The following is a 144,179-nucleotide window of genomic DNA, read 5'->3' as shown; positions in this document are numbered from 1 at the left end:
ATTGGGACTATAGGGAGGGTTAATATTGGGGTTACAGGGAGAGTTACTCTTGGGGATATAGGGAGGAATAGTATTGGGGTTACATGGGGGGTTATTCTTGGGGATATAGGGAGGGATAGTATTGGGATTACAGGAAGGGTTATTCCTGGGACGATAGGGAGGGTTAGTATTGGGGTTACAGGGAGAGTTACTCTTGGGGATATAGGGAGGGATAGTATTGGGGTTACAGGGGGGGTTATTCTTGGGGATATAGGGAGGGTTAGTATTGGGGTTACAGGGAGAGTTACTCTTGGGGATATAGGGAGGAATAGTATTGGTGTTACAGGGAGGTTATTCTTGGGACTATAGGGAGGGTTAGTATTGGGGTAACAGGGAGAGTTACTCTTGGGGATATAGGGAGGGATAGTATTGGGGTTACATGAAGGGTTAGTATTGGGGATATAGGGAGGGTTAGTATTGGGGTTACAGGGAGAGTTACTCTTGGGGATATAGGGAGGAATAGTATTGGGGTTACAGGGAGAGTTACTCTTGGGGATATAGGGAGGGTTAGTATTGGGGTTACAGGGGGGTTAGTGTTAGGAATACATGAATGACTAGTGAGCAATACCCACTCTGGCTAGAGTGGCGACAAGAACTGTTTGCTGGAAGCAGGAGTGTTTCCTATCTGTGATCAGGGCCGTCTTTAATATGGTTTGGGCCCAGGGCAAACATTTTTTTTGGGCCCCCCTCCAGCTTATTTTGGGCCTGGCTGGTTCACATGTATGTTTTGGGCGGTCCTCATTTGTGCAGGTACAGCAGCCCATTGATTTGAATGGGCTGCCATGCCTTTGTTTCCTGCAGAAAAAGGTGCATTCAGCATTTTAAAAATACAGTTGCCTTGAAATCCATTCTGCTTTTGCACCATGCTACTTACCTGCAGTTCTTGCACACACAAACGCACTGTGTTTTTAAAAGCGTGACCTAAACGTCTAAAAATGCAGCAAGTTTGACAGTGCGGGAACTGCAGATAAGTCACAGCAGACAGCAGAATGGACAGACAGTGCTGTATTTCAGTGCTTGATGGGCATAGGCGTGCCGTGTGCGCAGCCTATTACATGAGGCATGCGCTTTTCTTTGCAGGAAACGCAGGCATGGCGGCCCATTCAAATGAATGGGCTGCTGTGCCTGCGCAAATGTGGGCCGCCAAAACACATACATGTGAACCAGCCAGGCCCAAAATAAGCCCATCAAGCAGTTAAATACAGACAGTAATGTCATCTGCTCTGAGGCTTTACTCAGCCTGGACTGCAGGTCTGGTCTGTTATTTAAAGAGTTCCTCTATTTTACACATGGCATGGCATGGGGTCCCATGGTGCTAAAGCAGAATGGACAGACGGTGCTGTGACCCCCATGCCATGCCATGTGTAAAATAGAGGAACTTTTTAAAACACTGACCAGACCTGCAGTGAATCATCAAATATTATAAAGACTTTGGGGACACTCTACAGAAAACTTCAATTTACAATATAGATTAGCAAACAGTGACATACCTTGAGGAGCAGGACATGAAGAAGTCAGCCTCGGGAAGAGCAAACTGGGGATGTTATAAAATCACATTCTAATTCACTTTTATATGCAAGCAGCACCCAGTGGCAGGAAGGGAGAAGTGCACGTCTAAAGGGAAGCCAGGGGTGCTGTACATTTTAAAACACTGGGAAGGGAAGCAGTACTGTCACTGGCTGCGTGCCGCTGATGATTTTCAGTCTGATTTGTGGGCAGCACAGGGGCTTAACGGGAGGCGGGGCCGCCATCAGGAATTATGAGGCCACTTACACAGCTTCAGGCATGGGCCCCCTGGAGCAGAGAACCGGGATGGGGGGTGCTGCCGCCTGAAATGAATAAAGCAGGGGGGGGGGCTGCCGCAAATTTAGAAGCGGGGGGCCATTTACAAAAAAAGAAATAAAGAAAGAAATAAAGAAAAATATATATAAAAAAGGGGTGTAGCCATCCGGGGCCCTGGGGACCTCTGGGCCCTTTAATAAAAAGAAAAAAAGAAATAAAAAATATATATAAAATATATATTTTAAAAAGGGGGTTGCCATCTGGGGCCCTGGGGACCTCTGGGCCCTTTAATATTTTTTTTTTAATAAAAATAAATTACAAAAAAAAGGGGGTTGCCATCCGGGACCTCTGGGTCCTTTAATAAAAAATATATATAAAGAAACATTTATAAAAAAAAAGGGGGGGTTGCCATCCAGGGCCCTGGGGACCTCTGGGCCCTTAAATAAAAAAAAAATATATATATATAAACAAAAATAAACATTTATAAAAAAGATAAAGGGTGTTTGCCACATGGGGCCCTGGGGAACTCTGAGCCCTTTAATAAAAAAAAAAAATATATATATCTATATATATATATATATATATATATATATATATATATATATATATATATATATATATATACATATATATATATAAAGAAATAAAATATATAAAAAAAATTTTTTTTATAAAAAATAAGGGGGGTTGCCATCCGGGGCCCTGGGGACCTCTGGGTCCTATAATAATAATAATAATAATAAACATTTATATATATATATATATATATATATATATATAAATAAAAAGATTTTTTTTTTATAAAAAAAGGGGGGTTGTCATCCGGGGCCCTGGGGAACTATGGGCCCCTGGGGACCCCCAGACCTCTAAAAAAAAAATTGGCCCTTTAATAAAAAATAAAATAAAAATATATTAAAAAATTGTCCGTTTAATAAAAATATATAATTTTTTTTTTTTTAATTTAAAAATAAATAAAAAAAAGGGGGGGTTGCCATCTGGGGCCCTGGGGTCCTCCGGGCCCCTGGGGGTTGCTTTGGGCCCCCAACAGTGACAGGGCCCAGGGCACCTGAACCTACCTACTTGTTTACCCTTCCACCCCTCCAACAATTTCTTCTTTTCTAACCAAGTTCTGCAAATAAATCTTAGAAAAAGAAGTGTAAAGTGTGGACATTGAACTTTTTCAACTCTCTTCTACTACTCTGGACGGCGAGAAGATAGAGGTAACATGCCGCCCAAAATATTCAGCAGCTCCGGCGGGGTAGTGCTACACTTGTAAACACCAAATCTCAGAAAGAGGCTCGGTCCTTAAGTGGTTAAAATCAGCAGTGTTCTGTCAGATTAGCAAACCTCTGAGATCATGATACGTGCCGATGCTTTTAAATTTCATCATAAAAACAATGTCAGAGATTTCCAAATCCTGCATTTCACTATATAAACTCAGTTTCCAGTCCCAGAAGTGCACATCCGGCGCGGTGAGAAGGAAGGGTGGAGAGGAGAAGGTGGCGGCGGCTTACAGAAGCGCGGGCGGGACTCCTCCGGGAGCAGCCTTCGCGCATGCGCCGCCCACGTTCAGTGACTGGCCAGCCCCGTCGCAGCGTCAGCACATGACCACATTCGCCCAATCACAGCGCGCCAGCTGACGCAAAATGGCGGCCGGGCTTGTGACACATTATATAGAATTTTACAGATTTAAAAAAAAGTGACACGCTGGTGCGGGATTTCGTGCCCCCCAAATATTGCGCCCCCCCTGCCCCCCCACGCTACGCCACTGACTCTAAGTAAACATGTACACAATGCCCTCATTAAAATAGTAAGTTACTAGTAGATATGGATGCTGACGTCAAGTACGTTCAGCTTGCACAAGAATGTTTATTTGGAAGGAGATTTATATTTTGAATTTCCACAAAGCCTCTTTTGTCTTCATTCTGCTCTGTTAGATAACAGCACACCTGTTTCAGTCCTTCTAAAACACATTTTTACTAAATACAAAAGAATAGCAGAATCCTGCAGAGAAAGCCGAGACATCTAGGGAAATGATCTATGGCTTATAAGTGCCTGCACAACAACAACATTGTTCTGCTGCCCAGTATCTATAACTAGCAATGTTAAAAGAGGAGAAAATAACTCTTTGACTTGACCAAGTTTGGCAAGGCATTAAAGTCAGAATCTTACTCAGTGAGAAGTACTGTATTTTCATAACATCATTTTCTCAAGAACAAGCAATAAGGTTTAAAAGTGTATCTAAATCCAGGAACAAAAATGTAATATATTGCAGCTTAAATGCTTGCCGTCCTCCCATGGCAGTTTTACTGCTACAGGGCAGCAACTGTGCGCCACATCACGTATATATACCTTATTTATTTGGGTATTGCGCACTCCGGCGTATAGCGCGCACCCCTAAAGTGGACCTGCATTCCTGTGAAAAAAGATTTTAGTACTTACAGTTTTGGTGTCTTGCGCGGCGTCCATCGGCGGCCTCCTCGGGTCCGGCGTCCGTCTGCGGCTTCCGTGGTGTCCTCGTCGGGTCCGGCGTCCTTCTGCGGTGTCCTCCCCGCTCGATCTCCGCTTCCCGCGCTGAGTTTGAACTACTGCTCCGGCATATACCGAGTGCAGTACACTCGTGTATAGTTGGGCAGGCTCGTCTCCTCTCACGTCCTGTACATCCAGGACGTGACTGCGAGAAGAGCCAAGCCTGCCCGACTATACACGAGTGTACTGCGCTCGGTATATGCCGGCGCAGTACACTCGTGTTTAGTCGGGCAGGCTCGTCTCCTCTCACGTCCTGTGCGTCCTGTACGTCCAGGACGTGACTGCGAGAAGAGCCGAGCCTGCCCGACTATACACGAGTGTACTGCACTCAGTATATGCCGGCGCAGTAGTTCAAACTCGGCGCGGGAAGCGGGTATCGGCGTATATCGCGCACCCACGATTTTGCCCTGAATTTCAGGGCAAAAAAGTGCGCGGTATACGCCCATAAATACGGTACTTAATTCTGGACTTCCGCCTGCAAGGGGATGCGCGTGCTGCCGGGGGGTGCTTCTGCTGTGATAATTTACCGCAGAAGCCGATCTGCGGGTGCCAGGTGCTCAATGTCCTCCGACACCCACCAATCGTCGAAAATACACAGAGAACTGAGATATGCCTATCTCAGTTCTGACACAGGGAAGGAATGGATTCTGTGTTCCTGCAGAGCAGGGACTAGAATCCATTGCTTCTCCTAGTAAAAGCAGCACACAGTTTAACACACAAACACTGGCTAGGTACACAGTTAACCCCTTGATCGCTACTAGATATTAAACTTTCCAACAAGTGTCATTACTACCGTGACAGTACATATTTTCAGCACTGGTCACTGTATTAGTATCACTGGTTCTTGCAAAGTGTCAGTTCGTGTCAGAATGTCCACCGCAAAATCGCAGTCCCACTATAAGTCACTGATTGCCACCATTACTAGTATAACAAAAAAAATCCATAAATATACTGTAGTTTGTAGGCGCTATAACATTCATGCAAACCAATCAATATACGCTTGTTGGGATTTTTATTTACCAAAAACGTAGCAGAATACATTCTGGGCTAAAAAATTGGAAGAAATTCGATTTGAACATTTTTTTTATTGGATGTGTTTATAGCAGAATATAATAAAAAAAAAAATTCACAATTGACGTTTTTTTTTCTTTAGTTGATAGCGCAAAAAAAATCAAATGCAGTGGTGATCAAATACCACCAAAATAAAGCTCTATTTGTGGGGGAAAATGACATAACTTTTATTTGGGTACAGTGTTGCATGACTATGCAATTTTCAGTTAAAGTAATGCAGTGCTGTATCGCAAAAAAACATCCTGGTCAGGAAGGGGGATAAATCTTCCAGAGGTCAAGTGGTTAATAGACCATGGATGTGGTAACTATGTTAGTTTTCTTCTTTTTTTTCACCTGCTGATTCTGCCAGTAATGCACCTCCTGTCTTAGGCCCCTTTCACATGGGGCGGATCAGTAATGATGCGCCCCGTGAACCTCCGCTTGCTCAGCGGGGATCGCTCCGTTGATCACCCCCCTGAGCCGGCAGATGACAGGGCGGTCCCCGCACACTCCGCTCTGTCCGTGTTCATCCGATCCGATCCGCCAGACAGATGGAAAAGTAGTAAAGGGGAAACAATACCAGGTACAGGTAGACATTGATGGTCAGACTTTCAGGCCAAGGAAGTATAATAAAAAATAGTTTAATAGCATATTAAATTACAAACAATAATAGAACAATATAATTTACAACAAATGATCACTATATGTACAATCCTCAGAAGTCGCCAACGCACGTTTCGCCGTGGGGCTTCTTCAGGACGAAGACGAGGAATACATGTGTGACAGAAAACAGGAAATTATCTGCAATGATATAGTGTAATAGATTAGTAACATAAAATTTGTGTAAATCAAATTAAAATAAATTAATATTTTGGTGTATATTTACATGACAAAACATGGACCATATGTCATGTAAATATACACCAAAATATTCATTTATTTTAATGTGAGTGCTATCCTTGTGTATCCAAAACCCCTTTTTTTTCTCTTTTTTTCTTTCCTTTTTGCCATTTCCTTTCTTTCTTTCCCTTCCTTTTTCTTTCTCTCCCTTCCTTCCTCTGTCTCTTCTTCTTTCTCTTCCCCCTTCTCTGTGCTCTTAGTTTCCTGCCCCCCCTCCCTCTCCCTCTTCCCTCCCCCCTTCTTTTTGAATCAGGATGGAAAAGTAGGTTTTTTCATCCGTCACACCTTGGCGGATCGGAGCGGATCGGAGCGGGTCGGATGTCAGCGAGCATGTCAATAAAGGAGCACGGAGCGCCCGTTCAGGTCCGCAAAAAAAACTGACAGGCGGACCTGAACGGGCGCTCCGTGTGAAAGAGCCCTTAGGGTTCAAATATGTGCACACATTTTAAACACATAACTTCACCTCTTTATTGCCATAACTCAAGGCATTCAAATTAAATACCACCGTGGTTTAAAGGGGAAAAATCTAAAAAGGGATAAAGGTATACATGACATTATTTAATTTATAAATGAAGGTGTAAATACCGCCTATAACTCAGTCCATAGCAGTGGCGGCTGGTGCTTAAAATTTTTGAGGGTGCGCAAACAACCTGAAAATATTTAGAAAAAAAAAAACATCAATTGCAGCCACTGTGCCCATCAAATGCAGCCACTGCGCACATAAAATTCTGCCACTGTGCCATTAAAAGCTGCCACTGTGCCAATCAAATGCTGCCACTGTGCCCATCAAACGCCACTGTGCCCATCAAACGCAGTCACTGTGCCATCAAATGCTGCCACTGTGCCCATCAAACGCTGCCACTGTGCCATCAAATGCTGTCACTGTGCCCATCAAATGCTGCCATTGTGCCATCAAACTCTGTCACTGTGCCCATCAAACTCTGCCAGTGTGCCCATCATATGCTGCCACTGTGCAATCAAATGCTGCCAGTGTGTCCATCATATGCTGCTAATGTGCCATTAAATGCTGCCAGTGTTCCCATTAAATGCTGCCAGTGTGCTCATCAAATGCTGCCAGTGTGCCCATCAAATGCTGCCAGTGTGCCCATCATATGCTGCCACTGTTCCCATTAAATGCTGCCAGTGCGCCCTTTAATGCCACCAGTGTGACCCCCACCCACTCGCTGTCTGCCCGGCACTTACCCTGTCTTGGTGGGGCAGCGGGTGACAGTGACGAGCGGGGTGGTTCATGTGTCTCCTGCTGTTGTTCTGTCACTGTCCTCATCTCCCATCCTCTCCTCTCGTCAGGCATCCAATAGCGGCACCTGTAGTTTCAGCCAATCAGGTGACAGGTAACAGACCCGAGCACCTGATTGGCAGAGAGACGGTTCAGTGTTAGAAAAGTGAATGTTCATTCGCTTTTTTTTAACACAATTGAATAAAGACTGGATTTTGGACCACAAACCAGACACCAAACAAAAAAGGGGGTTAGGGCAATTGGACTATTGCATTACGGTCAGCAATTATAAAATGTTGTTTCCTGTATCGCTAAAGTATTTAGAAATACTAGATAGATGTTTTGCATCTTTTTGTAGCACCCTTTTAGATAGGTGCTAGGATTAGGTACATTTTGTTCTGTCTCACTGTGTACAGTGGTGCTGCATTTTGTTGTTAGGCAGATTTAGATTAGCTCACTTTAACCAGTGTGGCTACGTTTGATTGTTCTGGCCTGTTCTGTGTTTTAGTGGCTTTAGGAGGGCAGGAAGAGTCTAAACAGCAGCTGAATATTTATACAGCCCTGACCAATCCCTGTGGAGAGGGGCCCAGATGGTGATTGGGAGTCTGTATGAATGCTCTGAGACTAAGAGCCCTTTCACACTGGAAATGCCTATAGCGGAGCGTTAAAATAGCGGTAAAACACTGCGTTTTTAATTAATTTAAATGGAGAGGGGCATTTTTGGAGCGTTTTTTTCAGCGCTCAAAAGCTGCTCCAAAGATGCTGCTTGCAGGACTTTTCTCAACGCTCCTCCAGCGCAACGCCTCAGTGTGAAAGGGTCAATTGAGATGCATGGGGAGCGTTTTATGAGCGTTTTAATAGCGATATTTTTACCGCAAAAACGCACCAGTGTTAAAGGGCTCTAAGAGCAGCCTGGTCTTTTCCCCCCAAGGAGGAGATCACAGCCTAGGGTGGCTGCTAGCCCTCTGGGCCATTCTGCCATGTGCCAAAGGGGTGTTGAGGTCTCAGTGTGGCTACCTGGAGGCCTGTGCTACTGAGAGTTGCTGAAGCTGACTGAGGGACTGTCAATCTAGTCTGGTATCACAGTGTGATATTGTTTTGATGATATTGGCAGGAGGCAATTTTTCCTAGGACATTTGTGGGTACAAAATGGTGAGAGAGATCCTAGAGATTGTGTGCAGCTGCCATCCCTTCTGTGCTAGAGTCAGCAGGATTAAAGGGGACACTGTGTCCTGTGTCTTGAAGAGCTCAGTCTAACTACTACTACAAAGCTCAGTCCATCAGTTTCTTATGCAAGGCTCACAATTCTACAAGAGAAAGTTCAGTGTCCTCAAATTGTTTTTAAAGCGGTTGTATACACTTTTGTTTCACTTTTACCTACAGGTAGGCCTATAATAACGCTTACCTGTAGGTAAAAAGAATATCTCATAAACTGTACAGTTTAGGAGATAATCCCTTTGCATGCAGCCGCTGACTTCAGTGGCGCATGCGCTCTGAGTGCCAGGCTGAAGGTCCGGCAGCATTTTTCTTGTCAGGAAAGAAGTCTCCCGCGCGCATGACCGGGAGTGATGACATTGCGGCTCCGGGCCACTCAAAGCGCCGGAACAGCTATACCCGGAAGTCACGCCGAGGAAAAATGTCAGCTCCCTTGGCGTGAACCGAGATCACCTGCCGACGCCTCGTTCTAAGCAGGGCCGGATTTGCTCTCCCTGACGCCCCAAGGCCAGGTTCCGCAATGCACCCCCTCCCCGCCAACCGGACTACCCCCCCCCAAATCAACAGAGAATGGCAACCGGATGGCAGGGGCGGCACGGTTAGTTCAAATATTTTTTTTCTACTTTTTTATCACTTTTTTTATTTTTATTAATTTGTAGCTTGTCGCTTACTTTTTTTTATTTTTGTATAATTTTCTTATTATTTTTCTTATTCTTTACTTTTGAATTACTTTTTTATTTTATTAATTTAATTATTATTTCCTATTTTTTTTCACTTAACTTTTTTGCTATCATACAGGAGAAAACATTTCCCTGTGTGATAGCAATTGGAGGTGATGGGTTCTCTTCATTGACCCTGTCACCTCCAAAACAGGAGTCCTAGCACTGAGAGCACAGCTCTCCCCTCTCACTGTGTGGCCGGGGGGAGGACGGAGTCGCGAAGATAGAGCCAGCAGAGATAGGTATGTGGGGTGGGGGGGGAGGGGAGGACGGAAGGGAGCACACATTTTACAAGAGATTTTGGCGCAATCACTTGTTAACGAGGGAGCAGATTCCCCCATAACTCACCGTCCTTAACTGTATGTTACGGGCGTCAGGGGAATCCATGCCCTGCCACCCCAAGGCCTGGCCTCAGTGGCCTTGTGGGAAATCCGGGCCTGGTTCTAAGGTAAGTATTTCATAATGAGCTAGTATGTGCATACTAGCTTATTATGCCTTTTGCCTTACAGGTTTAACCACTTCCATACCAGGTACTTACGCAGCTTCCCGCCCAAGCCAATTTTCAGCTTTCAGCACTGTCACACTTTGAATGGCAATTGCGCGATCATGCTACACTGTACCCAAACAAAATTGGCGTCCTTTTTTCCCCACAAATAGAGCTTTCTTTTGGTGGTATTCGATCACCTCTGCGATTTTTTTTTTTGCGCAACAACTAAAAAAAGGCTGAAAATTTGGAAAAAAAATTACGTTTTTATTTTTTTCTGTTAATTTTTTTGTAAATAAGTTTTCTCTTTCAATTACGGGCACTGATATGGCGGCACTAATGGGCACGATGAGATGGCACTGATGGACATCGATGAGGTAGTACTGACGGGCACAGATGAGGTGGCACTGATTGGCGGCGCTGGTATGTGACACTGATGGGCACACATAGGCGGCACTGATGGGCACACATAGGCGGCACTGATGGGCACACATAGGCGGCACTGATGGGCACACATAGGCGGCACTGATGGGCACACATAGGCGGCACTGATGGGCACTCATGGGCGGCACTGGGCACTCATAGGCGGCACAGATGGGCACTCATGGGCGGCACTGATGGATACTTATGGGTGGCACAGATGGGCACTGATAGGTGGGCACTGGGCATGGATGGGCACTGTGGGGTGGCACTGATGGACACTGGGGTGGCACTGATGGACACTGGGGTGGCGCTGATGGACACTGGGGTGGCGCTGATGGACACTGGGGTGGCAGCACTGATTTTTGCCAGGTTGCCAGTCAGTGCCCATGTGTGGGCACTGACTGGCATCTTTTTTCTTTATGCTTTTTTTTTTATTTATTTATTTATTTATTTATTTATTTTTTTTTCTGGCATTTTTTTTTTTTTTGCCCACCCTGGTGCTCCAGGGTGGGCATCCCTGGTGGTCCAGTGTGGCGATCCGAGGGGGGGCTGCGCTGATAAACAATCAGCGCTAACCCCCCCTGTCAGGAGAGCCGCCGATCGGCTATCCTCTACTCGCGTCTGTCAGACGCGAGTGAGGAAGAGCCATCGACGGCTCTTCCTGTTTACATCGTGATCAGCCGTGGTTGGACACGGCTGATCACGTGGTAAAGAGTCTCCGCCGGAGGCTCTTTACCGAGATCGGAGATGCAGGGTGTCAGACTGACACCCCGCATCACCGATCGCCGCGATGCGCGCCCCCACGGGCGCGCGCGGCATGAAATCCTGCAGGACGTTCTAGAACGTCCTGTCAGGATTTCATAACCACTTCCCGGACGTAAATCGGCCATAGGCCGGGCGGGAAGTGGTTAAAGAAAAAAAAATCTGCAGGTTTACAACCGCTTTAAGGGTTACTGGAGTATCCTACCATTACCCACTACCTATCCAAGTTATTAATAAAACAAAAACATAAAAAAATCATAGCCCTGTTTAATGAACCTGAAAAGTGATTGAAACAGGTTTTTTTTGCTGTGTGGAAACTACAGGGAAAAGGACAAACTACTTAGCAGCTCCTATGGGGGTAGCACTACATTTATTTGAAGCATCAAAAAAGTATTTACCTATTTGGACTGTAAAGGGACAGACAGTACAGACAATATATTGAAGTGCACAGGCTACACATTAGATCATGTAAGGAACGTTTTTGGTACAGTTTCTGTATTGATGTATAGGGAATGTTTTACCTGAAAATAGAAACTTCACTTATTTGGTATTGCTGTGCATTCAACAATGTCTACAGGTATTTATTCCACATTTGTAGGACCCTACAGTAGACAGCCAAGTCCTTTTCTTGGTAGAGGCTTCATGCACACTGGACGTTAAAATAATATTATAAAAACGCCAGTAGCTTTGCAGAGAATCTTTCAAAGTGTTTTAACGTTTTTGCAATAGCGTTTATTAGTGTTTTTCAGCGTTAACGTTTTTTTTTTTTTAATGGATCAAAAACGCAAAAAAAAAAACACTGGCGAGCCACGTTTTTGAGCATTTATCGGCGTTTGACGTTTTTTAGGTTTAAAAAAAATGCCCAAACTCCAATAAACTGCAGTTTATCAGCTCCAGTGTGCATGGAGCCTAAGATTCAAAAAGATTTGAAGACGGAAACTACTTCAGAGTAGGAGTGCCTCCTGAACAAGTGTTGCGCAATGGGCACTTGTAGTAGTAGGAAACTGCTTAAAATGACCATGAATACCAACAACAGTCACTTCAGGTAAGTTAGCTCAAGTGATCAAAGAATGCATGTCAATGTATGGTCTGACTATCAGGAAACTATCTTTTGTGGCCAACTTCCTGTATATACATCTGATTTTATCTGAAGTCTATGCCCATCATTAATAGTTTGACCTTGTGTATATACAGGTTATTTAGAATGAAGGTCTTCTCTGCAAATTTCTGCATTTTAAATAGCGTATATGTTATACCTGAAGGGTTCCACATGTACTGGCACTTTAAGGCTGGCTCCACCCAGCAGTGATGACAAGGGTCAAGGGGCAAAGTAGCCATCTTAGAGAGAGCACATGTAGGAAGCAGATAACCTGTCCTGTCCTGAGATGCATGTTGCACTGTACAGCCTGAAATAAACATCCATTGTTCCAGACCAGAGTCTTTTGTCCCTCACAACACAGAGGATATAACAGTATATATACTAGAGTTTGACTCAAGTGTTAATGGCAACAGGACAGCATAACATTCAGTCAGCTACCATTTATGTGAAGCACCCTCCTAGGTAGGTGCTAGGATAGTTAGATAAGTGTTAAGCCCTGTACACACGGCCCGCATTCTCATCAGGAAAAAAACGTAGTTTTTCCTGACGAGATTCCTGGCAACATTCTCTTGCCCGCTGAGTGTACACACACACCATTCAAAAGAACCACTGTTCTTTTGAATGGCACGAACGCGGTGACGTCATCGACTACGACGAGCATGCGCTCGTCATATTCCATGCCATCGCCGCCATCTTGCTTCACACTAACTATTCCTTGGAAGCTACCGCGCATGCGTCAAAGTCATTTCGAGCATGCGCCTGGTTTCCATGGAGAGGTAAGTATACACACGCTCGGGTTTCTCGGCAGGAATACACTGCCGAGAATCTCACGACAAGAAAATAGAGAGCAGGTTCTCTATTTTTCTCATCTAGATTCTGGTCAGTTTCTTGCAGAGAAACCTGAAAGCCTCGTACACACGCACGGTTTACTCGGCAAGAAAGCTCTGCCAGCAGTTTTTTTGCTGAGAAAACCGTGCGTGTGTACGAGGCTTCAGAGTGTGTTCTTGGTAGGTAAATTTAGTTACCACACTGTAGACAGTGTGGTTTTAAATATTGGTTACGGTAAAAGCATAGTTTGGTTCAATGAGAAGTGATTGTTTAGTTAGGCCTGATCTGTGTGTTCTGCCGCTGACAGTCTGCTGGATAGCTCCCCATTTATCCAGACAACTTGAGAAGTTTCTGGATGATACGTGTGGAGCTATGCAGGTGGCAGTATGAATATTGATACAGTCCCAGCCTATCCCAGAGAGGCAGGCTCTGAAGGCATGCTGGGGGACTGTATTTATTCTGGGAGCACACAGAGCTCTGGGTCTTGTCCCAGAGTGGAGGAGTCCAGCCTAAAGGGGAACATGCTTTCCACTCAGGCACAAGCTGCCATGAAGAGGCCTCAGGTGGGTGACCTGAGAGACGAATGCTGAGACCCAGGTGCTTGTAAGAAGCTGACAGAGGGGGGGCCGTCAGCTATAATTCGATCTGGTATCACTGGAGGGCATCATTTGGAAGATTGGAAAGAGGCCTGATCTGTCCTTGGGCCGTGTGAATACAGACATTGCAAAGCTCTTGGGGACCTTGTGCTTTAGCTACCCCACTGGTGTTATAGTCAGCTGTGGGTCCATTGGAGAGGACACCGGGAGTCCTGAATAGTCCTGAAGAGCTCTTCCACCATGGGTGGACAGAAAGTAAATTACTTGGTTCCTTCATCAACACAGTCCGTGTTGATGGGTGAGTTCTGTCGGGGAGCCTTACCTGTTGGCAGAACACAATGATTAGTGTTGCCAGCTAAAGCCAGTAGCACTAATCATTCAGGGAAAATCCGACAGGCTGGTTTTACATAACCAAAATCCAGGCACAGGTAGCAGGCTGCATGAGAGGCATTTTCCAGATGTCCTCCCTGGCACCCGAACTAAAAAGACACCCCAAAAAAAGATGTTGAGATGAAAGTTGTCACGGAAGCATGAATCAGACGTACAACAAGAGATAAATGAAATAGGAAGGCTTTATTGAAAACCAAACAGCAAGGTAAAAGTCCAAACGGATGATCAAACAGTGCAGAGTCTTCCACCGGAGCCGGGGATCAGGAGCCAGAAGGATAGTCCGAACGAAGTCAGGGATCAGGAGCCAGAAGGGTAGTCCGAACGAAGCCAGGAATCAGGAGCCAGAAGGGTAGTCCGTGGAAGCCGGGTCGGTAACCAAAAGCAGCAGCACAATCTCAGGAGCATGTGAATACAAGAGGACCAAGCAAGGAACTGAAGCAACAGACCTCCTATATATATGCAAGGCATCCAGCTCCTCCCAGTGGGAAGGAGGAGCCGCAGGGTGTGGTAAGTTATAAGAAGCCCAGAAACCAACATGGCCGCCAGCACATGTCAGATGAAAGAAGCCAGCAAGAGGTAAGACCATGACAGTACCTCCCCCTCAAGGGCCCCTCCTCCGCGGCGCAAAAAACGGTTTCTGGGGGAAGCGCGCGTGGAAGTCTCGGAGCAAGGCAGGAGCATGGACATCTGCGGAGGGAACCCAGGAACGCTCCTCTGGACCATAACCACGCCAGTGGACCAAAAACTGCACCCGACCACGGACCAAGCGTGAGTCCAGGATATCGCTCACCTCATACTCCTCATGATCGCCCACCTGGACCGGACGAGGCCGAGGAACCGAGGGGGTGAAGCGATTGCACACCAGTGGTTTCAACAGGGAGACGTGAAACACGTTGGAGATCCGCATGCCAGGTGGGAGCGCAAGGGCATAGGCAACCGGGTTTACCCTGCGAAGCACTCGGAAGGGACCAACAAAGCGAGGAGCCAGCTTGGGAGTGGGCACTCGAAGGTTGAGGTTGCGAGTGGACAACCATACACGGTCTCCGACCTGGTAGGAAGGAGCAGGCGCCCGTCTGCGATCAGCCTGGAGTTTCTGGCGCTGCGCAGAGACCTCAAGGGACCTCTGGATCTGTATCCAAGAAGCACGTAGAGCGGAAAGGTGATCCTCCACAGCCGGAATATCTTGGGGAGAGAATGACTCCGGTAACACGGCAGGTTGGAACCCATAATTGGCCATGAAGGGAGACGTCCCAGAGGAAGAGTTCACCGCCGTGTTCCTGGCAAACTCAGCCAAAGGCAGAAGGTCAACCCAATTGTCTTGATGATCGGAGACATAGCAACGAAGGAATTGCTCCAGGGCCTGATTGGATCGTTCTGCGGCCCCATTGGACTGATGGTGGTAGGCCCGAGGAGAAGGAGAGATGAATCCCCAACTGGGAGCAAAAGGCGCGCCAGAACCTGGACACAAACTGACTCCCCCGATCCAACACTATCTCCTTGGGCAAACCGTGCAACCGGAAAACTTCCCGGCCAAAAACAGTGGCCAACTCTTGTGCAGAGGGTAATTTCTTGAGAGGAACACAGTGGCACATTTTGGAAAACCGATCCACAATCATGAGAATGACCGTATGGCCTTGGGATGCAGGAAGGTCCACAATGAAGTCCATCCCAAGGTGTGACCATGGGCGCTCCCCGGTAGCGATGGGTTGCAGAAGGCCCAACGGAAGGTGCCGAGGGGATTTACTCTGGGCACAAACAGAGCATGCCGGCACAAACAGAGCATGCCGCTACATATGCGGCGATGTCAGAACGTAGAGAAGGCCACCAGAACAAACGTGAAACAGCCCAGGACAGCTGATTCTTTCCAGGATGCCCCGCGGTCTTGGAGTTATGGTAGGTTCGCAACAACCGAGTGCGCAACTCCTCAGGCACAAAACATCTGCCGTTGGGTCTCCCAGAGGGAGCTCCAGATTGGGCCGCCAAAATCTGCTCACCAAGGGGAGAGGTCAGGCTGGTGCGAATGGCGGCCAGGATCTGATTAGGAGGTATGACCGAAGTCGGTATCGATTCCTCCCTGGACAGCTCGGAGTATTGACGTGATAAGGCATTCGCCCTGACGTTCTTGGAACCGGGTAGGTAAGAGACCACGTAATTAAAACGTGACAGGAACAGAGCCCATCTGGCCTGATGTGGTGTCAATCTCTTGGCCTCAGAAAGGTAAGTCAGATTCTTGTGGTCCGTCAGGATGAGAACCGGAACCACCGAACCCTCGAGCAAATGCCTCCACTCCTTGAGAGCCTGCACGATGGCCAACAACTCTCTGTCACCAATCTGGTAGTTGCACTCCGCGGGAGACAGTTTCCGGGAGTAAAACCCACAGGGCAGGGGACCCTCTGGTGTTCGACGCTGAGACAGAAGGGCGCCTACTCCCGTCTCAGACGCGTCCACCTCGAGAACAAAGGGCAACCCAGGGTTGGGATGAGACAGTATTGGAGCCGACACAAAGGCAGATTTTAGAGCCTCAAAAGCCCGGATGGCCTCGGGCGGCCAGACCTGGGAATTACTGCCCTTCCTGGTCAGATCCGTGAGAGGCTTGGCCAGCGTGGAGAAGTCCCTGATGAACTTCCGATAATAATTGGCGAAGCCCAAAAAGCGCTGCAGGGAACGAAGGCCACTGGGCTGGGGCCACTGTAAGACAGCTGAAACCTTCTCAGGGTCCATGGAGAACCCCTCAGCGGAAATGATGTAACCTAAGAAGGTTACCTGGGACCGGTGAAATTTGCATTTCTCAAGCTTACCGAACAGCTTGTTCTCTCGTAACCGTTGCAACACTCGCTTGACATCCAGAATGTGGGCCTCCATGGATTCAGAATATACCAAGATGTCATCCAAATAGACCACCACACACTGCTGCAACAGGTCACGGAAAACATCGTTGATGAATTCCTGAAAGACTGCGGGCGCATTGCACAGCTCAAAGGGCATAACCAAGGATTCATAATGACCGGTCCTGGTGTTGAACGCGGTCTTCCACTCGTCACCAGCCTTGATCCTTACCAGGTTATATGCCGCCCTCAGGTCGAGTTTAGTAAAGACCGTGGCCCCTTTCAGGCGATCAAACAATTCGGAAATCAAGGGTATCGGGTATGCATTCTTGATCGTGATGCGATTAAGGCCTCTATAGTCGATGCAAGGCCTCAACTCTCCGCCCTTCTTTTTCACAAAGAAAAATCCAGCCCCTGCCGGGGACGAGGATTTGCGAATGTGACCACGGGAAAGCGCCTCCTTCACGTACTCCTCCATGGCCTCATTCTCCGCAACTGACAGTGGATAGACCCTGCCACGAGGAGGAACGGCACCAGGTTGTAACTCTATGGCACAATCGTATGGGCGGTGCGGAGGCAGGGCAACAGCGCGCACCTTATCGAATACATCCTGGTACCCCTCGTATTCAGGAGGCAACACAGAGTCCGAGGAAGTACACAACAACTTGACAGGCCCATGGATGCAACTAGCCCCACACTGTGGTGACCACGAGAGGATCTCGGCCGATCTCCAATCGAAAGTCGGATTATGCTTCTGGAGCCAGGGGTACCCCAAGACCACCGAGTAGTGTGGAGACGAAATGACCTGAAGGCAGGCCGACTCCCTGTGAACGGCCCCAATGGCTATCCCCACTGGAAGGGTCTCATGAGTCACGTGTGACGGCTGGAGGGGTCTGCCGTCTATCGCCTCGAGAACCAGCGGGGAAACTCGAGCCTGCAGAGGAATGGAGTTGGCGGCAGCGAACTTACTATCAATGAAAAATCCACCAGCACCAGAGTCCACCAACGCCTGGGTCGTCACCGAGCCCCCGACCCAGGAGAGAACAACGGTGATCAGTGGTTTATCAGCACGGGAAACCGGGGACGAAGAGACTCCACCCAAGATCTGCCCCCGACAGGATCTCAGGTGCGAGCGTTTTCCTGGACGGTTCGGACATGCCAACCGAAAATGCCCACCGAGACCACAGTACATGCATCAGCCCTCGCGTCTCCGGAGTGCCCTCTCCCCCTCGGACAGGCGAGCAAACCCCAGCTGCATGGGTTCACCCCCAGACATGTCAACTCCAGGAGGCGTGGGAGGAGAGGGAGGCACGGGTGGGACAGCAAACGTAGACGCCAATCTGTTAGGAGACCTCCGCAGGCTCTCCTTAAAGGAAGGTCTCTCCCTGAGTCTGGTGTCAATCAATATCAGGAAAGAAATAAGAGCCTCGAGCTCCATTGGTAGGTCCTTAGCTGCAACCTCATCCTTCAAGGCATCCGAGAGACCATGGGAGAAAGCAGCGACCAGAGCCTCATTATTCCAGCCCACCTCTGCTGCCAGGGTACGAAACTCAATGGCGTATTCGGCTACCAATCGTGAACCCTGTCTGACGGACATAAGGAGCTTTGCAGCAGAGGCAGAGCGAGCCGGTACATCGAATACCTTTCCGAAGAGAAGCAACAAAACCGGAAAACTCGGCAACCAAGGCCTTGTCCGAGAGCAGCGAGATCAAGAAGCCCACCTTAGATCTCTCAGTAGGAAAGGCATGTGGCAGCAACTCGAAATAAATGCCCACTTGGTTAAGGAAACCTCGGCACTGAGTTGGCTCTCCCCCAAAGCGCTGCGGAAGGGGGGCAGAACCGGTCATACCCGAGACACCGCAGGCGCAACAGGTGTCGGGGTAGACTCTGGTGCAACAACCGGAGCGGCAGTAGGAGCGGACCCAGGAGCGACAACCGGCCTATCGGCAATGGGAGCGAGATGAGCCGTGCGTGCAAGCAGGGTTTGCAACGCCTGAGCGAACTGACCCAGCAGGTGATCCTGCTGATCAAGTCTGGCAACCAGCATGGGTAGCGAAGGTGGCCCTGTACCGTCAGAATTCATGGCTTGGTCCTAATGTCACAAAAGCATGAATCAGACGTACAACAAGAGATAAATGAAATAGGAAGGCTTTATTGAAAACCAAACAGCAAGGTAAAAGTCCAAACGGATGATCAAACAGTGCAGAGCCTTCCACTGGAGCCGGGGATCAGGAGCCAGAAGGATAGTCCTAACGAAGCCAGGGATCAGGAGCCAGAAGGGTAGTCCGAACGAAGCCAGGAATCAGGAGCCAGAAGGGTTGTCCGTGGAAGCCGGGTCGGTAACCAAAAGCAGCAGCACAATCTCAGGAGCATGTGAATACAAGAGGACCAAGCAAGGAACTGAAGCAACAGACCTCCTATATATATGCAAGGCATCCAGCTCCTCCCAGTGGGAAGGAGGAGCCGCAGGGTGTGGTAAGTTATAAGAAGCCCAGAAACCAACATGGCCGCCAGCACATGTCAGATGAAAGAAGCCAGCAAGAGGTAAGACCATGACAAAAGTAAACACGGAATGAGACGTGATACATTGTATTTTTGTCCCTCTTGTCCAACCTGGTCTCTGCCTCAAAGACTGCTTCCGTCGCTGCCACACACTAGTGGAGTATTAGTCTAGGGTACATCACGGCAAAGTCTAGGGCACATAATTCTGTGCGAAAAGGGTCAGGAAATATGTTAGATAGTTATAAAACTGTTTATCACATTTTGAGAGACCCTAAAATCGATATTTTTTTTACTTTTTTGTAACACATTTTTAGAACTATAATATTATGGTTCTAAAAATTTGTTACAATAAAGAAAAAAAAAAAACGTAAAAAAAAAGTTGCTTTATTGAGTTTATGTTATTTCGTTACTGTGTGTTATGTGCTCGGCAGAAACACGTATCTGTTTATTCTGACAGCAGCAGGGTGCTGCTCTCAGAGTAAATAAGTCAGTGCCCATAGCGCTGCAGGAGGATATTTTTCATCCGCAGTTAAAAAAAAAACATGTATGCACAAGCATTAGGGGCCTGGGGGGATCAGTGGGCAGATCGCTCCTATGCTTGGGCATATCATTTTTTTACTTTTTTTCTGGCAGAGATTTTTTCATCCACATTGATCAATGCAAATGTTAGGTTCTCTTTTTTTGTGCAGTCCATAGGGAGAGTGGGTGGATGTGTGGCTGAAGCTCCTAATGTTGGGCATAAAATGTCAGGACAGTTCAAATTACCCCTTTTTGGAAAGTAGACACCCCAAGGTATTTGAAAAAAAAAAAAAGTTGCACCAAAGATAAACAGTGAACTAACAAAAACTCTATGCAGCAGCTGTTTCAATCTAGTGATAAAGATGAAAACGGTGTCTTAGGCCTCGTATACACGACCGAACATGTCTGCTGAAACTGGTCCGCCGGATCAAATAGAATTCAAATAGAAGTGATGGGGGTATCCCAGTGCGCATTCTCGAAATTAAACCGGAACCCGCCAATGCTTACGACGGTGACGTCATTCTACGCAAATTCCTATTCGCGAACGACTTAGGCCGGGTACACACGGACAAACATGTATGGTGAAAGCGGTCCGTCGGACCGTTTTCACCATACATGTCTGCCAGAGGGCTTCTGTACGATGGTTGTACACACCATCGTACAGAAGTCCGCGCGTAAACAATACGCGGGGCGTGTCCGCGGTGTCGCCGCGTCGATGACGCGGTGTCGCCGCGACAATGACGCGGCGACGTGGGCGGCCCGCCTTTAAAATGCTTCCACGCATGCGTCGAAGTCATTCGACGCATGCGAGGGACGGCGGGCGCCTGGACATGTACGGTAGGTCTGTACTGACGACCGTACATGTCCGAGCGGGCTGAATTCCAGCGGGCTGTTTTAAAACAAGTCCAGGAATATTTGTCTGCTGGGAAAAGGCCCGGCGGGCAAATGTTTGCTGGAATTCGGCCCGCTCGCGCCCACACACGACCAAACATGTCTGCTGAAACTGGCCTGCGGGCCAGTTTCAGCAGACATGTTTGGTCGTGAGTATGGGGCCTTACGCAAACGACGTAAAAAAAAATCTAAATTGTACGCGGGAAGGACGACCATACTTAACATTGAGTACGCCTCAGTATAGCAGCTTTAACTATATGCTGGAAAAGCCAAACGCAAACGATGGAAAAAAAAGCGACGGGCCGACGTACGTTCGTGGATCGCCGTAAATAGCTCATTTGCATACTCTACGCAGATTTCGACGGGAACGCCACCTAGCGGCCGCAGAAAAATTGCATCTTAGATCCGACGGTGTACGAAGACGTACGCCTGTCGGATCGATCCCAGATTTTTTTTTTAAATTGTTGTACCATCGCTACAGTGAAGCATGGTGGTGGCAGCATCAAGCTGTGGGATGTTATTCAGTGGCAGGAACTGGGAGACTAGTCAGGATCGAGGGAAAGATGAATGCAGCAATGTACAGAGACATCCTTGATGAGAACCTGCTCCAAAGTTTTTCTTTAAACAGGACAATGACCCTAAGCACACAGCGAAGAGTGGCTATAGAATAACTCTGTGAATGTCCTTGAGTGGCTCAGCCAGAGCCAAGACTTGAACCCAATTGGACATCTCTGGAGAGATCTGAAAATAGCCGTGCCCCGACGTTCCCCATCCAACCTGATGGAACTGGAGAGGTCCTGCAAAGAAGAATGGGAGAAACTTCCCAAAAATAGGTGTGCCAAGGTTGTAGCATCATACTCAAAAAGACTTGCGGCTGTCATTGGTGCCAAAGGTGCTTCTACAAAGTATTGAGCAAAGACTGTGAATGTTTTATTTTTAATAAATTTGCAAAGATTTCAAACTAACGTCTTTCACTTTGGAATAAGGCTGTAACATAACAAAATGTGGAAAAAGTTAAACGCTGTGAATACTTTCCCGATGCACTGTATATCGCAAAAAAAAAAAAACAGGGGTGATAAATTACCACCACAAAAAGCTCTATTTGTGTGAACAAAACGATAGAAATTTTGTTTGTGTACAGAGCTGCATGGCCGTGCAATCGCCAGTTAAAGTAGCGCAGTGCCGAATAGCAAAAAATTGCCTGTGATGACTCATGAAGGGGGTAAAATCTTCCAGAGCTGAAGTGGTTAAACACTCCTACTTGCAGTGTGTGTTCTCTGTTGCAAATATTTTGTCCTATGAGGCCGGATTCAGAAAAGAGATACAACGGCGTATCTCCTGATACGCTGTCGTATCTCTGAGTGCGGTCGGTCGTATCTATGCGCCTGATTCAGAGAATCAGTTACGCATAGATATCCCTAAGATCCGACAGGTGTAAGTGTCTTAGGCTGCATTTTCTGGCTGGCCGCTAGGTGGCGCTTCTGTTTGTTTACGCAAGGAATATGCAAATTACTATTTACGCCGATTCAGAAACGAACGACCGCCTGGTGCTTTTATTTTACGTCGCTTGCGTTCGGCTTTTTCTGGCATGAAGTTACCCCTGCTATATGAGGGGTATGTGCGGCGTATCCTATGTTAAGTATGGCCGTCAGTCCCGCGTCGAATGTTGAAAATTTTACGTCGTTTGCGTAAGTCGTTCGCGAATACGGCTGTACGTCATTTACGTTCACGTCGATTCCAATACGTCCTTGCGACGTAATTTGGAGCAATGCACACTGTGATATTTTACGGACGGCGCATGCGCCGTTCAAAAAAAAACATAAAAAACGCTGGGTCAAGTAAAATTTAAATAAAACACGCCCCCAGCATCCCCATTTGAATTACGCGGCCTCACGCCGCAACACATACGTTACGTCGCTGTAAATAAGGGTGCAAGTTATTTCTGAATACAGAACTTGCGCCGCGCATAAAGATAGGCGTTCGTATCTGAATCAGGCCCATTGAGTGTCATCAGCAAGGATCGGAGCTTAAAGGGTCATTAAAGGAATTTTTTTTTTTAGCTAAATAGCTTCCTTTACCTTACTGCAGTCCTGGTTTCATGTCCTCATTGTTCGTTTTTGCTTTGAAGTTGCTGTAATTCTGCTGTGATCTCCACACTTCCTGGTTGCCTGTTTCCTTATAACCACAGTACTGGGAGATTTTCACGATGGTCTAAGCTGTCATTACTGTGTGTCTAAAACTCCTCAGAACCAATCAGATTCATTTTAAAAACAAAACACTGCCCTGGATTTGTTTGTTTTTGTTCTGTGAGTCTTCCCGACTCACCTCTCACCCGGAACTTCATGTATGTACCTTAAAAACAAAAGTGAAACTAGAGGCACATTTTATGATAGATTAAATTAAATTTTTATTCATTTTTAAAAGGAATCAGTTAACTTTTATGTCTCTATACCCAATAAACAGTCATTTCAGCAAAAAAAATGTTTTCCTTTAGTGACCCTTTAAGCCTCGTACACACGATCATATTATCCGATGGGAATTGTGTGATGACAGGCTGTTGTCGGAAAATCCGACCAATTGTATGCTTGCTCCATTGGACAATTGTTGTCAGATTTTCAACAGACAAATGTTGGATAGTATGCTTTAAAATTGTCCACCAACTTGTCATGCAACTTTGACAACATAGGGGTTTATTTGCTAAGATTGAAGAGTGCGGAATCTGGTGCAGCTGTGCATGGGAACCAATCGGCTTCCAGGTTTTATTGCCAAAGCTTAATTGAACAAGCAGAAGTTGGAGGCTGGTTGGCTGCAGTGCACAGCTGGACTAGATTCTGAGTGCTCCAGTGTTGGTAAATCTCCCCCAATGTCTAATACCTACAGTAATCAGTACAAGCATTGAAAAATTTCCACACATGTAGAACCCCCATACATGGGAGGAGTAGCAGAATGTGTTTTGGGGTGTAATCCTAAGTATGCCCATGCTGTATGTGAAAAATATATTTTTAAATTAATATCTTTGTGTAAAAACAAAAAACAAAAAAAAAAAAAAAACACTTTAATTTTTGAAGAATGTGTGCCAATAAATGAAATCTACAAAAGAAAAGAAAAAAAAAATTGTCCACCAACAATTGTGTCGGATTTTCGGATCGTGTGTACACAAGTTTGTCGAACAAAACTCCAAAGTACAAACACGCATGCTCAGAAACAATGCTCACCATAACACAACATTAGCAGAGATTGCCCAAAGGGTGGCTCTAAAGAGCTGAAAAACCACGTAGCTTCGTGTTTGTTGGCTGACAATTCTTTGCCGTTTGTAGGCAAGACAAGTTCCGGGCTAACGTCCTTCGGACAAAAGTCCTACGCTTTGTCCGCAGAAAATCCACTTGTGTGTACGAGGCTTTACTTTTTAAAATTCTTTCTCCTACTTGTCCTCCCAACATGCTTCCTTCCTGTAACGTATGGCAAATGTGATTATACCGGGATCACTATTTCCCAAGTTGTCCTTAATTTGCACATCTGTAATAAGCTCCATGTTAATTGAAATGAATAGATCCAACAGAGCATTTTTTCTGCTTGAAAAGAGAATGTGCTTGTTCTCTACCAGCTGGTAAATACCGTTTTCTTTTTTTCTTTCTGCATACCTTGGCAATATCACCCGTATCCGGCGAGGAAGCAGTGGATTTTCAACTATTTTTCATACTCATTGCCTATGATATCCGCTTGACGACTGCATCACTTATGCCGATGGACTTTTTTCATCGGAAATTCCGATCGTGTGTGGGCCCCATCGGACTTTTTCACATCGTTGTTTAGAAATAGAACATTTTTTTCCGATGGAAAAAAAAAATTCCTATCGTCTGTTTGCAACTCCAACTGAGAAAAAACCCACGCATGCTCAGAATCAAGTCGACGCATGCTCGGCAGCATTGAACTTCATTTTTCTCGGCTCGTCGTAGTGTTTTGAACAGTCGGACAGCTTGAACGGAATTCCGACGAAAAATTCCATCGGATTTCAGGCCATCGGAAAATCCGATCGTGTGTACGGGGCATTAGATGTACAGGGCAAGGCGGCTCTCCTGAACTGGATCAGGTAGCTAGTACATGGCCCGACGCTTCCAGGATGGGGGTGCGCGTGGCCGGCACTGCAACTGTGCTGTGATTAGACACAGCACGAGCCGATCAGCGGGTGCAGGCCAATAGATGTCTGTTGGCACCTGCTGATGGGCGGGACACAGAACAGAGTTTTGTAAACAAGGCAGAGCTCTGTTCTATCAGTAGGAAAGTGATGACTTTTCTTTCCTTGCAATCATGCAAAATGCAGAGAATAAGATCCATCAGATCCCTTAGTAAAAAACAGCACAAATAGTACACAAAAACACTGGCTAGGCACACATTTAACCCTTTGATTGTCTAGATGTTTAACCCCTTTCCTAGCCAGTGTCATTAGAACAGTGACACAGCTAAAAAAATGCACTGGTCAATGAATTAGTAATACTGGTTCCCACAAACTGTGAAAAGTGTCAGTTAGTGTCAGACTGTCCACCGCAATAAGTCTTTAATCAAATTACAATATATATCCCATAGTTTGTAGACACTATGGCCCGGATTCAGAAAGCCCGGCGTAACTTTGTGCGGGCGTAGCGTATCTCAGATACGCTATGCCGCCGTACCTTAGTGAGACAGGTTCTGTATTCAGAAAGAACCTGCGCCCTAAGTTACGGCGGCGTAGCGTATGTGGTCCGGCGTAAGCCCGCGTAATACAAATTATCCAGGCAGTGGGCGTGTTGTATGTCAATGAATGGTGACCCCACGTAAATGACATGTTTTGCTAATAGCGCATGCGCCGTCCGTGGACGTATCCCAGTGCGCATACTCCAAATTACGCCGCAAAGCCTCATTGGTTTAGACGTGAACGTAACTTACGCAAAGCCCTATTCGCGAACGACTTGCGCAAATGACGTAAACGACACAAAATTCAACGCTGGCACGACGTCCATACTTAACATTGGCTACGCCTCATATAGCAGGGGTAACTTTACGCCAGAAAAAGCCTTACGTAAACGACGTAAAAAAATGCGCCGGGTGGACGTATGTTTCTGAATCGGTGTATCTACCTAATTTACATATTCTACGCGTAAATCTCCGGAAGCGCCACCTAGCGTAAATATGCAACTTACGTCAGTCGTATCTTAGCCAAATTTCGGCGTATCTTGCTTTCTGAATACAGAAAGAAGATACGCCGGCGCATCCTAGAATTTACGCGGCGTATCAATAGATAGGCCAACGTAAATTCTTTCTGAATCTGGGCCTATACCTTTTGTGCAAACCAATCAATATACACTTATGCTGCGCACACACGACCGTTTTTCATGACGGGAAAAATGCAATTTTTTTAATTGGTCATTAAAAACGGTCGTGTGTAGGCCCCAGAGCATTTTTCGCGACATGAAAAATGGCCATTACAAATTTTGAACGTGCTCTATTTGTTCTCTATGTTTTTCACGTCGTGAAAAATGGTCATGTGTAGCCTTTAACGACGGGGAAAAAAAAGCGCATGCTCAGAAGCAAGTTATGAGAAGGGGAATTTGCATTATCAAGCCCAAAGGGTGACGCCATTGGAATGGAACTTCCCCTTTATAGTGCCGTCGTACTTGTTGTACGACACACGCTTTGCTCCAGCATTTTTTTTTCACGATCGTGTGTAGGCAAGGCACGCTTGACAAGAATCACGTAGAGAAAAACGTTGTTTTTTCCATGACATTAAAAACGGTCGTGTGTACGCGGCATTATTATTATTATTTTTTTTTTACCAAAAACATGTAGCAGAATACATATTGGCCTAAATTAATGAAGAAATTCGATTTTTTTCACATTTTATTATTGGATATGTTTAATAGCAGAAAGTAAATAATATATTTTTTTTAAATTGTCCTTGTTTTTTGGATATACATAGTTGTGGACATTAAAAATGATCTAACATGGGTTATGAACTTATAGATAGATAGATATGATGGAGAAAATAATTATTTGATCCCCTGCAGATTTTGTAGGTTTGCCCACATACAAAGAAATGAGGGGTCTATAATTTTTATCATAGGTGTATTTTAATTGATAGAGACAGAATATCAACCTAAAATATAATTCACTCCCTGGTCATCTCTCGCCTTGATTACTGCAACTCCCTCCTCATTGGCTTACCCCTACATATTCTATCCCCCCTTCAATCCTTTATGAATGCTGCTGCCAGACTCATCCACCTTACTAATCGCTCTGTGTCTGCTACTCCTCTCTGTCAATCCCTCCACTGGCTTCCGCTTACCCAACAAATTAAATTCAAAATACTAACTACAAAGCCATCCACAACTCTGCCCCCAGCTACATCACTGACCTAGTCTCTAAATACCAACCTAATCGTTCTCTTTTTCCTTCGCAAGACCTCCTGCTCTCTAGCTCGTCACCTCCTCGCATGCTCATCTCCAGGACTTTTCCAGAGCCTCTCCAAGCCTATGGAACTCCTTACCCCAATCTGTCCGCTTATCTCCTACTCTATTAGCTTTTAGACAATCCCTGAAAACCCTTCTCTTCAGAGAAGCCTATCCTACCCACACCTAACAACTGTATTTTCATTTTGTCCATCTGATCATCCCCCACAGCTAACTACCCTTTGTTCCACTTGACCCTCCCTTCTAGACTGTAAGCTCTAACGAGCAGGGCCCTTTGATTCGTCCTGTATTGTGACTGTACTGTCTTCCCTGAAGTTGTAAAGCGCTGCGCAAACTGTTGGCGCTATATAAATCCTGTATAATAATAATAATAATACATTTCCCACGATGCTCATGCACTCTGCAGTGTAGTGGAGCATCATGGGAAATGTAGTTCCAAAACATCTGGGGTGCCAAGTTTCGCCATCACTGCACTAGACGATCAGTAGAAGATCTTTTAAGTCCTGTAAGTTGCAAGGCAGATGCTCGATTGGATTGAAATCTGGAGAATTTGAAGGCCAAGTCAACACCTTAGGCCCCATACACACAAGAGAATTTATCCGCGAATACGGTCCAGCGGACCGTTTCCGCGGATAAATCCTCTCGAGGATTTCAGCGGATTTTCATGCGATGGAGTGTACACACCATCGCATTGAAATCCGTGCCGAAATCCTCTGGCGATGACGTGTCGCGCCGTCGCAGCGATTATGACGCGGCGACGTGCGCGACGCTGTCATATAAGGAATTCCACGCATGCGTCTAATCATTACGACGCATGCGGGGGATCCCTTCGGACGGATGGATCCGGTGAGTCTATACAGACCAGCGGATCCATCCGTTGGGATGGATTCCAGCAGATGGATTTGTTTGGCATGTCAGCAAATATTCGATCTGCTGGAATCCATCCCAGGGGAGATTTATCCGCGGAAAAAGATCCGCTGGCGTGTACACACCATAGGATCTATCCGCTGAAACCCATTTGCTGGGATTTTTCAGCGGATGGATTCTATTGTGTGTACGGGGCCTTAAACTCGTTGGGGCAGATCCACAAAAGAATTACGCCGGCGTATCTCTTGATACGCCGCGCAATTTCTAATTTTCCGCGTCGTATCTTTGTTTTGTATCTACAAAAGAAGATACGACTGCATCTCGGATCGATCCGACAGGCGTACGTCTTAGTACGCCGTCGGATCTTAGGTGCATTTTTTTGGCGGCCGCTAGGTGGCGTTTCCGTCGAATTCCACGTCGAGTATGCAAATTAGCTTATTACGGCGATCCACGAACGTACGTCCGGCGCATTTCTTTACGTCGTTTGCGTTCGGCTTTTTCCGGCTTATAGTTACCCCTGCTATTATGAGGCGTACTCAATGTTAAGTATGGCCGTCGTTCCCGCGTCGCCTTTTGAATTTTTTACGTTGTTTGCGTAAGTCGTTTGCGAATAGGGATTTGCGTAAAATGATGTCACCGTCTTAAGCATTGGCTTGTTCCGGTTTAATTTCGAGCATGCACACTGGGATACCCCCACGGACGACGCATGCGCCGTTCAAAAAAAACATCGTTTACGTTGGGTCACGACGTATTTACATAAAACACGCCCCCATCACATCCATTTGAATTCCGCGCCCTTACGCCGCCAAAGATACACTACGCCACCGTAACTTACGGTGCGAATTCTTTGAGGATTAAAAAAAAAAAAAAAAAAGTTACGGCGGCGTAGTGTATCTTAGATACGCTGCGCCCGGCGGAAATATGCACCGAGGTACGTGAATCTACCCCATTGTGTCCCTCAAACCATTGTTGAACCATTGTAGCAAAGTGGCTGGGCTCCATATCCAGCTGTAAGAGGCCACTGCCATCAGTGAATACTGTTTCCATGAAGGAATGTACAGCTTAGGTAGGTTGTACATGAATGGCAGGTCCAAGGTTTCAAAGCAGAACATTACCCAAAGCACCATACCACCTCCGCTGACCATACTGCATCCAGGTGCATCTCTTCCCCAGGTAAGTGACGCACACTCTCCCGGCTGTCCACAATGATGTAAAACATGATTCAACAGACCAAACCGCCTTCTTCCATTACTCCATGGTCCAGTTCTGAGGCTCACATGCCCATTGTAGGCTGTCCATACGGGTCACCATGGGCACCCTGACGACCGTATGAAGACATGTGCGAGTGTCATTCATTCTTAATGGCACCCCATGCATCTGGTGTGTTTACAGGCCAGCACAGTGCATGGTATTGCAGGATCATGTGATCTGATGTGGTAGGATTTAGGCTCGGTTCACATGTATGTGAATTAAATGCAATTTTATCCGCGTCCAATTTGCATAACGTGAACCGGACCGGCTTTCAATGAAGCCAGTTCACACATGTGCAGGGCGGCTACAGTCCGTTATTAAAAAGGGTCCTGTGCGATTTTGGGTCTGGTTTAGTTCACACCTGAACAAACCGCACCGCACTCCGGACTGCCAACCACAGCTGGACATGTGTGAACCCAGCCTGAAAGAAATCGGGTCTGCACAACTATCTGCACGTTTCCATGTATTGGGCAGCCCATTAAAATAGACCGCCCAAAATGCATGCACTCGGCCGCACCTTATGGTGTGCACAAGCCTGGAGGACAGATCAGACATGTAGATGAGGACAGATCAGATTGCACAGACACACATATGTGTAGATATAGGACAGATCAGATTGTAAAGAGGTTTATATAAAGGATAGATCAGATTGTTCAGAAGTGTAGATATAGGACAGATCAGATTGTATAGAGAGGTGTAGATATAGGACAGATCAGATTGTATAGAGAGGTGTAGATATAGGACAGATCAGATTGTATAGAGAGGTGTAGATATAGGACAGATCAGATTGTATAGAGAGGTGTAGATATAGGACAGATCAGATTGTATAGAGAGGTGTAGATATAGGACAGATCAGATTGTATAGAGAGGTGTAGATATAGGACAGATCAGATTGTACAGAAGTGTAGAAAAAGGACAGATCAGATTGTATAGAAGTGTAGATATAGGACAGATCAGATTGTATAGAGGTGTAGATAAAGGACAGATCAGATTGTACAGAGGTATAGATATAGGACAGATCGTATTGTATAGAGAGGTGTAGATAAAGGACAGATCAGATTGTACAGAGGTATAGATATAGGACAGATCAGATTGTACAGAAGTGTAGATATAGGACAGATCAGATTGTATAGAGGTGTAGATAAAGGACAGATCAGATTGTACAGAGGTATAGATATAGGACAGATCGTATTGTATAGAGAGGTGTAGATATAGGACAGATACGATTATACAGAGGTGTAGATATAGGACAGATCAGATTGTATAGAGGTGTAGATATAGGACAGATCTGATTGTATAGAGAGGTGTAGATATAGGACAGATCAGATTGTATAGAGGTGTAGATATAGAACAGATCAGATTGTATAGAGGTGTAGATATAGGACAGATCAGATTGTACAGAGAGGTGTAGATATAGGACAGATCAGATTGTATAGAGGTGTAGATATAGGACAGATCAGATTGTATAGAGAGGTGTAGATATAGGACAGATCGGATTGTATAGAAGTGTAGATATAGGACAGATCAGATTGTATAGAGAGGTGTAGATATAGGACAGATCAGATTGTATAGAGAGGTGTAGATATAGGACAGATCAGATTGTATAGAGAGGTGTAGATATAGGACAGATCAGATTGTATAGAGAGGTGTATATATAGGACAGATTAGATTGTATAGAGAGGTGTAGATATAGGACAGATCGGATTGTATAGAGGTGTAGCTACAGAACAGATCAGATTGTATAGAGAGGTGTGGATATAGGACAGATCAGATTGTACAGAAGTGTAGATATAGGACAGATCAGATTGTATAGAGAGGTTTAGCTATAGAACAGATCAGATTGTATAGAGAGGTGATGATATAGGACAGATCATATTGTATAGAAGTGTAGATATAGGACAGATCAGATTGTACAGAAGTGTAGATATAGGACAGATCAGATTGTATAGAGGTGTAGATATAGGACAGATCAGATTGTATAGAGGTGTAGATAGAGGACAGATCGGATTGTATAGAGGTGTAGATGTAGGACAGATCAGATTGTATAGAGAGGTGTAGATATAGAACAGATCAGATTGTATAGAGAGGTGTAGATATAGGACAGATCCGATTGTACAGAAGTGTAGATATAGGACAGATCAGATTGTATAGAGAGGTGTAGATATAGGACAGATCAGATTGTATAGAGAGGTGTAGATATAGGACAGATCAGATTGTATAGAGAGGTGTAGATATAGGACAGATCAGATTGTATAGAGAGGTGTAGATATAGGACAGATCAGATTGTATAGAGAGGTGTAGATATAGGACAGATCAGATTGTATAGAGAGGTGTAGATATAGGACAGATCCGATTGTATAGAGGTGTAGATATAGGACAGATCAGATTGTACAGAGGTGTAGATACAGGACAGATCAGATTGTACAGAGGTGTAGATATAGGACAGATCAGATTGTACAGAGAAGTGTAGTTATAGGACAGATCAGAGTGTATAGAGGTGTAGATATAGGACAGATCAGATTGTACAGAGGTGTAGATATAGGACAGATCAGATTGTATAGAGAGGTGTAGATATAGGACAGATCAGATTGTATAGAGAGGTGTAGATATAGGACAGATCAGATTGTATAGAGAGGTGTAGATATAGGACAGATCAGATTGTACAGAGGTGTAGATATAGGACAGATCAGATTGTATAGAGAGGTGTAGATATAGGACAGATCAGATTGTATAGAGAGGTGTAGATATAGGACAGATCAGATTGTATAGAGAGGTGTAGATATAGGACAGATCAGATTGTATAGAGAGGTGTAGATATAGGATAGATCAGATTGTACAGAGAGGTGTAGATATAGGACAGATCAGATTGTACAGAGGTGTAGAAAAAGGACAGATCAGATTGTACAGAGAGGTGTAGATATAGGACAGATCGGATTGTACAGAGGTGTAGCTATAGAACAGATCAGATTGTACAGAGAGGTGTAGATATAGGACAGATCGGATTGTACAGAGGTGTAGATATAGGACAGATCAGATTGTATAGAGAGGTGTAGATATAGGACAGATCAGATTGTATAGAGAGGTGTAGATATAGGACAGATCAGATTGTATAGAGAGGTGTAGATATAGGACAGATCCGATTGTATAGAGGTGTAGATATAGGACAGATCAGATTGTACAGAGGTGTAGATACAGGACAGATCAGATTGTACAGAGGTGTAGATATAGGACAGATCAGATTGTATAGAGAGGTGTAGATATAGGACAGATCAGATTGTATAGAGAGGTGTAGATATAGGACAGATCATATTGTATAGAGGTGTAGATATAGGACAGATCAGATTGTATAGAGAAGTGTAGTTATAGGACAGATCAGAGTGTATAGAGGTGTAGTTATAGGACAGATCAGATTGTATAGAGGTGTATATATAGGACAGATCAGATTGTACAGAGGTGTAGATATAGGACAGATCAGATTGTATAGAGAGGTGTAGATATAGGACAGATCAGATTGTATAGAGAGGTGTAGATATAGGACAGATCATATTGTATAGAGGTGTAGATATAGGACAGATCAGATTGTATAGAGAAGTGTAGTTATAGGACAGATCAGAGTGTATAGAGGTGTAGTTATAGGACAGATCAGATTGTATAGAGGTGTATATATAGGACAGATCAGATTGTACAGAGGTGTAGATATAGGACAGATCAGATTGTATAGAGAGGTGTAGATATAGGACAGATCAGATTGTATAGAGAGGTGTAGATATAGGACAGATCAGATTGTATAGAGAGGTGTAGATATAGGACAGATCAGATTGTATAGAGGTGTAGATATAGGACAAATCAGATTGTACAGAGGTGTAGATATAGGACAAATCAGATTGTATAGAGAGGTGTAGATATAGGACAGATCAGATTGTATAGAGAAGTGTAGATATAGGACAGATCGGATTGTATAGAGAGGTGTAGATATAGGACAGATCAGATTGTACAGAAGTGTAGATATAGGACCGATCAGATTGTACAGAAGTGTAGATATAGAACAGATCAGATTGTATAGAGAGGTGTAGATATAGGACAGATCAGATTGTACACACACACAAACATATGTATAGATATAGGACAGATGAATGTACATAGATGTGATATTAGGTAGGTGGACATGATCTCCCGCAGACTATATACCGATCGATCTCCCGGGGTGTCGGGGCCCGGTGGTGACCCGGGTGTTGGGCTCAGGTTATCCCGGGTCAGCCGTCACCTTCCAGCGGGAGGCGCTCAGTCAGTAGTAGGCGTGTCGTGCCGCGTCTCTCTTTACGGCGGTGTTTGCAGCAGCGGCGTGTGCAGTGTGAGGACAGGAGAGACCGGCTGGATCCCGGGCTGTGTGTGAGTGTGTGCGGCTCCTCTCCCCGGCCGCCTCCCTCCTCCTCCTCACCATGGACTATGACTTCAAGCTCAAGCTGACCGGAGAGCGGGAGCGGGTGGAGGACCTGTTTGAGTACGAGGGCTGCAAAGTTGGAAGAGGCACCTACGGGCATGTGTTCAAAGCCAAGAGGAAAGATGGGTGAGTGTGTGAGGGCCCTGAGCAGGCCCGGGGGCCCCTGGAGAGCCATGGACGGGCCCGACCTGTGTGCAAAGGGGGCCACACTGAGCCCGGGGAAGAGGAGGGGACAGGAGGACATCTCTATGTGTGTGTATATATACACCCCATTATTGTATATACACCATTCTTCATAGTCACCCATCATTATATATACACCATACCCCATCATTATATACATCCTACCCTCCATAGTGTGTGTGTGTATGTGTATATATATATATATATATATACACACACACACACACACACACCTACCACCCCATAATTATACTCTATTGTGTACACAATTTTTCATAGTCCATTATACACACATTACACCCCATTATATATACACCATAGGGCACCCTATCATTATATCTACACCCCACTATATATACACATCACACCCCATCATTATATCCCACGACACAGTTCTCTATAGTGATATATACCCCACTCATATATACTCATATCACTTATATACACGTGATACCCCATAATTATATGTATCTTGTTTCATATGTAATACCTCTTAATTACACATACACCCCACTATAGGCACATTGTACCCCATCATCATATACTGTTTACCCCACAACAAACACTATTCTTTGTAGTGATATATATCACATTTCCCCACTATACACATATCCCAGAAATTGTGTGTATATGTGTGTATGTGTATATATATATATATATATATATATATTCTCCTCCATAGTAATATCTCATTATATAGTCAACACCCCGTTGCAATATCTACACTCAACTATATATATCATACCCCATAATTATATATATTTTCTCTCTCCCCCCCCCCTCTCTATAATTACACACACCTCACTATATACATAATACCCCCAAATTATACCCCACTGTAAACATTACACCCCCACTATATACATACCACCCCATAATAATGTACACATAATACCCCATGATTGTATGCATCTTACTATATACATTATGCTTCACTAAATAACACATAAATATATCTACACCCCACTATATACATAACCCACAGTAATATATCTCACTATATACGTAATGCTTTATAGGTGTGTGCCTAGGTACCAGGTATATTCTCGCCCTCGCTCTCTCTCTCTCCAACAAACACCATAGTCCTAGATATCCCACTATACACATAATACCCCATAATCGTATGTATCCTACTTCATACGTAACACTACTACTACCCCACCATATGTACGTTATACCTCACTAAGTACATAATACCCCAAAATGATAGCCCACTGTACACATTACACCACATAGTAATATGTATATATACACGCTCACTATGAAAATAATGTGTACCCTCGCCCCTATACACATAACACCCCCTGATTATATACATTATACCGCACTATATGAATAACCCATAATTATATCTGCACCCCACTATAAACATAACCCACAGTGATGTATACCTGACTATATACATAATACCCCATATTGTGAATGGGCACAGGGCTAGGATACACCCAGCGATATATATATATATATATATCACACACACACCATGCCCCATAGTGTACCTGGGCACAGAGCTAGTATACAGCATATCCTACAATAGTTATATGTAATGCCTTGTGCTGTTCCTGGGCACACAGCTGGCATTTATCAGTGGTTTCATATATCCTACTGCAAATACATAACGCTGCCCCAAACTGGACACAGTGCTGGTGCATACACTAATTATAGTTCTATAATGCCCCATGATGTGCCTGGATGCAAAGCTAGTATATATTATAGATGTTGTGCCCTATGGCATGTATCATATATAGCCCTATAGTTTGAGCACAAAGCTGGCATATGTCTTATAGAAGGTACATAATGACCCGTGAGTTTGAGCTGGTATGTGCCATACTATATGTTATGTACATAATGCCCCATAGTGTGCTTGGGCACAGAACTGGTATATATTGATTGTGTGTAAATATATACACACAGAAGTTGGTGTATTATATTGGGTACACGAGTTCCTGACATGATGCTCTAAAACATCTACATAATGAGTTGTTGTACAATGACACTTGGACTATATAGAGTTAATACTGTATTACTAATGAATAAGGAACACCCTGGGTTAACCCTGTGAAACTGTATATTGCACTGTTAGATAGACTAGATTGACTGTTAGGGCTGCAACTAACGATTATTTTCATAATCGATTAGTTGGCCGATTATTGTTTCGATTAATCGGATAATAGCCTTAAAAAAAAAAAATCACATTTATTTTTATTTATTTTTTTGGCCAATTTGTTGTTGGGCAGATTACAAAACACAAATTGCCACAAAAATACATTACATGCTTTTCTGCAGCTTCTCCATTGTATATTGAACCAAAAAAATAAATAAAAATAGCACCGTTTTGCGTTAAAAACTCCTTGTCCTTTCCAAACACGCAGCAGCTGAAAAAAAATCATGGATGTGAACCTGTCCCATAGGAAAACATGTAAATGAACTGTAGTGTGTTTCTGCAAAAAGCACCAAAAAACAGAGGTGTGACCCAGGCCTGAGATGTTTGGTAACATAATGGGGTTAAAAAAACAAAAATAAGTAGAAAAAGAGCAAATAATCGCTACTGTAAGGGGTTCATTTTTTTTACTGTGGGACAGTGAGAGTAATATTTACAGTAGTGATTTGCTTTTTTGTACTATAAAGGGCTAATTTTAGTTTTTTTTTTAACACCATTATGTTTCTGCCCGATTAATCGATTATGAAAATTGTAATCGATTAATTTCATAATCGATTAGTAGTTTCGGCCCTATTTCTATGTATATTGTTCTCTATTGCATAAGCATGTTTGTCAGGCAGAGATTATCTTTTAAAATCAAAGTGTCAAGTGATTGGATACAAATAATGTAATTATGTAACTTTAGTTACGTTATTGTAACTAGTAATGTGTGTCATATTTGGGCTAACACACTAAATATAGAGAACGCTGCATGGAGCTAATAATTTCCTCGACAGAAGGTGTTGTGGGGATGAGGACAGACCTGTGTTCTTTGCAATTTATAAAAAAGAAAGTATGCAGGGCTGACACTGCATGCTTAGAATTTTGGAGCTGTATTGCCGGGTCAAAGAGGACGATAGAAGCACATCAACAGGTATCTTTCTGTATTTGTAGCTTATTAAAAAGGGGGGGGGATGTGCACATACCAGGCCCTGGTGGGGGGGGGGGAGTTTGTGCGCACACATTCCAGACAGATGCTTTTATTAAGGCATCTTCCACATGGGGCACCCTCTGTTGCAGTCCGCCTGCTCAACAGGGAATCTGTCCCCACCAGGGCCTGGTTGGATGCAAATTGCCCGCCTGTTCATTTACACCTGTCTTCCATCAGATCCAATCTAGACCGATGGAGAACGGATCCCCATCCGTCTATTTTTTAATGGATCAGATGTCAACTGCCTCATGTCGGTTGACACCTGCTGCTCCATAGAGGGCAATTGATGGTCCGATCAGGTCTGCCTAAAAAAACTGACAGGTGGACCCGATCAGTCCGCCCGTGTGAAAGGAGCCTAAAAGATATTGAACAACGTAAAATCCAAAAGTCCGGATGGCTGCACTCCAAGACAACATCCAACTCTGTGTAAAAAAAAATGCAATAGATATTAATATACAAAATAGTGCAAATTATACATAAAGAAAACTAGTGATTTCAATTGTATCTATCAATAAAAAAAAATCCAAATGTGAGCGGTGTGAAATCTTCAGCAAGTGTCCATATATTCAAACACCAATGTGTACCTTCACCAAACACTACATGGCTCCTGCCTACCAGAACTCTTTGACTCCTATTACAGAGCAGTCAAAACGTCTTTTTATGTGGCCAGGCTTCCACCACTGAGCCACCCATGATCTCCACTTCAGGATTAATGGGTCACCCTCCAGTTCAACCCGGTTTCATAATTAAAAGAAGAGCCAGAGGAACTGCATAGTGTAAAATTGATCAAAAGCACTTTTTGTTAATTGTAACCTAGTTTAAAAAAAAACAATAAAAATGGCACATGCGGGAATCATGGCTGGTCCGAATAGAAGGGCGGACCGCTTTTGCGTTTCCCTTCAAATGGCATCTTCCGGGGCATGGGAATACAATACCATGACACCAAGTGGACAGTAATGGTCAATGCGTTTCATACTATCTCAGCACTTGCTCTCATGAGTCATGCTGTCCTCGGTGTTGAGGTTTTGTATTTGCTTGCTTTTTCTCTATAAAGCTGAATGTTGTCTTGGATTGCAGCTGTATGGACTTTTGGATTTTTCCTTGCATGGCGTGAGATGAACTGGGCTGTCGCCTGAACTCAGGAAAGGTATGGAGGATAGTGCCGGTCAGGCCACCTGGAGCAGCAGCTTGTCTGTTACACTATGCTGTACATTGGTCCACTTACCCATATATACTCGAGTATAAGCCGACCCAAATATAAGCCGAGGCACCTAATTTTACCACAAAAAAACTGGGCAAACGTATTGACTCGAGTATAAGCCTACGGTGTCCATCTGCATACCTCGACTGAAGTTTAACATGGGAGTCTATGAAATGGGTGCCTGGCTTTAAAAAATCAGTGCTCCCCGGCCGTAGGTCCCACGAACAACAAACTTTTCACACTTGTAGGGGACCTACGACTGGCCGGTACTGTGGGTCCCCAAAGTCTGGGATATCGGGCGCAAAAAGGTGACTCGAGTATAAGCCATGCTTATACTGGAGTATGTACAGTACTACAACGTATTAAAAATTGAAAAATGTGCACACAAACTACTGTGCAAAAAAATAGTTGCTATAGGTAGATGTAAAAATTGGGTGAAATTAATATATATTGAAGAAAAGTGCTGACTTGTGAAATGTGATGAAACGATTAAATGATTAAAACTTAAAGCCGGGGGTTCACCCTAAAAAAAAAAAAAAAAAAATTCTTTACCATACAAACGAGCATACTAGCGTCGGCTACAGTATGCCTTTTTTTTTTTTTTTTTTTTTTTGCGCTGTACTTACGGTTTAATCCGTAATTTTCGTTTCAGACTCCGGCCGGGAAATGGGCGATCCTATGAAGAGGGGTACATGATTGACGTCCATCTATGGCGCGTAATGCCTTCCGAAAAAAGCCAAAATAGGACGCGGACATATACGGCACCTGCGCAGTCAGCTGCTAGTCTGTGCGCAGGTGCCGTATAGCGCCGTGAAGAGCCGAGTCCTACTCCGGCTATTTTCGGAACGTGTGACGTGCCATAGCCGGCCCTCAATCGTGTTCCACTCTTCATAGGAACGCCTACTCCCCGTGGGAGTCTGAAACTAAAGTTACGGATTAAACCGTAAGTACAGCGCAAAAATAAAGGCATACTGTAGCTGATGCTAGTATGCTAGTTTGGATGGTACAAAGTTGTGTTTTTAGGTGAACCTCCGCTTTAAGAATGAATCTAATAAAATATTATTGCCCTGATAAGCCCACCAGGGTGGGGGGGAGTTTGTGCGCTCACATTCCAGACAGATGGTTTTATTAAGGCATCTTCCACATGGGGCACGCTCTGTTGCAGTCCGCCTGCTCAACAGGGAATCTGTCCCCCCCCCCCCCCCACACCCCCCCACTAGGGCCTGGTTGGATGCAAATTCCCCGCCTGTTCATTTACACCTGTCTTCCATCAGATCCAATCTACTAGACCGATGGAGTAATTGAAAAATCTAGTGAAATTTACTGGATAAAATTAACAATGGTATTAAATATTGGAAACGAGAAATAAATATGGTGGTTTATATAGATTATCCAATGTCCCAAATATACCCATATTGTGTAATACCGTAGGGTAGTTTTAAAACTTGGTGGCTTTCAAACTTTGCCAATACAAACAAAAATGTAAACCTTGTATCATCCTAATTGTGAGCAAAAGCATTGACACAGCCTGGAGGGGATGGAAGCCGCAAAACCCACAACAGAGTGCTTGTGCGTTCTACGAAAACATGACTTGTGCGTTTCGTCATCTATCGTGAAGTCATCAGAAATAAGAATGGGTTTGGTCATAACCCATGTTCTGCTAAACCCAGAAGGAAGTGGTCCATGCTGGGCCAATCGGTTGCATCCAGTGAAATCCCACTCTGTAGCTGCATGTGCACAAGGACAGGGATGCTTATGTCATCATTCCCATAATCTAGCCATGTGATCATATTAGGTCAGCAACATTGACCTAATATGGCATTGTGGCTATTTAGGTCAATGATGTCGCCAGCTTTTCTTTGTGTAAATGCAGTGGCAAGTAATGCCCTGTCCACAGCTGATTTGGCCTGCGCTCACCGCTTCCTTCTTGCTTCAGAGCCAACCCAAGCTCATCCCTGAATATAAATATCACATTGTAATATGTATGACTAATATACTGGTTTGGTGTCCTAATGCACAAATAAATAATGTTGTGCATACTATATTCTATTTACATAACAACTCACACTTGCTGCAATATATTTTGTTGCAGATTTTCAGATATTAAAGATGTTCTACAATTACAATTGAATTCTCAGGCACTCAACCTATATAGTATATTTTCAAGAATGAACCTAATGCAGAGTATCCACATATTTATAACAGATGCTCATGAATGACATACTGTATTTTATACAAATACACTCTGGGCTAATTAAAACGCACTGTGTGTAATTTAACCACTTCAGCCCCGGACCATTTTGCTGGTCAATGACCAGGCCACTTTTTGCGATGTGGCACTGCGTCGCTTTAACTGAAAATTGCGCGGTCGTGCGACGTGGCTCCCAAACAAAATTTCACAAAAAGGGCTTTCTTTTGGTGGTATTTGATCACCTCTGTGGTTTTTATTTTTTGCGCTATAAACAATAGAGCGACAATTTTGGAAAAAATACTTTTTGCTATAATAAAATAGATTTATGACATTTATATTATTATTATTATTATTTTTTTTTTTTACTAGTAATGGCGACGATCAGTGATTTTTATCGGTACTGCGACCTTATGTCGGATACTTTTGACACGTTTTTGGGACCATTGGCATTTTTATAGCGATCAGTGCTATAAAAAATGCATTGATTACTGTAAAAATGTCACTGGCAGGGAAGGGGTTAACACTAGGGGGCGAGGAAGGGGTTAATTATGTTCCCTAGGTGTGTTCTAACGGAAGGGGGGGGGGACTGACTAGGGGAAATGACAGATCGCTGTTCATACATTGTATGAACATGCGATCAGTCAGTTCTCCCCCCTGTTTACACACACAGCTCTCGGTTCTCACTCTGTAACCAGCGATTGCGGGTGCCCGGCGGTAATCGCACGCGTACGGCACCAGGGGCGAGCAGGAGGCGCGCCCCTAGTGCCTGAAATGCGAAATCACGTAATATTACGTGATTTTGTGCAGCCAAGCCGACCTGCTGTCGTAAAACTGCGTTAAAATACTATACTGTGTTCCCATGAATGGTGCACGCATATTTAATTTGCAAAGGTATACTGCACTGCTAGATACCCATAATTTAAAGTATACAGTGGGTAAAGTAAAGAATCACCCTCCCCTTTAAAATCTAATTTTGTTGCTTTTACAAGTCTGAAATTAAGTTTTGTTTCCAGCTGTATTTACTCAGTGCAACTTAGAGCATTTAAGTGAAAACTCTGTTCATATCCCTACGCAAGGGTTCCCCCCCCCCCCCCCCCTAGAACCGGGCTGCCAACCTAGCTTGCATATCTGTAATCCCCCAAACAAGGCAAAGACCCAAGCGAAGTTGGCAACTACAGACCGATCTCCCTAATCAACAACGATTTAAAAATGAAAAAGATTCTAACAGACTGCCGTCCTTCACTGGTTCTTATGTTCACAAGGACCAGGTGGGATTTATCTCAGGGAGGCAGGGGCCGGACCAGATAAGGAGAGTCGTAGACTTAATTTCACTCATGAAGTCTGACTGGGATAGAGGTCCTCCCCAGGAAGGCTACCTCCTTTCCATTGATCTCCAGAAAGCCTTCAATGCGGTCACCTGGCCCTACCTCTTCACCATCCTACAGAGATGGGGCTTCGGCCCTGATTTTATAAAAACTCTGGAAGCCCTCTACTCATCACCTAAAGCCCAAATTAGAATGCAGGGACACCTCTGACCAGTTTCCAATACTAAAAAGCACCAGGCAAGGATGCCCCCTCTCCCCCCTTTTCACCATCACAATTGAAACATTAGCGATAGCCATAAGACAACACCCTGACATTCATGGAGTCAGATGTGGTTATTCGACCCATAAATGTGCACTGTTTGCTGATGATGTCCTCCTCTTTGTCGCGTCCCCCTTCATTTCCACCCCCAACATTCTCCAACTTCTGAAGGACTTCGGACTGGTCTCAGGCCTTTAGGTAAACCTGACCAAGTCTACTGCCCTTAATATCTCCACTCCCCATGACCTTGTAGATAGACTAAAAAGTCACTTCCCCTTTCTCTAGCTCATACCTGGGCATACAACTCTCATCTAAAATAGACCTGTTTCACCAATATAATTTAAATACCCCTCTATACTCAGATTAACAGAAGACGTTACCCCAAGGTCGCTATATAAGTTGTCCTGGCTAGGAAGAGTGAATGCGGTCTCTGACCTTACTACCCTGGGTTTTATTTTTTTTTCCATTTCTATAACCAAACAATTTCTCGACAAGCTGCAGTCCACAATTATCCACTTCATCTGGGGTAAAAAGGGACATTTTTAGATTCAGAAAGAAAGGGGGTCTGGGCTTACCTAACTTATGGTAGTATTACCAAGTGGCCCAACTCAGTCAATTTTCGATCATATACTCCAGAGGCCAGAAACCAGACTTGGTAGTCATCGAATGTCAAGCGACCCCCCTTAACCATACCCTAGATTTCCTAGTTTGAAGCCTGCATAGAAACTGCCCCCAATCCTGTCCCCCCACGCTTTCCCATTTCTATGACTGTGTGATTCACTATACAAGCTGAACTCTGACTTCTGCCTGGCACCCTTTAGCACATATCTTCCACAATCCCCAATTCCCGCCAGGACTAAATATCAAGGCCTTTAGGTGGTGGCTTGACAACTGCCTATACAGAATATTGAAATTTTTCAATGCAAATGGCCTCCTCACCCTGAGCTACTGTGTCTCCAAACTGGACATGCCCCCTTCCGAAAAATTCCGATACAACCAACTATCGCACTTCCTGCGACAGGTTTGGAACAGTTCTGAGAGTCCACTTTCTGTAACCCGATACGAGATGTGGTGAACCTCAACCATGGACGTGATAGGTGGAATCTCCCTGATATACTCGGCCCTGGCCGATCCTTCGGAGAAAGCGGCCTATATGCTGAACTGGGAACGCGACCTGGAGATCAATTGGATCTAGACACCTGGCACTCCAACTTTGCCCGCTCCTACAGAGGGATCCTTTTAACAATACCGTTGTAGAAGCAGACCTCAAGGTCATGTCCCGCTGGTACCTCTTTCCTACTCGTCTCACCAAATTTTACCCTCAGTCTTCCCCCTATGCTTTAGAGGCTGTGGCCACTTGGGTTCCCTCCTCCACACCTTTTTGGGAATGTCCCAGAATCAGAACGTACTGAAACAAGATTTTTAACCTAATCCGCAAATCCACTGGCTTTGCGGTGAAACAAGACCCCGCTATCGCGCTCCTCAATAGCCGAATCCCAGATGTACCAAAATTTACCCAGATCCTAATCCCACTTTATTTTCCTGGGGGCCAAAATAACAATAGCCAGAGCATGGAAATCTCCCGGTCTCATTTCACCTGACTAAACAAAAAATTTCTTGGATAATGTCTCAAAAAATATCCAACATCATCTTGGACATGTTAGATAAATTCAAACTCGCCTGGGATCCCTCGGCTAAGAACATCGGGGTGTCCCTACATCCCTAGGAAAGAAGATTCCTTACGATGTTATGGTAAGCCAAATTCATAGGTTCCCCCCCTCTTCTCTCTACCCCCCTACTAGTCTCCTCTCCCCTATGTTTTCTGGCTCCTCTTACCACTCTTCCCCCCTCCTGCCTCCTCTCTCTTCTTTCCTTTTTTCTTGTTTTTGTTTTGTCATCTATGAGCCGATGCAGGCTGTTGTTGCATCTAGCTGTAGCACAGGCCCTGGTTCAGCCGGGCCGAAAGATGGATGGTATGTGCCACAGGGAGAGTGAGTCTTCCATACTCCCCCTTACAATCTTCTAAGGTTTGCAATCGCTAGCCATTGCTAGTCCTGGAAAATAAAATTTCACGGCTCTCATCATTCATTATATTCCTGGTAAGCATGATGCACAGCACTCTGCTTGCAGAATCGGGCGGAACCTCCCTGACTACCTCTTGCACAGCAGGTTCTCAATTGGGGTGCGAGAGGTGGCGCGAGGGAAGGCCGTTGGCTGAGTATTCCTAATGCCTTTGTTTCTTATGTTGATTGTTACTTTATGCAACTATATATTGAAAATTGTCACTGTCCAACTTTGTACAAGTGATATTTCTCAAACATACACCCCCATAACAGGATATTACTACCTCCTATGCTTCACAGTAAGAGGGGTGTTATTTGGTTGGTGAGCTGTATTAGATTTTTGGCAGACATACAGTACCTTGAAAAAATTACCCCTTGAAATTTTCCACGTTTTATGTTACAACCAAAAGGGTAAATGTATTTTATTGTGATTTTTATGTGATAGACCAACACAAAGTGGCACATAATTCAGCTTCTCTTTTTACAAATATGTGAAGAAAAGTGTGGAGTGCATTTGTATTTGGCCTCCCGGAGTCAATACTTTGTAGAACCGCCTTTCACTGCAATTACAGCTGCAAGTCTTTGGGGATGTCTCTACCAGCTTTGCACATCTAGAGAGTAAAATATTTGCCATTTTCTTCTTTGCAAAATAGTTCAAGCTCTGTCAGATTGGATGGAGAACATCTGAACAGCAATTTTCAAGTCTTGCCACATATCCTCAATTGAGTTCAGGTCTGAACTTTGACTGGGCAATTCTAACACATGAATATGCTTTGATATAAACCATTCCATTGTAGCTCTGGCTGTTTAGGGTGGTTTTCCTGCTGGAAGGTGAACCTCTGCCCCACAAATGTAAGTCACATTTCACATTTATTTGTAAAAAAAAATTAGAACCATATATAATTTTTCCTTCCACTTCACAATTACCGTATTTATCGGCGTATAATACGCACAGGCGTATAACACGCACCCTAACTTTAAGAGGGAAGTCTCAGGAAAAAACTTTCCACAGCCCCCTGCGTATAACACGCAGGCACAGTTTACCCTCTATTTTCAGGGTAAAAAAAGTGAGTGTTATATGCCAATAAATACAGTATGTGCCTCTTTGTGTTTGGTCTATCACATAAAATCCCAATAAAATACATTCTACAATTTTTGGTTGTAACATGGCAAAACGTAGAAAATTTCAAGGGGTATGAATACTTTTTCAAGGCACTGTATTGATCGGTGTTGAGGCCAAATAATAATTTTTTAGTCTCGTATGACATAACACCCTTTTCCATGTGGCCTCAAAACCTTCGAGGTGCATTTTGCCAAAGCTCAGTCGTGACTGCGTGTGGTCTTTCTTGTGGAGTGGCTTTTTTTTTTCTTGCAACCCTCCCATAAAAGCTACATTTGTGGAGAATTTATGATATGGTCACATGCACACAATGACCACGCTTTGTCATAATTTCCTGCAACAGCTTCAGAGTTGCTGTAGGCCTCTTGGTAGCCTCTGACCAGTTTTCTCCTGGCTCTTTCATCCAGTTTGGAGTGGCATGCTGATCCAGGGAGGGTCTGTGTTGCACCAAATACCTCACACTTCTTAATAGACTTTACTGTAGTTATAGGCATTGATAAAACCTTTGACATTTTTTTTGTGTCCATCTCCTGACTTGTGCCTGTCCACAACTTTATCCTGGAGATCTGTTGGCAGTGCCTTGCCACCCATGGTTGATTGCTATCAGGGACTGAAATGCTCCAGGAAAGCGGTTTTCATGCGAAGCTAATCAAAATGATCACAGCTGAAAGTCCAATGGCTGTGTGTGCGCCATTTGAGAAGGTGATTTGCTACACCTGTTTGCATTTACAATCATTTTTAGGAGGGGGTGATCCTTTTTCCAACTCAATGATTCTGTTTTTTTATTTTTTTTCTGACATGTTTGTGTTCTATGTTTTCACTTAGATGTTATAAGCGGCACTGAGGAAATACAACTGGATAAATCAAAACTGTCTAAATGTGATTTATTTTAAAGGGGGGTGGTTCTTTTTCTACATTCACTGTATGTACAGTATATGACGTACCAATGGATGCGCTGAAAGGAAATTCCACTTTCTGAATAGTGTTGAATACTGTACATATGCCATACTAATGTACTAAAATTGGGCATTGTTGTAAATGGAGAAATGCATATATTGTACCATGCTTCCCGTATCCATTCACCCCCTTGTATTTTTTTTTTTTTTTTTGGTTTAATCTGGACCGAGCCTTGGTGGGAGCAGTTAGGTGACATTTGTAGGCTGTATTCTTTGAGGCTTGGTTCACACTGGTGCAATTCGGGAACCCTGCGAATCCACTGCCGGTTCCCACATCGCACCCGACTCGCACGGCAGTTCACACTGCCATATGCGAATTGCTGGGGAGTGTCATACAATAGTAATGTCACCCCCATTTCAGCTCACATATCGCACTGCGAACTGACAGTTTGCACAAGAATCGGATCGCATATGTGTGAACACCCATGCGATTCTGGTGCAGACCAAAAAAAGGGTCCTGGTGCGTGTTTGGTCTGAATGTGGTGCGATTTCAGCTATACAGTTTGTGTGGCTGAAATCGCATCACACAGACCTTGCATGTGATCTGAACAGCAATGCGGTGCAAATAACAGGAATGCAGAGTGTACAGTGGTAGGTAGTACATGCAGGATGGTGGAAAAAGTTCACACTGTAGTAGAGATAGAACTTGTGTGTGTGAGGTACAATTAGGATGATAGGGGGGGGGGGGGGGGGGGGGGTATGAATATGATATTCACTTGAAAAATGTATGTAATGTGTATCTTTGTATAGAGATGTACATGTTTTATTAGATATTTTTATATGGAAGAAAATAAAGAATATATAAAAGAGTGGTATTGAACACAAAAACTAAACTTTATTATATTGTAGCTTACCAATTCTTAGATGTGATGGCTGCATTGGTTTTCACATAAAGTAATATTTCAGATGCAAACAGAATCGTACGACAGTGGAAATCGCATTGTTTTCAAAGGTGCTGGTTCACACCAATGCAACTCGGCACAGCGTGATTTTGAAAAAGGTTTCTATGTTGTTTCTATGTGTGATTTCAGCATGATTTAAGCCCCATATAAAGTGCAAACCACTTCAAAGTTCCCTTTATGTTGCATTACACAATCGCACTAAAAGTCAGATCAATGTGGTATGAACCTAGCCTAAAGCCAGGCGCACACAGGCAGAATGTCGGGAGACCAATGCGGATCAAAAAAACATTCCGCTCTTGTGCATGTCGGTCTGTCTGACAGAAGCATGCTGGTAAAACAGCAGCCGATCAGTGCCCTCAGCCAATGATGGAGAGTGCTGATTGGGGTGCTCTGGCTGGGGGGGGGGGGGGCCCAGTCCCCCTATCAGAACACAACAGCTTAGTGGAGGAGATCACTGGACTAACCTTGCATGGTTAGTACAGCGCTCCAACCGGAGCAGCCACTTTTCATGCAACCTAGCGTGTACCCGGCTTTTTCCTTTTTCACCTGGTGATCTGGCCAGTAAGTGCCGGTTCACACAGGGGCGACTTGTCAGGCGACTTGGCTGCCTGACAAGTTGCGGTCCGTTCTGTACTATAGAACAGTTCTAATAGGAGCGACTCAAGTCTCTCCGACTTAGAAAAAGGTCCCTGTACGACTTTGGGACGACTTGCATTGACTTCAATACAGAAGTCATTTTGCAAGTCTTCTCTGAAGTCGTGTGCAGATCGCCTTGCAGAGTCGCGCGGCAAGTCGTGCCGCCCCTGTGTGAACCGGCACTAAGGCTGTTTTTTAACAGAAAAAGTTGTCCTGCAGATGTAGTAGTTAAATTGGTTGAGTTTGGTTTCTAAAACATGCATTTATTAAAGTCTGGTTATAGTACGCTATTCATTTTTCACCAGATTGCCTAAATAAGAAAAGAAAATCGTTAAGTATGTAGCTTTCCTTTAAATAGCCAACGCTCAATGACCAGATTTCAGTCATATTTCTTGTCTTGTTAAATGTTAGTCGATAACATTGTCTGTTCATGTTGTCGGATGCAGAAATCACATTGTTGGAGCAGACGACAGACAGTGACTCAACCTGCCCTGCGTCTTCTCTGTGCTTTCCTCTTGGGCATTCCTTTTCTTTTGTTCCATAGCTTGCTATCGCTTCATTTTCCAGGCAGGTGATTGGCAGCCCCCCTGGACGTTCCTCCCCATGGAAAGCTTGGAGCTTGCCTTCATTGTCACAGATAACTGTTTATTTCCCAAGCCAGACAATTAATGAATAAACTACAGCAACATTCAGTTTTTTTTTTCAGCATTCTCATTTACTCTTCTCCTGGAAGTAGGAATCAGTAGTTGGTACTCTATCAGTAAGTAGATGCAAAGACAGGTACAAAAAAGTAGGAACCTGTAGGCACCAGCTAGCCCATCCTCAGACATTAAATAACAGTCCGAGGAAGCAAAGATTTAGATGTGGGCTGATAAGTATCATTCCAGGAATGTCGCTCTACTCCAGGCTAGGTGTCCAGCCACAATCCTCTATCCCTAACTACAGGTAATCTCTGGCTGTGCACACAATCGCAGATGGCTGCAGCAGCTCTCAGTCTGTTGTTGTAATGTATGTGCTGACTGACCAAAGCTCAATGGAACCACCTGTGTATCTTGCCTCTGGAATTCAGTATGTGCTCAACGCCCATGTGAGTGCACCCTAAGGCCCCTTTCACACTGGGGCATTTTTCAGGTGCTTTTGGGCTAAAAATCACCTGAAAAAACAGCTCCCCTGCAGTCTGTGTGAAAGCCCTGCAAGCAGCATCTTTGGAGCGGTGAAGGAGCAGTGTACACCAGTCCTGCCCATTGAAATGAATAGACAGCACGGCCGAACTGCCGGCAAAGTGCCGCTGCAGCGAGAGAGCCGCCGGTAACGGCACAGCAGCTGAATAAACGCCATGAACGAGCCATTTCTTCAGTGTGCATGTACCGATGACGTTGGCGCATGTGGATACAGTGAATATCTCATAAACTGTTTAGGAGAAATTCACGTTGCCTACAGGAAAGCCTTATTATAGGCTTACCTGTAGGTAAGTGGTTGTTCAGGGTTTACAACTACCAAATGCTACTTTGGAATTCTTGTATGACATTTGATTATGGATTAGCTATGTGTTGCTAAAGTTCATGCAAGAAGTTAAAGCGGTAGTTCACCCTCACTGGCTTGATTTTACCATCGAGACAGGCATTGTAGCGCGAGCTACAGTATGCCTGTCCCGATTTTTTTTAACCCCGGACTCACCTTGTAATCGGACATCGTAGATTTCGTCTCCCGTGGGGAATGGGCGTGCCTATGGAGAGGGAGGATGATTGACGGCCGGCCCTGGCACGTCACTCTCCCCGAAGACAGCCGGAGTAGGTCTCGGCTCTTCACGGCGCCTGCGCACAGGCTATGCGCAGGCGTCGTGAAGAGCCAAGCCTATTTCGGCTATTTCCGGAGAAGCGTGACGCGCCAGAGCCGGCCGTCAATCATCCTCCGTCTCCATAGGCACGCCCATTCCCCGGTATCTTCGATCTACGCGTACAAGGTGAGTACGGGGGTAAAACATTCGGGACAGGCATACTGTAGCTCGCGCTACAATGCCTGATTTTATGGTAAAAGAAAAAAAAAAAATTTTTTTTTCGTTGATAGGGTGAACCCCCGCTTTAATTTTACCATATCCATGAACACTATTTTATATAAGCCAACTTGTAAAATGTTTACTGACCCTCTTAAACCACTAGAAGTAAAGCAGTCCTGGCTGCCTACACTTTGCAATCTGGAGTTCTGGTTGTTCTAGAGGCCTCTAAATCTCTTGATCACTGGCCCTTTTCAGAGAGTAAAGCCATTTCTGTCTGGTTTTAATGGGAGATGTAGTAAAAAGCCCAATACACACTATCGGTTTTCCTGCAGGTTTTTCTCTTCAGGTTTACCAAAACCATCTAATATGAGGTCAAACCTTAAGACCACTTTCCCACTGAGGCGTTTTTCAGGCGGTACCGCGCTAAATAGTGCCTAAATTCTGCCTGAAAAACTCCTGCCCAGCCTTCTCAATGTGAAAGCCCGAGGGCTTTCACACTGAGGCGATGCGCTGGCAGGAGAGAAAAAAAATCTCCTGCAAGCAGCATCTTTGGAGCGGTATGTATACTGCTCCTTCCTATTAAAAACAACGGGAAACCGCGGTAATATTAACCCTTTATCGGCCTCTAGCGGCCGAATCCCGCAGCAAAATTCCGACAGTATAGCGCTGCTATTTTTAGCGTCGATATACCGCCACCACGCCTCCCGCCCCAGTGTGAAAGGGGCCTAAGCGTTTCAATTTGTATGCAATCAGGCAGGCCCTTGCAGTACATGGTTTTGGTAAACCTGAAGAGAAAAACCTGCAGGAAAACGGATAGTGTGTATGGGGCTAAAGGAAAAAAAACATCCTCCAATGTTGTGCTTAAGGCTGCACATTCCCAGTGTTCCGTGTGCTTGGTTTATTATGAGTGTAATATATAGAAGCTATCCTGTGGGAGTTTTGGAAACTGTAAATGGTCTCTCCTGATTAAATGCTCTGTGGTTTCTGCCTCTCACGCTTAAGTGCATCTGTATATTATTTTTATGTCTGTCACATAAATGACACTGCAAAAGCTAAACAAAAAATATTAGACATAAAATGGATCTATATCCATGTATAGACAGAAAATGCATTCCCATCTTTTATGATTACTGTGCCACCAATAAAGCACCAGATTGGCTTTTTGTGTATATACTATTTAAAGGAAAATGTAAGATTGGAACAATAGAAGATGCTGTTAGTGGCTTGTTTTTCCAAGCTGTCCTGCTGGGGAAATTTCCCTTCAGTTCCTGTTTTGGAGATGGACGACAAAGTGAGAAATCTCCCCAAAGTGAGAGGAGTTTTGTCTATGCAGGGGAAGAGAGGAGAGCCACCACCTGGTTGATTAGAGCGCCGGGAACATAACGGCTTTCATTTCAATAGCTGTGTGTTCCCAGCCGCACACCGTCATATACAGCCCCTTCCCCCTGTCTGGAGAACTTTAATAGACAGATCACTCGTCACAGGATTGGACGGATGATCTGTCTATCAAAGTGCCCGGAGAAAGAGGAGGGGCTGTATGTGACAGTGCGCGGCGGGAAACACGCATCTATTGAAATTAAAGCTGTTAGGTTCCCGGCACTCTAATCAAACACGCGGCGGCTCTCTTCTCTCTTCTCTGTGAGTGGAATTTTTGAGGGCTGCGCTATACTACTATCTTCTCACTCACACACTGCGCAGCGTGCCCCCTACAGGGGCGTGTCTAATAGCGAGAGGGAGGAGGAGAGGACTGGGGTGCTCCACGACGATACCCTTGTAAGGGGTGGGGGCGGCGCCCTGCCCCATTTTTGGTTCCATTATCGGCCGTTTTTCTCATTCGGCAACATGCTGAAAGGGCCATTTTCTGTTTCGTCGGTCGAAATTTCGGTGCATCCCTAGATTGCTCCTCGGTTTCCTTCTTGGTGACAACTGTCACCAGGACAAATGCATCACAATAAAAACATGGCAGCGGGTTTAACCTAAGTTGTGTGTGTTTTTTTTTTTTTTCTTTCCTTTTTAATGCATTTTTTTGTATTAACCACTTAAGGACCCACTCATGTAGATATACGTCGGTACTGCTGCTGCCACAACCGAGATATCCATCTTTACTGTGAGCGGTCCTGTAAACGATAACGGTGGTCTCCACGGCGCATTCGCCGCAAGATCACCGTTACCGACGGCGGAAGAGGGCCCGCCGCTCTCCCGCGCCCTCCCGTAGCCTCAGACCAATGGAGACCGACAGTTATTGTGTGTTTCTTCCATTTGTGAATAATCGCACCAACTGTTGTCACCCTCTCGCCAAGCTACTTGGCGATGGTCTTGTAGCCCATTCCAGCCTTGTGTAGGTCTACAATCTTGTCCCTGACATTCTTGGAAAGCTCTTTGGACTTGTCCATGGTGGAGAGATTGGAATGTGATGGATTTGCTTCTGGGGACAGGTGTCTCTTATAAAGGTAACACGCTGAGATTAGGAGCACTCCCTTTTAAGGCCGGGTTCACACTGGTGCGACAAACGCTCCGACATTGGGAGCTTATGTCGCATGACATGTGGGAGCTTATGTCGCATGACATGTGAAAATCAACGCTTCCCTATGGGAGCCGTGTTAACTGGTCCAACACAAGTTGAAGTCGGATTAAAGTCGGAACGCCGTCTTGCATGCTCTGACTTTGGCATGCGACTTGTGCTCTGATGATCTTGAGGGGGAATTCCACGCCAAATTTTAAATAAAAAACCGGCATGGGTTCCTCCAAGGGCATACCAGTCCTTGGGTCTGGTATGGATTTTAAGGGGAACCCCCCTACACTGAAAAACAGCATGTCCCCTCCTGCCCCAAAGCACCCTGTCCCCATGTTGATGACAACTTTAATAAGGGGGCCTCCAGATTCCGGCCCCCCACCCTATGTGAAATGAGTATGGGGTACATCGTACCCATTCACCTGGGGGGGAAAAAAGTATCAATAAAAAAAAACACACTAGACAAGTTTTTTTAAAGTAATTTATTGGGCAGCTCCGGGGGTCTTCTACCGACTTTGGGGGTCTTCTTCTTCTGACTTCTTCCGGTGTCTTCTCCGCGCCCCCTTCCGGTTCTTCTTCCGCTCTTAGGTGACAGGCTCCTCCGCTATCTTCTGCCAGCTCTTTTACTAGCGGGTGCCCGGTCTTCTCCGTCGTCTTCCCTCCTGCTTCTCTTTCAATGTTGACACAACGCTCTCTCCCGCTGTAATGCTATGTGCTCGCAACGTCTTATATAGGCATGGGGTACGGTCACCGGGTGATGTCGCTACACGGAGCATGATGGGATGGTGACCTCATAAGAGGCAGGGTCACCGGGTGACATCTTGGTTTTTAATTTTATATTTTAAGAAAAAAAAAAAAAACATTTACAACTGCTTTAACTGTGTATTTAATATGTAAAATGCAATTAAGGCATGACTTAAAATGTATTAAATGTTTTACTTTGGGGTAAATCATGCTGTATATGAACAATCTTTATCCAAGAAAAAGGTACATTTTAATGTGTGAGCGCATATTTAATTTAAGCAATAACACTAATGGTAGTCTAATTTTTATGGAGCCGAATCTTGGTTTCAGAGTTTACCACATAAGCTTTTAAGGAGAATCAAGTAGGCTCCTAGGTCTTATTTTGGCAGGCTTCCTTAGGAGTTGGACACAGAATTAAAAATATCTAAGCCTGCATCCTGTGTGTAACCCTCTTTCACTGATCTCTCTGGACTGCTGCATAATTAAAGTGGATGGGACAGTTTTAGAAGATTGAATTCCTTTGAAGCTGCATTAAATATGAGGGAGGTGCCCTTTGCTTTTGATTTTAGGACAGAGTCCCTGTCATGCCCTTTTTCTGTCTCCTTTTTTTGTGTAGTAGTTATAAATCCACAATTTTAGGCAGCTGGTTGAGATGCTTGCCTAGATACTGGTTGTTTTGGCAGCAGTACATGCACCTGCAGCATGTAGGAAGAATCTTGCTTGGCACAGATCTACAAGTATAGCTATAAACCTCTACAAAACTAGAACTGTGGTAAGCACTCTTGCCTTGAAGCACTATAATACTAGGTGCATGGAGCCTATACAATACCTTTTTTTATTTAGGTGAGTTTTCTTCTACAACTCAAACCATTGGCAGAACTACCATGGTCGCGACCGGGCCCTTGCGTTTCACCACCGTGAGGGGCACGAGGATGGCAGGAATGGGGCCTGCTGCAGAACATCATGTTCTACAGTGGGCCCCCTTCCTGCCATCTTGCGTTCCCTGCCCATGCTCAAGGGGTTATGACTAAGGCCTTGTAGACTGAAATGCGTCAACTGTTCTTATTTGTGTTTTTTGTTCACTGTGGCTTGTCAATAAAAACAAAGGTGTGTGTGTGTGTGTGTTTACCACTTGCCGACCGCCGCACCAACATTTACGTCTGCAGAATGGCACGGACAGGCAAATGGACGTGTGTGTGTATATATATATATATGTCCCCTTTAAATTGCGCCGTGTGGTCGCGCACGCCACCGGCGGAGCACTCACCACCCTGCCGCAAGCTCCGCGCACGCTGTCCACCGGTGTCCCGCGATCGGGTCACGGAGCTGAAGAACGGGAAGATGTCAGTGTAAACACAACATCTCCCCGTTCTTCTTGGTGACATGTCACTAATAGTCTGTTCCCTGTCATCTGGAACATCGATCAGTGACGTGTCACAGCAAGCCATGCCCCCTAACTCTCCCTAGGTCACACTTGACCCCTTCAGCGCTCCCTACATGTTAACCACTTCACTACCAGTGTCATTTTTACAGTAATCAGTGCATTTTATAGCACTGATCGCTGTAAAAATGACAATGGTCCCAAAATGGTGTCAAAAGTGTCCGATGTGTCCGCCATAATGTGGCAGTCGGTCACAATAAAAATCACAGATCGCCGCCATTACTAGTAAAAAAATAAAAAATATTAATAAAAATGCCATAAAACTATCCCCTATTTTGTAGACGCTATAACTTTTGCGCAAACAATCAACGCTTATTACAAAAAAAATTTTGGGGGGGGGGGGAATGTAGAAGAATACGTATCGGCCTAAACTGAGGAATTTTTTTTTTTTACATATTTTTTGGAGATATTTATTATAGCAAAAAGTAAATATATTGAATTTTTTTTTTTTTCAAAATTTTTGTTTTTAGCGCAAAAATAAAAAGCGCAGAGGTGATCAAATACCACTAAAAGAAAGCTCTATTTGTGGGGAAAAACTTCAATTTTGTTTGGGAGCAACGTCGCACGACCGTGCAATTGTCTGTTAAAGCGAATCAGTGCCGAATCGCAAAAAGTGGCCTGGTCTTCGGCCAGCCAAATGGTCCTGGGCTGGAGCGGTTAAAGGGCAACGACCGAAGTGCGGATCATCTTTTCCTCATTGCTCTACTCAGCCAGCGACTGTGGATCGAGCACCCGGGAGCTCTGCTATCTATGTGGTGTATGGGTAGTAGCACTGACTTTTCTCTTTATACCATGCTCAAGGGGGCCTGTGTGGCCTCCCTGTCACTGTGACAGGGCAAGTGCAATCCAGGGACAGAGTGTGATGTCAGTAGCCAGGAGATCACTCCCTCCCCGAACACTAACAAATTTGAATTGGAAGCTTTTGGCACCCTTCTGCGAGTCCTAGTGGAGAGCTATAGAGGATCTAACAGAGGGAGGAAGGGGTGAGGACAGCCCAGGAGGGAAGTGTCGGTTCTGGCACGGACTGACACTGAGCTGTCACAGGGCTGAGTGAGGCAGGAGGAGGGGAGTTCACCCACTGGCCAGCACCACTGTCATTGGTGAGGTAAGACCCTGCTCGGGTCCGTGTTGCCCATCTGTGACCCTCTTTACCCCCTACCTGGGAATATCCCCTCCCCCAACCCTGCTCACCCACAACACTACAACCTGGAAGAGACGGACGCACACTGCCTCACCCCTCCACATAAAACATGCTGCTGACACTGACAGAAATAAATCCCCAAAAATAACTAAAAATCCCCAAACACCTCCTTTGGGGCTGGGGGCTCCAGGGGTGCCAGATTTTAGTGTCCGTTTTGAGCAGGACTAGGTGGGGGCTGTGGAATTTGTCATTACTAGGATGGGGGGGTGGGGGGTCAGTCATGTGGTGGTCAGTGGCGAAACTTCTAAGGTTGCACTTGGAACTGGGGCCCACTGCAGAACATGTAGAGGTCTTGCTGCGGGACTGTAATAAAGGGCCCCAGAACCAGTGGGAAGGTATCTGGGACTAATAATGTTCCATGACTGGAGTAGGAAAGGAAGTTCAACTGCTTCCCTATTTAGGTCCCTGCATGTGCTGCCATTGCCAATTCCTACATCTCTAGGGGGAACATTCATGTTTTATTTATAAAAAAAAACAGACCCACAAATATTTGTAAAATTATAAATTGAGTATTACATTTACTTATTTGCAGATCAAAGCAGAAAGTTTTTTAGTAAGAGTGCCCCCCCCCCCCCTTTTACGTCGGGATCCCTGACAGAATTCCCCCTTAGGTCAGGGTCCCCGACAGAATCTCCCTTACATGTCCCATGAGGCATTGCTTCTCTCACAAGTTCTTAGGCACTTAATGACATGTATATCTGGTGTACTGAGCTGTATTGATGAGTGCAATATCGTGGTGCAACCCATAAAGCCAAACTACAGTCCAAGGCGTTTGTTTGTTTGTTTTTGGATAACTATGGAAGTAGTGAATACTTAATGAAATTTATATTGTTGGGCGATTTCACCTCGCTTTCTGTCTCTCAGCCTGATAGCAGGAAAAGAAATGAGGTCATTAGTAACATCCTCCTATAGTCCTATTTTCTCTGGTTATCATTCGTGTACAGTACTTTTTTTAGCACTGGTCCTCCAAGCTCCTACAAGATCAGGAGCTGTTGGTGACAGCTCAGTCTTTGCGCTGGGAGTGCACTATGAATCGCTCTTCCAGCACAATAACAGAAGAAGGCCTGTTTTTGACGACTCGTATATGTGCGTTGCCTGCTGGAAATAATTTAGCTGTTCAAACTTCAACTTTTTTTTTCTTTAATTCATGGCGGCGTATTGTGTTTCCAATGGTTTGCTTGGTGACTGTGGTCTTGGTGACAATGGTTTGCTTGGTAACTACCTTAAGACCATTCACAAGCTCCTCCCGTGTAGTTCTGGGCTGATCCCTCGCTTTTCTCATGATTATCCTTACCCCATGAGGTAGGGGTACAACGGATCAAAAAACTCACGGTTCAGATCGTTCCTCAGATCAGAGTCACGGTTCGGATCATTTTTCGGATCGCCACCATATATAGCCCCCCACTGTAATGTCCACATGCTCTCCCCCACTGTAATTCCCACGTCATCTTCACCGTCAGCGCGCCACTCTGGGGAGCTCGCCGGGTGTGCCAAGATGGCCGCCGCTCCGGAGCTAGGCTGAAGCCGCAGCCTTTCCTATGGACGCAATCCGCGGATCGTGTGGTGTGCTGATCCGAACACGGTGACCCATTCGGATCACGGATCAATGACGATCCGTTGCAACCCTACCATGAGGCGACATCTTGCATGGAGCTCCAGACTGAGGGTGATGTTTTTATTGTATTTCTTTCATTTGTGAATATTCACTCAACAGTTTTCCCTTTCTTGCCAAACTTCTTGCTGATGGCCTTGTAGCCCATTCCAGCTTTGTGCAGGTCTAAAATGTTAACCCTGACATCCTTTGACAGCTATTTGGTCTTGCCCATGATGATGAGGTTTGAATGGAAGGAGAGATTCTGTGGGACAGATTTTATTTCCTTTCCTTTTTTCCTTTCCTTTCCTTTCCTTTTCCTTTCCTTTTCCTTTCCTTTTCCTTTCCTTTTCCTTTCCTTTTCCTTTCCTTTTCCTTTCCTTTTCCTTTCCTTTCCCTTCCTTTCCTTTCCTTCCCCCGAGTGGTCATTAGGAGCACCTTCTTAAATTGACAGGACTAATCTATTTACCACATAAGGGCTCTTTCACACGTCCGTTCCGTTCGTCCGTTTTTTGGACGTCCGTTAACGGACCGCAATGCTTCCCTATGGGCTAGCGTCCGTTAGCGGATGAGCATCCGCTAACCACCGTTAGCATCCGTCTGCGTTCAGTTCCGTTTTTTTGGACGGAAGAAAACCCTATTTTTCTTCCGTCTAAAAAACGGAACGGACGAAAAACGGACGATCCGTTTATCATCCGTTCCGCTAACATCCGTTTTTCTATGTAAAAAGCCCCAAAAAAAAAAAAAACAAAAAAAACGGATGCAAAAAACGGATGCAAAAAACGGATGCAAAAAACGGATGCAAAAAACGGATGCAAAAAACGGATGCAAAAAACGGATGCAAAAAACGGATGCAAAAAACGGATGCAAAAACGGATGCAAAAACGGATGCAAAAACGGATGCAAAAACGGATGAAAAAACGGATGAAAAACTGACGGAAAAACGGATCAACTGATGAAAAAAAAACTGATCTGAAAAACTGAACGGACGTGAGAAAGAGCCCTAAAGCAAGGGTCAAGTTTTCCCCACATATACCTTATCATTCTTTTGGAGCTGCTTGATAAAGTGCACCCTGATCCTGCATAGCTGCAAATGCCTGTGTGTTCTTGCTATTCTTACAACACCTAATGTTTACATTAAAGGGCTGCCAGACTGCCAAGTCTTTGCCTCCAGAGAAAATATGCCCCATGTCTCCCTGTGACAGGATTGATAAAATGTGTATTGAAAACCTTTTGCTTGTATGTGTTCACAGAATGTAGGTAACCAGTGACACAGCAATGCGTGCAAGCAGGGGTTACTATGCCACTTCCCGCAATGTCCAGCATGGCAATCCTCATGTTGGCAGCTACAAGATCTTTAGTCTGACATTGGCCTATCAGAAATGATTTTATTGCTTCTGTTGTTAACTTTTGAAGGTAGATGTATTGCATGTTGTAATGTGTGTTTTTAGAGTTTGGATAACCTACCTGTTAAATATGCATTTAATGGTTTAAAGCATGAACCTCCGAGTGAATAAATATAACGCCAGTACTAACTGACTTTTATTTTTTGCTTCATCATAGGAAAGATGACCGTGATTATGCTCTGAAACAAATAGAAGGTACTGGAATTTCTATGTCTGCATGCAGAGAAATAGCTGTAAGTAAAATTTTACTTTACATTGGTAAATTTTTCTTTCTACTCATACAAAACATGGATCGAAATTCGTCCACACCCTGCTGAACTGGCTGAGTTTCGATCCTTGTATGGTCGGCTTAACCAAGTTCAGTTTTATTATAGCCGGGCAGCTGGTTATTTCAAATCTATTCAGGTGCATGAAGCACAGTGTGTTTGTATTCGAAATTGATCAGCCCTCTGGATGTGCTGCCAACAAACACATGCTATACCACTGTGTGCTTGTTGTTTTGGCCATAATACTCTTATAACAAACATATATTTAGTCCATATACATAAAACAAAGAAAATATAGTTCCAAACACAATGGTCAACTTTTCACACTGCACATGCTTGCTTGATCAAACAAGTGCTCCAAACGTGATGTGCCACACTCCCCACCCAACACCCTGCCAACCCAGCACTCTGCCCCACGTGCCTCCTCACCACAGCTCAGTACATCACCTAGGGAAGTCACAAACACAAGATCATTGCACGCACCACACTTATTTTTCCCATTTTAAAACATTAATATGTAAACTTGTATGAAACGGTGCCTAACGGCACTCAGCGTTTTCAGCAAATAGACGGTAATGGCTGACCCCTGCCTACTTCCAGGTCCAGCATGCACTCCAAACACGGCAAATGTCACTGGTTGTAATGTCGGCGTCCAGTCCCACCTCGGTGCTTTTCACTCAAGTGGGAATTGTGGCGCATCACTGCATGGTGCTTTCTTGATTCAACAAAAGTATTCCAAACGTGTGAAGAGTTCACAATTTGTGTTTGGGACTGAGTATGTTTGTTTATTTTATAAGAGTATTACGGAAAAAATAACACACAGTGGTATAGCATTATTTATTTTAAGGTTGCACTAATACTAGTATCGGTATTGGTGCCAATACTAAGCATTTGCACAAGTATTCATACTCGTGAAACTGATACATTCGCTTGTCATAGTGACTTCAGCCTGGGTTCACACATGACCTGTGCAGGAAATCGCGTGCTATTCGGACAGGGATCGCACAGCTTTTCTGTTCAAATTGCATGTGATTCTTTGCAGTGTGATTTGAGCCCATTAATTTTGTATAGGTTCAAAGTGCACCGCAAAGGTATCAGTAACTGGTATCGGCGTACCGATGCAACCCCAATTTATTGGTTTATAGCACGTTCATAGCGTAGGTAGTTTTTGTTTTGGTGTGTGTTTGTTGTTTTGTGTTTGTTTTTAGATTGGTTGCACGAAGCACAGTAGTCCAAGTCTCGGTTCACACTGGGGCGGCTTCAAAAAATCGCCCGACTTTGAAGCTGCCCCTTCAGTGTTGCCAACCTACCAGATTGAAATTTACTCGCACGACACCTGAAATTTACTGGCGCAGCCACGTTTTTACTGGCATTTCACAAAAGTTACTAAATTACATTTTTAGGTGCAAATTTCAGTATTTAGGCTACAAATAAGTACGCTAGGCAAATGGCAATGTGATTTAAGGTAGATATTTAAGGTAAAAAAAACATATTTTTGTTATTTTCGATATAAGGGCAAATTATTTAGTCACATCACTCCCTGCCTCCATCCCCCTCTGCCACTAACACCCCCTGCCTTCACCCCCCTCTGCGGTGCCACAATCTCCCTCTGCCTCCAATCTCCCCCAGGCTCCCTGCCTCCAATCACCCCCTGCCTCAATTGTCCCCTGCCTCCATCCCCCTCTGCGGTGCCTCCAATCTCCCCCTGCCTCTAATCTCCCCCTGCCGTGCCACCAACAACCTCTATCTCCATCTCCCACCGTCTGAGGTGCCACCATCCCCCTCTGCGGTGCCACAACACCCCCTGCCTCCATCCCCCTCTGCGGTGCCACCGCAGCCGCCATCACCCCCTGCCTCCAATATCCATGCGCAGTTCCAAGCCGAGCCCAGCTATTTTTACTGGCACATTCCTGCAACCACGGATATTTACAAACGGGGGGGGAAAAAGTGCCCGTTTTTACGAACTGTCCGTAAAAATAAGGACGCTTGGCAACACTGTACCCCGTACAGTACGTCTTCAGCGCAGCTTGCAAATGACTTCTGTAATAGAAGTCAATGCGAGTCACTCTGAAGTCACCACCAAATGGTACAGGAATCCTTTTCTAAGTCTAAGCGACTTGAGCCACTCCAATTAGAACAGTTCAATTGCGCTGAATGGAGCGTGACTTGTCGGGCAGCTAAGTCTCCTTACAAGTCGTCTCAGTGGGAACCTGAGCCTAAAACCTCTTGTTCACAGACCTGTATCTAGTGGGATGCGATTAAAAAAAATAAACAGCTGGTCCCCTGCTGTATGTAGTGCTTTGATTTTTCGTTCTCTACATCAATAATTTGTTCTGTAGTGACAGAGGGGCCATTGGGAAGAACCACAGCACGTATTGGAGGGGGCGAGAATCTAAACACTGATGCCGTGTACACTTGACCGTTTTTCGGGTTGTAAAAAATGATAGTTTTTAAGGACCTTTAAAAAAAAAAAACATCGTGTGTGGGCTCCAGAGCGTTTTTCACGATGTAAAAAATGGGCATTAAAAATTTCGAACATGCTCTAATTTTTCACAAAGTTTTTAACGTTGTCGGTTTTAACGCCGTAAAAAATGGTTGTGTGGGCTTTAATGACGTGAAAAAAATATGCACGCTCAAAAGCAAGTTATGAGACGGGAGCGCTCGTTCTGGTAAAACTAGCGTTCGTAATGGAGATAGCACATTCATCACGCTGTAACAGATTAAAAAGCGCAAATCGTTTTTTCCTAACACGAAATCGGCAAAAGCTAGAGCTTTTTTTCACGATCGTGTGTAGGCAAGGCCGTTTTAACTATCGGGTTGAAAAAAACTTTTTTTTTTTTTTTTTTTTCTAGACCATTAAAAATGTAATTTCTCTTGTCATCCATGGACGGACACAGCCTCTCAATTCTTGACAAGTGGGTTATGTTCCCTTTTTACAGGAGAAGACTGGGCAGAAACATGTTAGATATACATGTCATTTAAACAGAGTTAAACAGCCCCGCCGAAAAACGGTCGTGTGTACGCGGCATTAGGCTCCATTCACACCTGGGCAACCTGAATCGTGGGTGTAATTACCGCGATTCTGCCTGTAAGTCAATATCGCAGGACGCTTGAGGGGTCTTTACATCTAAATGTTATCCTAATCGCAGCACGATTGTCGCGTGGCAAATCGCAACATGCAATGCTGTCGCTCAAATCGGCACACATTGCAATTTTGCTGATCTCGCAGCGCGGTTTATTGCAGCAAAATTGTGGTGCAATTAAGAAGTAATGGCATAGCACAATTATCCTGCGATTTGCCACGATTTAGAATAGCAGGCAGAATCGTGGTGATTCCACCCGTGGTTCGTAATGCTCAAGTGTGAATGGAGCCTTGGCATTCTGCAGACTCCTTTTAGGTTGGCAACTAACGATTATTTTCATAATCGATTAGTTGGCCGATTATTGTTTCGATTAATCGGATAATAGCCTTAAAAAAATAAAAATAAATTTTGGGGCCAATTTGTTGTTGGGCAGACTACAAAACACGAAATTGCCGCAAAAACACATTACATGCTTTTTTTTGCAGCTTCTCCATTGAAGTATATTGAACCAAAAAAAAAATGGCACGGTTTTGTGTTAAGTCCTTGCCCTTTCCAAACACACAGCAGCTGAAAAAAAATCATGGATGTGAATGTGTCCCATAGGAAAACATGTAAATGAACTGTAGTGTGTTTCTGCAAAAAGCACCAAAAAACAGAGGTGTGACCCCGGCCTGAGATGTTTGGTAACATAATGGGGTTAAAAAAAACTAAAATAATTGCAAAAAGAGCAAATAATCGCTACTGTAAGGGGTTCATTTTTTTTACTGTGGGACAGTGAAAGTAATATTTACAGTAGGGATTTGCTTTTTTGTACTATAAAGGGCCAATTTAAAAAAAAATTTAACCCCATTATGTTACTGGCCGATTAATCGATTATGAAAATTGTAATCGATTAGTTGTCGATTAATCGATTAGTTGTTTCGGCCCTAGACTCCTTTGCTATTGCTCTTTTCACTATTGTGTAGATTTTTGCGAAATGGACATAATATTGTACAGTTTAATACTGCTGTTATGGAATCATTTCATTTGGTGTACCTGTTTGTGACCCCAAAGGCATTGTCCTTGTTCATAATTTTTTCCTTTTACTCTATTTTAGAGCCGCATGATTAATCATTAAGAATTGATCGCAATTTTTGTTCCCGTTGCGAGCTTAAAGCATTTTCCCGATTTCTTTCTACGCAGAGGATTCTCTGCTCAACCCAACAGCTAACCAAAAAAAAAAACAGGCAGTCTGCCAAGTATCACAGCATTCCTCGGCCCTGAGCGAACTATAAACATTGTAACCTTTTTGTTCTTTAGATCAAAGGAATGAACATCGGTCTGTAAATGAGGGCAGTTTAACCACTTAGACTAAACCATTTTCTGACAAGTTAAAATCCTTATTTTTTGCTAGAAAATTTCTTTATCAATAAGAATACACTCTCTAATGAGTAAAAAAAAGTAAAGTTGGCCCAATAGTTTTTGTATAATGTGAAAGATGTTAACCTGCAAGATTTGTTTTTTTTGCTTAAAAAAAAAAAAATTGTGATTCTCATTTTGGCCAGAATCTTAACGCTCTACTTTTATGGGTTATTTGATTTTATTAACATTTTATTTGTTTTAGAGCTGTAAACTACTTGCTGACCCTTCATGAAAGGTTTGATGCATTTGAAGTACACTTGGCAGTCATCTATGGGATGCTCTAATGTCAAGCTGACTTAGCATAGGTAGTTGAGTAATATTTGGTGTGAAGAGGCCCCAAAGGTTAATGATTAAATATAAGCCACCCCTTCCTGCAATGCTACCAAGAAGTCTTCTGTAGCCGCACATCATGAAACATAATTTGTTATGCTAGACACTTGCTGGTTAAAACTATTTCTTACCGTTACTGAAATAGCATTGTCAATGTATGCAGTGCTTCACATATATTGTACACTTGCATCAGTCCCTACCCTCAAGGTGCTTACAATCTAAGTTCCCTAACTCGCATTCATACATATGCTAGGGCTAATTTCGACAGGAGCTAAGAAACCTACCAGCATTTCTCTGAAGTGTCGGAGGAAACCCACACAGGCACCGAGAGAGCATGTAAACTCCAGGCAGGTAGTGCCGTGGTTGGGGTTGCAAACTGATGACCCTAGTGCTGCTAGTAGACGGAAATGCTAACCATGCAAGTTGTATTCTACTATTTGGGCAACTTGGCCCATCACTATGATGGGCAGATTTACTGACTGATAAAGCAGTATAGGTGGTCAGAGAAAGCTGTGCTTCTCTGCATTATGAGCACTCTGGTTCTCAGAACTCCCAAGGGTAGTCTGTAAATGATGTGAAATTGCATGTAGTCGGGTGCTTGCATTTCTTGTTTACGGCCTGTATATTTATTTTAAAATGATGAAGTTCATATTGTGTTAAATAATAAAGCCTATAATGACAGCTTCTATCTCAAATATGTATTTCTTTTTTTTTTTTTTTATATTTGTATTTTTAATTTCATGTCAAGTCCCAACATTGATCCTTGAATTTACATATTTTAAGGGGGAGCAAATTTATAATTGAATTTCATTATGTTTGGCCTCATGTCTCGCTGTATAGAGTTTTTTCTGAAGCAAATATTTTAGTAAATCCGTGGCAAACTTTTATTTTCCAATAGTTTTTATTGAAAGAAAAAGAATATTACAACAATACAGAAGCATCGCCACAAATTCTGAAAGTGATAAACACCTGAAAGGTCTCCATCACAATACATAACACCATATATTGTTTGACATCATCGCCGTCATGGCAAACTTTTTTTTTTTTTTTTTTTTTTTTTTCCCTTCTTTTTTCCTTGGCCTGGTTGCACCTCTGGCTGATAACTTCTGCTAATTAATTTCGAGGCAGTTGCTTGGATTAAGGGCCCTTTCACATCGAACGCAGATGGATGCAGTTTGAACTGCACTCATACTGCATAGACAGCCCAGAATCAAGGTAATCATATGGGCATAATTCACATCATTGCAGTGCAGTTCAGCACAGTTAAAAAAAAAAAGCGAGCATGCTACATTTTTATCCACCGCAAATGTGTTTCAAGCGCACCACGCCCCTTAAATCCTAGAAAGCCAAGCCCAAACATGTATAGAAAAATGCGGTGCTAAACAAGGCGCTAAACGCATTCAAGCACGCTTTAAATGCCTGTAAACTTAATTTCTGGAGTGAATGGACCCCTGGACCACTTTCACACATGTACGTCTTGACGGACTATGCTTGCTCAGCAGGCATCGATCCATTGATCCCCGCGGATGACAGGTACCTGTCAGAGCCCCGCGCTCCTCTGAGGGAGTGGATGAAAATGAACCGCCTGCCCGTTTTCATCCGATCTGCCAGACGGATGGAGAATAGGGTTTCCATCCATCTGCATGTAGCGGATCGGAGCTCATCGGATGTCAGAGGTACATGGAGCATCTGTTCAGGTCCGCCTGAGAAACTGCTTGTGTGAAAGAGCCATTGGGGTTTACACACATAGTCATATTTAAAGAGGAGTTCCACCCAAATTTGAACTTTCGGTTATCCCACTCCTCACCCCCTTACATGCCACATTTGGCATGTAATTTTTTTTGGGGGGGGGGGAGTGGGGGCTTCAGGAAGAGTGGGACTTCCTGTCCCACTTCCTCCTTCCTGTAGGCGACTAAGCTTAATCGCCTACAGGAAGGGGCTGCTGTAGGCGATCGCCTAGGACACGTCACAGGTCCTAGGCGATCTCCTGGCCAATTACACGGCGCCGCTCGCGCATGCGCAGTGACGCTCGCGCATGCGCAGTGGGTGCCCGGCCGTGAAGCCGAAAGCTGTCACGGCCGGGTGCCCACACTGAGAATGAAGACGCCGGCCGGGGAGGAGAGGAGAGGAGCGGACCCCCGGCCGGCGCGTCGCTGGAGCAGGTAAGTGTCTGTTTATTAAAAGCCAGCAGCTACACTTTTTGTAGCTGCTTACTTTTAATAAACATACAAATTGGCTGGAACTCCCCTTTAACATCTATGTACAGAGTTCAGCTGAGCACGGCTCTGAGCATCAGGGGGCACTTACTGCATTTCAGAAATATATGCGTCCTTACCATTTTAGTATGTTGTACTGAGTTTCTCATAATGTTTTTAGTAATAGTCCTTTCATTAAACTAAACATCTTGGTTGGATGATTGGCCTTTCAAGTGAAGCTTTTAACTCTTTCATATCCCTTATTTGCAGCTTCTACGAGAATTGAAACATCCAAATGTAATTTCTCTACAAAAAGTGTTTCTCTCCCATGCAGACAGGAAGGTCTATCTTTTATTTGATTTTGCGGAGCATGATCTATGGGTAAGATTGTTTTTTTGTTTCTTTTTTAACTTTTGTTTGTTTTTTGCTTCCAAAAATTAGCAGTGTCAGCTCAGCAATTCATTTGTTATATGTAAGCAATGTACCCGAAAAAAACAAATAAAGCTACTTGTTAGTCATATTGATTGATCAACAACATTATCCTACATTGGGACAATACATATTAAATACATCTCGATAACATTTCCACAACAGCCCTGCCTGTCCTCACCCAAATTACATACTGAAGGCACTAACTGCTGTCTTCTTGCCTGACATGGGATGACTCTCCCTTTTTTTTTTTTTTTGTCTGTTTTCCAACATTTTGTAGGGTCTTCTGCCATTTATTTAAATCTATCACTTCTGAAATCAATCTCATCACTTGCAGACATAGATCTATGTTTGACCACCCTATTGATGTTTCAGATTTGGCATCTAATGGCAGTCTTGCTTAAAGGGTTTGTAAAGGTAAAACCCTTTTCCCTAAATAGCTTCCTTTACCTTAGTGCAGTCCTCCTTCACTTACCTCAGCCTTCGATTTTGCTTTTAAATGTCCTTATTTTCAATTGCACGTAGACAGAGATCTATACTAGAGGGAATAAATAGTTTTAAAATATTAACCCTCCCCAAGATTCTATATAAAATATGAATGTTACCGATCTCACTCCCGGAATCTTGCTTTAAAACGGTAAAAAAGCTATTAGGTAGGTATACATGGCTGAATAAAAAACCCTGCATAAGTATGGAAATATTAACGAGGGATAAGGCTCACGGAGGTTTGGGGGTACCGGACATCAACACATATTACACAGCAATTCATATGGCACGTGTGGTTGGGTAAAAAATAATAAAGGAAAAAGGTGGGTTAAATTGGAAAGTAGTTTGAATAAGGCAATATTAGGGAAAGAGATCTGGATCCCGGCACACTTTAGACAGTTAAATGAGCACATTCACATGATCACACGCACATCAATGTCAATCTGGGATTTGGTACATAAAAAGGAAAAATGGAGATATAATTCCCCATTAATTCCATTAAATGACACAAATTATTTTGCGCCGGGGAAAGTTTGTTTTGTTTGGTAAATGGATAAAGATGGATAAAGAAAAAAGATGCACAATTAAAGGAAATATTAAAAGAAGGTAAAATATGCATAAAAGATACATTTGATTTAAATAGGTGGCGGTATGCACAGTTAAAACATTTTGCGGAATTCCTCCCTTATCCGATTAGGCCGGAGGGCAACCTGCTTCCATTAGAGAGCTTGTGCTCAGCGCCAGACGGACAGGGAGGGATCTTCCAGCTTTACAAAATTTCCATTGGGTTAAATATTTCGGGGCCACCACCGTATATAAAAAAAATGGGAAGAGGAGTTGGAAACGGGTGAAATTGAGTTAGATGTTGGGAAAATATTAAAGCTGACGCATATCACATCAACCAATTGTGGTATGATAGAAATGAATTATAAATGTTTTTAGCACGATGGTATATAACCCCGAATATATAGCACATCACTATCAAAGGGAAACCTCTATTTTGTTGGAGGAGATGTCCGGAACTGGGAACTATGTCACACTTATGGTGGTCTTGCCCAAAAATGAAAACATACTGGAACAAAGTGGTATTGGTTATAGAGGAAATTACTGGAATTAAAATACCTGAAGAGGCGTGGGTTTGCCTGTTTCACGGGACTAAAATGACCATTAAATAGTACATGAGAACTTTACTTCCCCATTTGCTAAACGCAGCAAAAAGTTTGATCCCCCAAACAGTGGAAGGATCCTAAGAGTCCTACGGTGAAGAACTGGCTAAATAATATTTATTATGCAGAACAGCTCAGATTTATGGGGAGGAAGGAGAAGTGGCATTTAAACTGAAATGGCATGATGGGTTAAAATATAAGCTGACAGAGATTTGCAGAAAGGATGGTATAGAGCAGAGGTTTTTTTTTTCTCTCTTAAAAACTGCAAAATAAAGCATTTCTGTAGATCTTTTTCGGCCGGTATAGGCTACTTGATTGTAATATTGTATGTACTTTATATCTAGTAAAAAAAATATATAAAAAATAAAATTAAATGTCCTTATTTCTTCTGAGAAATCCTCACTTCCTCTTTTTCTGTCTGTAACTTCACACAGTAATGCGAGGCTTTCTCCCTGGAGTGGAGTATCATGCTCGCCCCCTCCTTTGGACTACAGGAGAGTCAGGACGCCCACTAACACACAGCTCCTTTATCCGCAACCTAGAGAGCGTCCTGACTCTCCTGTAGTCCAAGGGAGGGGGTGAGCATGACGCTCCACTCCAGGGAGAAAACCTTGCATTACTATGTGAAGTTACAGACAAGAACAGGAAGTGAGGATTTATCAGAAGAAATAAGGACATTTAAAAGCAAAATGGAAGGATGAGGTAAGTGAAGGAGGACTGCACTAAAGTTAAGGAAGCTATTTAGGAAATAATGTTTTACCTTTACAACCCCTTTAAAAATTACTACATAACTATGTTGTTTATTGCCCACTTGTCATCCTGAAAAAGTACAAATGTCAAAATGTTTGGACTCTGGCTTGGCATGCTTTACTGGGTGAAGAATGCCAGTGCTTACATATGTATGTCTAAGAGAGCAACAGCTTACTTTACCCTGTTGCTACAGTCAAAGCAAGCTCATGGTTTGCATATATTGCCCTAAGCAGTCCTGCTGCATAGAAATATACTCCCCAGTGTTTCTGTATGCTTCTCACTATAGAGAAGTCATTAGAAATCATATTCTTACAATGCAAAAAAACGGTTTGCTTGTGGCCACACTCTGATCTTGTCTCTTGCTGATATTGTGCAGTCGGTTTGTACAAGATGATGCCATATATGGCTTGTGCCAACAGGATAAAAGCTGATTTATAGGCAGTCTAGAGACTTAAAACTTGTGTGCTTTCAGTAAAAAAGGTTTTGCTTTAGAGGGGAGCTTCATATAAAAGTGAAACAAGTGTTATGAAATTAGATTAGATTAGCATATGGCAATTTTGGTGAAAAAACACCCATCAGAATTACCAGTGGAACCAGAAATGGCTGCAGTTGTATGCAAGTCTCTACTTAATCTTTAAAGCAGGGCTTACCTGCCCTTTAGTTATGACTAGGGTTGTCCCGATACCACTTTTTTAGGACCGAGTACAAGTACCGATACTTTTTTTCAAGTAGTCGCCGATACCGAATACCGATACTTTTTTTAAATGTGTCCCCAAATGCAGCCATGTCCCCCCCATATGCAGCCATGTCCCCCACATATGCAGCCATGTCCCTCTAGCCATGTCCCTCACATATGCAGCCATGTCCCTCTAGCCATGTCCCTCACATATGCAGCCATGTCCCTCTAGCCATGTCCCTCACATATGCAGCCATGTCCCTCACATATGCAGCAATGTCCCTCTAGCCATGTCCCTCGATGCGGCGGCGCGATGCGGCGGCAGCGGCGGGGGGGGAAAGGGGGGGAAAGTATTCTATTTAGGTATCGGGGGTATTTGCGCGAGTACGAGTACTCCCGCAAATACTCGGTATCGGTCCCGATACCGATACTGGTATCGGTATCTGGACAACCCTAGTTATGACCATAGAAGTGCCGCAAGTCTTCTCCCAGTTCCACAGTCTTTGAACATTTTGATTGGCCAGCCAGGGAAGACTCTACACAGATGTTAAAGTGGAGTTCCACCCATTTTGTTATGTTTGTCTGTGCTGCATGCTCTAATCTCATAGTGTTCAGAATGGACAATTTTTATTTAATTTGTTGCTTGTAAATACCTTTATTTTGTAGTCCTTCATTACTTCCTCCTCCTTATTTGCCTAGGCTATTTGCAAGGGTTTCTGGGATAGGCATCATGTTTCCCAGTAGTCCTTGCAAACCTGACTGAAACCTATTACATTGCTTGTGCACTGAGCATGTGCGAGATATGCAAAGCTGAAATCCAGGAAGTCATACAGTCTGGCTTCATGATGCCCACACTTAAGATGGCCACGGCCTATTTCTAGATTATAAACTATTTAAATGCTGTAACAACCTAACAAAACGGACCTTAGTTTACAGACTAACTTTACTAGAATACATTAAGCTTGTGTATTACAGGGGTATTTATATTTAAAGAAGTGAAATTGTGGGTGGAACTCCCCTTTAATTCATCATGGCACCGAGATGTTCTGAGATGCACATGCATGACTTTGGGTACATTTTAGGCTCCTTGCACACTGGTCATCTATCTCCTGTGTCTGCAATCTTGTCCGTTTATTGTGCGGCCAAATGCTGTATCGGGTGGAACTCACATTTAGATCCCATTCACACCTGAGTGTTTTGTAGCTTGAAGCTACAAAACGCTGGAGATGGTTCATATCTCCACTCCAAAACGCCTGAAGCTCCAAAACGCCTGAAGCTCAAACAAGTTCTGTGACTTTTTATTTTTAAGGCCTCTTTTACATGGGACGGATCCGTGATGATCCGCCCCGTGAACCTTCGCTTGCTCAGCGGTGATCGCTCCGCTGATCCCCGCTGAGCCAGCGGATGACAGGGTGGTCCCCGCACACTGTCTGTCCGTGTTCATCCGATCCGCAGAAGGATGAAAAAATCGTTTTTTCCTCCGTCTGCAGAATCGGAGGATTGCGGAACCGGGTGAGATTGGGTGTCAGCGGACATCCACAATTTAATAGGGATCAATGTATGTCCCTTTTTCATCTATACATGGATGGATGGATGAATAAGCGGACATACGGTCTGCCCGTGTGAAAGAGCCCTTAGGCAGATTTGGGACGTTTATCTGCTTTTTACATTGGTGACCTTTTGACCTGTACAAAATTGCATCAAAATCGCACGTCTCTCTGCCTGAAAACGATATGCTCAGGTGTGAATGACTCCTTGGCGTTCTTTTTGTATTCAAGATCAAATGGTTGGAACACAAATAATTCTGCTCACCAAACATTTATCTCTGAACACATAGGGCCCTAAACATGAGTAGCATCTGGTACAACGTTCAGCTTGCCATAGTCTTTGATAGACTGCAGGCAGTGAGGCTGGATACGGCAACTTTATTTCTCTGGGGCACTAAAATCTCAGGATTGTATGCACAGGAAGTAGATGCCCCGTGTGCAAGGGGTCTTCTAAAAAAAAAAAAAAAGCAGGCAGAGGAGAAATTCTACACATTCTCTTCTACAATAAAAGCCTGCCAACTGGCAGGCCTTATTTCTGTGCTAGAAAAGCATGGATAACCGCATTATTATTTTAACTGGCCTCGGGTCCAGTAATAATGCTTTTAATAAATGTTTGTGTGTACTGAGCTAAACAGGCTCAATTTTTTTTTTTTACTTTTATTAGAACCCGTTGTTATAGGTGTCTCTATCGTACTTTGACTAAAACAGAATCCCATTCTTTTTGCTGTTAAAAATCCAAGTAATGCCCACATCTTTCCTAATGTGGTTTCTATTTCATCGAAAGAACATTTTTTTTATTTATTTTTTCTCTCTTTTCATTGGCCTTTTCAATTCATTTGTTTTACTTTGCTCTGTATAAACATCCCAGATAAAGATAGTGGCATAGGCAGAACTCAATGGATCCAGCTCCCCTTTCAGCCAAGTATACTGAAGCCCTGTGTTACCATATCAAGTGCAGTGTCCAGGCTTCCGGCCCTGGCTGAGATTCTTGGCAAGGGCATTTTGAAAGTGCACATAGTCGGCAGTGTTCCAGCGTCTAGCCTTTCATTAGCCTGACTACAACTAAAATGCTTTCACATTGCTGGCACAGGGTGTTAAATGCATTATTTTGTGTGCCTGCATTATCAGGTGTCCAATTCAAGTACTCGGCCTCTCAGCAACTCTTCTCTTTCGGTCTTCCTGTTATGAAAGATTAGAAAGATAGAGATGTGCGGGAGATTATAAGGTCTGTGGTGGGATCAATCCCCTACAAAGTATATCTTTTTAAGTGTTTCAGAAGAAGACTAGTAATAGTAACCACTGAAATAACTGAAGAAAAAGTAATTGGTGTTATCAATAAAAGCACTGTACTTTGTTGCCCGTAGTAATCTTCCTGATCCGGTTTTCTCCCCCCCCCCCCCCAATACTGAATGGAGACATGAATGGGAGAATGTTTGGTTAGAGTGGTACAGTTTTTTTTCTGTCAAACCCATTCATCCTTCCAGGACTGTAAGTTACTATGGAAGTAAGGAGATTATTAAAAAAAAAATTTTAATGGTAGTTGACTGGAACCATGTGCAATATCCCTACCAGTTACAGGTCCAAGAAATGCAATTGGTATCTCTTTTATATATGAAATTCACAGCCTGATGCCCTGTGTGTTTTTTTTTTTTTTTTTTTTTCTCATGGGTTTTTGCACATTGATTGCTCATAGGGTTCTGGCTGTTGGAGCTTCAGTCAGCAGGTAATCCTATCTTTCACGTTCATGCATACCAATCACAGTTCTTAAACCTGTAACTTGTAGGGTTATTGCACATGATTCCAGCCATCTACCATTTGACATGTTAATAATCTTCTTTTGTAGCAACATACCGCCCTGAAGGATTCCTGGAAAAGCAGTTATCAGATGATAACTTGTTTGTTTTATGAGAAAAAAAAAAAAAAACTGCAAAGTTCTCACCCCATAATCACTTTTCCAGGCAAGTCTCTAACGTTTTCCATGAACAATGGAACCTCTTGCTAATGCTATTGCATTTTTCTCAGTTAAAGGAAAACTTAACGTTGTCCTTGCCTGTTTGCCCAAATCACGTGTATGGCTGGGGCCTCAATGAGTACAGGCCCAGCCATAGGAATGAATTGAAAGGGCAGTGTACATGTGCTATAAGAACTGGACTTTTTCCATTACTTGTATATATTAAAACATTTTTTGTCCAGCGACAGGGTCACGGTGCATATTTACATAGCACACAAGCTATACTGCTGCTTTTTTTTTAAATGCACATTTAAGATTCATGAAAAGACTATCCAGAATGAAGGCTTTCCGACACTTTTTTAAAGGACTTTAACCCACTTGTTTGGTTTTTCATAGTTCTTAAAAATATTGGCTGCAGAGCAATCGCATATAAACGAAGGGGAGCTGATTAAGTTATAAGACTTGCTGAAGATTTAAAAAAAAAAGTCTCCAAGTTCGACATTAATGCTGATCTCCCAGTTGCTTTGTGAAATTAAAGGCTGTAAATATTATTTTTATTTCTTATTATTATTATTAATAATAATAATAATAATATTATTATTATTTAGGATTTATATGGCACAGACAGTTTATATCCGCTTCCTTTAGGAGAGTTTAGGCAGAAAAAAAGCACTTTAAGTGTTAACACATTCCGCAGTGCAGCTCCCCCCGGGTATAACCCACACCCTGCTCTAGCAGCCTCAGTTTTTTCCTGCCTAACGACAGGAGAGGACAGGCACTTTGGAGCCCTGTACTCTGGAGATTTTTTTTCTTGCGATTTTTCTCGTTTTTTATTATTTTGTTCCTGCATTTTTGAATCCTGTGATTCTTCTATCAACAGTTGACTAGGTGACAGGCTGGGTCTTGACTCTTGTAGTCCCCCCATGTTCGGCCATCGAGCGTGTGCCGGCCCTCAGCTTTGGGACGTCCACGACAGGCCCCGTTGCTCCAAGGGCGGCCGGGGAACTTCTTGTTCTAGGGCACACATATGACCGGTCTTTTATGGCTTTGTCAGTGTGTCTGGCTGACAGCTAATGCCGTTTAGTGGACGTTAGTTCTGTCTGGGATACCTCCAGCCGGTGGTCGCAGGACGGGTAAGTAGTGGGCCCCCCCTTGCTCAAGTAAGTGGTCTGGCTGGGATTTTCCCCTGGGAGGTCGACTGAGGGCTTGCCCTGCTTTCCTCTCTCCCTTCTTTCCTCTCCCACCTTTCCCATTTGGGTAGCGGCTGTGAGGGGGGGTTTTCTGGGGTCTCTGGTACACCTGGACCTGTGTGCGTAGCGGGGGCTGGGTGTGTTTACTGCAGGGGCCTGTGTGTGTTCACTACAGGGCCTTTTTGTGGCTGTGGTGTGAATTTTGTGCTGTGCTGTCATGCTGTGTCACTGTCTTTTTAAATTTTCTTGTGGTCCTGTGCTGTTTTTTACACATTCGGCGGCCATCTTGGCATTTCGTTTGGCCTCGTGTCGCCGCTTTAGCGCTGCAGAAAACACCACAGGGACAGACGCAGTGCAGCCGGCTTCTCAGACCACCTTAGGCTCCTCTCAGACCGCGCATCACCGGGTGAGGTGGTGAGTTTCCCTGGGGGCCCCCCATACTCTGTATCGGCCGGGAGGTGACCGTGGGTATTTCTGCTTTGCAGTTAAGTCACACAGCGCGGGGGCATTATGGAGCCTGGAGGTACTTCTTCCCCTGTAAGCCTGAGTTAACCCTTGCTGCCCCTCCCCCTGCCACATCTGCTATGGCAATGTCGGCGTTTTTTCTCGCCAGGTTTAGGTCAGGTATATTGGCACCCCCCCTCCCTGGCCTGCTTCTGGGGATATCTGACACTCTGTATTGTCAGATGATGCAGGCTTAACCCACGCGCACAGGGTCGATTACTGATTGGAATTGTTGGAGCTATTTTTTCTGCAGGCGTGATACTCGGTACTTGATGATGGGGCGGGGGCACCTGCTGTGCCAGTCCCTTTTGTGTCCCGCAAACAGCCACGCACTGACAATGTTTTCCTTGTGTTCCTTTTTTGGGACAGTTTGTTCTACAAGGAATGGGATACGCCGCAGACAGTTTTTGCATTGCGACCCGTTATCCCTTTGTGGAGGACCTTTTTAGTAAAGTGGGTCTCTCCTCCTCTGTGGATCCTCCCGTGTCCAGGTTGAGCTAACCACCATGTGGATGGGGCTCCTGCCTTTTGAGGACCCCGCAGATGGGAGAATGGAGGCTGTGACCCGCTCCTTTGCGGTAGGGGGTTCAGCTGTGAGACCAGTTTTGGCCGGGGCTCTGGTGTCACGGACTCTGACTGTACGGGCAACGTTTTTTGCTGCAGGAGCTGGAGGCTTCCGAGACCTGCTAGGACATGGCTGAACAATGTAGTTCTGGGTTTAAAATTTGTCTGTGAAGTCGGTCCTGGTTACGCTCTTGCTTTCCAGGGCTTCCGCCTATGCGGTGGTACTGCGCCGCCTTGTGTGGCTGAAGTGCTGGTCTGCGGACTAGTCCTCAAAGAAGGCCTTGGTGGATTTGCCCTTTAAGGGTGAACGGTCTTTTGCGGCATCCCTGTATGGCATCATTAAGGATGCCACGGGTGGTAAGAGCACACTGTTCCCACAATCTGGGAAGGGCTAGGGGCCTCGCCATGAGCAAGGGCCCTCCTTTACTACCCCCAAGCGTTTTTTTTCGCCCGCCCTGTGCGGTGGGGGAAGGTTTACAAGGTGCTAAGACCCCCGCTGCGGGGCAGTAGCGCACCTGGCACCGCAAGCCCAACAAGTCTGCGGACATGCCTGCTTCCGCCTGAAGGTCTGCCCCCGCCCGTGTCTCGGGTGGGGGACCTTCTTCGCGAATTCGCGGCTCGGTGGAGGTCTCTCCACTCCGACCATTGGGGTTGCAAAGTAGTTTCCTCGGGGTACAAGATAGTTTCTCTCGACTCCCAAACAGGATTTTTTCCCTCCAACTTCCTCCGGTTCGCCGGTTGGCTCTGTCAGGGGCTGTCCAGGATCTTCTGGTCGGGGGAGTGATTGTGCCAGTTCCCTCGGTGGAACGGTCTCAGGGGTTTTACTCCAATCTGTTTGTAGTCCCCAAGAAAGACGTGGTCCGTCCCATCCTGGACCTCAAGGCCCTCGTTTGTTTTGTCAAAGTGCAAAACTTCAGGATGGTGTCGATTCGCTCGGTAATAGCGGCACTCCATCAGGGGGATTTTCTGGCGTCCTTGGATGTCATGAACGCGTACCTGCATGTTCCCATATGCTCAAAGCACCAGAGATTTCTGTGCTTTGTGGTCGGGAAGGACCATTTTCAATTTGTGGCCCTCCCGTTCAGCTTGGCATCTGCACCACAGGTTTTCACCAAGGTGCTTGCCCCGATACTCGCCCTGGTGAGACAGCGGGGGGTCGCTATCGTGGGATATCTGGACGACCTTCTCCTGCGAGCTTCTTCAGGCTCAGAATTAGAAGAGGATGTGTCTATCACGTGTCAGACTCTCCAAGAGTTCGGCTGGCTTCTGTATTGTCCAGAAGTCAGTGTTGGTTCCGTCTCAGGGACTGGAATACCGGGAACTAGTCCTGGATTCCGCCGAGGCGAGAGTTTTTCTCCTAACGGAGAAACTTCAGACTCTGCAATCTGCAGTGCAGCAGTTGTCGACCCAGAAGTGGTCATCTCTGCGATTCTGCATGAGGGTTCTGGGTCTAATGGTGGCCTCTTTCGAGGCGGTTCCATATGCCCAATTCCACACCAGGGTGCTACTGAGGGAACTGCTGTCACGTTGGAACAAGCTCCCGTCATCTCTGAATTGCCAGATTCAATTGAGTCAACTGGTCAAGTCTCCCCTGGTGTGGTGGCTGGCGTCTCCGGTGCTTTGGACAGGAAGTCGTTTTCTGCCATGCCACTGGACAGTGGTCACGACGGATGCCAGCCTCTCCGGTTGGGGGGGGCGTTTGGGGCACCGGACTCAGGAGGAGTCCCGCCTACCGATCAATATTCTGGAGCTCCGAGCAATCAAGCTGTGCCTTGCCAGGTGGTCCCTGGATCTTTAGGGCCGTGGCGTACGTCATATCGTCAGGGAGGCACACAGAGTTCAGCTGCAGCGACGGAGGTCGCGCACATCCTTCGGTGGGCCGAAAGGTCTGTTCCGGCTCTATCGGCCGTGTACATTCCGGGAGGACAGAATTGGCAAGCCGACTTCCTAAGTCGCACTGCATTAGACCAAGGAGAGTGGTCTCTCCACCCGCAGGTGTTTCAGGGTCTTTGCCAAAAGTGGGGCACTCCGGACGTGGACCTTCTAGCGTCCCGTCTCAATCGGAAGGTGCCACGGTTCGTGGCCAGGTCGAAGGACCCGTGGTCAGACGCGTTGGTGGTGCCTTGGGTCACTATCGCCTAATTTACGCCTTCCCTCCTCTGAAGCTTCTTCCTCGCCTGCTGCGCAGAGTGGAAGCCGAAGGGATTCTATCAATCCTGACCGCCCCAGATTGGCCGCGTCGCTCCTGGTGCGTCTGGTGGCAGACGCCCCCTAGCGTCTTCCCCTGAGAGAAGATCTTTTGTCGCAGGGTCCGATCATCCACCCTGCTTTACAGTCGCTGGCTTTAGCGGCGTGGCTGTTGAGAGCCAGGGGCTGAAGGACCGAGGCCTATTGGGCTCGGTGGTCTCTACTGTGCTGCGTGCACGGAAGTCTACCTCACGTAGGATTTACCATCATACGTGGAAGGCCTAAATCTCTGTGTGAGGAGATGAAATACAACCACTCGTACATACGTGGTGTACAGGATTCTGCTGTTTTTACAGCAGGGAGTGGATCAGGCTCTCGCCTTAAGTACGGTTAGGAGTCAGATTTCTGCTCTGGCTGTTTACTTTCAGCGACCCTTGGCGTCGCACTCCTTGGTGCGTACGTTTGTTCAGGGGGTCTGGCATGTGGCCCCTCCGGTGCGCCCTCCACTACCCCCATGGGACTTGAATTTAGTCCTTTCGGTGCTTCAGGATGCTCCCTTTGAGGACATTCGGGATGTTTTTTGTTGCTGTTTTTCTGGTAGCAATTACCTCGATCAGACGAGTGTCTGTTTGAACTGGCGGCCTTGTCTTGCAAGGCTCCCTACTTGGTCATCCATAAGGACGAGGTGGTGCTGCGGCCGCAGCCATTTTTTCTCCCAAAGGTCGTTTCGGCTTTTCACATTAATGTGGACATTATTCTTCCATCCTTATGTCCTCAGCCGAAATACCAGGTGGAGGCCACTTTACATCCTCTGGATGTGGTTCGGGCCCTACGAGTGTACTTATCTGCTACGGTTCCATTCCGGAAGTCGGACTCACTGTTCGTGTCGGTGGCTGGTCCTACAAGAGGGCCTGGCAGTCTCGTCGGCCACCATTTCTAGGTGGATCCGACAGATTGTGCTTCAGGCCTATGCCCTGAAGGGGCGGGCGCCTCCCTTTCGGGTTACGGCGCATTCGACCAGGGCGATCGGGGCCTCTTGGGATTTCCGGCATCATGCCTCTGTGTTACAGGGGTGTAAGGCAGCGACCTGGTCGTCGATCCACACTTTTTCGAATTTTTACAAGGTGGATGTGTGTGCATCTACTGATGCCTCCTTCTGCCGCAGATGTTACAGGCAGCAGTTTATGGTTGGAGTTCCTCCGTTGAGCAACTCCGGTTTTGTTTGGGGTGTAGCCTGGTTTGCTGTGTTTTCCCCACCCCCCGAAATTTTTTGACACTGCTTGAGGATGTCCCTACTGTCAAAGGATACTGTGTCCGTCCATGAACGGAAGAGAAAATAAGATTTTTGTACTCACCGTAAAATCCCTTTCTCTGAGTTCATGGACGGACACAGCACCCACCCCTCCTTTGTTTGTACTGCTTGTTACAAACTGAGGCTGCTAGAGCGGGGTGTGGGTTATATCCGGGGGGGCACGCCCCCTGGGAGGAGCTGCACTGAGGAATGTGGTGTTAACACTTAAAGTGCTTTTTTTTTTGCCTAAACTCTCCTAAAGGAAGCGGATATAACCCTACTGTCAAAGGATGCTGTGTCCGTCCATGAACTCAGAGAAATGGATTTTACGGTGAGTACAAAAAATCCTATTTTTCCAAAATTGCACCATTGAAAACCATGTAATTTCAATGGTCATGTAATTCTGTGCGACTTCAAGTGGCATCTGAAATTGCACTAGTGCGAATCGGACCAAAACCTAATGTCAATCAGTTTTATTCTAAAGGAAACCTGCACCAAAAGAAATATGTAGGTTGCTATTGCCAACCTCCTGAATATGCTAGTTGCTTGGTTAATTCTGGCTTTGTTTTGTTTAAATTCACTGCCCCAGAACAAGTAGGCGGCTATCATGAACATGAGAAGGCCAGCAATGACCACCTCTGCGTTTCTATTTTTAGTAGCAGTTTACATTTAGACGGCAATTTTTAAGAGGCTTCATCAAGCTCTGTGTAGCAGCCCTGCACCCCCTCCCTGCCACTTATAGGGTTCATTTAGCTGTTTTGCTGAGTGCTGTGCATCTCATTGGGGCCTGTCCTGTTCATTTGCTTTGAACTGTATAGCAAAACAATTTGGCTCAGGATAATGCAGGCATGTCTAGTATAGGTAAACATGTAAAAGAGGGGTGTACTGTGCTAATTCGATAAATAGTAAAGCGGCAACTAAAAATTTTATACAACACTAATAATGATGGTCAAAGGAAGAGCTGCGCTGTTGCAAGCTAAAATGTGACACTAGTGACAATGAAGTGCTAGATAAATATCAATTAAAATTTATGAAATACCGACTAAGTGAAAAAAATTATATCTGTAAATGGGTCTGTGAGACCTCAATAGGATAACAAGAAGGGGTTAATTCCTAAATTGGGTAGAAACCTGAAAATTATCAAGTGAATAAATAGCAGTCCGTGTGAACAAACCCAAAAAATCCTTAGGAATACTATTAACAGAAGCGTCAACGGTTAAAAAAATATGTGAATATAATCAAAAATACTAATGCAGTGTCCATATAAACATAAATTTCCCCAGTGTTCAATGGATCCGAATAGTCCAGGAAAAAGTGCTGACAGGATAGTGCCTCCACCAAACAATAACACTTCCGCTTACCTGATGGATGTGATCTCTAATTATAGGAGATCAATATGCGCATATGGTTGATATTCCAGCCTGGGGTCTCTATTGGTAGCATAAATACCTCAGTGTGGTTTAATATTGCATAGAAGCTAGAAAAAATGTGATACTGCGCTAAACTAACTAAAAAACAAATGTAAATATATAAGCTGCAACAAAAATTGTGATATACACACAATATAAGATCAAAAACAAAACAAATAAGTTGCGCTAACCAAGGGTAAATGAGGAATATCAATTTGATTGATATAATTAAATAGTGTCCATATACAAAAAATCGTGAATGATACAAGTATATAATAAAAAGTTTTTAAGTGAATAAATTGTTGAATGAAGTTGTGCCCGTGACTGAACACACAAAAATCCTCCACCGGTGCAGTAAATGGATAAATGTCTATGCGCTTACCAGAAGGGCAAGCAAACAAGGCTTGCAGCTGAACTCCCCAGCTAGGATCTTTACTGGAAATCCGGATGGTATTCCTCCAATGTAGGTGGATAGATCCGGTATCCAAGGAGCATGAAAATAAATGTATAGGCAACAAATGGTGATGTACCGTAGATATCACAAATATAGGCACACCAAGGGAAAGCCTCCACCAAAAAGAATCACCGAATAAGGGGGACTCTTACCAGATAAATGTAAATAAGGAGCTTGTGGCCAAACCCAGCCAGGGCCTTTAGGGGTTAACTTCAGAAGGATCAACCAAAGCAAACGGCTCCCTCATACAGTATAGCCGAGTAAATCACCATAAAAAAGAGGAATTCCACATAGTGATGTACCGTAGGGAAACAATTTAATAAGGTAGATAACACTTGCATAAAAACAGGTAAAATCAGCATATAAATTTCGAGCCGGCCGGCTAATACGAACGCCCGTCCTCTGGACCTAGACGCAGCACGTCAAAGCGTCTCCTCCTCCCGACGTACGTTTCGTCAGTATGTGACGTCGTCTGCGGAACGGGCGACGCAATGACGTGTCGCGCTTATATACACAATACAAGAACCAAGCCTCGATATGGATACGGTCCCGGCTAACACGCGACAGGGAACAGCCAATCGTGGAAGCCGCAACACATAACAAGGCAGATACTGCATAGACGCCGCAGAATGATCATTGCAGCATCGAGGCAGCATTTAAAATCATACCAAAAATTGACATATAGGTAATAATCACAATAACAAAATGATAGGATAATGTTAACATGATGAGATCTAAAAAGATCAGGGCTATATACACTCTCGAGTCGAGCCAACCACTATGGCCCAAGACAGAGTGCCGTTTGCCACGCATAAAAGAATAAGGCCCAAAAATTCTTATTATAGAATATTGTGATATAATGACAGATATATAAAAGGGAGATCAACCCCTCTATACGTAGGTTGATGAAACAGCCAACAGGCTGGATATAATAAAACCCTAGTTATACAGTACATGAACTCCCTTAAAGGGCCAAAACGTAAAATTAATAATAAAAATTATATAAAAATAAAAATAAAATTGTATTAATAGTAAAATAATACCAAAAAAGAGAGAGGTCCTTAAATGACACTACTAACACATATATCATAGTTATTAGTAGACAACCCTCTCCAAAACCACATATAACCATAAAGGGAATAGGGGGGAATCAAGGCGTATATGCTCGAGATTGCTTATAAAATAGTGGAGCTCGCCCCATTAAGGATCCACACAAAATACAGCCTATGGCGGGCTCGACTCAAGTTGTCATATAACAAATACAGCCTATGGAGGACTCGATTCAAATTGTCATACAATAAGGTCGGATAACTTAATATAAAGGAATAATTAAAAATGATAAAAAATTAGTTAAGCATTATTAATAAATGCGTTAATATCTACCTCCACATTTAATCCGTGGGGAGTATAGCATTTGACCTTATGGATCCATCCCATTTCAAGTCTAGAAATACTTCTAACCAAAGATCCTCCTCGCCAGTGTGGGGTATACTTGTCGATCCCCAGAAAAACTGTTTTGGAGGGGTCTTTGTTGTGTGATAAATAGTGTTTAGACACTGAATGGTTGGTATATCCATTTAGGATGTTCGTAATGTGCTCATTAAGCCTGACTAAAAGAGGTCTTTTCGTTCTGCCAATATATTGTAACCCACATGGGCATTGGAGCAGGTACACTACCCCTACAGTAGAACAAGTTATGAATGGTTTGATCTTATGTTCCTCTGAGGTAGAAGTGGAAGAAAAAACGTGAGTTCGTCTATGTGTGCACCCATTAAGGGAGCACACCCGACAATTCCTACATTGATAAAACCCTGTAAAGGAATCCAAAAATGTCATCCTCGAAGGAGGTGGTTCTATGACATTAGGGGCCAGTCTGTGTCTCAAAGCTGAAACACCTCTGAAAATAACTTGTGGTGCAGAGGGTAAAACAGGACCAAGTATAGGATCATTTTGTAAAATGTGCCAGTGTTTTCTGACTAGTTTCTTGACACTATGATGTTGAGTTGAAAAAGTAGTCAGAAATGGGACCAAGGATAAGTTCTTTTCTTTGGGGGGTTTTGTGATAAGAAGAGTTTCTCTATCAATAGTCTTTACCTCATCCAAAGTGGCCATAAGAGGGCCTAATGAGTATCCCTTTTCTAAAAACCTTTCAGTCAGGAGATCACTCTGTTGAAGGAACTCCTGCTGATTAGTACAGTTCCGTCTGATTCTCAGATATTGACTCTTGGGTACGGACTGTAGCCAGGACTTGTGATGACAACTATCGACTGGGATGTATGAGTTACGGTCAGTTTTTTTGAAGTGCGTGGATGTAACAAATTTGTCGCCCATAATAGAAATCTTCAAATCTAAAAAGCTAATACTGGACTGGCTTGCCTCAAAGTCTAAATGGATGCCCCTAGAGTTGTTATTTAACAGCTCCATATAGGCTTGTAGATCTTCAAGGGATCCCTCCCACAGGAGGAGGATGTCGTCAATGTACCTCTTCCACAGCTTGAGCTGTGGTGTCTGGCTAACATAGACGACATCCTCCTCCCATAGGGCCATAAAGAGGTTGGCCAAACTGGGGGCATATTTAGCCCCCATCGCCACACCTCTATCTTGACGGTAGAACTGGTTCTGGAACCAAAAATAATTGCGAGAGGCTGCAAAATGGAGTAAATCCAAAATAAAACAGATTTGTTCGTCAAACAAGCCCGAATCTCGCCTCAGATAATACTCCACAGCAAATAATCCTAGGTCATGCGGAATTATGGTATATAATGATGTAACGTCCGCAGTGACGAGCCATACATTGGGAGATGGTTTAAGGCTGGACAAAATATTGATGGTATGCCGTGAATCTTTGAGGAGTGAGGGCATCGCTGCCACCAACGGTTGGAGGAAAAAGTCTATATACCTGCCCACCCGGGAAGTGAGGGAATCAATCCCACTCACTATGGGGCGTCCCGGGGGGCAGGTTTGACTTTTATGAATCTTGGGGAGATAATATATTATTGGTGTTCTAGGGGCCAAAGGGACCAAATAGGCCCTCTCCTTCTTGGTGATGATACCTTCCCTATAGCCATGCTTAACAATACGATCAAGTTGTTCCAAATAATTGTTCTTGGGGTCGGATTTCAAGGGGGTATAAGTATCGCGATCCTCCAAAATTCTATTCATTTCGAGTAAGTAATCCGAACGATTAAGGACAACAATACCCCCACCCTTGTCGGCAGGCCTAATGACAATATTTTTGTTATCACACAAAGAGTTTAGACCAACCAAAAGGTCCTGGTCGACTCTACTATTTTTAACTGGAAGCAATTCTAGATCTTTCAAGAGAGCATCCCTAAAAACCTTAATAGCAGGAGCCATAGTGATTGCATAGAAGCTGTCTCAAACAACGTAGCAATTCAGGATGCACCACATAAAAAAAAGGAAGTGACTGGCATAGTGTAAAACCCTTAAAAATGTAATAAGTAACATAAAAATGCACACTTGCATCGAAGAAGTGAGATAAGGCATAATAAAATACAATCGAGCCGGCCGGCTCTTCGATTCAGCCACCCGGGTCTGGCGCACAACGCGGTGACGACAGAATGTCGTTAAGGTAAGTAAACGTGTGTCTGACGTCCTGAGCAGTGTGTGTAATCTGTCCTCTTCGGCTCTGCTGTGTTGATTTTGACTGTAGAATGCCACCTACTTGCTGTAAAGTAAAAGGGAAATGCGATATTTTCCTATAATAAAACATTAACAATTGTTTTGCTGTCCTGAACCTACATAGGCTATATATATATATATATATATATATATATATATATATATATATATATATATATATATATATATATATATATATATATATATATATATATATATATATATATATATATATATATATATATATATATATATATATATATAATCTTGTTATAGTTTTAAAAACACATTTATCTTTGTAAATTTTAGATGCAGAAAATGTCATGTGCTGTGCATAGCAGTGCCCATAAAACTTAAACTGCAGAATTGTCCTGGGGCCAAGCCCAGTGCTACGATGGACAATATGAACCTATTAATTCTTTATCTATGATCGGCATTCAGTGTTTCTATTTCTGCTGCTAGGAAAATAAATCTTGGGTTATACAAGAGTGCTCATTATGCATGTTTGTTTTCTTTCCTCCTAACAGTAAATTGTCTTGGGTTCCTTTCCATTTTTTTTATATTGCCCTTGTTTTGTTTTTTATTGAATGAAATTTCCAGGAATAAAGGGAGGCTTGAATTGAATAGAAATGACCTTTTTTTCCCATGTCTCTCTCCTCATTGCCAAATGTGTTTTTGCTTCTTTCAGCACATAATCAAATTTCACAGAGCTTCTAAAGCCAACAAAAAACCAGTGCAGTTACCTCGGGGAATGGTGAAGTCGCTACTGTATCAGATCTTAGATGGCATTCACTACCTGCATGCCAACTGGGTTTTACATAGAGATTTGGTAAGTTGATCAGTGGCTGGACATTACTAACATGCACTTTTTTTTTTTTTTTATAAAGTGTATTAACACACGTTGGATGGTTTACAAGTAGAGTGATCATTTGTCTCGTCAAAATACTTTCAAGGCTCTTTCCTCCAAAATCAGATCTTGCATTAGTAAATGGCAACGTGACTATCATACTTTTTTTTTTTCTTTTTTTTTGCAGTGTAACTACATATGAAGAATTAGGTGTTTTAAATACATGATTTAAAATGGCTTTTTTTAACAGCATGGATTAGCAGAGGGAAAAATGGGGGTCTCGTTTCTTGGTTTACTAAAGTAAAGCTTTAGATATTTGCAATTCCTAAGTTGAAACATTCATAATTTGTTTTTATTTTAGCCTAATTTAAAAGGCTGCTCTGGGCAACTGGACATATACCATCCAGAGCTCAAACTATAGAACATTTTTAAATTTTACCGCATTTACCTTTTTCAGAGGTTGTTGTAAACCTCCACAAAGGCATCGCATACTAGCTCATTATGAAATACTTAGCTTGGAACGATGCCCTGGATCGGCACAGGCACACCGCTGACCGGGCCGACACGTTTCCCAGAGCTCCTTCTGGGTTTGTGGGCTCCGGTGCTATGATTGGCCGGAGCCGCGATTACATCACTCACTCGCATGCACACAGGTGCCGCCGGTCCTGTAGAAATGGCACAAGCAGGCTGTTCCTTCAGAGCACATGCGCCGATGCCGTCAACAGTGTATACAGTAAATATCTCCTAAACGGTGCAAGTTTAGGAGATGTTTACAGTAACTACAGGTAAGTCTGATTATAGGCTTACCTGTAGGTACAATTGGAGTAAGGCTTTACTTTTTCCTTTTATTCAGAGTCACAATCGCATCACACAAAACATACAGGTTAATTAGGAGGACATTGGGAGTATATTTTCTGGAACCAGTATTCTGGATTCTTAATGACCAGTCACAGCAAAACCTAAAGGTTTTGAGAAACGCCTAAAATAAAAATAATTTTTTTTTTACATCATGCAGGGCAATCTAAAGAAGTATTATAATCCCTGTCAGTTATTTTTGCCATTGAGTGAGATTTCCCTTCACTTCCTGTTTAAAAGCTACAACAGGAAGTGAGGGGTGATAAATTACCAGGACATGTATAGATGGTAAATCTCCCTAAATTGGGACAAAGACGGCAATAAAACCCTGGCTGGTATTTTAAATATCCCATCCACTCTACTACAAAAAAAAGTATTGACTTTGGTTATACTTTAAATTCCCCTCTTTTTTTTTTTTTTGCCACCCCTTCACTCCACTTTGGGAGCAAACAGAAATACCTGCTATACCTGAGTACCTTGATCATGTTACTCACTTTTTTCTATTTGGCAGCACTGATTTTTAATTGCAGTTGGGTTATTGAGATATTCCGCTGCAGGCTGTTCAATATGCATATTATAGCATGGTAGACCAACAACAATCGAGAGAACAGAAATGGCCATACATGAAAGAGATCAACATAACTCAAATAAGAGGTCCCTCTAGTGGTACACAACAGCTGGTCCAGTGCTGTTTCAATTGGACAGGGAGAGGGGCCTCAGCCCTCTGTAATCTGACTATACATTGAGGGGAAAATAGTATTTGATCCTCTGCTGTTTTTATGTTTGCCAATTTACAAAGAAATTAAATTATAATTTTAATGGAAGGTTTATTTTAACAGTGAGAGACAAAATAACATAAATATCCAAAAAAACGCCCCATCAATCACCACCTTTTGGACTCGCCCCTATAGCCAGTTTTTAATCCAGGTACTCACTATATGGTCTTTGCCAACAGACCTTAGTTTGTGCAGTAAACTCTTGTGGGGAGCTGTATCAAATGCTTTTGAAAATTCTAGATACACCACATCCACAGCCCTTCCTTTATCTAGATAGCAGCTCACTTCTTCATAGAGGGCTAATTGGTCTGGCAAGAACATTTTTTCATGAATCCATGCTGATTACTGTTGATACAGTTTTCATTACTAAAATCTTGTATGTAGTCCCTTTATCCCCTCCAATATCTTGCAGACTATTGATGTTAGGCTTACTGGTCTGTAGTTACCAGGGAATAATATATTGGCCCTTTTTTAAATATTGGTGCCACGTTGGCCTTTGGGGAAAAAAAGGGGAAGAAAGAGGAAAATGGACTTTAAAGGTGCCATTGTGGCCCCAAATTTAAAAATAAACTGCTCACGTGTGTGTGTAATATACATTTTATTTAACAAATATTAAATTGCATATAAAAAAACATGAAATGTATACATGCTGTCTATATATATATATATATATATATATATATATATATATATATATATATATATATATATATATATATATATATATATATATATATATATATATATATATATATATATATATATATATATATATATATATATATATATATATCTCCCCCATTTGTATAATCACAAGGCTACACGGACACCTATATGGATTGGCTCACAAGTCCATCTCGCATGAAATAAGACGTGTGGTAATCCTACACATGAATGTGGGGGCCAACTCCAGAGTCACTGTGATGGCACCGATAGATTGCTACGATTTCGCCAGAGGCTTTTTCAGGGGATCCTGTTGGTAATGCCATAATCATGATGGGAGGCATTGAGTGCCCAGTTCACTATACATGAGGAAAGGGAGGAATGTGTAGTCAGTCAAAGAGGGAGGTGCCCTATATTGCAGCGAGGTAGCAGGGGCCCACCCAGGGTTTAATAAATATGAGTGACGGTGGAGTCCTTGCAGTCAAATTGTAAGGAGCCAATCAGGATGTGTACCACCAGGAACTAAAGTCTTATATGTTTGCTCACTGATAAGGCTCCAGTGGACATCTTTGCTGTGCCCATTTGGGGGTCTGTTTGCATCTGGGATCAGCGGTGGCTACCCATCTTCTGTGGAGCCTTAATTATCAGTGAGCCAACATACAAGACTTTAGTTACTGGTGGTACACATCCTGATTGGCTCCTTACAATTTGACTGCAAGGACTCCACCGTCACTCATATTTATTGGACCCTGGGTGGGCCCCTGCTACTTGGCTGCGATATAGGGCCCCTCCCTCTCTTTGACTATACATTTCTCCCTTTCCTCATGTATGGTGAATTGGGCATGCCATGTCTCCCATTGTGATTGTGGCATTACCAACAGGAATCCCTAAAGCAGCCTCTGGCAGAATGTGTAGCGATCCATTAGTGCTATCACTGTAACTCTGAGGTTGGCCCCCCACCTTCACGTGTAGGATTACCACAAATGTCTTATTTCACGTGAGATTGACTTGTGGTCCATTCCATATAGGTGTTTGTGTAGTCTTGTGATTTATGCACATGGGGCGATGCATGTATACCTTTCATTGTTATTAATATGTAATTTTATATTTATTAAATGGGTATCTGCATATGCAGCTCTCTGATCACGGTGATGATGTCATGCTAACATGTTTCGCCCATCAATGAAGAAGTGCGCACTCATTGGCTGTCGAAACGTGTCAGCGTGACATTATCACTATGGACGGAGAGCTGCTTATACAGACACCCATGCTGATGATATAGCCGTTGGATAAGGGTCTACACTAGCCGGGAAACGACAAACTGTTTATTTGGCTGGACTATCTGCATCAACACGGGACTGACTGTGAGATGACACATTTGATTTCACTGTCTGACCATGAGTTAAGACCTTGCCTTTCAAGGTTTGGCAATGATGGTTCTCTTATACCTCCTCCTGTCTTCATTGAGTGGACTTTGTGACACCTGATCTACCCGTATATATTCCCGTTCCAAGAGTCGGTTGAGTTTCTTTGGGGAGGATTATATTGTTTGAATCGTCTACTTTAGTGTAGTTCAAGCCCTTTCGTTGCAGTTACATCACTGATCCTGCAGCAGTGATCCATCCAGGCTTCAACTTTCTGTGTCACCCACCTTAACTTATGGGCACTTCCTGTCCTTGGGGCGACCATTCAATGACCGATCCATGAACAGCAACCTATACACGGCTTCTTGGCAGTGATTTACCCATTTGCAATCTTCATGGGGCAATTTATGCTTCACACTGTTCAGATTTTATCTCCAAGCCCCCCCCCCCCCCGCCATGTCTTGGCGTGAATGAAAGACGTGCATGATTGAAAGTGTGCTGCTAGCAGCTCTATGCATCCACATTGATAGCATTGTGTTTTTTATTTTTTTTGCACTGGTGGTAGTGTGGTATGTTTTATCCCAATGTTAGTTTTTTTTGCCACGTTGTTTTTAATAAAGTATATATTTTTTCCTTTTGACCCTGGTGTCTCTACAGAAGGTCACTGTGAGGATCTGTTATCCTCAAACGTACAAAATCAGCAGGTGATCAAATACCTTTTCCCCTCACTGTAGATGCTTAGGGCTACTACCAATGGTGTACAAAGCGTCTTCAAAGCAGGTGCCGTAAGTGATGACCTTACACTGAACTTGCTGCCTTTCCTTTCACAATAAATAATGACTTTTTCCTCTGCATTTCTTGTACTAGCTTTGTTTAATCCATCTCTAATACACTTCTTGGTCTCCACTTTGATTTTTGCATTTTCCTGCTAATGTTAAATTCTTGGAATTACAAACCAAGAATGGGGAGGAAAATCGGAGAGATGAGAAAATAATCTGCGTAAAGAACAGCTTCTGTACATTTCTGGAATACAGTGCAATAAGTTTGTTTTAATCCACAGCGACACTTCAAATATTTGGATGCGATTGAGGGTTCAAGTACATGCAGAAGAATTTTGAGGACTGGGAATACATGTCCTTGAAATCAATCTACTGCACAATATTGACTTTGGATGCTCAAGTGGCAGAATATCTTTGCTTTGAACATTTGGAGAGTTCAGTGTAAGCTTTGGTGGAACTGCGTATGTTAAATTTGTCTTGCGTTGCACTTGAACCATAGTGAACTATTCTAAAAATTTGCTCTGGCTTTCTTAGGGTCAGTCCGATTAGCATATGAAGTGCACTTGTTATCCAATGCAATGGAGGCAGTTTTGCCCTGATTGAGATCCTCCGTTGATTCTTTCAGTTCACTATAGATATCATTAAAGTGAGAGTAAACTCCCATGCACAATTTTTACCTAGCGGTAAGCCTATGAGGTTTACCTCTAGGGTACTGTGAGTATTTTCTTAATATGCACCGTTTTAAGAGATATTTACTGTAGAGGCAGCTGGTGACGTCAACGGCGCATTCACTCTAAAGGCCAGTTCACACCAAATGTAGTTCTGTTCAGTTCCATGTGCTTTTTTTATGCACTAAGGGCCAGTTCACACCAGATGCAGTTCCGTGTACTTTTTTTCTGCACAAAGAGCCAGTTCACACTAGATGCAGTTCCGTGTGCTTTTTTTTCTGCACAAAATGCATGCACAGTGTTTTCCATGTATTCCAATGGGTGTAGTTCACACCATGCAGTCAGTTTCCGGTTAGTTTCTGCACCAGAAACTGACTGCATGGTGTGAATTGGAGCTATTGGAATTCATGGAAAACACTGTGCATTCATTTTTAGTGCAAAACAAAGTGCATGGATCTGCGTCTGGTGTGAACTGGCCCTAAGGCAATCTGGAAGCAGACCTAATGATTACAGGTGTGCTACTGTTCATCCTGGAATTTGATGAGGCCAGAGTGTAATTTCTATGGAAAGCTTGAATGGTTTATATTGCATAGTGTAAGGCTGGCCATAGATAGATAGATTGAATTTTTATTTTTCAACCAGTGGGTTGAACGAATACAAATGATCTGATTTCCCCCATCCAATCTTCCCACTGTCCCATTGTGCATTCACTCTACTATGGTAGATATGCCTAATTGTGGGCACAAATCATCCGTTTTTAGGGTCACCTCATATCAGCTAGTTCTATTCAAATATTTATTTTTCCTCAAACTGCCATTTTTTGTGATGGTTGGAATCTGATTTGTAAGACCAGACACACTTTGATAAATAACCTGGTTTCGGGTGAGTTTGATAGCCGCAAGAATTTATCAACCATATATGGAAACCATCTGTCACTTGCTATATTTTCTTCACAACGGAGAGCCAGCTTGAAGTTTTTGTGTGTGTGTGTGTGTGGTTTTTTTTTTTTGATTTTTTTCTCTGTGTTCCACTTGAAAATGCACAATCATTGACTTCCCACTGTAACACACAGCCTGATCCCTTTACATGTCTTGCCGCAAAGCAGAAACATGAAGCATTGTGGTACTGTTCTATTGCCTTGATCAAGATCTCTGCAAGCACCCTTTGTTTATGGAGTGAAGACCACCCAACTGCAAGCTTGTCTGATCTTTGTTTAATTTTCACATAGATTAGCTTTCCCATATTTTTATTTCTTGTTTGAAAGAACAAAGATTTCTCTAAACACATTGGAACTACAGACTTTTCCGATTAGAAAGTTATCAGTCTAAGCAGAAGTTTTTATTCTATATTCAGAAAACTGAGGCCCCAAGTATCCGTGTGCTCTATTTTGGACCCATGACTTTGTTTGCCATGGTTTTAATGCTCAAAGTTCTCATAATCAAATCATGATCAATTAATATAATCACTAACTGGGGACCCTAAACATTCACCGTAGGCCTCTGTTTTTGATCTTGAGACACATGTTGTGCATCTAGACCTTTTTGTAAAGAGTAGTCCGATGAGGGTTTTAAACTGCATGAACAGCTCTGAACTTACTGTATGTACGTGCATGGGCAGAGGAGTGGGGAGGATGTGACTCTGAAAGGATTATCAGGGCACTTATTTCATCATAGATGGTGAGAATTAATGAGGATTTTGTCAAAGGCAAGGTGCACGGTATCTGAGGGCATGGCAAACCTGACGCCTGCTATATTTAGCATGAAAATCCTGGACTTCCAATTAGCTGCAGCTCTGTCTGTGTTTGAGGGCTTTCAGCTGTCTCCTGTTATCATTTTAATGGTGCACATTCTTTTATGCTGCTATTTTTTTATTATATTGGCATCATTAGGGCTATCTTTTGCTAGTAAATGGTGTTCTTGCTGTGATGAGTTGATCTTAAGCTCATTACATCTGTGTCTTAAAAGTTGCGTTGTCTTAACTTTCCTAAAGCTTTCATCTTTTTATCCCTTCGCTTTCCGGAACCTTTTAAAGAGAGCGTAGCTCCACCTCCTCACAGGAAACACTGCGTGACAATGTCCCTTTAAATTCAGCTGCTTCCACCATGCCATCCATTTTTAGTGTTTCCTCCGCCATGGTGGAAGCACTGCTGGGAAACCAGAGGGGATGCGCTCTCTCCGAGGTGGGGGTTTTGTGGCAGGGGGTTGCTCTGGTGCCCACTGCTTCCACTGGCTCGTAGGAGTAATGGTCCTCTGGGGCGAGTCCGCCGCGGGTGTGCTCTGGCTGAGTGTGCATGTTGGCGCAGAGTCCCAGGTGGCAGGTGACATCATTCTAGGGGGCGGAAACTTCCAGCGGGGTGTAGCAGCACGTCGTTCCGGCTGCTGGAACGCAGGGGGAAGGGCCAGATCATCTGGCTGGGGCTTCCTTCCACTCCTCGAGCGTGGATATGCCAAAAGGAGCACTAGTTTAAAATGGGACACAGGTTGGCTGCTGCGGCGCTCGTGATAGAGGCAGAGTCGCCAGCTACAATGACTAATGTAGGCGCCCAGAATCCCAGCCAGGCGAGGTGCCTTTATCTTTCTTCACTAGGGCTTATATTGTTGGTGTGTGGTTAAAACCTGCAGATATCTGTTATAAGGGCACGTCCTATTGGATGCATCAAGATTATTGCGCTCTGTTTTCATCCAAAAAAATTCAAGCAGTCAGGAGAACTCAATTTTTATTTTATTTCATCCGTTATTTAAAAAAAAAACACTCCGCGCATGTAGCAAAGCGTAAACACAGCAGACTGCCCCAAAACACTACAAGAGAGGGTCAGAGGCTGCGGCCATGACACAGGAGAGGGTCAGAGGCTGCGGCCATGACACAGGAGAGGGTCAGAGGCTGCGGCCATGACACAGGAGAGGGTCAGAGGCTGCGGCCATGACACAGGAGAGGGTCAGAGGCTGCGGCCATGACACAGGAGAGGGTCAGAGGCTGCGGCCATGACACAGGAGAGGGTCAGAGGCTGCGGCCATGACACAGGAGAGGGTCAGAGGCTGCGGCCATGACACAGGAGAGGGTCAGAGGCTGCGGCCATGACACAGGAGAGGGTCAGAGGCTGCGGCCATGACACAGGAGAGGGTCAGAGGCTGCGGCCATGACACAGGAGAGGGTCAGAGGCTGCGGCCATGACACAGGAGAGGGTCAGAGGCTGCGGCCACGATACAGGAGAGGCCCCCGCATTATACACACCCCCCATTTTAGTGAAGACCACCACAGTATAGATACCCCCCAATTTAGTGCAGACCACTGCAGTATAGACAGTCACTCCCTATCCCACTTGGTGCAAACCCCCATAAGTATAGACACCCCCCTTAGTCCAGACCCCCGCATTAAACCCCCCCCTCCCCGCCATATAGACACCCCCATCTCACTTGGTGCAGACCCCCATCAGCATAGGCACCCCTCTCCCACACGTCCATCTACATAAAGTTTATGGTACAGACCTCAGAACAGCGTGTCACCCTCAGGAACCACCTCCGCACTGGATGTAAACAGGGAGGAGGAGGAGGCATCGGCGGCTTCAGTCCCCATTGACACGAGTGTAGAGCAGCGGGCGGTTTAAGCTGTACCGCGACACCGCTGCAGTTGGCCAGGGAGAGCAGAGCAAACCTCTCGACTTCCGCGTTGCAGGAGCTTCGGTCATCTGACCAGCCGCGTCACACCCTCACACAGGCTCCTGTGAACACTGGCTGGGGAGGAAAAGAGGGCGCAGCTACCGCCCACGGCTCAGTGTGGAGACTAAGGTACGGTAGGGCTCACGATTCAACTTTAAGCTCCGTTTGGAGTGGCGGGGCACAGCGCGGCGCTCAGATGATCAGGTCATCCCCAAATCGATTATTGGCTGTAGCAGCATCGATGCCGAATCGAACGCGGTCGAATCGCGATGCATCGATTCTGCGATTATATTTGACACCCCTAGTACCACCTGCATGAAGGGGTTGAGCATTATCCAAAACTAAGATTGTTCCAGTTGTGACTTTTTTTTTTTTAAATCAAACGTTTTTATTGCTCACAAAACATACAGGGAAAAAACAATATGACATATCATACATAATATGCATAGTACACTGCACATGAGTTTCTCCTTTAAGAGTCTTAACAGGTATTAATCGTACCCAGTAGTATGCCCTCCGATCCCACCCCCCCCCCCCCCGTAACTAGCAAGTCTAATTACCACCCAGCAGCCTCATCTGAACGAGTTCCATAGGGCGCAAGCCACGCATCCCAAATCCTGTCAAATTTGCCCGCAGTTCCCCTGTGCTGATATATGCACTTCTCCATTATAAGCATCCTGCCTGTGTGTGTGTGTGTGTGTGTGTCAACCAAAATTTGAGTTTCGGGGGTGTCTCCAGTTTCCATTTCAGGAGAATGGTCCTCCTGGCTTGGAACAATGCTCTGTTAAATGCCATTCGTGTCAACTCCTCGGTCGCCACTCCCCAGTTGTGACTTCTTACAGTCTGTCTTTCATCTATTTGTCAACGTTTGCTGCCCTGAGATTGTTTGCAAAAATGCGTTTTACCTGGTAACTCCCAAATCTTCCCAGATAGTACACCCCCCCCCCCCCTTTTTCATACATGTTGTGCTTGTTTATTTTTTAGTAATTTCTTATTGCTGTTCTGGAAGATTCCTGCAAACTGTTTCAAGCCAACTCATTTTTGTTCGTCGTTTGGTTTTCCCTACCAACATGGTTAGTGGCCATAATAAACCTTCAGTGGTTTGCTGCTTTTGTCTGCTTAGTTCGGAAACCTTGGCATGCATGCTAATGTTTACAGCTAAGGGAATTCTTGCATAATGAAGACTGGCATGCTCTAGTCATCATAGCTGATCAGTATCTGATGAGTCAGTAATTTCTTAATGAATTCCTAGAAGTTCAGAACATGATAGAGTAGTGGGACCTCCAGTGTCAGCATCTGAAGCACATTAGGAGAACCAATAGGGAGGGAACTGTGGTCGGGTTTTATTTGGTGTGCATGTGACCTGGATTTCCCTGATGTAGATTTTCATTTTAGACTGCACAATTGTTTCTGTTGAGTCATTTGGAATCACTTTCCAGACTCCAGCATATAACGCATGCCCGGGAGACTGTTGTATAGAGGTTAAAGAGTGCATTGCATTGGCTTGGTATTTTGCCTAGACTAACCTTGGGAATTTGCTATATCAGTGGATATCTGCTAACTAAATACATGCTATGTTCCCAAGCTAATAATTATAGTTTATCTAAAAGACTTTAGACAGAGGTAAAAAAATATATATATATTTATTTGTGCTCATAAGTTTACATACCCTGGTCGGCAAGCGGTTAAAGGTAACCATCCTCGTCTGATCTGTTTGCTTGTAATTATTGTGTCTCAGGCTGGGTTCACGCTGATGCTACACAAGTCATACGACTGTCATCCTACTTTGCTCTGCGACATCAGGCCTACATTGGTCCTACATCCATCCAACTTGAATGAACAGGATAATACTTTAATCCAACTTTGTGATAGTCGGACTTGTCCTTTTGACCAAAACCATCCCAATGTAACATTAAGTCGGACACCTCTCCGACACGACAGTTGTACTACTTTTTGATTCGACTTATTTTTTAACACTTTACTTTTCTTTTCCAGGTGAATGGGTAGGAGTACAGTACAATGTACCCCCATACTCATTCACATAAGGTGGGGGCCGGCATCAACATGGTGACAAGGTGCTTTTGGGGAGGGTGGGACGCAGGGCCCCCCTGCCCCAAAGGACACACCCCATGTTGAGGTCATGCGGCCTGGTAAGGTTCAGGAGAGGGGCGCTTGCTCATCCCCTCCCCTTTTCCTGATGGGCTGCATGCTCGAAAAAGGGTCTGGTATGGACTTTGGGGGGGGGGGGGGTTTCTTCTTTGGCGTAGAGTTGCCCTTCAAGATCATCAGAGCACAAATTGCATGGCAAAGTCAGATCAGGCAAGACTGCAATCTGACTTCAGTGATATTCAGTGGGCTGAAGTAGGATCAAAGTAGTACAGGGAGCATTTTCAATGTTGGACCGACTTGTGTTGGACCTGTTGAGACGGCTCCCTTAGGGAGCTCCCAATGTCAGGAGCGTTTGTCGTACCAATGTGAACCCGGACTAATTCCTTTTACTGCTGCTGCAATCGCCATGTCAGATGTCACAAGTCAGATGGTTAGGACAATGATCCTACTTTGATGCAAATTCAATAATAGTCTATGGGCTGAAGTAGGACCAAAGTAGTGCCAGGAATCTTTTTCAAAGTCAGACCGACTTGTGTCAGACCAGTTGAGACTCATGGGAAACCATTGATTTTCACACCATGCAACATGTGTTTCCAAAGCCGGAGCATGTGTCGTATCAGTGTGAACCCAGTCTAAAACATCAATGAGTTTCTGGACTCCTGACTGACCCATACATCTTTCATCCAGTGCTGCACTGACATTTCTGGATTCTGATTCTGGGGAAAGCAAAAGATTTGTCAAAAGGATCTGTGGGAAAAGGTAGTTGAACTGTATAAAACAGGAAAGGGATATAAAACGATATTGAGAATGCCAATCAGCATTGTTCAAACTCTCTAATCAAGAAGTGGAAAATGTGGTGTGGCTGTTTGAAGATGCACAAAAAGGAGGCATTTAACCACTTGCTTACTGGGCACATAAACCCCCTTCGTTCCCAGGCGAAATCTCAGCGTCCGGCACTGCGTCGCTTTAACTGACAATTGCGCGGTCGTGCGACGTGGCTCCCAAACAAAATTGGCGTCCTTTTTTCCCCACAAATAGAGCTTTCTTTTGGTGGTATTTGATCACCTCTGCGGTTTTTATTTTTTGCGCTATAAACAAAAAAAAAAACAACAATTTAAAAAAAATATATGTTTTTTTTTACTTGTTGCTATAATAAATATCCCATTTTTTTTAAAAAAAACTATTTTTTTTCTCAGTTAAGGCCGATACGTATTTTTCGACGTATTTTTGTAAAAAAAAAAAAAAAAAATCGCAATAAGCGACTGGTTTGCGCAAAAGTTATAGCGTCTACAAAATGGGGAACAGAATTATGATTTTTTTTATTATTTTTTTTTTTTACTAGTAATGGCGGCGATCTGCGATTTTTATTGGGACTGGGATATTGCGGCAGACGTATCGGACACTTTTGACACAAATTTGGCGCCATTCACATTTATACAGCGATCAGTGCTATAAAAATGCACGAATTACTGTATAAATGTGACTGGCAGTGAAGGGGTTAACACTAAGGGGTGAGGAAGGGGTTAAATGTGTAGCCTGGGTGTGTTATAACTGTGTGGGGGGAGGGGGGTGACTGGGGGAGGGGACCGATGCTGTGTCTCTATGTACAAGAGACACAGATCGGTCTCCTCTCTCCCTGACAGGACGTGGAGCTCTGTGTTTACACACAGAGCTCCACGTCCCTGCTGTCACCTGCCGTGTCACCGACGATCGCGTGTACCCGGCGGACATCGCGGCCGCCAGGTACACGCATCGGGTCTTCGGCGATGCGCCGGGACAGTTTTTACCCGCCGCGCGCCACCCAGTGGCGCGCGCGGGTAATGCACATAAAAGGCCGTGTTTAAACGGCCACTTGGCACTTGAGAGCCGTGCTGCGGACGTATTTCGTCTATAGCGCGGATCTCAAGTGGTTAAAGAAAGATGGGCTGCATGGTCGAGTTGCCAGAAGAAGGCTATTACTACACAAATGCATCAAAGTATCCCAATTACAATGCACAGAGACAAGCCTCAAACCTTCTGGCACAAAGTCATTTGGAGTGATGAGACCAAAATTAAGCTTTTTGGCCACAACCATAAAACGCTATATTTGGAGAGATGTCAGCAAGGCCTATGATGAAAGATACGGAGGTGGTTCGCTGATGTTTTGGGGATCTGTGAGCTACAAAGGCACAGGGAATTTGGTCAAAATGGTTGGCAAGAATAATGAAGTATGTTATCAGAAAATACTGGAGGAAAATCTTCATTCATCAGCCAGGAAGCTCCGCATGGGATGTACTTGGACATGCCAACATGACAATGATCCAAAACACAAGGCCAAGTCGACCCGTCATTGGCTACAGCAGGTTAAGGTAAAGATTCTGGAGTGGCCATCTCAGTCTCCTGACGGCAATATCATTGAGCCACTCTGGGGAGATCTCAAACGTGCAGTTCATGCAAGACAGCCCAAGAATTTACAGGAACTGGAGGCTTTTTGCCAAGAGGAAGCTTGTGTCCAATCTAGTGGAGGCTCACAAGATAACTGCAGACTGTAGCCCTATATGTCTGGGCTAAATTATTGAACAAGGTGAACTGATACAATCAAGGGCAGGTTCCTCAGAGGATTATTCCTTGAGCCCTTGTTCACATTGAACGCAGCTATGAAATTTTACAACTTCATCTGAAATTCAATCTGATTTCAAAGCCGCATTTCAGTGCGACTTTGGGTCCGACTTGAAAGACATCTGTGCAGCTTCATACACCGATGTCTATTGAAGTCGAACCCGAATTTGACAAAAGTAGTGCAAGAACTACTTTTGAAAATCGGTATGGCGCTGCAAAGTTGGCGTTGCACCGATTGAATCGGTGCCATTGGTGATTGGCTGCGATTTAGGTTATTTGACCTGTCATTTTGCTCCAGTGTGAACAAGGGCCAAAGGTGCTCTCTGAGCACGATTCAAATTCTCATCAATAAACAGACCCCTGTGTCTTTTTTTTAAAGGAACTGAAAACGGAGTGCTCAGCCTGCATATGAATGAAGACGTCGCTGTACAGAGGCTACTATTCATTCACGTACTGAAGCATAGTAAACACTGTTTACTATGCTTTAGTGATGAATGAACACAGAAGTGATTGGTACTTACTGTTCACTTTGTTCATTCAGGAAAGGAAGGGGTCTGGTAAACACATTCGTCCTAAAAGTGATATCCCGCCCCAGCTGCAGCGGGGGGAGGGACTGGCAGCAGCACTGCGAGGAGGGGTGTTGGTGAAGGAGGTGTCCATTGAGAGGGGGGAGAATGGCAATGGGGTTGCATTTGAATAATTTTTAAAGCTCCCCTAGTTCCCTTGCAGCACCTGAAGCCAAGCCGATGGGAGAGCAGAGCAGGGGAAGCTGGCAGCTGCAGGGTAGCCACAGGGGATTGGGGGGGAGAAATTGGTGCTGTGGGGTATGAAGCGGGAAGGGGACATTGCATGGGGGGGGGGGCATTTCAGGTTTCAGACACAGCGGCAGGAGGTGGAGGTGAGGAGGCGGGGAGACACAGGGCAAAGAAGGGGAGGGTGTGTTTCATTTTAGGTGAATAACTAGGAGCTGTTGGTTTATGAACCGTTTTGCTCTAAGCTCAAGGTCAGTGAAGTGACCATGAGCTTCTAGCAGAAGGAAGAATGCCAGCTGAAAGCAATGCTGTAGGGGGAAGTACAGACCTGGCAGTGAAAGGATCTAAAGAGAGAAGTGTGGGAATTGGGGGGGGGGGGGAACATACTCTCCTAGTTGGCTGCAGCATCGGTCCCCTCCTTCCTCTAAGGGTGCATTCACACCACGATTTTATCATCCTACTTGTTCTCACGATTTTAGGTTTGAAATCGTACAAATCTGTATGGCAAAACGTATCCATTCACTTCCATTCATTAATGTAGGTCCCCAAGTGCATCCGATTTGATCCGCATCAGATTTGATACGATTTAAAATCGCATCAAAAATCGTGTTTGACCACGATTTTTGGTCCTGATTTGAAATCGTATTAAAATCGTGTCCGATTTTCGTATTAAAATCGTGTCCGATTTTTTTTATATTGTGGTCAATCTAAATTGTAATAAATCGGATGACTGTGCGTTTTTATCCGATTACATACGATTTTGTCATATACGATTTCATCCGATTTAACGGTCCGATTATCGGATGTAAAAATCGTGATGTGATCCTAGCCTTATGCTTGCCCATACACATATAGATTTTTCAGCCGAAACTCTTTGTACGAATATTCCAAATAAAAATATTTGAACATTCGGCGAATGTTTGAAAACTTTTTTTCTTGCTTTTAAAGCGGGGGTTCACCCTATAAAAAAAAATAAAAAAATTCTTCTAGCATAAAATTCGGCATAGTAGCGCGAGCTACAGTATGCCTGTCTTAATTTTTTTTTATCCCTGTACTCACTGTTATATCGTACATAGAAGATTCCGACTGCTCACGGGGAATGGGCGTTCCAATCCAGACGGAAGGTGATTGACGGCCGGCTCTGGCGCGTCACGCTTCTCCGGAAATAGCCGAAATAGGCTTGGCTCTTCACGGCGCCTGCGCATAGTCTGTGCGCAGGCGCCGTGAAGAGCCGAGACCTACTCCGGCTGTCTTTGGGGAGCGTGACGTGCCAGAGCCGGCCGTCAATCACCCTCCCTCTTGAAAGGAACGCCCATTCCCCGCGGGCAGTCGGAATCTTCTATGTTCGATTGCACAGTGAGTACGGGGATAAAAAAATTAAGACAGGCATACTGAAGCTCGCGCTACTATGCCAAATTTTATGCTAAAAAGTTGTTCTGCAGGGTGGAACGCCGCTTTAACATTAGATTTTAAAGTTTAATGCAATTTCTGAATGAAAACCACATACATTGTCCTAAAATTCATTTTGAGAGAAGTGTGTTTTTTTTTGGGGGGGGGGGGGTTCCGCTACTTCAAATTTTCCCATCACTGTCGTCCAAACTGAACGTCGATTTGACTAAACTAACGATTAGAAAATCGAATGCATGTTCTTAAAACGAAAATTTTCAAACAAAATTCTGTATGGCCAGCATAAGACCGAGACCACCGCTAAACGCTCCGTTTTAGATCTTCAGTGAGCAGTCGGTCACCAGCTCACCAAAATGATGGTCTGTGGAGGGGGCTGGAGTGGCTGCCTTAGGCTCTGTGGCTCGCTGAGAGGCTGAGCCACCTGCCGAACCAGATATCTGGACGGATCCTAACATTAAAGTCTGGATCCGTCCAGAGCCTTTACTGGCTGAGTGCCATCAGCAGACTTTAAAGCAGGGGTCTCAAACTGGTGGCCCTCCAGCTGTTGCAGAACTACAATTCCCATGAGGCATTGCAAGGCTGACAGTTACAAGCACGACTCCCATAGTGTAGAGGCATTATGGGACTTGTAGTTCCGCAACAGCTGGATGGCTGCCCGTTTGAGACCCCTGCTTTAGAGCTTTAGCCCAACTTTTCATTTTAAGACTGCATCTGCATCTTTATTTTCACAAGCATTAGCTGCATCTGCATCTTTTTCACAAGCATTAGCACTCGCATTTGGTAAATTCAATACTGATTCATATTAAAGCAAAGCTTTTTTGCAAGTTTCTTTAATGAATGTGATAAATTGGCATACTTTTATCCCGCCTCCATAGTGTTTAGCAATAGGAGGGCATGGAGGAAGCGGAGTGTAATTTACCTCTGTGTATATGCCTACATTTGACTCTAGTCATATGGGTTGCACAGATTAAAAAAAGGAGGCAATGAACTGAAACTGGAGCATGCTCAGTAGATAATAGCAGGTCTACACAATCTCAGACTGCAATGGGCACACAGAGAAGATGGGAGGGACAGCTGAAGGCAAATGAATGCCTTAGTGGCTTTGTGAGTATGCACACTCTGCAAAATAATATGTAATGAGAGTTTTTCATAGTATGGGTTTAATGACTCTTAAAGTAATTGTAAGGTCATGTCTTCTTTTGTTTTTTTTCATATAAATGAAAATCTGGCCGAAGATGGATCGAAATTCGCTCAGTTCAGTAGGAACCAGACACATTTTGATCTGTCTATGCGCAGGCGTGTTGTGCTCAAATTGATCCATGGATTGACTTCAGTAGAACCTACGTGTTGTGTTTTTTTTTTTTTTTTTTTCTCTCTCGTGCGATCACTGCCATCGGCTATAGCTCCCAGCAATGATCATTGTATTCTGATAGCTTAGGAAACCTCCCTCTGTCAGATTACAATAGTACAGTGGGAGGGATTCCCCCATCAACACTAACCCCGTTGATGGAGAAATCGAGCAATTATCTTTTCGTCTGTCTGTGGTCGAAGGAAAGAAAATTGTATAAAATATGGCTTGTTTTGGACATTCGTTCTAAAAAAATATTCGAAATTCTTTCCATGTCTAGCTTTAGAAGCACCCTGGATTTTTGCAGTTCAAATATATTAGCGTACCACTTTTCAGAACAGCTACCGCTTTTTGTATTCAACCCTTTTCACAAAGATTTGCGGCTTTAGACTTGCATCAACTTTAGCGTGAGTTCCAGGTAAAATAGATAATCCTCCATACTGTATGAACCCATGTTATATTTACTACACTAGAAAGACTGAAATCCAGCTGTAGAAATCCAATGGCTCACATAGATTCATTATATGTTTGTAGTTCAAGTGTGTGTGTGCGTGTGTGTTATATTTTTTTTTTTTGCAAGCCAAGGTAAAACCATAATGTGCATTGCATACTAACTTATTATGTGAGACTTGCCAGAAAACTAAGCTCTCCATTGCCTCAGTGTCACTGCTAAGAGAGGGCTGACATCTTCCTTCAGTCTTTCTCCCCTTTTTTTACTATTATTATTATTATACAGGATTTATATAGCGCCAACAGTTTACGCATCGCTTTACAACTTTAGGGCAGACAGTACAAATACGATACACTTTAATATAGTAGGAATCAGAGGGCCCTGCTCCTTAGAGCTTAAAATCTAAGGGATTCCTTCCAGGTTTGCGGACTCTCGCTGTGTGAGTGACGTCACTCGTGCGCGGGAGCCGCCACTTATGGCACAGGATGGCGATTCCTTCAGAGGGCATGTGGCGGTGACGTCACTGGCTGTATGTACAGTAAAGCCGCCTTATAGGTAAAAGTCAGAGATGGGAGTTTACGCCCACTTTAAGCAGCAATATCCCATATCGTAGGCATGTGGCCCTGCAGGACTAATTTCAGGTAATACCCAGAACATAGGTTAGGTGACGAGTAAACCTTAACGGAACGAACAATGTGATTATCATCTATTATTATTATTATTATTTATTTTTTTGATTGTTAAATCGATTTTTCATCCTTTGTCATGTTTAATGCTGCTGGTCTCCTGCAGCCTTTTGCCAGCCATTTCTTGTCTTCATGCACTGAATGATTGTGTTGCCCCCTGGTGACCACAATAGACTATTCCTGCATAATATATTAAAATGGCCATCAGAAGCCTATGACAATGCACAGTGGAGAGATGGGGAGGGGGTGTTACCCTGTAACAGGAAGTGTCTGAATAAAGGACCTTCATGACTGAATTACTGGCTATTATTTTTCATGTAACCCACAGCTGTATAGATATTGTACTATCGCTGAAGTGATATTAACATGCTGCAGCTTATAAGGTTTAGTTGGTACCATTGTAACAGGTATTGCCTTTTGAATTGTTTTGTGTACTTAACCCTTTATAACAGCCAGTCCCTGGGCAAATCTTGTTAACCCAATTGCAGAAATTTGATATATTTTACCACATGTGGAGAGAGCATGGAAAGAATTGAGGAAAGTTTATTTTTTTGTTTAACCGGTTCCCGACTGGCTCACGCACATATACTGCGGGTCAATGGCTCTCCATTTCAGCTGCCAGAGGCCGCGTGACCGCTGCACGGCAGGGTAATTGATGGGTGTGGGCGCGGTAGCTGCCGGCCATGCACGGTTGTGTGCACGAGAGCCAGCATGGGGATTTATGTGTGTAGTAACACAAATCCCTGTTCTGTCAGGGGAGAGGAGACATATCGTTTGTTCCTAAGTAGGAACAACAATGTCTCCTCCCCCAGTCAGGCCTATCCCCATACAGTTGGAGCACACTGAAGGAACACACATTTAACCCCTTGATTGCCCCCTACTGTTAACCCCTTTCCTACCAGTGACATTTACACAGTACATATATTTATAACACTGATCGCTGTATAAATGTCAATGGTGTGTATGTATATAGATATAAATGTGTGTGTGTGTGTATATATTTGTGTGTGTGTGTATATATATTTGTGTGTGTGTGTGTGTGTATATATATTTGTGTGTGTGTGTGTGTGTGTGTGTGTGTGTGTGTGTATGTATATATATTTGTGTGTGTATGTATATATATATATTTGTGTGTGTATGTATATATATATTTGTGTGTGTATGTATATATATATTTGTGTGTGTATGTGTATATATATTTGTGTGTGTATGTGTATATATATTTGTGTGTGTATGTGTATATATATTTGTGTGTGTATGTATATATATTTGTGTGTGTGTATGTATATATATTTGTGTGTGTGTGTATGTATATATATTTGTGTGTGTGTGTGTGTGTATGTATATATATTTGTGTGTGTGTGTGTGTGTGTGTATGTATATATATTTGTGTGTGTGTGTATGTATATATATTTGTGTGTGTGTGTGTGTATGTATATATATTTGTGTGTGTGTGTATGTATATATATTTGTGTGTGTATGTATATATATATTTGTGTGTATGTGTGTATATATATTTGTGTGTATGTGTGTATATATATTTGTGTGTATGTGTGTATATATATTTGTGTGTATGTGTGTATATATATTTGTGTGTGCGTATGTGTGTGTATATATATATTTGTGTGTGTGTATGTATATATTTGTGTGTGTGTGTGTGTGTGTGTGTATATATATTTGTGTGTGTGTGTATATATATATATATGTGTGTGTGTGTGTGTGTGTGTGTGTGTGTGTGTGTGTATGTATATATATATATAATTTGCTGAAGAAATTTGTGTTTTTTTTTTTTAATAAGGATATTTTATTATGGCAAAAAGTTAAATGTATTTTTCTTCAAAATTGTCGCTCTTTGTTTATAGCGGAAAAACAACCTGCAGCGGTGATCAAATAACACCAAAATAAAGCTCTATTTGTGAGGGGGAAAAAAGGACGCACATTTTGTTTGGGTACATCGTTGCATTACCGAGCAATTGTCAGTTAAAGCAAAGCAGTGCCAAACTGCAAAAAGTGCTCTGGTCAGGAAGGGGGTAAAACCTTCCAGGGCCGAATTGGTTAAAGGACAACAATTGGCTGCTCTAGTATTGGCTAATATGCAGCCTGTTTACTCTGAGGTTTCCTTTATACAAAGCATTCTTGTAAAATGCAGTATGTATGCTTTTTGCTGCCACTGAGGACAAAAAATAAAAAATTACAACATAAACGGTATTTTCTGCTTTCTTGGACACTCCAGCTTCAATTGGCTACTTGTTACAACATTCTGTGCACTGCCTTTTTAATTTAATATCCAGAAACTGTTTTTGTAAAGCTGGATTTTATGTACACGTAAAATGATACACATTCTTTGCATGTTCCAAACATCTTGCCCTTTATTTAAAGCCACGTTCCCCGATTAGGTTTCCTATAATGTAGCTTTCCAGTAATGTGTGTGGGGCTGCAACGTCTTCTATGAACAGCTGCATTCGTAGTTGACTACCCTGTGCAATGCGGTCAGTTTCTCTTGGCAGTACTATGACAGCACATTGTACCAAGAGCAAGTGACGTATATGTACAAGTATTAAGTACAGCTCTGTCAGAGTCATTATCTTCATGTCAAAATATTTAACAATTCCAAATCTACTGGTTTTACATTCCGATCAATGTACTGAAGCTTCGAGCAATCAAGCTGTGCCTTGCCAGGTGGTCCCTGGATCTGCAGGGCCGACCGGTCAGGATCCAGTCCGACAACGCCACAGCCATGGCGTATGTCAATCATCAGGGAGGAAAGGTCCCTTCCGGCTCTATCGGCCGTGTACATTCCGGGTGTTCAGAATTGCCAAGCCGACTACCTAAGTCGCCAAACACTGGACCAGGGAGAGTGGTCACTTCACCCGGAGGTGTTTCAGAGTCTGTGCCAAAAGTGGGGCACTTCTAGTGTCCCATCTCAATCGGAAGGTGCCACGGTTCGTGGCCAGGTCAAAGGACCCGTGGGTCGACCCTTTGGTGGCACCTTGGAGTCACTATCGCCTAATTTACGCCTTCCCTCCTCTGAAGCTTCTTCCTCGCCTGCTGTGCAGAGTGGTAGCCGAAGGGATTCCAACAATTCTGAACGCCCCAGATTGGCCGCGCCACTCTTGGTACGCGGACCTGGTGGCAGACGCCCCCTGGCGTCTACCCCTGAGAGGATCTTCTGTCGCAGGGTCCGATCTTCCACCCTGCTTTACAGTCGCTGGCTTTAACCGCGTGGCTGAGAGCCAGGTGTTGAAGGACCGGGGCCTAGCAGGCTCGGTGGTTTCTACCATGCTGCATGCACGGAAGTCTACTTCACGGAGGATTTACCATTGTACGTGGAAGGCCTACATCTTTGTGTGAGGAGATGGGATGGCACCCCCGTACGTACATACATGGTGTCCCGGATTCTGCTGTTTTTACAGCGGGGAGTGGATCAGGCTCTCGCCTTGAGTACGGTTAAGAGTCAGATTTCAGCTCTAGCTGTTTACTTTCAGCGACCCTTGGCAGCGCACTCCTTGGTGCGTACGTTTGTGCAGGGGGTCCGACATGTGGCCCCTCCTGTGCGCCCTCCACTGCCCCATGGGACTTTAATTTAGTCCTCTCGGTGCTTCAGGATGCTCCCTTTGAGGACATTCGGAAGATCCCTTTATTGACTCTGTCACAAAAGGTGGTTTTTCTGGTAGCAATTACATTGATCAGACGGGTGTCTGAACTGGCGGACTTGTCCTGCAAGGCTCCCTACTTGGTCATCCATGAGGATAAGGTGGTGCTGCGACCGCAGCCGTCTTTTCTCCCGAAAGTCGTTTCGGCTTTTCACATTGAGGACATTGTTCTTCCATCCTTATGTCCTCGGCCGAAGAACCCCTCTTTACATTCCCTGGATGTGGTTTGGGCCCTGCGAGTGTACTTATCTGCTACGGCTCCGTTCCGGAAGTCGGGCTCACTGTTCTTGTCGGTGAATGGTCCTAAAAGAGGTCTGGCGTTCTCGTCGGCCGCCATTTCTAGGTGGATCCGACAGTTTGTGCTTCAGGCCTATGCCCTGAAGGGGTGGGCGCCTCCCTTTCAGGTTACGGCGCATTTGACCAGGGCGATCGGTGCCTCTTGGGCTTTCCGACATCAAGCCTCTGTGTTACAGGTGTGTAAGGCAGCGACCTGGTCGTCGGTCCACACTTTTTCAAAGTTTTACAAGGTGGATGTGAGTGAATCTTCTGATGCTTCCTTCGGCCGCAAGGTGTTACAATCGTCAGTTTAAGGTTGGAGTTCCTCCGTTGAGTAACTCCGGTTTGGTTTGGGGTGTAGCTTGGTTTGCTGTGTTGTTTTCCCACCCCTCAAATTTTTTGACACTTGGGGACGTCCCTAAGGTCAAAGGCTGCTGTGTCCGTCCATGAATGGAAGAGAAAATAGGATTTTTGTACTCACCGTAAAATCCATTTCTCTGAGTTCATGGACGGACACAGCACCCACCCCTCCTTTTGTACTGCTTGTTAAGAACTGGAGCTGCTGAGGCAGAGTGTGTGGGTTATACCCGGGGGACCATCCCCTCTGGGAAGAGCTGTGTTGAGGAAAGTGTTAACACTTAAAAGTGCTTTTTCTCTAGTTGTCTTCCAGGACAGCCTCTTGAGACCTTGGGCTCCTCCCTCCGGGACAGGAAACACGTACACCCTTTTCTTTAAAGGGCAGTCCTCCAGGTCTCCTCAGTTATTTGTGTTTCCTGCCAGAAGGGAAGGAGCACGTCAGGGACTATAGAATTGCTGGACTTCCCTCTCTGCCTTGGTACCCCTCTGTTCCTGGTCGGAAGAGGAGGTCACCAAGTTCCTGCTGCTGTCCTTAACGCTCGGGGAGAGCGGGGACCCTTGGGACTTAAAATCCTCCCCCCTATCCCTAGTACCTGGACCTCGGTCGCGTGGGTATTCCCAGCAGGGGACTCAGCATGGCGTCGGCGAGTGACGCTGGCTTAGCCATGCCGCTCGGCACTTCACTTCCTTTTCCGGAGCGGCGCTGAGGGGCGGTGCGGATTCGTTCCTCGGGCGGAAGTGCGTCAGAGGAACGAGTCATCAAGGGGCGCCGCCGGATGTGGTCCCATCCGTCAACAGGCGCAGCAGAGGAACGAAGGCTCCGGAGCGGCCTGTTACACGGCAGCAGCGCTGTTAGAACACGGGGACTGATGGAGGAAGCGAGGGCTACAGACTCCGGGTCCACCGGCTCCGGCATCTCCCAGGTAAGGGGGCGAGGCTGTTCTGCCTTACTCTGGGGGATTAGGTCTGAAACAGACCACTATCACTTCTCCCTCCCTGGGTGGGGAACTTTTGGTGGAGGGACTCCCCCGCACTTATTTTCTGACTATCTCACAGGGGTGTGTGGTCAAGGGGGCTTTTCTGACGATTGTGCTTTGGCTATGTGTTTGTTTACAGGTCAAAGCTCAGGACAAGACAGCAGTCCAGGCCCCAAAAAGAAAGTGCGCTGTGTGTGGGGAGAAGTTAGGCTCTAGCTGGAAAAAGCCTCTATGTGCTGAGTGCATCGCCAGCTTAGTTAAAGACGACTCCACTGCTGAGTGTCATAAAGTTTTGACATCCGTCAGGGACGATTTGGCATCCACCTTCAGCTCCTTTAGGGGGATGATGGATAGGGTGCAAATGCCATCCCCAATTTATAAAGCCTCTAGTGCACCATCATTGGCAGCCACTCCCGGAGTGTTTGAGCAGGAGGAAGAGGAGGCTGGTGGGTCCACACGGTCCCAAGCTTCTTCCCAGATAGACTTGGCATCGGGCTCAGAGGTAGAGGAAGATTCCTCCAGGGGGACAAGATATAAGCTATCTCTAGAGGACGTAGGAGATTTGCTTAATGCTATCTACGAAACCTTAGAGATCCGAGAGGAACCGGTCCAGTTATCAAAGCACGACCAGTTATACCAAGGGTGCGGTGCTCAAAAGACCAAGGTCTTCCCCGTCCACAAGTCGCTAATAGAAGCTATCTTGCAGGAGTGGGAGCAGCCAGAAAAAAGGCCTTTTTTTGCGGGGAATTTAAAAAGGAGATTTCCTTTTGAGGATAATGCATCACAGCCCTGGAACAAAATCCCGAAGCTTGATGCACCCCTGGCCAAGGTCTCTAAAAGAACCGACCTGGCCTTTGACGACCTTGTATGTCTTAAGGATCCCATGGACAAGAGGGGTGAAATCCTACTCAAGAGCATGGGATGCCTCCACCATTGCACTGAAGCCTGCTCTGGCGGCTACGTGCGTGGCTAGGAATCTAGAATGTTGGCTCAATCAGCTTCAAGCCCACATTACAGCGGGTACTTCTAGGCAACAGATTTTAAAGTCTTTCCCGTTGCTTATGAAAGCTGTAGGCTTTCTAGCCGATGCTTCTTCTGAATCAGTGAAGCTGGCAGCTAGATCAGCAGCCCTGGTTAATGCGGCCAGAAGGTCAGTCTGGCTAAAGACGTGGACCGGAGATGCAGCGTCAAAACAAACTCTGCGGCTTGCCTTTTTCAGGGGACCATTTGTTTGGCCCTGGCCTCCAAGAGGCTTTGGAAAGGACGCAGGATAAAAATAAAGCTTTTCCCGAGAGAAGGAAAAAAGATGGGAATAGAAAGTTTTTTCGAGGGTTCAAACAGAACCAAAAAGACGATAACCGTCCTAAAAAACACTGGGCTAACCAGAAGGGACGAGGTCGAGGGGGAATCTTGTTTAACCACTTGACCACTGGGCACGTAAACCCCCTTAATAACCAGACCAATTTTCAGCTTTCGGTGCTCTCACAATTTGAATGACAATTACTCAGTCAAACACTGTACCCAAATGAAATTTTCGTCCTTTTTTTCACACAAATAGAGCTTTCTTTTGGTGGTATTTAATCACCGTTGGGTTTTTTATTTTTTGCGCTATAAGAGAAAAAAGACTGAAAATTCTGTAAAAAATAATAATTTTTCTTTGTTTCTGTTATAAAATTTGGCACATTTAGTATTTTTTCTTCATTCTTTTGCTTAAATGTGAAAGATGAAGTTACGCCGAGTAAATAGATACCCAACATGTCACCCTTCAAAATTGCACACGCTTGTGGAATGGCGCCAAACTTTGCTACTTAAAAATCCCCATAGACGACGTTGCAGGGTATTGCGGGGTTTTGTGGGGTATTGTGGGGTGTTTTGTGGGGTTTTGTGGGGTATTGCGGGGTATTGCGGGGTATTGCGGAGTATTGCGGGGTATTGCGGGGTATTGCGGAGTATTTTGGGGCATTGCAGAGTATTTTGGGGCATTGTAGAGTATTGCACAGGGAGGGATGGATGGATGGCTGGATCTGTGACTACATGTGTCACAGATCCAGCCCACAGCAGCAGCTTCCGCTCTCTCTCCTCTCCTCTCTCACACTGTACCGTTCGGTACAAAGGGGACATCACATGACGCCGGTTTGTTTACTAGTGATCGCTCCGTCATTGGATGGAGCAATCACGTGGTAAATCGCCGCTATCAGCGGCGATTTACCGTGATCCGTGATCAGCCGGGTCCGGAGGACCCGGCGGTCACGGAGACTCCCGTGTGCGCGCCCCATAGGGCGCGCGGGAGCGCGACTCTAGGAGGACGTACATTGACGCCCTCCCAGAGTTAAGCAACCGCCTTGTAGACGTATTTCGTCTATAGGGCGGTTGCTAACTGGTTAACCCTCCTCAGGCTACCCCCAAACCCCAGTGACATTCAGGTCCCTGTGGGAGGAAGATTGGGGGAGTTCCTCCTGCAATGGACAGAGTCTACAGTCAGTCCGTTTGTTTTGGACATAATAAAAAACGGTTACAGACTAGAATTCCTTTCCCCTCCCCCTCCATTACTTCTAATCACCCAACTACCAAAAGATCGGGAGAAAGCGGAAGCCTTAAGCCTCTTTATAGGAGACTTATTAGACCAGAGAGTCTTGGTGGAGGTTTCCCTAGCGGAAAAGGGTCTAGGAGTGTATTCACACGTGTTCGTGGTGAAAAAACCCTCAGGGAAATACAGACTGATATTGAACTTGCGCCCCCTGAACAGGTTTGTCATGTACAAGCGCTTCAGAATGGAGTCGATTTTTTTCAGTGACCAATCTTATCTTTCCAAATTGCTTTATGGCCACGGTGGATCTCAGGGATGCATACCTGCATATCCCAATTCGCCCGGAAAGTCAGAAATTTCTGAGGTTGGCGGTGAAGATGGGGTCGACAATCAAACATTTTCAGTTCAGGGCTCTCCCCTTTGGACTTTCGTTCTCCCCAAGAATCTTCACCAAAGTGCTGGCAGAAGCCTTGGCGCACCTGAGAACACGGAACATCACAGTGATTCCATACTTAGACGACCTCTTATTCTTAGCCCCATCAGGTCCCCAACTAGAGAGCGACCTAAGGGTGGCCCTGTCCTTCCTGAGCTCCTTAGGGTGGTTGGTCAACAAGGACAAATCACAATTGGTACCTTCCCAAGAAGTCATGTATTTGGGATACAGAATTTCCTCTGTGGAAAGAAGGACCTTTCTCCCACTGGAAAAATTCCACAAATTGGAACAAGCAATTGCACAGCTTCAAACAAATTTAGAAGCCAGCATCAGGGAGGTGATGAGAGTCTTGGGACTCATGTCAGCCTGTTTCCCAGCGGTGCCCTGGGCCCGGTTCCACCTACGCCCCCTACAGGGGCTTATGCTCAAACATTGGAATGGCAGGAAGGAGGGATTGGACCTTCCAATGCCTATCCCAGACAGAAACAAAAGAGATCTGTGGTGGTGGCGGTCCAAAAAGAACCTAGAGGGAGGGCTCTCATGGCAACCCCCAACTGCCCTGGTGCTGACCACCGACGCCAGCGGAAAGGGTTGGGGAGCCCACTTAGAGGAGACTTGGACCCAGGGACAATGGTCCTCTTCAGAAGTCCTAAAGTCATCAAACCAAAAGGAGCTGTTGGCTGTCCTAAGAGCCATACAGACTTTCGGGAGTCGCCTAGTAGGACAACACCTACAAGTAAGAACAGACAATGCGTCTACGGTAGCCTACCTAAACAAACAAGGGGGCACAAGAAGTTCAGGCCACGGCGACACAAATTCTAAGCTGGGCAGAGAAGAATTTGATATACCTTTCGGCAGTCCACTTGAAGGGGTCTCTAAATACCCTGGCCGACTTTCTCAGCAGACAGTCGGTAAATCAGGACGAGTGGTGTCTGAACCAAGTTGTGTTCGAGCAAATAGTGTCTCTCTGGGGATTACCAGAAGTGGACCTATTCGCAGCAGAAGGGAACAAGAAAGTTCCAGTGTTCTTCTCTATCCACCATCAGGACAGGTCGAAGGGCATAGATGCCTTCGCCCATCCCTGGCATTTCAACCTAGCATATGCTTTTCCCCCAGTGAGATTAATTCCCAGGGTAATTCAGAAGTTTATCAGGGAATACACGGACCTGATTCTGGTCACGCCGTTTTGGCCGAAGCGGCCTTGGTTCACCAGCCTAAAGAGACTGGCCCTATATCAACCTTGGACACTTCCGGAAAGAGAGGACCTACTGTCCATAGGGCCGGTTCTTCACCCTCGGATAAAGAGCATGAAATTAACTGTTTGGTTTCTGAGGAACAACTCTTAAAAGCACGTGGCTTTTCAGATAGGGTAGTGAAAACCCTCCTGGAATGTCGCAAGCCAGTGACAAGGGCTATCTACTCCAAGATCTGGAAAAGGTTCAATTCCTGGAGGTTGGAGCAAGGGTTTTTCCAAACTAACATTCCAGCAGTGCTGGATTTTTTGCAAGCTGGGGTAGAACTGGGCTTATCCATAAGCACCCTCAAGGTACAGGCTGCGGCCTTAAGCATTTTTTTGGAGACTCCCCTTCAGCAAGATCGCTTTGTTAAATTTTTTTTCAAAAGTCTAGCAAGATCCAAGCCCGTTAAGGTTAAAGCATACCCCACGTGGGATCTCTCGCTGGTACTAAAAGCTCTCACCAACAAACCTTTTGAGCCGCTGGAGGAATCTTCTCTGAAGCATGTGACATTAAAGACAGCATTTATAGTCGCCATAACCTCGGCTAGGAGAGTTAGTGACCTTCAGGCCCTCTCTATTAGAGAGCCCTTCCTGAAGGTTTTTGATGACAGGGTCATTCTTAGGACAGACCCTAATTTTTTGCCGAAGGTGGCATCCACCTTCCACAGAACTCAGGATATTATCCTACCAACACTGCATTCCTCGTCGGATAATGAGGGGGAATTGTTGTCCCTATTGGACGTTAAAAGAAATATTTTATTTTATTTAGAGGCCACTAAGCAGTTTAGACTTAGTGATTCCCTTTTTGTTGATTTTTCTGGTACCCATAAAGGTTACGGGACGTCTAAATCCTCTATAGCCAGATGGCTGAGGATGTTAATTATTGAGGCTTATCAGGTAGGGGGTAAAGAACCACCGATTGTCAAAGCCCATTCTACCCGGGCAGTTGCAGTTTCTTGGGCAGAGAGAGCCGGAGCTTCCCCGGAAGAGATCTGTAAGGCGGCAGCCTGGACATCTTATTCAACCTTTGCAAGACATTATCGGTTGGACCTTATGTCAGATAAAGATCAGGCCTTCGGACGAAGGGTCCTACAGACAGTGGTCCCACCCTAAAAAAGAGTAAGTTTCTTGCTTATCTCAAGAGGCTGTCCTGGAAGACGACTAGAGAAAAACCGGAGTTAGGCTTACCGGTAACTCTGTTTCTAGGAGTCTTCCAGGACAGCCGGAGTTTTTCCCACCCGGTGTCAATTTAGGAACTGGTAGTGTGATAATGATCTAACGATGTGTAGATTGTGTCTTTCAGAGTCTTCTGTTATTTCTCGGGCAAACTGAGGAGGAGACCTGGAGGACTGCCCTTTAAAGAAAAGGGTGTACGTGTTTCCTGTCCCGGAGGGAGGAGCCCAAGGTCTCAAGAGGCTGTCCTGGAAGACTCCTAGAAACAGAGTTACCGGTAAGCCTAACTCCGGTTTTTTCCTGCCTAACTCTCCTGGAAGGAAGTGGATATAACCCTAAGGTCAAAGGCTGCTGTGTCCGTCCCTCAACTCTGAGAAATGGATTTTACTGTGAGTACAAAAATCCTATTTTTTTTCCTGCCGAGAAAAACTATTGTGTGTACGAGGTATCAGAGTTCTTTGACATGATGTGCCATGTTGAACTTCCAGTGACCAATATGAGTGAGAGCTTGTAACACCGAGTCACATGATGACAACGGGGAGGGAAATGGCTAATTGGGCTCAGTTTGGAATTTTTATTTCTCTCAGGGGTGTACTGTTGCCAGGAGAAACGCTGCACATCGCCAAAAAAAACACCATACCCACAGTGAAGCATGGTGGTGGCAGCATCATGCTTTGGGGCTGTTTTTCTTCAGCTGGAACAGGGGCCTTATTCAAGGTAGAGGGAATTATGAACAGTTCCAAAATGCCCATTCCACTTGGCAAAAATCCTCCAGTTCCTGTAAAATTTCGGGCTGTCTTGCATGAACTGCATGTTTTTGAGATTTCCCCAGAGTGGCTCAATAATATTGAGGTCTGCCTTTACACGCACATGGACTTTATTGGCATCCCAGTCTTGGTCCATAGGGCTCAATATTGAGTTGGCCCACCCTTTGCAGCTTTAGCAGCTTCAACTCTTCTGGGAAGGCTGTCCACAAGGTTTAGGAATGTGTCTATGGGAATATTTGGCCATTCTTCCAGAAGCGCATTTGTGAGGTCTGGCACTGATGTGGACGAGAAGGCCTGGTTCGCAGTCTCGGCTCTAATTCATCCCAAAGGTTTTTCTATCGAAATGAGGTCAGGACTCTTTGCAGGCCAGTCATTCCTCCACCCCAAACGTGCTTATCCATGTCTTTATAGACCTTGCTTTTGTGCACTGGCTCAAATCATTTGATGGAGGGGGGATGTTTTGTGAGGTTGTTTTTTAGGGGTTGAGCTTGGCCACCTTGGTTCCAGTGAAGGGAACTCTTAAGGCATCAGCATACCAAGACATTTTGGACAATTTCATGCTCCCAACTTTGTGGGAACGGTTTGGAGATGGCCCCTTTCTGTTCCAACATGACTGAGCACCAGTGCACAAAGCAAGGTCCATAATACCATGGATGAGCATGTTTGGGGTGAACGAAATTGACTGGCCTGCACAGAGTCCTGACCTCAGTCCGATAGAACACTAATGGGATGTATTTGAGCAGAGAATGTGAGCCAGGCCTTCTCATGCAACATCCGTGCCTGACCTCACAAATGTGTTTCTGGAAGAATGATCAAACATTCCCATAGACACACTCCTAAACCTTGTGGACAGCCTTCCCAGAAGAGTTGAAGCTGTTTATAGCTGCAAAGGGTGGGCCAACTCAATATTGAACCCTACAGACTAAGACTGGGAAGCCATTTAAAGTTTATGTGCGTATAAAGACAGGTGTCCCAAAACTTTTGAAAATATAGTGTATATACATAAAGGGAGAGTGGCACTGATGTGTCTTGAGTACAAGTTTGTCTTTCTAAGCACCTTGTCCTGAGGAAGATGAGCTTGTGCCTCGTTGAAATTAAATCTTCACTGTGTGTTCATCTCCCAAGACCCGCGAGTTCTGCTCTCTCCTTTGGTTTATAAGTACTAGTCTTTGCTGCGCACACACACCGGTTTTGCCTTGCATTTCTTTTTTTACATCGATGGGTTCTTTTACAAGGTGAGGGTTCACGTAAACTGTAATAAATCTCTAAAAGTAGATTCTGTAGTAGTTGCTAATTTAGATTTTTCTGACTACCCAGGTTCTTCCCATATTCTGTTAGTGCTGTGTTCACTCTGGGTACATGCCAATACTGAAATACCAGTAAAACCTTGGATTGCGAGCATAATTTGTTCCAGAAATGTGCTTGTAATCCAAAGCACTTGTATATCAAAGCAAGTTTCCCCATAAGAAATAATGGCAGCTCAAATGATTTGTTCCAAAACTATTTATTTATACAGTTTATAGTCCATTTATAAAAGATCATAGCAATGTTATAGGTTGTGTAACCATAAAATGTCCATCCACAAATGGAAGTCTCCATAAGGCGATTAGAAGCAAAATCCAGCAGGAGGTACAGAGTATAAAAGAGAAGAGGCGCTTCTAAGTGTAGCAATCTGTTGCTAAATGTTGTACCTGCATTAACGCTTAAGGACCGCCGCACGACTTTTTACGTCGACAGAATGGCACGGCTGGGCGTACAGGTACGTCCCCTATAATTTGCTGCCATGTGGTTGCATGCTCCGTACCCGAGGACTGTATTTCCGCCGGTGTCCCGTGATCGGGTCACAGAGCTGAAGAACGGGGGGACATGTCAGTGTAAACACATCTCCCTGTTCTTCCTAGTGACATGTCACTGATCGTCTGTTCTTTGTCAATCGGGAACAGCGATCAGTGATGTCACTCGTAGCCACACCCCCTAATAGTTAGAATCACTCCCTAGGACACACTTGTCCCCTACAGGTTAACCCCTTCAGTGTCATTTTTATAGCACCAATCGCTGTAAAAATTACAATGGTCCTTAAAATGGTGTCAAGTGTCCGCCATAGTGTCGCAGTCACGATAAAAATCGCTGATCGCCGCCATTATTGGTAGAATACATATCGGCCTAAACTGAATTTATTTTATTTAATATATATTTTTTGGGCATATTTATTATAGCAAAAAGTAAAAAATATTGAATTTTTATAAATTGTCGCTCTAATTTTGTTTATACTGCAAAAAATAAAAACCGCAGAGGTGATAAAATGCCACCAAAAGAAAGATCTATTTGTGGGGGGGGGGGAAATACGTCAATTTTGTTTGCAAGCCACGTCACACGACCGCGCAATTGTCAGTTAAAGCGCAGCAGTGCAGAATCACAAAAAGTGGCCTGGTCTTTGGCCAGCCAAATGGTCCGGGGCTTAAGTGGTTAAATGTAACCATATTGCTCCATTTAGAGGCACCTCTCTTCTCTTTTATACTCAGGAGCTACTGGTATATCAAGACATCGCTTGTATATCGAGTCAAAATGTATTAAATGTTGATTGTCTTGCAAAACGCTCTCAAACCAAGGTTTTAGTGTAAACAAAATCCTTCCCAAATGTGGGGGAAAGTAAAACTGACTTCTTTCCTGTTGGGGCCAATTCATTTCAAACCTTTGTTTCATATTTTGTATCTGCTGTTTGCAGCTGTAAGCTTTCAAATGATACTTTGACAAATTTTAAAACAAACTGATATATAAAAATTTATCAAGTCATTAATTGAAGCATTCACTGTTCCTGGTCAAATGCTGGACTTTTCATCTGATATAGTGTCTCCCTGTATTACTGTTGGGAATCCACTAGAGGCAGTGTTTCAGCATTTCTGCATAGCACAGCCTTGTGTGGGCTCTGTGTTGGAGAATGCACTCAGGCACGTGGCAAATTTTTGCCATGTTCGGGTTTAGGGGGAATATTCTCCTGTAAAGTCCTGGTGTGGGATCAGACCCTGTTCCACGTTACCCAAAGTGAATATTCTTTTGAAAAGAGGTACTCTTTCAGGTCATTATTTTGCAAAGAATTGTCTGCAGGTGGACACATGTAAAGATAAAAATATTTTATGGCTGTGTTGTAATCCTGTTGGTTTGAAAAATCATTGGATTTAAGAACTATGTGATAATTCTTTTTTTTTTTTTCTGTTATGCAGAAACCCGCTAATATTTTAGTCATGGGTGAAGGTCCAGAGCGAGGACGAGTAAAAATAGGTTTGTATAGACATTATACGCTTTTAATATCATTTTCATATGGCAGTACCCTTGTATGGATAAGGAGATGTTCTCACACACGTTTTTGTATTGTCTCACTCCACCCAAAGTGGTTAAGTCATATTTAAGTAGTGATTTTATTTAAAGTATAATTAACCCAATAAAAATTAATATTTTACAGTTTACATTCCTTAGCCTGAAAAAAATAAAAATAAAATACATCCAAGAACAATTTTGGCAAGTGCAGACAGTGCATGTTGATCTTTCCAGAGATGCCCTTATCACTACTGTGCGCTAAACTGGAAAAAACAATGTTATCCTCCATATGTAAGCTATTGTGTAATAAAGGTGAAAACACCCAGACACATTTGAAGTGAAGCCTGGGTGGCATCCATTGCACCCTCCATAGAGTGTTGGAATAGGCATAGCCAACCCAGGGACAGGTAGTGTGGTGCTTACAGTAAAAACAAAAAACCTGAAAAAGGATAACTAATGCAGCCACTTTGTCAAAGGACTAGTATTGTAGAATATATAAAAAGATTGAAACCCAATAAAGTGGAGGGCCAGCCAACACCACCCTTCCTCTTGCCTCCTGAGCAATAGCAAGGTGCACAGCAGGTCTTTTGGCTCCTGGCCACCCTACAGCAGCGACATTTATAGGCGTTCAACCCAGGCATGTGCAGGTGAAAAGGTTTGGAAGGTTGCTTCCATTACAATATTGTCAGGTGGCACTTTCATGCGCATGAATGTCTAAAGGACGTGTGCAGCAGAGTAATATCCCGTCGCTTCCTGTACAGTGTAGTAAAGAGAGGGCATCAGACTGCGCCCGTAGCCTGGTTTTATAGCTCTCTGACTTAAATACCTTTCCAAAGAGGGGAAATGGCAGCCTTTCCCTCAAGACAGGGGAATGGGTTGGCACTCCCCCCTGGCCTTCGCACTCACCGCCACCACAATGACATGCACATCTGTATTAACGAACACTTGCATGCATACATTTTTGTACTGGCTGATAACTGTTGCATGCATGTTTGCAGATATCGCACCAACTTCTGCAGTTGCGGACACCGTACTGTCATGCCCTTTTGCATTCACCAGCACTGGCAAAAATGTTGCATTGCGATTATCACACCGACACAAACTTTGGCATTTGGCACACTTTTGCTAATATTTATTTAAAATAAACAATGTTTTTTTTTTTTTTTTTATTCTTCGATTTGGATCAGTGGAAGCACATCAAATTGCATGTTAACACATTTTAACACAGTCATGTGTTTTTAATTTTATAATGTGCTCTGCATTGAATATCAATGCATGTTATAATGTACATCAGAATGTGTAGATGCAATACATGTGTGTCATGATTTACAAACTATCTTCTACACTGATTAAAACTTTTTTGTTTCCATACTAATTTTATTTCTATATTCCTACATAAAGTGCTGTAAAACAGCATAAACTGATAAAAAAATACATTGAGAATAATTTTCTAAGATTGGCGCAGACAAAATTGGGAGCAGCTGTGCATGGCAACCAATTTAGCTTCTAGCTGTAATTTTCAACGCTTCCGCTTTTTTTTTTTTTTTTTTTTTTTACATGGCTACATTGGTCTAGCTTGGACTTATGTAAAGCTGAAAATCACGTAGATGGCACTACTCATGTGATCTTCACTTGCTTCCGGGGCCTCATGCCTGCCCTTCACATTGTGAACACAGGTTGCCAGGCGCTCATCACGGGTGCCATTCAGAGATGGCTTTGGATTTTCTAAATAGATGCAAAGCATTATTTTATCAGACAAGGTGGGTGGTGGTGTGATTTTTTTTTTTTTGGGGGCAGCGATTTCTTTTTTTTTTTTTTTATAGAACTTATGGTTTTAGCAGTTATTTATTGCTGTATTTTCCAATAAATTATAGAAGCTGGTCAAATCCTGCAGCCAGAATATTATGTTTGCCAATAAATCTTTCCTTATGACCTGTGCTTATGGTTATGTATGTTTTGTTTTTCAGCGGACATGGGATTTGCACGATTATTTAATTCACCTTTAAAGCCTTTAGCAGATTTAGATCCTGTAGTTGTTACATTCTGGTATCGAGCTCCAGAGCTGCTCCTAGGGGCCAGGCATTATACCAAAGCTATTGGTGAGTGAACAGTGGTATTTTGGTGTGTGTGTGTGTGTGTCTCCGCCGCCTTTTTTATTTTGTGACTGTTAATATCCTGGAATGGTTTAGGTTCTGTTCACACTGCCACAACTTGGGATCCCAAGTCACATGACATGTGAAATCCAATGTTGGTCAATGGGAGCTGCCTTAGCAGTAAGGAAGTTGCTCTGACTTTAGAAAAGATTCCTGTGCAACTTCAAGGTGACTTCTATCTGACTTGTGCCCAAAGACTTTAATTGAAGTCAGCTCCAAGTCACATCCTCATCTATATATTGATGTGATTTGGATCTGACGTTACAGGAAGATTACCTAGGCATTCCCTCAGTCGCCGTTCACACTGCTGGGACCTTAAAGTCACGCCTTATGGTGAGACTTGAAGCAACTTCATGGAATGGTTAATCTTCCTGTAATGTCACACCCAAATCAATTAAAATGAGGATCCCACTTGGAGGCGACATCCTTCTTCTTTTTTTTTTTTTTTTACAAAATTATTTTATAAATTTTTTCCAAACAGTACAATAAATACAACATAAAATCAACATACAAACTTACAACATAAATGGTCTCAATAAGTACCCCTTACACGAAAAAAAAGAGAAAAGAGGAGACCTTTTCTGCCAATACTACTTCTGGGTTACTCCCTCCCGAGGCGACATCCTTTAAAGTCTATAAGCACAAGTTGAATGGAAGTCGCCTTGGAGTAGTACAGAAACCTTTTCTAAAGTCGGCGCGACCTTAGTAGTGCTAATTAAGACCGCTCTCATTGACTAAAATGGGATTTCACATGTCACGCAAGTTGGGTCTCACAAGTCTGATCCCAAGTCGCGGCAGTGTGAACCGAGTCTCAAAGTCGCACCAAGTCATCTCGTAGTACTCAAGTCGCTAGAAAATCACCTGGCAAAATTGCACAGTAAATCATGCAACTTTCACATTTTACGGTTGCGGCAGTGTGAACCGAGTTTAACTCAGTCTAGATTTGAATCCAGTAGAGAATTTGTGGCTGACTTGAAAAACAAAAAAGCTGTTGGCAATCCCAACCTGTCAGAAATTGGGGAAAATTGCACTGTCCAGATGAGTTTGTGTATCTCTCTTTTGTTTTTCTTTTTTTTTTATTTCTTTCTTGTTGTTTTTTTCTTTCTTTTTCTTTCTTTTTCTTTTTCTTTCTTTTTCTTTCTTTTTCTTCCTTTTTCTTTCTTTCTTTTTCTTTCTTTCTTTCTTTCTTTCTTTCTTTCTTTCTTTCTTTTTCTTTCTTTCCTTTTCTTTCTTTTTCTTTTTCTTTTTCTCTCTTTCTTTTTCTTTCTTTCTTGTTTGTTTCTTTCTTTCTTTCTTTCTTTCTTTCTTGTTTCTTTCTTTCTTTCTTTCTTTCTTGTTTGTTTGTTTCTTTCTTTCTTTCTTTCTTTCTTTCTTTCTTTCTTTCTTTCTTTCTTTCTTTCTTTCTTTGTTTCTTTCTTGTTTGTTTCTTTCTTTCTTGTTTCTTTCTTTCTTTCTTTCTTGTTTGTTTGTTTCTTTCTTGTTTGTTTCTTTCTTGTTTGTTTCTTTCTTTCTTGTTTCTTTCTTTCTTTCTTTCTTTCTTTCTTGTTTCTTTCTTCTTCTTCCTCCAACATGGGATGAAGGGCGGTTGTTACTCGGTGTGCACATGTGTTTTGCAGAGAGAATTTTTTAAAGCCCCTACACTTTTTTGCATTTTAAATGGTCCCCCAGCAGCTCTAGAAATAAAGAAAAAATTGTTGCAAAACTCTCTGCTAGGGTCCGCAGTCCAGTACTCTGCTAGGGTGAATGATGCCCAGACAGTCATTCAGGTTATTTCTGAGTACTGTGGACCTGCACTATAGTCGGGCAAATGTATCAACATTTGTTGGTAATTTCCATATATTTAATTACAAGTACCAATGGTTGATGATTATTGTGCTTCATCTTTGTATGGAAGGATAGCTTTCTGACAGCAGTGTGACACAGGAAAAATGATGCGTGTGTGTGTTCAAATGTGACCATTGATTTTTATTTATTTTTTATTTTTAAAGTAGCAAACTATCATATTGCATGCTTTTTTTTTTCCCCTCAGATATTTGGGCTATAGGATGTATATTTGCAGAGCTTCTAACGTCAGAGCCAATATTTCACTGTCGTCAAGAAGACATAAAGACTAGCAACCCTTACCACCACGACCAGCTTGATAGAATATTTAATGTCATGGGCTTTCCAGCAGGTGGGTGATATACCTTTTTAATTATAAAACAGCACCACCAATGTAGAATTGGAGCGATTGCAGTTTTGAAATAATGTGTCTTCTAGAAGGCTCAGCCCAGAGTTCCATACAGGTTTACTTCATATTAAATTTGTAGGCATTGTGCAGGTGTGTTCACCAATTCAACTGATGTAGGATGGATTATAAATGTATTGTAAACTACACCTAAGGTAACATATGGTGGCCTAAATTAATTACTCACTAATACAAAATATCATCCTTTGGATAGAATGCCACAACTTTTTCATTGAATTAATTTGGAAGCAGAATTTGCTCCTATTAATTTTTAAACTACATTGTAAGGCCACACAAATTTAAATTTACACAAAGCGGCATTCAGTTCTAACTTTTAAAAGGAAATCTTTAACAGTAAAATTTATCTTTTTTTTTTTTTTTTAATCTATAATTTTGGCGTGTCCTTTTTAGATTTTTTTTTTTTTCTGTTCCTGTTCTGGTGACAGCTGGTAATAAAGAGCTATAAAGAGACAGATTGCCGCTCCAGGCAGGTCTTGTTGGGTGCAAATCTTCTCGGGAACTGAGGGTGCTAGCAATGCACATGGCAATTAAGAACAAAAGATGATCAGGACAGCTGCACTCCAATCCAACGTAACTTTAATGTAAAAAAAAAATGGAAAACAGGCACTACAAGTCGCAGCAACGGAACCTAGGACAGCTGACGCATTTCACAGTAACTTTAGTGTTTACTCATAGCTATGAGTAAACGAGTAAACACTAAAGTTAGTGTGAAACGCATCAGCTGTCCTAGGTTCCGTTGCTGTGACTTGTAGTGCCGTTTCCAGTTTTTTACATTAAAGTTACGTTGGATTGGAGTGCGGCTATCCTGATCATCTTTTGTTAATGGTAATAAAGAGCATCTTTGACTTGTTTGAGGCGGGCCAAGCCTGATGGAGAACGAAGGCTAAATTGACTAAGCATCAAATACTGCATGAGTATTTGGGTGAAAATAACTCATGCAGTATTTAACTCTGGAAAATAAATTTCACAGAAAAATGCCCATTAAATACCGTCGTTTATTTTATTTTTTTCCTGGGAGTTAACCGCTTTTTTTGCTTCCTAATTTAATGCAGACTGGACCTCTGGTTGCAGCTGGAAGTGAAATATTCAGCTGTGGTTTTCCTACCACTGCTAAATGTGATAGTTCAGTGCAGGGCTGCTGGCCTGGTATCGTTCAGGATTGAGGGGACACCCGCTCATTCCCAACAACCCCCCCCTTCCTGGTCTGCCGAGCTGCATGCTGGGATAAGGGTCTAGTATGGTTTTTTTTGGGGGGGGGGGGGGCTGCACGTCAGGTTTTTTGTGGTATATACCAAGTGTTTTTCAGGATGGCACACCTGAGAGATGAGGGCTGCTCCCCACAGGAAACACAATCAATTGACAGCTTTTTTTTATAAGTCCCGTTCTTCCCTTTGATCCCCAGTATTGATTGTGTTTCTCCCGAACACAGCGACATGTTTGTTTTGTTTTTAAAGACCAGGAGGGTCTAATGGTACCCCTGTTGAGACAGGTTTTTAGGGAGGCCGGTGAGGGCTGAACTGACCTGTAGGCTTTTTCCTCGCAGGTCGCCCCAGGCGTGCACCAGCGATCTGAGCCGCAGGGAGGGCGAGCCATCGCTGTGATGCAAAAACGCCGCCATTAAGCCGCTCTCTTCACTTCCGGGTTTTTCCTAGGAGGAAGCGCTGAGCTCCAAGCCTCTTTCTGAACACGACCCCATCACAGGAAGTGGGCGGCGCCGCAGACATAGTGCAACCCGGAAGTGTTAGGACGCCAGGAGACAGCGGTGTGGAAGGCGGTGGAAATGGTGGGCTTGCTGTACCAGCCTCTTCAGCGGTACCAGCAGCCCAGAACCTAGCCAACCTCCTCATGGAACAAGAGGATGGGACGGCAAATGCGACTGCAGGCAGATCCAGGTCGGGGATCGGTGAGTACAAACCCCCCTTGGAAAGGGAGTGAGAGGTCCTCGCTTTCAGGGGTCTAAGATCCCGGGGCCAGCCAGAACAGGAACTGGATTTCACTTCTCGCCTTACCATTTTCGTTGCATGGCTAGGGATCGACAATATAGTTTTTTCGTCGCCGATACGATGCCAATATTGTGTGCCGATATTCTGTACATTTAAAAAAAAATGTACACTTTGTTAAAAAAAATGTTTTATTGCTGTCACCAGAAGTGTAAACTTCCCTTGTGACAGGTACTCTGTAAGGAGGGATTGGGGGCCCAAACCCCTCCTCTGCACTTGAAAGTATTCAAAACTCCAAGATATGCGTTTTTGAATACTTTATATATTTTTTTAACTGGTGCTTTTAAGATGCCAGCAATCCAGGATGTGATGTCATGACATCACTTCCGGGTTACTAGAACAGGGAACCAAACAAAGCATCGGCTTTGTTCGGGTCTTTTGCCAGCTAGTGGGTGTGCCGGCTGGTTGCTTGGGCCTCCAGGTGGGACAGGCGAGTGGCGGGTGGGACATCTCCACATCCCCTCCCGCTGCTTGTAATAACAGAGCGGCTCCTGAGCCGCATTGGTTATTGCAATAAAGCCGACAATCTGCTCTAAAGAACGGTACCGGGGTGATACCTACAGCTGCAAGGCAAGCAGTACCCCTGTGAAACCCCTTGAAGCAATATCGGTAATATTCGGGTTTGTGCCTGAATCTTTAAAAAAAAATAAAAAAAATTTCGGCCGCCGATAATCGCCCCCCCACCGATAATCGGTCAATCCCTACCATAGCTGCATGATTAATTTAAGAATCGTTATCGCAATTTTCTTTCCCAGTTGCGATCTTGACAAAGTATTTCCCGATTCTTTCTATGCAGTGAATTCTCTCTGCTCTGCTAAAGCCACAGCCGTCAAAAGAAAGGAAGGAAAAAAAACGGACAGTATCACAACATTCTTTAGTAGTGAAACCAAGTCTAAACATTGTAACAATTGTCCTTTTGAGATCAAAGGCATATACTTTGGTGTTTAAATGAAGTTTAACCACTTAAACACCTTTTTCTCTGACATTTGTTGGTTACAAGTCCAAATTTTATTTTTTATGCTTGGAACCCCTGAACATTTTTATATATATATATATATATATATATATATATATATATATATATATATAGTCTTTCAAGCACATTTTTTTTGGAAAAAATATGCTTTAACAAATAAAAAAAATAACTAAACAGTAAAGTTGGCCCATATTTTTTATTCGGCCAAAAGTTTTCATTACCTCTTTTTACCATGTATATGTGTGTGTGTATGTGTGTGTGTGTATATATATATATATATATATATATATATATATATATATATATATATATATATATATATATATATATATATATATATATATATATATATATATATATATATATATATAATGTGTGTGTATATATATATACACAAAAATAGGTAATGAAAAATTTTGGGTGAAAAACAAAATATGGGCTAACTTTACTGTTTAGCCCAAGAGCGCCTGAAATATTGGCCCAAAAAAATCGGCTATCGGCCACCGCGATTTCTAAATATCGGCATCGGCCAGAGAAAACCCATATAGGTCGACATCTAGTATAAAGTATACAACTCACATTTTGCAGATAAAAAACAAGCCTTGAGCCTGTAGCGCCGGCCGGACGCTAACAGGCAAACCCGTTCGTATGGAGGTTCAGTGAAGAGGGTGATGACATCAGCACGTTGCTCGCTCCGCCCAACGCACGATAGGTCGCTTTTGCGCAGTGGTCTTTCAAATGCAATTTTGTTGGAAAACAATTATGAATACAAAAAAAAAAACTAACCAGTAAAATTAGCCCAATTTTCTTTTTGTATAATGTGAAAGATTTTATGCCACGAGAATCGTGATCTTTATTCTAAGCAAAAAACTTGTGATTCTCATTTTGGCCAGAATCGTGCAGCTCTAATCCCTACACATGGCCCAAATCTCGCATATGATATCCTTTAGTGGATTGAGCCCTAGTTCCCCATCAGGTCCATTTTTACTTGTGATTGACAGCACATGGCAGTGGGTGTATTCCATAGCCACTGCTATAAACTCCACACTCTGCTGTATGCTGTTGATCAAAAGAAAAGACTGATCTAGTATCAGGTCCCCCTCCCAGGTGACTTCCCAAATATGTGCATTGCTATGTTTGGGTAATGACATTACATTATAAATCCAATAAGAAATAAAAGAAATGTGTTTTACCTGCTCACTCATGTTTAAAAATTGTACATACTGTATATTACCAATTCTCCAAGGGGAAGTCAACATTTTAGCACATCTGTATATACCAGGCATGTCCAAAGTCCGGCCCGGGGGCCAATTGCGGCCCCCCTGGTGATTTAATATGGCCCCCTGGGGATTTGGATATATATAGCCATTGCAGCCTCACATGTGCCCTGTGCCCTGGGGGCACAAAAGATACCGTATTTATCATATTACATAAAGAGAATCTCCTGTTTACTCGGCGGCGTCTGTAATAGGAAGTCCCGTTTCCTGGGATGCCATTGGATGACTGTTCTGTTTATCGCCTGAGCTCATCTCTTCACCACACACAGCCACAAAGGCAAGAGAATTCTTGTTGGGCAGTGTATTAGTGATCAGACGAACACACTTGGATCAAATTTTAATGGTTCAAAGAATGTCAGGCAAAATGGTCGGCCCTCGAGCATGTTCACTTCATCAAATGTGGCCCTCTTTGAAAAAAGTTTGGACACCCCTGGTATATACTCTATCCAAAGATGGGAGCTCTGTTGGACCGAAATGAAGGACCTCACTATGCAGAGGTTTTTTGGCACAGCAATCTGGTTTTGCGATATTTTTAGCCATCCCTCTAACTTTCCACCTCTCTGCATCACTCTTTATTCTAAGCTTCCTTGTCCTTCATAGAAAAGCCACATTCTTCACTGCACCTCTGGCTGACATCTCTTGATGACCAATTCCACTGAAAATTAATATTTTGGTTTTATGTTGTTGCTGGCAGGATACATCACATGCTGGCTTCTATATATTGAGTTGAATCCAGTGGTGAGAAAACCATACTTAAATGAATTCCTAGTTCACTCTGCTGTGTGATGGTCTTTTAAAATGCAATATGATGGTGTCAGACTCCCCTCTAGAGGATTTTCCATAATTCAAAAAAATAAATGGAGTCCTCTTAGCTGTTAGAGAGTGGCACCTTTTATTTTGTCCTTATAGGAGGTAGTGACATAGACTACACTTCCGCTCCTGTTTACTTTGCTACTTCAAAATCAATGGTTTTATATAGCTGCAAACAATTTTTTTTGTGCTGACAAAACACTTGTTTTTGCCCAGGCAAATCCCCTTTTGGATGTTTACAGTGCACTGTAGGGGGGAATAGGGCAGGATTGCTGGTGTGAGTAATGAGAACAGTTCGTCCTACACATAGATTTATCAATCTGTTTAATAAATGAGGGCCCAATGTATCTGACTTTTCTCCGTTCTTTTGTTTAGAAAAAGATTGGGAGGACATCAAAAAGATGCCCGAGCACTCTACATTAATGAAGGATTTCCGCAGAAACACGTAAGTGATCGCAGTCTACCCCTATTGGATGTCTGAATAGTTTTGTGCAGAAGATATTCTGAGCATAATACTGCCTAGGCTGGAAATACATTTGTCTAGTGCCAGAGGATGCCTTCAACCCCTAATGACTGCTCAACAAACTCTAGACTGGTCAGGATCAACGCATTTGATAATTTTTCCTCTTTTCTAATGAGGTCTTTGTGCACACACAGCCCTAAGAACTGTTAGAGGCCTAATATTAGGACACTTGCCTGTCCAGGGTTCCAGCGATGTCGGCACCCCAGGATTTTAGTATAGGGTACCATACTGCGCATGTGTGAAGGCGGCTGCGTTTTCTAATTAGCCTGGAGGGGGGGGCGGCGAACTTCCAAGGGACGGTGCAGTCTCCGGAAGTGGGGAAGGGGAACACCCCCGAAAGTGGGGAGGAGAGAGATGAGCTGAAGCACTGATCACTGTATTGGTGTCGCTGGTCCCCAAAAATTGCAGATTTGTCCACATTCTCACTAAAAAATCACTCAATGATTTAAATTGCACCGCAGTGTATTCCATGAGAATGAGACCCAAAAATCGCATGTATAAGATATTAAATAATGAAACGTGTGTGTGTGTGTGTGTGTGTGTAAAAAGTTCCTACTGTGCTGTTAGACCGCTCTCAAAGTATAAACGTGATTTCCTTTTTTTCTAGGTATACCAACTGCAGCCTTATTAAATACATGGAAAAGCATAAAGTAAAACCAGACAGCAAAACATTCCACTTGGTAAGTTTTTTTTCCTCTTGTTCTGATTTTTATAGCATAACTTTTAAGGTTGTTTGGGGTCAGGTCAGAGTCTTGCTAAAGGACCACAACTGTTTGTTTGTTGGTTGACACATGCCACAATAACTTTTTTCTTGCTGTCCTAAACTTAAAGGATAAGTTCACCTTTTAAGGCAGAATTGCACTTTTCACTAAATAGACACTTAATGAAGCTTTTGGAGCTGAGCTAGGTGCATTTCTCTTTTCGTCCATGGATGGACACAGCTCCTTAAATCTTGACTTGTGGGTTATGTTCCTGTTCTATAGGCATAACCACTTGACAAGATTTAAAGCGGGGGTTCACCCCAAAAAATTGTTTTAACATTACATTCAGGCGAGTTATGATAATGACATTACGCTGTTTTTTTTTTTTTTAAATCCTTACCGTACATACTGTTTAAATACCCGCGGCTTCGGGGTATAATCTGCGGGACTGGGCGTTCCTAATTGATTGACATGCTTCCGACCGGCGCATACAGCGCGTCACGAGTTGCCGAAAGAAGCTGGACTGTGAGTCGGCCCTATACGGCGCCTGCGCACCGACTTTCGGCAACTCGTGACGCGCTGTATGCGCTGGTCGGAAGCATGTCGATCAATTAGGAACGCCCACTTTAAGGAGCTGTGTCCGTCCATGGACGACGGAGAAAAGGATTTTACGGTGAGTACAAAAAATCCAATTTTTTTACCACGCTTTTTGGTGCATTTGTCGCACGGCAAACGCATGCCTATCTGCGCCTGGGGGTGCCATTGGGGCAAAGCGCACATTTTCTGTGTAATTTGTAATTGCACAGATGTGAATGGGGCCTCATTCCAAATTCACACCTAGTGTATTTGGAGTGCATTTATTATTTTTTTGGGCTTGTTTTTCCTGTGACACGCACATAAGGCAGCCCATTGATTTCAGTGGACTGCTCTACAAATGGCAAAGTAGATCATGGCACATTTTGGTGTGTTGCAGTTTGCACATTTTTTATACTGTGTGTTTTGCTGTGTTTCACTCGGTTTTTCATGTGGGAAAAATGTGCGTTTCTGCGTTTTTGGAGTGACTAACACATAATGGCACCAAAAGCACAACTAGTTAATTTTAGGTGCATAAAGGTGGCGATACACCATACAATCTCCTTTAGGTTTACCCAAACTATGTAATAGGAGGACACACCATCTGTCCAATCAGGCATACCTTTGCACTACATAGATGATGGTAGATTTAAGGCTGTGTATTCAGTGAGAATGTTGTTCCTTGACATTGTATGTGCACAGAGGGAGGAGGGCAAATGCAGGGTATGTGTCTTGGAGATCAATGGGTGAACTCCTTCCTGTGTCTTACTGGTCTTCACAACCTAAGGGCCAGAGAGAGCTACAATGTACGGTATAGTTACACTTTTAAATTCAGGACTAAAGCTTGGTCTAATGAGATTTTTAACCCTTCTAGAAATACAACTAACGTGTTTTATAAAGCTTCAGAAACTCCTCACAATGGACCCAATAAAGAGAATTTCATCTGAGCAAGCTATGCAAGATCCGTATTTCCTTGAAGATCCACTTCCTACGTCAGAGTGAGTTACCAATTTATCTAGCAAAAGTATTCTTATCAGCCTGTTTACATGAGTAACCCCAATATATTAATACGCATTGTTGCCCAAATTGTGTCCTATATCTTTTCATGTGACAACACTGAAGAAATTACACTTTGCTACAATGTAAAGTAGTGAGTGTACAGCTTGTATAACAGTGTAAATGTGCTGTCCCCTCAAAACGACTCAACACACAGCCATTAATATCTAAACCTCTGGCAAGAAAAGTGAGTACACCCCTAAGATAAATGTTCAAACTGGGCCCCATTAGCCATTTTCCCTCCCCAGTATCATGTGACTTGTTAGTGTTACAAGGTCTCAGGCGTGAATGGGGGAGCAGGTGTGTTAAATTTTTCGCTATTACTCTCTCATACTGGTCACTGGAAGTTCAACATGGCAAAGAAAATCTGAGAATCTGAAAAAAAAAAAAAATTCTATACATAAAGATGGCATAGACTATAAGAAGATTGCCAAGTCACTGAGACTAAGCTGCAGCATTGGGGCCAAGACCATACAGCGCTTTATACACAACTGGTTCCACTCACAACAGGCCTCGCCATGGTCAACCAAAGAAGTTCAGTGCATGTGCTCAGCGTCATATTCAGAGGTTGCGTTTGGGAAATAAACATATGAGTGCTGTCAGAATTGCCCATAAGGAAGCCTCTTCTAAAGATAATGCACAAGAAAGCCTGCAAACAGTTTGCTGAAGACAAGCAGACTAAGGACATGGATTACTGGAACCATATCCTGTGGTCTGATGAGACGAGATAAACTTATTTGGTTCAGATGGTGTCAAACGTGTGTGGCAGCAACGAGGTGAGGCGTACAAAGATAAGTGTGTCAAACTACAGTCAAGCATAGTCTGGGGCTGCATGAGTGCCGCCGGTATTGGGAAGCTACAGTTTAAGGGAACCATAAATGCCAACGTGTACTGTGACATACTGAAGCCGAGCATGATCTCCTCCCTTCGGAGACTGGGCCGCAGGGCAGTATTCCAACATAATGACCCCAAACACACCTCCAAGATGACCACTGCCTTGCTATAGGAGCCGAGGGTAAAGGTGATGGACTGGCCAAGCATGTCTCCAGACCTAACCCCTATTAAACATCTGTGGGGCATCCTTAAACGGAAGGTGGAGGAGCGCAATGTCTCTAATATCCACCAGCTCCGTGATGTCATCATGGAGGAGTGGAAGAGGACTCCAGTGGCAACCTGTGAAGCTCTGGTGAACTCCATGCCCAAGAGGGCTAAGGCAGTACTGGAAAATAATGGTGGCCACACAAAATGACACTTTGGGCCCAATTTGGACATTTTCACTTAGAGGTGTACTCACTTTTGTTGCCAACGGTTTAGACATTAATGGCGTATTGAGTTATTTTGAGGGGACAGCAAATTTACACTGTTATACAAGCTGTACACTCACTACTTTACATTGTAGCAAAGTGTCATATACAGTGAAACAGTGCAGCGCAAAAAATTTGATTAAATAAATACAAAAAAAGAGAAGTCCATAAGTGAAGGTGTATAAGAGAAATCCATATAGATTTTCAATTAAGTGGTGCAGATTCAGACCAGGTGACCAGATAGAAGTCCTCCACCAAAAAATAAAGATGGCCTCTCACCTCATAAATTCGACCTTAGAAAGGTCACTTAGCATAGTAATCAATCACAGGTCCTAATGGTATCGATCAGAAGGTCGCTTGATAACTCCAGATAACAATAAGTGGCCCATGGATCACAGCAAAGATTGGATGGACATATGGAATAAAAAAGGAAGAGAGATCTAATGCTCACACGCATTAGATCTAACGTCACACGCAGCTCCTCCCCTTCATACGTGTTACGTCCCGTGGGCGGGACTTCTTCAGTGTAGGGAGGACCTGTGATTGATTACTATGCTAAGTGACCTTTCTAAGGTCGAATTTATGAGGTGAGAGGCCATCTTTACTTTTCAGTGGAGTACTTCTATCTGGTCACCTGGTCTGAATCTGCACCACTTAATTGAAAATCTATATGGATTTCTCTTATACACCTTCACTTATGGACTTCTCTTTTTTTGTATTATTTATTTAATCTAATTTTTTGCGCTGCACTGTTTCACTGTATATTTTGCCTTTGGGAAGTTTATCTGAATTTATCCTGAGTGCTGGCTAGCAATTATATTTTCTTAGTTTTTTATTTTTTCCCAGCGCTGAATACTTCCATATTGTATATATTCAGTGTTGGCACATTAAAAGATATAATCTTTTGGTGGTATTTAAACACCTCCTGCGGTTTTTGTTTTGTGCGCTATAAACAAAAAAAGAGCGACAATTTTTAAAACACAATTTGCTATAATATCACCAAACTGAAAAAAAAAAAAAAATTCTTCCCTAGTTTAGACCGACTATATATTCTCTAAGCGTATATTGATTTTGCACGAAAGTTATAGCGTCTACAAAATGGGGGATAGATTTATGGCTTCTTTGTTATCGGGACTGCGACATTGCGGCGGACAATTTTGGGGACCACTGACATTTATACAGTGATCAGAGCTAAAAATAGCTACTGATTACTGTATAAATGTCACTGACAGGGAAGGGGTTAACACTAGGGTACGATCAAGGTGTTAAATGTGTTCCTTCAGTGTGGTCTAACTGGGGGGGGTGGCACTGCCTGGTGGAGGAGACCGATCAGTGTTCCTATATACTAGGAACACACGTTCTGGCTCTGTCAGGAGCGATCACGGGTGCCTGGTGGACATCGTGGCCGCCGGGCACGTGCAACGCCCCCCCCCAGTACAGCGGCGGGCGCCCGCCCCGTTACTCCTTAAAGCGGCCAACATACAGCTACACCGATTTGCGCAGGGTAGCCATTCTGCCGCCGTCAAATGATGGTGGGCGAACAGCAAGCGGTTAAATTGAAAATCACTTTTGAAATGAAATAAAGATGGTAAAGATTGAGATTTTAGCAAATTGGATTAGATCTACTTTAAAAGCGGACAGGGAAAGGGACATCATTTCTCGTGGGGATGAGGAGTTTTAGCAAACTTGTTACTTTGCCCATAAATCTGAGCAGAATTTAACCAGTTTAAATGTGTATGTAATCTGTGTTAGACCCCATACAACACACTATACAACTTTTGTTTGATTTCCTTAAGATTTACCAAAACCATGTAGTGCAAAGGCCTGCCTGATTGCATACAAATTTAAACTCTTAAGGTTTGACCTCCATATTGAATGGTTTTGGTAAATCTAAAGGAAAAAAATCACAAAGTTTTGTATAGTGTGCTAAAAGATTAGTAAGATTTTCAGCTACTCTTGTGGTTTAGACACCTCTGTCTTTCTCGGCCTGAGAGATAACAATACGATCATCCAGTGGAGTTTTATTGGACTTGGCAGAATGATGATGATTTAATTGTTCTTTTAGTATATTGGAGGCAGATAAAGGAAAGCAGAACCAGAGTATTGGAGTCCTAGTCTGCATCATCAGAGTGGCGGAAGTGTATGGATTACAAGACTAGCTGAACAGAATCACAAAAACCATGACAGCTTAAACAGTTTACATACAGTCTAAGTATTTAAACTTTGTATCTAGTGAAGTTGGGCATTAGCTGAACCTTATATTTTTGTCGGGGCATTCTAACACACTGTTTGGCTGATATGGTGTACATTGATCAGTTCACACTTGTGCAATAGAATGAAATTGCTCACACTAGTCTCAGTGTCTAAAAGCTCTGACTGTGAAGTGAGAGATATTCTTTTGGTACTTTTCATTATTCCCTTTGGACAACATGCTGAAAGTGTACTTTTAGCACCAGGCGGCCTACGTGCTGAAGTGTCGCCCACTGTCCCTTGTGTATGCACAGTTTAGTGCTGTTTTCTGTATGTGTGAAAACCTACTATAACAAATGCTTTTTTTGTAGTGTGTTTGCAGGCTGTCAGATACCATACCCTAAACGGGAGTTCTTGACAGAAGAGGAGCCTGAGGATAAGGGAGACAAAGTATGTATTGCTCTTATTTCTTTGATATATATATATATATATATATATATATATATATATATATATATATATATATATATATATATATATATATATATATATATATATATATATATATATATATATATATATACATTACATGTATACAAATCTCAGATATTTGCATTGCATTCTTAAAATGACGTTTGGTATTCCTCAGTGCCAATCAGTGGCTTCCGATTCCTTTTTAGATGTAAATAGGTTATTATTATAATGAAACGGTCCTTCCTGCATGTGGTGTTTTTGGGCAATCTTCATTAGACAATTCATACTTTTTACTTTCCTGAGGTTTATAAACAGAATATTCAGAATCCGGTAACATCAACGGGAACTGAATCTGTTACCTAATCTTTTTGTCCCAGAGCTATTCAACTATACTTAAAGTAATATTTACATGTCTATAATGAAAACCTACCAATACACTCCCTTGGCTCACAGCTGGCCCAGCATGAGCAAGGCATGCCTCTTTTACATTGTATTGGCTTATACTAAACCCACAACCGTAAAATCAGTCTGTATATGCAGTAAAACATGCTTGTTTACTAACTGAAATCTAAGGGGGTAATCATCTATATTGTGTAAAAAGGCAGTTTGATCCTGTCTTCTCTGGTCCTCCCCTTGCACTGTCCCCAGTCCATCCCCTGATAAGACCGAGTCACTGCACATGCTCAGTTTGATGTGTATTGCTTGAGAGGTTTTTTTTTTTCTTGGCAGAGTTCATGTGATCAGCACTGGGCCAATCGGCACTGTCCAGACAGATGCTCAGGGGTCCTGCAGTCTCATAGGATGGTCAGAGTAGAATGAAAACTCCCTGCTACAAGCTTTAACCAGTTACTGATAGAAGTCACAAGACTGCTTTAACTGCTGTTAGCTGTTAGTAAATATTAGCATGATTGCATTTCCATGTTGTGTACTGTGGAAATCCAGATATAGTGAATGCAGGGTCCTGGGTTTAGTAACGTTTTAAGCTATCATCCATATTAAAAATGGGGGAGGGTTAAAGTATTACCTATAGAATCCAGATTTCCCTTGTTGGTTCAAATTGGGAAAAAAAAGGTGACTTGTTTTTGATTTGTCTTTCCTTCACACCACATTCTTAAAGCTATCTTACCTTTTTTGTCAGCTGATGTCTTCAATGTTTTGACGTTAGTTTGCAGCTGTACAGCACTTGCATATCGATATTGCATCATTCCGTTTATCACATTGTGTTTCTTTTTGGGTTTTTTTTTTTTTACTCCATAAAGAAAAACCAACAGCAGCAGCAAGGCAATAATCATACCAATGGCACTGGGCACCCGGGAAACCAAGACAACAGCCACGCACAAGGACCGCCGCTGAAGAAAGTGAGAGTTGTCCCCCCTACCACTACCTCAGGTGGACTCATCATGACCTCAGATTATCAGGTACAAGGAAGGAAACTGGGGCTGCAATCTAATTCTTTACATTACATTGGAGTAACAGCATGAATAGTACATCTCTACTTTGAACTGACACTGAACAGCAAATATTTACACCAGGTTTTTAATGACAGAAGATTAATTCACTTGCCTCTCATACATGCTGCGGGTGCATAGGGGAGTTAGGGCAGTGTGTGTTTTCCATTAAAATTAGAATCTGCATTTAATGCTTTTTTTGAAAATTAGAGGTCGCATTAACCTAGAGAATCAATCACGGAGAGGTCATGTGCAGGTTACCCCAACCCTTCAAGATACGAAAACCTATATACTGTAGTGGCAAGTATTCAGCTTGACTCCATCCTCCCACCCCCATGTTTTTTTTTTCTCTGCTTTGTTGCATTAATATATGGTAAGTATTCACCCCCCTCCCCAAAAAAAAAAATCTATATTTGCAGAGCCACCATTTGCTGCAATTATAGCTGCAAGTCTCTTGTGGTACAGTATATCACTATTGGCTTGCCACATCTAGCCAATGCTCATTCTTCAGGACAAGACTGCTCCAACTCCAAGTTAGATGGGTTGTGTTGCTGTACAGCAGTCTTCAAGTTAATCCGCAGGTTCTCAGTTGGATTGAGGACTGAGTTTACACTGAGCCAATCTAAATAAGTGTTTCCTTTTTAACCACTCCAGTTTAGCTTTAGCAGTATATTTGGGATCATTGTCTTGCTGGAAGGTGAACCTCCATTCCAGTCCCAAATCTCTGGCAGATTGAAAAGGTTTTCTTCAAGAATTGCCCTGTATTTAGTGTATCCATCTTTCTTTTAACCCTGATCCGTTTTCCAGTCTGTGTGGATGAAAAGCATCTCCACAGCACAATTCTGTAACCACCATGCTTGAGTGTGGAAACTGTGTTCTTGGGGTAATGGAAGTTTATAGTGTTCCACTACATATAGCATTTCCCCAGGTAGCCTAAAAATATATACCGGTATTTAGTCTCGTATAACCAGCGAACCACCTTCCATGTGTTTGGAGATTTGTTTCTTTGTGTCCTAATTAAAAAAAAAAAAATCGTATTCATACAGAACAGGACAAGGCTTGATAATTTACAGACCTGGTACCTGCAAGGTGTTTGGGCACTAACAAACCTTTTTGAGGTCACACCAACTAAACACCATCTTTATAACCTTATTCCATTCACTTTTTTGGTAGTTTCCTAAGGTGAGGAACCTCTTCTCCCTTGTGAAGAAATCAATCTCGACTAGTTTTTATTATTTTACTTTGGATTGTGAAAGCAGAACTACACTGCATCTGAGCACCACCAACTAAAAAATTAGATTTTTAATTTATTTTTAACATTAAAGGAAAACTCATCCATCCATGTCTCCATGCTTTGAAAAGACACTCCCTAGCATTTCTGGCCGTGGCCATCTTGAGAAAGGGCAGATGATTTATGTAATATTTACTTACAGGAATTCATCTGCCTTTAGCTCGGGCATGTGGACAGAAGGGTGTGTCTTTCTGAGAAAACCCCTCCTCCCCTCCGGAGACTCCTGGGATGTATGACGACATTGGTCTGGAAACCAGAAAGTAACTGAAGAAATGTAAATAGAAAAAAGTTTAAAACAAATTGGATAATTTACAAACGCTGAGCAGTATAAGGATTAAAAATAGTCAATGTTGATTGAGCGGGTAAAGTTCCACTTTAAAGCAGTCCTTCAATGAACTCTTCACTGTCTCTTAAAGCCACAATAGAAGCGTTGCATCTGGATCCGCACAACATCTGTAAAGGCTTGGGTGCTGCACCTTACCCCACACTGCAGGGAAAGCCTTTTAATGTTGGTACGTGCACTAGATCCTATGTGGGCGGTCATCCCACTTGGTCTGTAGCTAGGAGGAGGTTGATCTACAGGTCCAGCACTGTGGCCCATCCCTGTGGAGCCCAAAACCCTAAAAAAAAAACATTTTTCGAGGATATACCTATCATAACAGGTGAATTATATGCCTACATGACTGATAAAAACCCAGGCAAGCAGATGAAATGCTCCAGTGTTTCCAGTGTTGTATAAATACAGATTATGTCAAGGAGCGAAAAGGATCTGTGGTTCTTGCATGCTTTCATTATTCAGAGCGTTGGAAGCCTTCACCTGCCAACTGTATGCTTTGTCAGCGCTCTCCATGACATGAATTCCATGATAAAAGCATTGGTTGGCCAATAAAATGTGTTTGCTGTAATCAGTTTCAAAACATTTCATTTTCACATTCTGAGGATTTTCTTCATATTTTTTTTTTTTTTTTTTTTACACTTTCTGTAAATTATGAAAGTTGGTCTCCTGGCTGAACAGAATCGTGTAAACCTTCTCATTTAAATTAACCCTTTTTGTGTATTTTTTTTTCTTTCATATGTTCAGTACTAAACACGGTTTCATCTCCTTTCTTTTTTCTTTTTTTCCCCAGCGTTCCAATCCACATGCTGCCTATCCAAACCCTGGACCAAGCACATCACAACCTCAGAGCAGCATGGGATATTCGACTACCTCCCAGCAGCCTCCACAGTACTCCCATCAGACACATCGGTACTAGAGTGTACCAGGAAAAACGTAAATGCACTGTTGCTTTGGCTGCAGAGTTGAGCTTGTAGCCTCCTGCCTGGAGCCTGGCTTTGGAATGTACTTTACTGTACAACCACACCTTGACAATGTCCAGCAGCCAAGTTACACAACATTTCTCAGAATGTAGAATCCCACGGGGAGGTTTCAAGAGAGCGCAAGTTCTAGCACAGTCCATATTGTGAATTTGCTACTTCCATAGTATACTTGAAAATGGTTCAATGCGACCAATGCATTTCTTTCAGTGATGCTAACAGTTAAAGCTGTGAAGTATGCTTGGAACAAACTGTTTTTCGTTATTGTATGTGGTGACTATTAGCATATTATCTGACCAATAATACCTTGATATTTTTCCCTTTTTCTTAAATTTTATTTTTTTCCCCCATGTTCAAGTAATGGCTCATAAACCTCGCACAAAGCCCAAAAGGCTAATCCTAGTCAGATAAATAAGTTTTTTTTTGTTTAGGTTTTTTCTCATTTTAATGCTTAGGTGATGGCAAAGAAATGACGATCAGTATTTTTGTTGACCAGAAAATTTGTTACATTTTATCCCTGTTATAAAACCTTTCTTGTATGATCCTCCCAAAGATTTTAAGGGTTAATATAGATGGACACAGAGGCTGCCATTCAGTTGTTGATTGGATGTGATGGCTGCACGGTGAGCTACATTCAGGCAATCTCCCGGTGAGTGCGTTCCTTTTTTTTTTCTAAAGTGTATGAAAGAAGCTGAGCATACATGACTTGATTTCTCTCATTTAGTCCTTATTTTCCCTTATCCTTGCTTAGGGTATGGATGGAAGAATCTTTATTGCCAGATAATGGGATGCAGGCACCATTTTTAAAAAATGTTGAAAGCTTTAGGTCTACTCAAAAGTGCCATTGCAGTTTTAAGTGGAATCTGGCAAGCTTTCTAGTCCTCTGGCAGTAATGGCTGCTCCGCCAAGTTGTCATAGCTGTCACAGAGGGATCTGAATATCTTTAATGGAATTATGTTTTACAAAAAATAAAGATGGTTGAGTCGCTCATGTCCTAAAAAAAAAAAAAAAAAAAAAGTTTTTGTTAAAAAATCTCAAATGAATATTGTATTCTTAGAAAAGTATGTGGTTATTGCATGTGTTTATTTAGCCCAATAATTGCTTGTTTTTTATTTATATTTTTATTCTCCCATCTCCCAAACCAAGCTGTCCAGTAAAAGTGATGGGTTTTGGGACAATCATGCATGTAGACGTTTGCAGGTATTTTAAATGCTTAGAGTAGTGATGGCAAACCTTGGCACCCCAGATGTTTTGGAACTACATTTCCCATGATGCTCAACTACACTGCAGAGTGCATGAGCATCATGGGAAATGTAGTTTCAAAACATCTGGGCTGCCAAAATTCACCATCACCGGCTTAGTCATTTTTTGGTATGTTCCCTCGCCCAGGGAGCCACAGCTGGTGCTTACAGCTTTCATACAAGTGAATACAAAGTTTTCACATTTGGGAAATGCATTGCATGAACAGGTAAACCCCTGATGCACGGAAGCATCAGCGTTTACAAGACTATAGCCACATACAGCTGTTCACTTGTATGGCAGTCTGTACGAACTAGCTGCAATTACCCGGGTGTGGGTAAGTGCCAGAAATTTTCATTTGGCCTATAAAATGCCTGCAAACGTCTGTGCATGAGGCCAAACATTGCTGGGGTGCTTAAGCAGCTGCAGGAACAATTTTTTTTTTTTTTTTTTTTTTTTTTTTTATTATATGAAGGTTTAAACCATGTGAATTAAAGGAGACAGTTGTAAGCCCCCAGACAGTGTGTAATTTGCCCTCCCCCTGTCGCTCACAATTTTGCTGAACAGGCTGGTCAGAATGTAGACAAAAATGTACAGACGTGGAAATATAAAAAGGAGTTTATATTCCAAATCATTACATATGTTAACCACATACATTAGAATTTTTTTTTTAAATGAGAGTCCTCAGGTAGTCTAATAAAATCAGTGGTTGGATCCTAACATTGGTGTCCATGTATGCAAACTAGACATTTTGGCAAGCCATTTTTTATATATTTAAAAATTCCTGTTTAAGTGTATATTTGGCCAATTTTTTTGTTTTTTATTTCGATTTGGATAAAGTGGAGAAAGGTTCGAGCCCCTGACAGGGTTTTATGCTGTCCAGTGTTCTGTAAGATTTTACTAATTGTCTGTCCTACTGATATTTTACCAACGTGAGAAGGGAACTCTTAGTGTTACTAAACCCACAATCATAAAATCAGTCTGTATATGCAGTAAAGCATGCTTGTTATACTCGCTGTATAAAACCTATGGGGTTAAGCCTCCGCATTGTGTAAAAATGCGGTTTTAATCCTGGCTTCTTTGATCCACCCCTTCTTTTACTGTCCCCTTAAGAGGGTGCATGTGATCAGCACAGGGCCAATCGGCTCTGTCCAGACAGGGTCAGGGGTCCTGCAGCCACGTAGGACAGTCGGAGTATAATGAAAACTCCTACAAGCTTTGACCAGTGCTCGGCCGGACACTGATAGAAGTCACAAGACTGCTATATACTGCTGATGAGAAAGGGTATTTAGCAGTTTATATTTACTAAAATAATTGCATTCCCATGTTCTGTGTACTGTGGGAGACCAGATCTAGTGAATGCAGGGTCCTGGGTTTAAGAACACTGATGGCAGCAATAAATGCTAGAACCCCTGTCAGAGTCCCTGTTGCAGATACCCTCTCCTTTCCACTTTGGCAAATTTCAGCAAGACGAAGCCCCACACAGCAGTAAAAAAAACACAACACAGAGGGTTTCTAATCCTTCTGCACTCTATCCAAAATTGGAAAAACCTTTTAAGCTCAACTGACACTTCACATATTTTATCCAATTTTATTGCCATTTTAACACACATACACCATCATCCCAGAATGACATTTATTGTATGAGTCGGGTGTTTTTTTTTTTCTCACACAGGCAAAAGGGGGATATCTATCAAAGCTTTTCACAGGTCAAGTTATACTTTACAGATGTTAGTGTGGGTTATCAGAAGCTTTAATATATACTAAACCATGCACACACCCTGGGGAACCATGCGGATGTGGCCACTGTGCAGCAAACCTGTAACTATTACTGCCTTGTTCCTCTATACAAACCTTCTTTAAACATTAATTGTGCTTATCTTCTTAACTTGACTGGTATTAAAGCTGCTATTTGATAGTTATTAAGTCTGAAACTGATTTGAATCCGTTTGCTGCAGCAAACCCGTAAAACTGATTGATTTTTTTTTTTTTTTTTTGGTGTTGCTGAATTGTGAGCATGCTATGGAGTTGTATCAATGCCGAAATAACCAGCATGGTAGCTGCTGCTCACCAGAAAAATCATCTGTTCAGATATTCTTATTAAGCTGGCTTGGTGTAGTGGATTTCAAATCAGTTCCTATTTGTTTTTATTTGGTCGGCACCTTATTTTAGGTTGGCTCCTGTTACAGTGGAGAATAAGGGGTAGGAAAGCCTTAGGATTTTCAAGGAAAGACAGAAGCTGTAACATAAAATGTACTGTATCAAACTATTTTACATGAATGACAAGTATTCTGATTACAAATTAATTCAACATTGTTAAAGCAAGGTGTTAAGTAATAAATTTATTTTTCATAAAAGAAAAGATTACTTTGCGTGTCTTTGTTCATAGTGTAATCAAGAATATTTATTATACTGTATGTTCACATTAGTCTCTGCCCTCAAGAAGCTTCATCTATTGTCTCTATGTCATATGCATACATACACACACTAGGGCCAGCTCTGACAGGAGCCAAATAACATCCTGCATGTCTTTGCTTGTGTGGGTTTCCTCCCTCACTGCAAACTCCATGAAGATGGTGTCCTGTCCACAATTCGAACCAAGGACCCCAGTCTTGCAAAGCAAACATACTGTTCACTAAGCCGCTGTGTTTTGGGATGAGGCTTGTGGTGTACTGGTCTGCCTGTATCACCGCCATAACATATTGGCCATTAATGATGGGTTTCGATAAAAAGGAAGAAGGTTTCTTGTTCTCTACAGCAAGAATGATGGGTGGAGGTGTGTGGCATTTCAGGAGAGCTTCTGAGTTCAGTCACTGATGCTTTAAATTTAAGAGGGGTTACTAGAGCTGGTTTGGGCATATCTGTACTAAAGGTTTATTCTGGAGCTATGCCAGATACCCTCAGCTGGGAGGAATCTCTAGGGCACGCTAAGTGCATACTAGCTATACGGTCTCCAACATGGTCTGAACGCTCGATGAAACTTTACAGGAAACATCTATGGTAATATAGTTCTTAGAAAAAGAATGAATAGAGGACCTGCTTGTTCTGGTGTCAGCTGAACGAAATGGCATGAACATTCATATTTTTATCATCTCCACATATAATGTTGGCTTTGTGCAAACTGCTATGGCAGTTTCTGAGGTCTCCATTGCAAACAACTTTGTAGGAAGTGAGGTTAGATGCAGGAATCCCTATCGACCCTCTCACCAGGTTACCTCCGGTTCAGTACTGTGTACTAAAGATGCTGCCTGCCATTTGTTTCAAAACAAACATTTTCAGGGTGCTATTAGGTGGATCTGCTGGTTTGCAACTTAAAAACATCGATGTGCTATCAGCAGGGTGCAAGTTGAGATTCTGGTTACCCAGAAAGTTCATTCTTTTTTTTCAATTTGTGTTTGTACAGTATGTGCCATGGACCAGATGTATTGTTTGAGAACATTATGATGGCAAATGTGCCACTCCTTGGGTAGAGGAGATACCATGGTGATTCCATGAATGAAGTTGGAAGAGAAGTGATTCAACCTTATACTGCGCAAGGTGTTTTTTACTGTTAAGCCTTGTGCACACGCACGTGTAAACCGTGCGTGTGTACGAGGCTTTGAGGTTTCTCGTCAAGAAAACTGCCCAGAATCTAGAAGAGAAAAAAAATAGAGAACCTGCTTTTTTTTTTTCTTGTCGTGATTCTCGGCAGTGTTTTTCTGCCGAGAAACCCGAGCATCTGTATACTTACCTGTCGCTGTGGAAACCCACGCATGCTCGAAATGACTTGGACGCATGCACGGTAGCTTCCAAGGCATAGGTAGGGTGAAGCAAGATGGCGGCGACGGCATCGAATGTGACAAGCGCATGCTCATCGTGGATGACGTTCGTGCCATTCAAAAGAACGGCGTTTTTTTTGAATGGAGTGTGTGTACACTCGGTCGGCAAGAGATTCTTGCCAAGAATCTCGTCAGGAAAAACAATGTTTTTTTTCCTGACGAGATTCTCGGCCATGTGTCCAGGGCTTTAGAATGGTAAGGGTATGGACTCCCCTTCCACAATCGGTGGTTTTAATGGGAAATGACGCCAATTTAACTCTCAGATGGACATCTTATCGAACATGATATACAGAGATATGGCAAGACAATACACACACACACTTAACTGGATGGACAGGTGCCTTTATTCAACCTTGGCAGCTATGTAAGGGTCTTAATCTTACTTGCAGAGGAATAGCACTATAACATACACTCAAAATGCTCTGTTGTATCCTTCACCCCTCATTTAAATGTCCTGGTATTCAATGAGTTAAAGGCTCGCTACTGCAGCCCTGAGCTTGGTATTGATTCATGGCCAACTCTCGTGACAGCTCTCACTTTTACAGTGACTGAACATTGCTGTTAAGTCTTCGCTTCTCAATTTCTATTGTTGAAGTTACATTTTACAGTCCATATATAGGAGTGTAACCTGGCTTTGCTCAGCTTGTTCTTTAATCCATACATCCCTGTCAGGTAGCACTGCAAGGACCCTGATCTCGCATGTCTCTGCAGTTATAGACAAACAGGATTATCATGGACCCCCCCAGTCTGTGATAGTAAAGGAGCAGCATGACACCAGTAAACCCTATGATACCCTATCGGCATTCTCCTGGAATGCTGTGCAATGTGGACCTTTAGAAATTATTATGCTGCACTAGGTCCCCAGCAGCAGTAATCAATATTTTTGCGGACTAGCGCTTATAAAGGGAAGGAAAAATATTTAGGAAGACTATAGCAAGT

At 43.7% G+C, this 144,179-nt stretch overlaps 1 protein-coding gene across 1 annotated transcript; it reads left to right on the top strand.

The window, feature by feature from the left end:
- The first annotated feature begins 33,667 nt into the window (after positions 1-33,667).
- CDK8 (cyclin dependent kinase 8) lies at positions 33,668-139,880 on the top strand. Its single transcript, XM_040340492.1, has 13 exons — positions 33,668-33,918; positions 58,808-58,883; positions 66,196-66,306; positions 84,860-85,000; positions 117,752-117,809; positions 119,813-119,944; positions 122,028-122,171; positions 127,685-127,754; positions 128,440-128,512; positions 130,007-130,104; positions 134,028-134,106; positions 135,390-135,548; positions 137,997-139,880. Exons 1-13 carry the CDS (start codon positions 33,791-33,793, stop codon positions 138,120-138,122), a joined length of 1,395 nt encoding a protein of 464 aa, XP_040196426.1. The 5' UTR covers positions 33,668-33,790; the 3' UTR covers positions 138,123-139,880.
- The last annotated feature ends 4,299 nt before the right edge of the window (positions 139,881-144,179 follow it).

The sequence above is a fragment of the Rana temporaria genome, chromosome 2, assembly GCF_905171775.1.
Source record: "Rana temporaria chromosome 2, aRanTem1.1, whole genome shotgun sequence".
Classification (NCBI taxonomy): Eukaryota; Metazoa; Chordata; class Amphibia; order Anura; family Ranidae; genus Rana; species Rana temporaria.
The sequence above is the reverse complement of the archived record's forward strand: the minus strand, read 5'-3'. Positions and strand labels throughout refer to the sequence as shown.

Bases quoted from the DNA above. Each gene is read 5' to 3' on its own strand.
- CDK8 (XM_040340492.1), top strand. From the start codon at position 33,791: ATGGACTATGACTTCAAGCTCAAGCTGACCGGAGAGCGGGAGCGGGTG. The intron at 127,755-128,439 runs GTAAGTGATCGC...CTTTTTTTCTAG, and splicing joins AAGGATTTCCGCAGAAACAC to GTATACCAACTGCAGCCTTA. The intron at 134,107-135,389 runs GTATGTATTGCT...TACTCCATAAAG, and splicing joins CTGAGGATAAGGGAGACAAA to AAAAACCAACAGCAGCAGCA.